Genomic DNA, 118,136 nt, shown 5'->3' on the forward strand with positions numbered 1-118,136 from the left:
AGGACACCGCCATTACCGGGGCCACACACACTGTGGGAGCACCGAGGACACCGCCATTACCGGGGCAACACACTGTGGGAGCACCGAGGACACTGCCATTACCGGGGCCACACACACTGTGGGAGCACAGAGGACACACCATTACCGGGGCCACACACACTGTGGGAGCACCGAGGACACCGCCATTACCGGGGCAACACACTGTGGGAGCACCGAGGACACTGCAACAAGTGACAGCAAAAAGTACAGCCAAGAAGCAACGAAGAGTGGTGGTGGTGGGAGCAGGGCCGCCATCAGGGCATTACAGCCGTGACTGGCGTAAGGGGCCCGGTGAGCAGAGGGGGCCCGCATCGGGCCCCCTCTTACCTGCTCACCGGGCCCCTACCGGCAGCCGCAGGCTGAACCGGGCCCTTAGCGGCGGCCGGCGCTGCAGCTGTACGCTATTGACATGCGGGCCCGCGCCCGCACGTCAATAGTTAACAGCCGCCAGCCGCAGCGTGCAGGTCGCCGGCGTCTGACGTCATTGTCAGTCGCCGGCGAGTGCACAGTGCAGCTGCGTGGAGAGAGGAGCGCGGCAGGTAAGTAGAACTTTTTTTTTCTATTAAGAGCGGAGAGCGGCGATCGGGGGGGGGGGGGGGGGGTTGGGGCAGAAGGCTGGACACAGAGGGGGCAGAAGGCCGCTGGACACAGAGGGGGCAGAAGGCCGCTGGACACAGGGGGGCAGAAGGCTGCTGGACACAGAGGGGGCAGAAGGCCGCTGGACACAGGGGGGCAGAAGGCTGCTGGACACAGAGGGGGCAGAAGGCCGCTGGACACAGGGGGGCAGAAGGCCGCTGGACACAGGGGGGCAGAAGGCCGCTGGACACAGAGGGGGCAGAAGGCCGCTGGACACAGGGGGGCAGAAGGCCGCTGGACACAGGGGGGCAGAAGGCAGCTGGACACGGGGGCAGAAGGCAGCTGGACACAGAGGGGGCAGAAGGCAGCTGGACACAGGGGGGCAGAAGGCAGCTGGACACAGAGGGGGCAGAAGGCAGCTGGACACAGAGGGGGCAGAAGGCAGCTGGACACAGGGGGGCAGAAGGCAGCTGGACACAGGGGGGCAGAAGGCAGCTGGACACAGAGGGGGCAGAAGGCAGCTGGACACAGGGGGGCAGAAGGCAGCTGGACACAGGGGGGCAGAAGGCCGCTGGACACAGAGGGGGCAGAAGGCCGCTGGACACAGGGGGGCAGAAGGCAGCTGGACACAGGGGGGGCAGAAGGCAGCTGGACACGGGGGCAGAAGGCAGCTGGACACAGAGGGGGCAGAAGGCAGCTGGACACGGGGGCAGAAGGCAGCTGGACACAGGGGGGCAGAAGGCAGCTGGACACAGGGGGGCAGAAGGCCGCTGGACACAGGGGGGCAGAAGGCCGCTGGACACAGGGGGGCAGAAGGCAGCTGGACACAGGGGGGCAGAAGGCAGCTGGACACAGAGGGGGCAGAAGGCAGCTGGACACGGGGGCAGAAGGCAGCTGGACACAGGGGGGCAGTAAAGCTGGACACAGGGGGGCAGTAAAGCTGGACACAGGGGGGCAGAAGGCAGCTGGACACAGAGGGGGCAGAAGGCAGCTGGACACAGGGGGGCAGAAGGCAGCTGGACACAGAGGGGGCAGAAGGCAGCTGGACACAGAGGGGGCAGAAGGCAGCTGGACACAGGGGGGCAGAAGGCAGCTGGACACAGGGGGGCAGAAGGCAGCTGGACACAGAGGGGGCAGAAGGCAGCTGGACACAGAAGGGCAGTAAAGCTGGACACGGGGGGCAGAAGGCTGGACACGGGGGGCAGAAGGCTGGACACAGGGGGGCAGTAAAGCTGGACACAGGGGGGGCAGAAGGCTGGACACAGAGGGGGCAGTAAAGCTGGACACAGGGGGCAGTAAAGCTGGACACAGAGGGGGCAGTAAATCTGGACACAGAGGGGGCAGTAAATCTGGACACAGAGGGGGCAGTAAATCTGGACACAGAGGGGGCAGTAAATCTGGACACAGAGGGGGCAGTAAATCTGGACACAGAGGGGGCAGTAAATCTGGACACAGAGGGGGCAGTAAATCTGGACACAGAGGGGGCAGTAAATCTGGACACAGAGGGGGCAGTAAATCTGGACACAGAGGGGGCAGTAAATCTGGACACAGAGGGGGCAGTAAATCTGGACACAGAGGGGGCAGTAAATCTGGACACAGAGGGGGCAGTAAATCTGGACACAGAGGGGGCAGTAAAGCTGGACACGGGGGGGGCAGAAAGCTGGACACGGGGGGGGGCAGAAAGCTGGACACGGGGGGGGGGGCAGAAAGCTGGACGGGGGGGCAGGGCAGAAAGCTGGACACGGGGGGGGGGCAGAAAGCTGGACACATGGGGGGCAGAAAGCTGGACACATGGGGGGCAGAAAGCTGGACACATGGGGGGCAGAGTGCTGGACAGAGATGGGGCAGAGTGCTGGACAGAGATGGGGCAGAGTGCTGGACAGAGATGGGGCAGAGTGCTGGACAGAGATGGGGCAGAGTGCTGGACAGAGATGGGGCAGAGTGCTGGACAGAGATGGGGCAGAGTGCTGGACAGAGATGGGGCAGAGTGCTGGACAGAGATGGGGCAGAGTGCTGGACAGAGATGGGGCAGAGTGCTGGACAGAGATGGGGCAGAGTGCTGGACAGAGATGGGGCAGAGTGCTGGACAGAGATGGGGCAGAGTGCTGGACAGAGATGGTGCAGGATTGGAAACAGATGGGGCAGGATGGATACGATGGAGACAGATGGGGCAGGATGGGGAGATCATATGGGGTAGAATGGATACTCATGAGGGCAGGATAGGAGAACATATGGCTGGAGCCTGAAATGAGACACACGGTGGCCAGGATGGCGAATATTACCATAGGGGCTAATTAAGGGATATTATTATTGCAGTGATGTATTTATTTTATTTTTTGAGTATACTGTTTTAAATGGGGGGGGGGCGGTCCTGTTACTGTGTAGAGTGATACTATGTTGCCTTCTTCATGTGGTGTAATGTAGAAGTTGGGAAAATTAAGTAATGTGTTCTACAAGCGGAACTCGAGATAACTGTTTTATTTCCTGCAGAGACGAGTCCTGGCTGGATAAAGTGATGGCGGTCTGTGCTGGATGAAAGATGAAGGACTTCACCTAGAGACGTCACTGGTGAGTCAGTGTTACCTATACACTTACACTATACACTGTATACTATATACAGAGGTCCTGTGTACAATGTCACCAGTGATCACTGTATTATCTATACATTATATACAGAGCTCCTGTGTGTAATGTCACCAGTGATCACTGTATTACCTGTACACAGACACTGCTTACTAATTACAGATCTCCTGTGCATAATGGCACTGATGGTGATAGTATTGTGGGTTTTTTTGTATTACTGATCAGTATTGTAGTATTCAGTCATTGTTGGTAATATGTGGTCTGGTCATGATGTGGAGGTAATATGTGGTCTGGTCATGGTGTAGCGGTATTTGTTCCTTGTATTTTATATTATTCGATCACTGTGGTGGTAATATGTCATCTGGTCATAGTGTTGTGGTATTTGTTCCTTGTATGTAGTATTATAGGTCATTTTAAAAATTGAAAAATAAATAAAAATATACCTAAATTGTATTGCATATTTTAACAAATATTTAGTAGGTTACAGTAGAGTAGGGCCCGGCCAAAAGTGTCTACCTTGTTGTGGTGGCGGCTTAAAAAATCTTTTGGCCAAAACAAAAGCTGCCGGCTATATGTGTGATCTGGTGATGGGAACTGTCAATGTGTGATAGGTGAGAAGTGGAGATTTTCCAAGAGAGAGTGGTGGGACTGTGGACAGTTCGTGGGGTGGAGCCTGGAGGCGGGGCTGGGGTGGAGCCTGGGCGGAGTTTCAAGGGGGCCCCGAAAATTTTGCCAGTATGGGGCCCCGAAATTTCTAGTGGCAGCCCTGGGTGGGAGACTCACTACTGAGAGGCACAGAAGCAGCCATCTGCAGACCGGACATAACTGCAAGAGAAGTATGCTGCCTTCCAGGTGCGATGATCAAGGATGTGACCGATAGGATACCAAAGCTCTTCAGCTCCAAGGACGTCCACCCATTTCTTCTGATACATGTTGGCACCAATGACACGGCAAGGAAAGACCTACCGACAATCTGCAAAGACTTTGAAGAGTTGGGGAAGAAAGTAAAGGAACTGGATGCACAGGTAGTTTTTTCTTCTATCCTTCCAGTAGACGGGCATGGCACCAGGAGATGGAACAGGATCCTTGATGCAAACAACTGGCTAAGACGATGGTGCAGACAACAAGGATTCGGATTCCTGGACCACGGTGTGAATTACTGGTACGATGGACTCCTCGCCAGAGACGGACTACACCTCAACAAACCTGGGAAACACACATTCGCCAGAAGACTCGCTACACTCATCAGGAGGGCGTTAAACTAGAAGAAGAGGGGACGGGAAGAAAAACATTAGACTTGAACAAAGAAGACCCAGGAAAACATACTCAGAAGGGAGGTAAGAACATTTCTAAAACAATCCACAGCGAGGAGATTGGAACAAAACAAAATCCTCTAAACTGCATGCTCGCAAACGCCAGAAGCCTGACAAACAAGATGGAAGAACTAGAAGCAGAAATATCTACAGGTAACTTTGACATAGTGGGAATAACCGAGACATGGTTAGATGAAAGCTATGACTGGGCAGTTAACTTACAGGGTTACAGTCTGTTTAGAAAGGATCGTAAAAATCGGAGAGGAGGAGGGGTTTGTCTCTATGTAAAGTCTTGTCTAAAGTCCACTTTAAGGGAGGATATTAGCGAAGGGAATGAGGATGTCGAGTCCATATGGGTCGAAATTCATGGAGGGAAAAATGGTAACAAAATTCTCATTGGGGTCTGTTACAAACCCCCAAATATAACAGAAACCATGGAAAGTCTACTTCTAAAGCAGATAGATGAAGCTGCAACCCATAATGAGGTCCTGGTTATGGGGGACTTTAACTACCCGGATATTAACTGGGAAACAGAAACCTGTGAAACCCATAAAGGCAACAGGTTTCTGCTAATAACTAAGAAAAATTATCTTTCACAATTGGTGCAGAATCCAACCAGAGGAGCAGCACTTTTAGACCTAATACTATCTAATAGACCTGACAGAATAACAAATCTGCAGGTGGTCGGGCATCTAGGAAATAGCGACCACAATATTGTGCAGTTTCACCTGTCTTTCACTAGGGGGACTTGTCAGGGAGTCACAAAAACACTGAACTTTAGGAAGGCAAAGTTTGACCAGCTTAGAGATGCCCTTAATCTGGTAGACTGGGACAATATCCTCAGAAATGAGAATACAGATAATAAATGGGAAATGTTTAAGAACATCCTAAATAGGCAGTGTAAGCGGTTTATACCTTGTGGGAATAAAAGGACTAGAAATAGGAAAAACCCAATGTGGCTAAACAAAGAAATAAGACAGGCAATTAACAGTAAAAAGAAAGCATTTGCACTACTAAAGCAGGATGGCACCATTGAAGCTCTAAAAAACTATAGGGAGAAAAATACTTTATCTAAAAAACTAATTAAAGCTGCCAAAAAGGAAACAGAGAAGCACATTGCTAAGGAGAGTAAAACTAATCCCAAACTGTTCTTCAACTATATCAATAGTAAAAGAATAAAAACTGAAAATGTAGGCCCCTTAAAAAATAGTGAGGAAAGAATGGTTGTAGATGACGAGGAAAAAGCTAACATATTAAACACCTTCTTCTCCACGGTATTCACGGTGGAAAATGAAATGCTAGGTGAAATCCCAAGAAACAATGAAAACCCTATATTAAGAGTCACCAATCTAACCCAAGAAGAGGTGCGAAACCGGCTAAATAAGATTAAAATAGATAAATCTCCGGGTCCGGATGGCATACACCCACGAGTACTAAGAGAACTAAGTAATGTAATAGATAAACCATTATTTCTTATTTTTAGGGACTCTATAGCGACAGGGTCTGTTCTGCAGGACTGGCGCATAGCAAATGTGGTGCCAATATTCAAAAAGGGCTCTAAAAGTGAACCTGGAAATTATAGGCCAGTAAGTCTAACCTCTATTGTTGGTAAAATATTTGAAGGGTTTCTGAGGGATGTTATTCTGGATTATCTCAATGAGAATAACTGTTTAACTCCATATCAGCATGGGTTTATGAGAAATCGCTCCTGTCAAACCAATCTAATCAGTTTTTATGAAGAGGTAAGCTATAGGCTGGACCACGGTGAGTCATTGGACGTGGTATATCTCGATTTTTCCAAAGCGTTTGATACCGTGCCGCACAAGAGGTTGGTACACAAAATGAGAATGCTTGGTCTGGGGGAAAATGTGTGTAAATGGGTTAGTAACTGGCTTAGTGATAGAAAGCAGAGGGTGGTTATAAATGGTATAGTCTCTAACTGGGTCGCTGTGACCAGTGGGGTACCGCAGGGGTCAGTATTGGGACCTGTTCTCTTCAACATATTCATTAATGATCTGGTAGAAGGTTTACACAGTAAAATATCGATATTTGCAGATGATACAAAACTATGTAAAGCAGTTAATACAAGAGAAGATAGTATTCTGCTACAGATGGATCTGGATAAGTTGGAAACTTGGGCTGAAAGGTGGCAGATGAGGTTTAACAATGATAAATGTAAGGTTATACACATGGGAAGAAGGAATCAATATCACCATTACACACTGAACGGGAAACCACTGGGTAAATCTGACAGGGAGAAGGACTTGGGGATCCTAGTTAATGATAAACTTACATGGAGCAGCCAGTGCCAGGCAGCAGCTGCCAAGGCAAACAGGATCATGGGGTGCATTAAAAGAGGTCTGGATACACATGATGAGAGCATTATACTGCCTCTGTACAAATCCCTAGTTAGACCGCACATGGAGTACTGTGTCCAGTTTTGGGCACCGGTGCTCAGGAAGGATATAATGGAACTAGAGAGAGTACAAAGGAGGGCAACAAAATTAATAAAGGGGATGGGAGAACTACAATACCCAGATAGATTAGCGAAATTAGGATTATTTAGTCTAGAAAAAAGACAACTGAGGGGCGATCTAATAACCATGTATAAGTATATAAGGGGACAATACAAATATCTCGCTGAGGATCTGTTTATACCAAGGAAGGTGACGGGCACAAGGGGGCATTCTTTGCGTCTGGAGGAGAGAAGGTTTTTCCACCAACATAGAAGAGGATTCTTTACTGTTAGGGCAGTGAGAATCTGGAATTGCTTGCCTGAGGAGGTGGTGATGGCGAACTCAGTCGAGGGGTTCAAGAGAGGCATGGATGCCTTCCTGGAGCAGAACAATATTGTATCATACAATTATTAGGTTCTGTAGAAGGACGTAGATCTGGGGATTTATTATGATGGAATATAGGCTGAACTGGATGGACAAATGTCTTTTTTCGGCCTTACTAACTATGTTACTATGTTACACTGCCATTACCGGGGCCACATACACTGTGGGAGCACCGAGGACACTGCCATTACCGGGGCCACACACACTGTGGGAGCACAGAGGACACCGCCATTACCGGGGCCACACACACTGTGGGAGCCGCACACCGAGGACACCGCCATTACCGGGGCCACACACCGAGGACACCACCATTACCGGGGCCACACACACTGTGGGAGCCGCACACCGAGGACACCACCATTACCGGGGCCACACACCGAGGACACCGCCATTACCGGGGCCACACACACCGAGGACACCGCCATTACCGGGGCCACACACACTGTGGGAGCACCGAGGACACCTCCATTACCGGGGCCACACACACTGTGGGAGCACCGAGGACACCGCCATTACCGGGGCCACACACACGGTGGGAGCCGCACACCGAGGACACCGCCATTACCGGGGCCAGACACACTGTGGGAGCACCGAGGACACCGCCATTACCGGGGCCACACACAGTGGGAGCCGCACACCGAGGACACCGCCATTACCGGGGCCACACACACTGTGGGAGCACCGAGGACACCGCCATTACCGGGGCCACACACACTGTGGGAGCACAGAGGACACCGCCATTACCGGGGCCACACACACTGTGGGAGCACAGAGGACACCGCCACTACCGGGCCACACACACTGTGGGAGCACCGAGGACACCGCCATTACCGGGGCCACACACACTGTGGGAGCACAGAGGACACCACCATTACCGGGGCCACACACACTGTGGGAGCACCGAGGACACCGCCATTACCGGGGCCACACACACTGTGGGAGCACCGAGGACACCGCCATTACCGGGGCCACACACACTGTGGGAGCACCGAGGACACCGCCATTACCGGGGCCAGACACATTGTGGGAGCACCGAGGACACCATTACCGGGGCCACACACGGTGGGAGCCGCACACCGAGGACACCGCCATTACCGGGGCCACACACACTGTGGGAGCACCGAGGACACCGCCATTACCGGGGCCACACACACTGTGGGGGCCGCACACCGAGGACACCGCCATTACCGGGGCCACACACACTGTGGGAGCCGCACACCGAGGACACCGCCATTACCGGGGCCACACACTGTGGGAGCACTGAGGACATCGCCATTACCGGGGCCACACACACTGTGGGGGCCGCACACCGAGGACACCGCCATTACCGGGGCCACACATACTGTGGGAGCCGCACACCGAGGACACCGCCATTACCGGGGCCACACACACTGTGGGAGCATCGAGGACACCGCCATTACCGGGGCCACACACACTGTGGGAGCCGCACACCGAGGACACCGCCATTACCGGGGCCACACACTGTGGGAGCACCGAGGACACCGCCATTACCGGGGCCACACCCACTGTGGGAGCTGCACACCGAGGACACCGCCATTACCGGGGCCACACACTGTGGGAGCACCGAGGACACCGCCATTACCGGGGCCACACACACTGTGGGAGCATCGAGGACACCGCCATTACCGGGGCCACACACACTGTGGGAGCCGCACACCGAGGACACCGCCATTACCGGGGCCACACACTGTGGGAGCACCGAGGACGCCGCCATTACCGGGACCGCACACCCTGTGGGAGCCGCACACCGAGGACACCGCCATTACCGGGGCCACACACACTGTGGGAGCCGCACACCGAGGACACCGCCATTACCGGGGCCACACACCGAGGACACCACCATTACCGGGGCCACACACACTGTGGGAGCCGCACACCGAGGACACCACCATTACCGGGGCCACACACCGAGGACACCGCCATTACCGGGGCCACACACACCGAGGACACCGCCATTACCGGGGCCACACACACTGTGGGAGCACCGAGGACACCTCCATTACCGGGGCCACACACACTGTGGGAGCACCGAGGACACCGCCATTACCGGGGCCACACACACGGTGGGAGCCGCACACCGAGGACACCGCCATTACCGGGGCCAGACACACTGTGGGAGCACCGAGGACACCGCCATTACCGGGGCCACACACACTGTGGGAGCACCGAGGACACCGCCATTACCGGGGCCACACACAGTGGGAGCCGCACACCGAGGACACCGCCATTACCGGGGCCACACACACTGTGGGAGCACCGAGGACACCGCCATTACCGGGGCCACACACACTGTGGGAGCACAGAGGACACCGCCATTACCGGGGCCACACACACTGTGGGAGCACAGAGGACACCGCCACTACCGGGCCACACACACTGTGGGAGCACCGAGGACACCGCCATTACCGGGGCCACACACACTGTGGGAGCACCGAGGACACCACCATTACCGGGGCCACACACACTGTGGGAGCACCGAGGACACCGCCATTACCGGGGCCACACACACTGTGGGAGCACCGAGGACACCGCCATTACCGGGGCCACACACACTGTGGGAGCACCGAGGACACCGCCATTACCGGGGCCAGACACATTGTGGGAGCACCGAGGACACCATTACCGGGGCCACACACGGTGGGAGCCGCACACCGAGGACACCGCCATTACCGGGGCCACACACACTGTGGGAGCACCGAGGACACCGCCATTACCGGGGCCACACACACTGTGGGGGCCGCACACCGAGGACACCGCCATTACCGGGGCCACACACACTGTGGGAGCCGCACACCGAGGACACCGCCATTACCGGGGCCACACATTGTGGGAGCACTGAGGACACCGCCATTACCGGGGCCACACACACTGTGGGGGCCGCACACCGAGGACACCGCCATTACCGGGGCCACACATACTGTGGGAGCCGCACACCGAGGACACCGCCATTACCGGGGCCACACACACTGTGGGAGCATCGAGGACACCGCCATTACCGGGGCCACACACACTGTGGGAGCCGCACACCGAGGACACCGCCATTACCGGGGCCACACACTGTGGGAGCACCGAGGACACCGCCATTACCGGGGCCACACACACTGTGGGAGCTGCACACCGAGGACACCGCCATTACCGGGGCCACACACTGTGGGAGCACCGAGGACACCGCCATTACCGGGGCCACACACACTGTGGGAGCATCGAGGACACCGCCATTACCGGGGCCACACACACTGTGGGAGCCGCACACCGAGGACACCGCCATTACCGGGGCCACACACTGTGGGAGCACCGAGGACGCCGCCATTACCGGGACCGCACACCCTGTGGGAGCCGCACACCGAGGACACCGCCATTACCGGGGCCACACACACTGTGGGAGCCGCACACCGAGGACACCGCCATTAACGGGGGCCATACACACTGTGGGAGCACCGAGAACACCGCCATTACCGGGGCCACACACACTGTGGGAGCACCGAGGACACACACACTGTGGGAGCACTGAGGACACCGCCATTACCGTGGCCACACACATTGTGGGAGCCGCACACCGAGGACACCGCCATTACCGGGGCCACACACACTGTGGGAGCACCGAGGACACCGCCATTACCGGGGCCACACACACTGTGGGAGCTGCACACCGAGGACACCGCCATTACCGGGGCCACACACACGGTGGGAGCACCGAGGACACCGCTATTACCGGGGCCACACACTGTGGGAGCACCGAGGACACCGCCATTACCGGGGCCACACACACGGTGGGAGCCGCACACTGCCATTACCGGGGCCACACACACTGTGGGAGCCGCACACCGAAGACACCGCCATTACCGGGGCCACACACACTGTGGGAGCACAGAGGACACCGCCATTACCGGGGCCACACACACTGTGGGAGCCGCACACCGAGGACACCGCCAATACCGGGGCCACATACACTGTGGGAGCCGCACACCGAGGACACCGCTATTACCGGGGCCACACACACTGTGGGAGCACCGAGGACACCGCCATCACTGGGGCCACACACACTGTGGGAGCCGCACACCGAGGACACCGCCATTACCGGGGCCACACACACTGTGGGAGCCGCACACCGAGGACACCGCCATTACCGGGGCCACATACACTGTGGGAGCCGCACACCGAGGACACCGCCAATACCGGGGCCACATACACTGTGGGAGCCGCACACCGAGGACACCGCTATTACCGGGGCCACACACACTGTGGGAGCACCGAGGACACCGCCATTACTGGGGCCACACACACTGTGGGAGCCGCACACCGAGGACACCGCCATTACCGGGGCCACACACACTGTGGGAGCCGCACACCGAGGACACCGCCAATACCGGGGCCACATACACTGTGGGAGCCGCACACCGAGGACACCGCTATTACCGGGGCCACACACACTGTGGGAGCACCGACGACACCGCCATTACTGGGGCCACACACACTGTCGGAGCCGCACACCGAGGACACCGCCATTACCGGGGCCACACACTGTGGGAGCACCGAGGACACCGCCATTACCGGGACCGCACACACTGTGGGAGCCACACACCGAGGACACCGTCATTACCCCCCAGTCGCACACCCTGTGGGAGCCGCACACCGAGGACACTGCCATTACCGGGGGCCACACACACTGTGGGAGCACCGAGAACACCGCCATTACCAGGGCCACACACACTGTGGGAGCACTGAGGACACCGCCATTACCGGGGCCACACACACATTGTGGGAGCCGCACACCGAGGACACCGCTCCGCTTTATCGATCATGGAAGATGCCTTCAGCTCCAGGACATCACACTCCCAGTTATCTGTGATATTTATGGCTGATAAAGCTGCAAATTCAGGTCTGGTCACAAAATCATTTCATTTCATGGCACATGGAAAGCCCAATTTTGCATAAAACATATCAAACGTACAACTCTTAAGGCCACATTCACACCCTGAACAATCTCTGAGCTCCCCAGATTCTGCCGCGGCTTTGTTTTTCACACCATCTTAACATTGCAGAGGCATTCAAATTTGTTTTTTCAGAGTGCAGAATGTGAAATCTCTACTTACAGACCAACTGGGAGTTTTTTCAGTCTTTTCTGGGGGCGCGCTTTCTACCATTCCTCCGAGTCTTAGTAAATCATAGTTCATCTATCAGTGTCAGACTATGCAGAGTTGTCATTGACAGAATCTGGGATGTAGGAATAAATGCATACGCCCCCACCCTCTGAGATGACTAGCAGCAACTGTATGAATCTGCATGCAGTGGGCTCCCCCTAGTGGTGACTGTATACATCTGTATGTAGTGGGCTCCCTCTAGTGGTGACTGTAGAAATCTATATGTAGCGAGCTCCCTCTAGTGGTGACTGTATAAATCTGTATGCAGTGAGCTCCCTCTAGTGGTGACTGTATAAATCTATATGTAGTGAGGTCCCTCTAGTGGTGACTGTAGAAATCTATATGTAGCGAGCTCCCTCTAGTGGTGACTGTATAAATCTGTATGCAGTGAGCTCCCCCTAGTGGTGGATGTATAAATCTGTATGTAGTGAACTCTTTTATTATAAAAATACAAAACTTACAATAAATAGCAAAAATCAAAACCCCAGCAAAAGCAACTGTCCGAGTCCAACATTACCCCCTCCCAGTCCAAAGCAAAGTCCGAGTCCAGCATAACAGCCCCCAGTCAAAGCAACTCCGCAAAAGAAAACAAACTGCCTTCTTCTTTCTCAGAGAAGCTTCCTCCATCTTTCTTTCTTATGTTGTTTTCTGTCCTTTACTTGTCTTTATGATTCTCCAGATCTCCTCCTCCCCAGGTTACATCACCCAAGGAGAGAAGAAACATTTTATTAATACACGCACATACACACTTCATACCAAACCTGACAAAGAAAACTCTGGTCCATCACCCAAAAAGAAACACTATAGCCACCTGGCTTAAACACATCTATCTGAAACACACAAATTTTTTTTTTTTTAAATTTTATAATTTTTTTATTTCATTTATTTATTTTTATATATTTTTTCCTTTTTTTTTTTTTTTTTTACACAGCAAATACAACCATAAACAACCTACCACCAAACCCCACCCTCCCATCACAAAAAAGGATCATCACCTCACATTACAATATAATGCTACATAACTCTATATTACAACACTTACCCAGAGCCAGGATTGGTGCCTGTAAGCCCTATATCAGTAATTCACTTCTGCAAAACAAAAATCTGATCGTGATAAGCCCCAGCCCGCCACCGGGAAACCACGAGGACACGAAAAGGGAGACGTCATCGGCATACGCTACCACCCTCAGAGTGGCTTCTGGGGCCACCTGGTCCATCCTGACTCCCGCCAACGGCCCACGCTCAATCCTTTTTAAAAGGGGATCTATCGCGAACACGTATAACAGCGGGCTCAATGGACAGCCCTGGCGGACCCCAGACCCAACCTCAAAAGGGCGGCCAGACCAACCATTCACGAGCGGGAAAGTCTCTGCCCCTGCGTACAAGATCTTTAGCCAATTTACAAACCCCCCAGGCAGACCGTACCTCAGAAGGACGGACCAGAGGTACTCATGGTTAACCCGATCAAAAGCCTTCGCCTGGTCTAAGGACAGCAAGTACCCCTTCCAGTGACCCGCCCTGCTCCACTGCCTCTCGGACACCGAGCACAGCATTAAACATACTGCGGCCTGGAACGGAGCAGTGCTGGGCCCCCGAAAGGAGCCGGGGTGCAAACTTCACCAGCCGTTTGAACAGCACCTTTGCCAGAACCTTCCGGTCCGTATTGAGAAGCGCTATGGGACGCCAGTTCTCAATACGGGATGGGTCCTTACCCTTTGACAGGATAATCAGGGCAGACTGCCTCATCGACTGGGAAAGAGCGCCCGAGGAGAGACACTCGTTAAACACCTCAGTCAAGAGAGGGACCAACGAGTCCCTAAAGGTCTTATAAAACTCGGATGTTAAGCCATCCGGACCTGGCGATTTCTTAGGCCGAAGCCCATCAATGGCCAGTCGCACTTCCTCTTCCCTGATTGGTTCTGTCAAAACGTGAAGCGAGGGGTCATCCCCTGGCTCAGGGATGGCCTCGGCCAGGAAAGCCGACATCACGTTCTGATCCAGATCCCTCTTCCCCAAGAGGTGTGAGTAGAAAGATCTGATCACCTCCAGGATCCCTGATTTGGATCTTTTCAGGGAACCCGTATCGTCGACCAAACCTGTCACCACCTTACAACTCACTGACATCTTACAGTTTCTGTAGGGGTCAGGCGAGCGGTACCTCCCGAAATCCCTCTCAAAAACCAAAGATGTGTGCCTATCGTACTGACACCTCTTGAGTAAAGACTTCACTCTGGAGATCTCCTCACGGTCACCTCCAGCCGAGACGAGATGTTCGAGTTTCCTCCTCAGTTCCTGACACAGGCGGTACCTGCTCAGGCTCCTGAGGCTCGAGAGCTGGCGGAAGAAACTCGCAACCCGATCTTTGAACATCTCCCACCACTCTGACTTATCGCTACAGAGATCCAAAAGCGGTACCTGGCTCTGAAGAAAGTCCTCAAAGGATTGTCTTATCTCTGCTTCTTCCAAGAGGGACGAATTCAGCTTCCATAGTCCCCTTCCCATCCGAGGGGTTTCTGAAACATTCAGAGAAAAAGAAATCAGACAGTGATCGGAGAACTCCACCTCAACAACGGACACTGCTGAAGAGATGGCTTCCTCCTTTAAAAAAAACCTGTCTATCCTAGACCTACAATTACCTCTATGAAAGGTGAAACCACAGTGACCTGGGGTGTGCCGGATGTGGACATTGACCAGGCGAGCGTCACTAGGTATGCTATTAAGAGTATTACTATCATAAGCCAGCCGGTCAATGGAGCCTCCCCTATCACGAAGCCTTGTGACAGTGTTAAAGTCACCTCCAAAGACCACCTGCCGACTGGTAAAAAGATAGGGCTTAATCTTCAGGAAGAGACATTTACGGTCCCACTTTGACTGCGGACCATAGATGTTAATGAGCCGAAGCTCCTGTCCCCTCATGAAGACGTCTAAGACCAGGCACCTCCCCATTTCTACCTCGATAACTCTCCGGCATTCAACCGATGCAGTCTTAAAAAGGACTGCCACCCCGCTACACGGCTCGGCCGCAAGAGACCAGTACGAAGACCCGCACCTCCACTCGCTCTTCGCCTTGCGTATGGCCCCCATATCCGTAAGCCTGGTCTCCTGCAAAAACAAAATTTCAGCCTCAAATCGGGTGAGAAAATCAAAGGCCACAAATCTAGCCGCATCAGACTTTATACTAGCGACATTAATGGTCGCTAGAGTCAACGGGGTGGGTGCCGCCATCATGAGTGATCGAGTTAGATGGCCTTTTTCTTCACCCCACCCTTTTTTTTAGCCCGCTCGTCTCCGGACGATGAAGCCCCCCCTCTTCTTTTCAGAGAGACAGAGGTATCCATCCCTCCCACCTCTTTCTCATCTCCGGACCCAGGGTCGTCCGCACCTCCCGAGGAAGACACACCCCCCGGAGAAGGAACTCCCCCGCCTCCCAAAGGCCCTCCCGATGTTACCTCCGGAACCTCAACCCCGACTCCCGTCTCAGCAGGATCGTCAAGGGCTTGGAACCGGTTGGAGAGAGGGATCAGAAGGGAGTCGGTGGGACCTTCCTTAGGCAACTTGGTCAGGGAAGAAGATTTTCCACCTTTTTTCTTCTTTTTTTTACTTTTGGCACTCTTGGCACTCCTTTTGGTACCCTTGTCACCCATTTCTTTTGGCTGTTCCCCTCCATCCTCATCAAAACTTTCATATTGAGAGGCATCTGAGAGATCAGCCACTTCCTCATTGTCCATCCTTCTGATCTCCTCATTCACCGCTTCCTCCCCCGGGGCCTCAGTGACATGGGCCGTCGCCTCGGAGGAGGGGGCAGCCATTACCCCAGTTTCCCGAGGCTCCTCCTGCCCCCTGCCCTCCTGACGCCTTGCCTGCCTCCGCTGGTAAGAGGGGCCCCTAGCCCTGCCATTCCTCATCGGCCCCTCAGCTCCTCCCCCGCTACCACCTCCAACCTCTGCAGAAGTTGCACCGCCAGGAACTTCCTCACGGCTCCCCTCTGCCCGGCTGGCCATGGCATTAGAGAAGGAACGAGGGCAGCGGCTGAATGGGTGACATCGAATGACACCACAGGATGCGGCGAGGTGACCTACCTCGCCACACAAGGCACATTTCTGCACCTTGCAGCCCGCGCTGAAGTGGCGAGGATCACCGCACCTGTGGCATACCTTCGGCTGCCCCTGGTAGAAGACCAGAATCCGATCCCTACCCAGAAAAGCCGAGGAAGGGATGTGGGTGACAGTGCCCCCTGAACGCTTCAACTTTACCATGAAGGTCCAGCCCCCTGACCAGATACCAAAATCGTCCCGGTTCTTCTTCGGGACCTCCACAACCTTGCCGTACCGACTCAACCAGGTCATTATGTCAACGCCAGAAAGACTCATTACATGTTAAAACGGTCACTTTCTTCGGCCCACTTTGGCGAGAAATTGCTTCCACGGCGAAACCTCGCCAGCCGGGCTCCTCTTTTACCAGCTCATAATTCAACCAAAAGAGCTCCAAGCCCTCCGGCCGAACAAAGCTGATATCAAAGGTGGAGGTCCCAAAAGGATGTATCAGAGCAAAGATGTCAATAGCCCTGAAGTCCATCTTCATGAGGAGCTTCACCACATTTGTCCTGGATGGACACGCTTCATCGCCCCTCCACCGAAGACGAACCACATTTCTCCTGGAGACCCCCTGCCCGGCTGTCGGGAGGGACCACACGGTCTCCCCCCCCCCTTTTCTCTTGGAAGGCAGCTAGACCAAACTTATCTAGCCAGTAGGACAACGCCACCTCTCTTCCCTCTACATTGATCGTCTGCTCCCCTTTTTTGAGGGCCTCCAGGAAACGGCGGCGAAAAGCTTCATTCCCTGGGTCCGGAGATGAGGAAGACCCCTGTGGAACCCCAGCGGCAGCAGCCGCATAACTAATGGCGGCTGCAGGTGAGGGGGACGATGGACCAGCCCCTATATTCCCTGAACCCTCAACCTCACAGTCAACCATCTCCACCTCACTTACCTCAGCCTCACCATTTCCACTAGTAGAAATCACCGCACTGGCACCATTCACACCAACCATACCTCCAGCAGAAACTGCCCCTGACCCTTCACCATTATCACCATCACACACACTATTCACACCACTTGCACCACTTCCATTATTATTTACATTTTTTTTTTGCATTTTTTTTTCTGCTTTCTGCTGGGGTTGTTGCTGTTTGCAGTGCAGCTGCCCCTTTAAGATCAATACTGCAGGGTTTGATTACCACACCCTGCTTTTCAGCAGAGCATGTGCTGGCAGCTGCAGACTGTTGCTCCAGCCTCTCCTGCAGACCATCTCCACGCTCCTGTGTGCACTTCACCGCCGGGTCCCCCACAGATACAGGTGACACACATGCAGAGGACCCCGGCGGTGCGACTTTCTCCGGTGAGGATGCCGTCCGGACCTGCATTACTGCAGCCATTACAGCTGCACCCGAGATGATAACCGGTGCCGGGGTCCCGGACTTTGACCCAGCATCGGATCTGCATGTGGGGGACCCCGACACCACAGCACACACCGCCGATGATGCGGCCCCGGCTGACAGCGCACCGCCAACACTGCGGGGAGCGGTGACCACCGGCAAGGTACCCACAGCCCCTACCCCCCGAGCGTCAGCGGGTGCAGCAGGCGCCAGGCCGTCCCCCGTTTCCACAGAGGATCGGGCCTGGACACCTCCACAGATTTTATTACCGCCCGCCACAGGGCCACATTCCAAACCATGCACACTGTCCGGCTCTGCAGCCGCATGCCCACTCTCGCCCCCTCTGCTACCGCCAGCAGAGACGGCGACCTGCGCCATATGACTTGTACTCTCCCCGCTCCCTCGCACCGGACCCACTGCAGGTCCCGGGCCGGGGTGGGTAGCGGGCTCCACACAGCGGGACCGGGGGGTCCCAGGAAGGGGGACAAACACCAAACTCTCCTCCGATGTTTTCTTCCTTTTTTGCTTTTATTTTTCCCCCTCCCGGTTGCCTCGTCCCCGCAGACCTCATCCCCAAACTTCAGGTGGGCATAATTTACTGGGGACTCTAGCTGACGAATCTGCTGCAAGACGAGGCAACCCCCACTGCTGCTGATATCGCTGCTGCTATCATCCGCATCACCCCCATCATCCTCTGAAATACTATGGTCTGATGGGAGTGGGACCTGCACTGGATCTATCCCGCTGTGTGTGGCCTGGAGATCACTTACCAAGCCCCCAGGTGGGTACGGTGCCTCCTCCATCTCCTCATGGTCCACTTCCTCCACCTGGGTCGGACGCCGAGACCCCTCTGGCTCCTTTGCAGCAGCCATGTTGTGGAATCGGTCGTCATTCTCCAGCTTTTCCCGGAAGGGCCCGCTGTTGTTTAATATCGCCGCTCTCCGGGCTTCCATGCCCTCAATGCATATCCCCAGGCTGGATATCCTGGCTGTTAGGGCAGACTTCTCTGTGCGGGAGGCTCTGTTTGCAGCTTGCCTCACCTCCTTCATCTCCTCCCGGAGTCTCCTGAGGGTCTTCCCAGCCTCCTCATGCTCGCTGAGGTACGCATGGACGCGGGAGGCATAGCTGTCAACCGGCTCCCGTGCGGCCCTAGTGCCCCAATCCTTCGGCACCGCTGCACCTCTGCGAGTACTCCGCTCACCTCCGGGAGGAGACACCGCAGTGGCCCTCGCCTCAGGGTCTTTGCAGCCCTCCTGGGCTCCACCATGTTCTGGGCCTTGCCGGATCTGGTGACCCTCTTTGCCGGTAGCAATGAGCTCCCACCCCTCGCCGGCCTAGACCGAGGGGTGGGAGACGGGGACTCAGCCCCACAGTCCATCCACCATACCCCTCTCTTTCCTTGGTCAGAGAGGGGGGGGGGGGAATTCCTGGGTGAAAAACTGGTGACTCTCCTGGAGCAGCAAACCAGCACCTTCCTCCACAGACTACAAGCTCCTAGTGGTGACTGTATATATCTGTATGTAGTGAGCTCCCCCTAGTGGTGGCTGTATAAATCTGTATGTAGTGAGCTCCCCCTAGTGGTGACTGTATAAATCTGTATGTAGTGAGCTCCCTCTAGTGGTGACTGTATAAATCTGTATGTAGTGAGCTCCCTCTAGTGGTGACTGTATAAATCTGTATGTAGTGATCTCCACCTAGTGGTGGCTGTATATATCTGTATGTAGTGAGCTCCCTCTAGTGGTGACTGTATAAATCTGTATGTAGTGAGCTCCCCCTAGTGGTGACTGTATAAATCTGTATGTAGTGAGCTCCCTCTAGTGGTGACTGTATAAATCTGTATGTAGTGAGCTCCCCCTAGTGGTGACTGTATATATCTGTATGTAGTGAGCTCCCTCTAGTGGTGACTGTATAAATCTGTATGTAGTGAGCTCCCCCTAGTGGTGACTGTATAAATCTGTATGTAGTGAGCTCCCTCTAGTGGTGACTGTATAAATCTGTATGTAGTGAGCTCCCTCTAGTGGTGGCTGTATATATCTGTATGTAGTGAGCTCCCTCTAGTGGTGACTGTATAAATCTGTATGTAGTGAGCTCCCCCTAGTGGTGGCTGTATTTTCTCATGTCTACGTTTAGAATTCAGAGCTCTGAAGTATAAAGATTTGATATCAGCACAGAATGTTGAGAACATAGAAGGCTCAGCACACAGAACGACACATTATCCATTATGGATAACACCAATAGAAAAAAAATTTTTTTTAAGAATTTTATTTTTTAGTTCAAAATCCCTCAGAAGACCTCACAAGAGATTTCTGTGATACATTTTTGCACGTTTCCCATTAGATAACATAATTTCATTACATTAAAAAAAAACAAAAAACACCAGACAAAGATGGCGGCCGGTCCCACGCTGTGAGATAGTGGTCTGCAAAACTACAACTCCCAGCATGCCCTTGTAGTTTTGCAAAAGGTCCAAAAAGATGAAAACAAGAGCACCGTTAAAAATAAATAAGTGCAGCGAGACTCAGCGGCAGAGACATCGTGCAGCCGGGCTTGTGCCTCTGCAGGCCGCTCAGCCTCCGGTGGTCTCGGGGTGAGGTGGGCTCTGATGCATCCGGTCTCTCTTCCTCCATCACATTCATACAATGACGATAAGTGCTGCCACTTCAGCAGACTCCGCTTCCACCATGGTCAGGACCTCTGCATCTAAATAATGTTCCCGTTCACTGACAGCAAGCAGAGATCTCGGTGCGGAAGTGAAGCTGAACGCCTGCTAGGAATATGTGTAGATTAGGATCCTACATCTCTGCAGACCCCCACAGGTTACATGTAGTAAGGAGATCGGGGTCTGCGCGGTCCGGCCAGAACAGCACTCGGTCCATACAGGAGACGTCCGGACCCCGAGGACCGGCTCTCACTTCTTACTCTCTGAAAGCCATTCAGCAAAATACCTCTCCATGGCCGTGCGGGATTTCCAGCTCCCCACATTGACGGTCGGGATGATTTTCTGCGGTTTTATAAATTGCACGAATCTCTTCATCTCGGAGAAGCTGCTGTGTTCACTGTACGGGATCCCTGCGGGGAAGCAGCGGAGATCACACATAAGACCCAGTCAGTCATGTGCCACGAATACACCTGGCCTGCGACGTCCGCCCCAATCTCCCTGCATTACATCTCCTGACCCTGTATAAGAGCCCGCACAGACATCGGTCACTATATGGAGATCAGTCCGGTGTCGCAGTCACAGAGCAGGCGATCCAGTGATCTGCAGGACAATGGAGCCATCACTAGGGGAGCTCCCCCTAGTGGTGGCTCCTGGGAGTCAGATCGGTAGGATTCAGGTCCCTGCAGGCCCCTACGGTGAGGTGATAAACGTTATATTGTTCCGTACACTTGTAGAAAGGCCGGGGTGTTGGCAGCACGGCCTCATACATACCATACATAGTAATCTTCCCTCGGATCTCCGGTCTGATCTCGGCCACCGAACTGCAGCCGGCAGAATACGTCCATCCTGTTGGCTTGAAAGCCAAGACACGGTCATATTTCCCAGAGAATTTGTTGAGGTGGGCGGCGAGACCCTGCAAGCAATAAAAAAAATTGATAAATAAAAACCAGAGAAGGTTGATGATGCTCAGGTTGAGGCACGGTTTTCATGCGGATGGAGCAGACTTTAGTTGAAGATGTCATCGGCTGCCGGACCACCCACCCGCCGGACCACCCACCCTAAACACTGACGTCACCGGTGTAAAATAGGATGTCAGCATTTGGGAAGGGGCCGTATTAGAGGACAATCCCTCCAGATCAGTGAGGTACGTGTAACATCTCAATTGATGCCCCCCATAATGCAGCCGCTGCAGGCATTGGCACCTACCAGACCCCCGAGTAACGTGGGAGCGGAGGCCGCATTATCATTCATGGGAAACGGAGCATTCGTTCTTGTGAAACATTTAGGGGCACAGTGTGATCTGTACTAAGTCCTAAATACACAAGTCCCGACCGAAGCAGCGCAGAATCTTACCTTGAAGTTCACCTGCATCATGGGAAGGACGTGCAGCGCGGTGCTGTGCCAGTCCGTGGTCACCAGGGCTCGGATCTCCGCCGACTCCAGACACTGCATCGTCTTATACTTGTCTTGGGACATGCAAACCTTACAGCCCAAAACATCAGCAATGGCTGCAAACAGGAGAGAAATAAAGACTGTAGATTATAGACGTATGGCGGTTGGGGACCACATGTCCCAGAAGAAAGGCTGCGATGTGCATGGACCCCCGCTCCGTCCACATGGTGCCTGCAAGAAGCCGCATAACAATGTCGGAGGTGTAATGCCAGAGGCCGGGTACAAAGCGAAGGACAGAGGGATTGTCCTGCACTGCGGCCTCGCTGCTGTAGACCCGGATCACGTGCTCTGCGGACGCACTTCGCTCTCAGAGCTGTAATCTAACACTCTGCTGGGGTGACGATCGCCCCCGGCTTTCCCAGCAGCAGAGCATTCCTGTAAGAAAGAGGCATCTCCTGACAGCCCGACTAAGTGCACCCAGCGAGAACAGGAGACCCCGAAATACTCTGCGGCCGCTCCGTACAGTCACCAAGTAATATGCAAATCAGAAGGGGAAAAAATATATATTTACCCAAAAACACCTTCTCCTTGCCAATAGAATACGTTCCGCAGACCACCAGAGTCCGAGGATGTAATGTCACCATTTCAAAGGCAGCGTTCACTGCAAACTGCACTGTCTCCTGCTGCGGAGGGAAGGTGTACTCCGGGCTACAGTACCTGCGAGAGGGAGGACAGGACAAAGTAAGGAGGATAGCTGAGAAAACGCACGCAGCTCTGGAGAATAATACAGGAGGTAACTCAGAATCAGTAATGTAATGTATGTACACAGTGACTGCACCAGCAGAATAGTGAGTGCAGCTCTGGGGTATAATACAGGATGTAACTCAGGATCAGTAATGTAATGTATGTACACAGTGACTGCACCAGCAGAATAGTGAGTGCAGCTCTGGAGGATAATACAGGATGTAACTCAGGATCAGTAATGTAATGTATGTACACAGTGACTGCACCAGCAGAATAGTGAGTGCAGCTCTGGGGTATAATACAGGAGGTAACTCAGGATCAGTAATGTAATGTATGTACACAGTGACTGCACCAGCAGAATAGTGAGTGCAGCTCTGGAGTATAATACAGGAGGTAACTCAGGATCAGTAATGTAATGTATGTACACAGTGACTGCACCAGCAGAATAGTGAGTGCAGCTCTGGAGTATAATACAGGAGGTAACTCAGGATCAGTAATGTAATGTATGTACACAGTGACTGCACCAGCAGAATAGTGAGTGCAGCTCTGGGGTATAATACAGGAGGTAACTCAGGATCAGTAATGTAATGTATGTACACAGTGACTGCACCAGAATAGTGAGCGCAGCTCTGGGGTATAATACAGGGTGTAACTCAGGATCAGTAATGTAATGTATGTACACAGTGACTGCACCAGCAGAATAGTGAGTGCAGCTGTGGGGTATAATACAGGATGTAACTCAGGATCAGTAATGTAATGTATGTACACAGTGACTGCACCAGCAGAATAGTGAGTGCAGCTCTGGGGTATAATACAGGAGGTAACTCAGGATCAGTAATGTAATGTATGTACACAGTGACTGCACCAGCAGAATAGTGAGTGCAGCTCTGGAGTATAATACAGGAGGTAACTCAGGATCAGTAATGTAATGTATGTACACAGTGACTGCACCAGCAGAATAGTGAGTGCAGCTCTGGGGTATAATACAGGAGGTAACTCAGGATCAGTAATGTAATGTATGTACACAGTGACTGCACCAGAATAGTGAGCGCAGCTCTGGGGTATAATACAGGGTGTAACTCAGGATCAGTAATGTAATGTATGTACACAGTGACTGCACCAGCAGAATAGTGAGTGCAGCTGTGGGGTATAATACAGGATGTAACTCAGAATCAGTAATGTAATGTATGTACACAGTGACTGCACCAGAATAGTGAGCGCAGCTCTGGGGTATAATACAGGATGTAACTCAGGATCAGTAATGTAATGTATGTACAGTGGGGCAAAAAAGTATTTAGTCAGTCAGCAATAGTGCAAGTTCCACCACTTAAAAAGATGAGATGCGTCTGTAATTTACATCATAGGTAGACCTCAACTATGGGAGACAAACTGAGAAAAAAAAATCCAGAAAATCACATTCTGTTTTTTTAACATTTTATTTGCATATTATGGTGGAAAATAAGTATTTGGTCAGAAGCAAAATTTCATCTCAATACTTTGTAATATATCCTTTGATGGCAATGACAGAGGTCAAACGTTTTCTGTAAGTCTTCACAAGGTTGCCACACACTGTTGTTGGTATGTTGGCCCATTCCTCCATGCAGATCTCCTCTAGAGCAGTGATGTTTTTGGCTTTTCGCTTGGCAACACGGACTTTCAACTCCCTCCAAAGGTTTTCTATAGGGTTGACATCTGGAGACTGGCTAGGCCACTCCAGGACCTTGAAATGCTTCTTACGAAGCCACTCCTTCGTTGCCCTGGCGGTGTGCTTTGGATCATTGTCATGTTGAAAGACCCAGCCACGTTTCATCTTCAATGCCCTTGCTGATGGAAGGAGGTTTGCACTCAAAATCTCACGATACATGGCCCCATTCATTCTTTCATGTACCCGGATCAGTCGTCCTGGCCCCTTTGCAGAGAAACAGCCCCAAAGCATGATGTTTCCACCACCATGCTTTACAGTAGGTATGGTGTTTGATGGATGCAACTCAGTATTCTTTTTCCTCCAAACACGACAAGTTGTGTTTCTACCAAACAGTTCCAGTTTGGTTTCATCAGACCATAGGACATTCTCCCAAAACTCCTCTGGATCATCCAAATGCTCTCTAGCAAACTTCAGACGGGCCCGGACATGTACTGGCTTAAGCAGTGGGACACGTCTGGCACTGCAGGATCTGAGTCCATGGTGGCGTAGTGTGTTACTTATGGTAGGCCTTGTTACATTGGTCCCAGCTCTCTGCAGTTCATTCACTAGGTCCCCCCGCGTGGTTCTGGGATTTTTGCTCACCGTTTTTGTGATCATTCTGACCCCACGGGGTGGGATTTTGCGTGGAGCCCCAGATCGAGGGAGATTATCAGTGGTCTTGTATGTCTTCCATTTTCTAATTATTGCTCCCACTGTTGATTTCTTCACTCCAAGCTGGTTGGCTATTGCAGATTCAGTCTTCCCAGCCTGGTGCAGGGCTACAATTTTGTTTCTGGTGTCCTTTGACAGCTCTTTGGTCTTCACCATAGTGGAGATTGGAGTCAGACTGTTTGAGGGTGTGCACAGGTGTCTTTTTATACTGATAACAAGTTTAAACAGGTGCCATTACTACAGGTAATGAGTGGAGGAAAGAGGAGACTCTTAAAGAAGTTACAGGTCTGTGAGAGCCAGAAATCTTGATTGTTTGTTTCTGACCAAATACTTATTTTCCACCATAATATGCAAAAAAAATGATAAGAAAACAGACAATGTGATTTTCTGGATTTTTTTTTCTCAGTTTGTCTCCCATAGTTGAGGTCTACCTATGATGTAAATTACAGACGCCTCTCATCTTTTTAAGTGGTGGAACTTGCATTATTGCTGACTGACTAAATACTTTTTTGCCCCACTGTACATAGTGACTGCACCAGAATAGTGAGTGCAGCTCTGGAGCATATAAGTTAATTCTACATACACACATGTGGCTAATTGTATCCTCCTTTTATACAGACATATGTGGTCTTACGTGGTGTCCAGGTACAAGGTGTGGATCTTCCTCCCAAGCAGCGCCGGATACCTTTCCATTGAGGTTTCTGCACGAAAGTCTCCTGTATGTAATATTGTGGTTCCATTAGGAAGAATAAAAAGCAGCAGAACGGCCCCCGGGCAGCTGTGATAGCAAAGGCAACAGAGACAAGAGAAGGGTTATTTAGGATGGAGAGAATCAGCGGTGCCCGGATACGCTACTGTCTATGTGCACGCCTCGCTCTCCATCAGATGCAGTAAGATCAGAGCTCCACAACCAGGAGCCCATGCTGTAACGACGAAGAGACTTCTCACAGCTGAGGATTTGCTTCTGTCTACACCAATCACCTGAAGTGAAGAAACCTCTCCTGTCCTATTTGTTACAATGTATCACTGCAGGTAATATGTATCAGCATCACAGAGCATTATCTAGACTAGATGCAATTGTAACAAGCCCTCAGCTGTGAGAAGTATCAGGTCACTGGTAAATATAAAGAGAATGTTTCTTATTCACCGATAACAATAGTCGATGTGCCCAGCAGGGTCTATTAGAAAGTGTCAAAACTTTATTACTTGCAGATGTTTAAGTTCAAACATTTATTCTTATTTTCTGTGATACCTGGAGATATACATTCATCATCCTGCTAAAAATCGTTCTTATTATAAAGTGTTTCTAAATGACATTATTCTGTATGTTGATTTCTAGGTAATTTCTACAGGAGCTGGAAACTTCGGGTCATCGGGGGCAGGAATCCTGTGCAGTTTGGGTTTTCATCCAGTTTACACCCATAAAGGTGAGAACTGAGGGTCATTGTCTAATAATTTGTATTGTTCCCCTTGTGGCGGGCACTTACAGTAGCTTCTGTTCTTAGCGGTGAGGATTCACAAGTCTGCAGTCACTGTCACTATGACTGCAGACTGGACAACCCCTTACGTGGTCAGCGGGAAGAGCCGACAGGTTTTACTATTTTCTCTGATTTACAACCAGGTTAGAGCAGGAAACAGTAAATGGTTGTTGGTTGCTCAGCGTCAGTGCTGCGCCATTCATGGAGGCTACGTACTGGTTGGCGTCCAGCAGCACCACTTTGATGCCATTCACCAGACACTCCGTGTACATGGGTAAGCAGGTGATGAATTCCTTCTCTACTCGCAGCTTAGTCTGCACCAGGTTCCCCGTGATCTGGAAAAGACGAGAACAATGACAGTCGGCACATCGATATCCCGCAGACATGTATACAGCGGAGGACAGGTTACATCCGCTCCCGAAGAGGCTGGAGGCCACCGGACAGATGGAGTAGAGCATTGACAGGTTATAACAGCTGTGCCGTTATGTAGTTGGTGCAGCCAGTGCCGTCCTGCACGGACCGTGTACAGATCCTACACACGAGACGGGGTGGTCGGGGCCGCATGCCTGACACTCGACCAGCACAATCAGCAGGATGGAGTCTGCTGCATACTGGAACAGCCAAAGACTAGAAACCCCAGATCCAGTGACGAACACAGCGCAACGGTCAGACTGCAATGTGAACAGAGGTCTGCAACTTACAGATATCTGATCCGATACACTGTAGCAATCACTGCAGCTGTGCTAGCATTGGTCAGGACAGGTTTTCAGCCTTTGGATAATCATGTTGGCAGCAAGCACAGATCTTGAGATTAGCAAAAAAATTGATAAACCTAAAGGAAGCTGGGGCTTTGCTTAAATGTAAATATCTGGCATTTACGTGCCGGCCACAGAAAATGTCGCTAGAGACATCCGAGCAGGTGAAGACACGTTACCATAGAAGAGAATGGGAGTCACAGACTCCGCAGCCGAGGTCGCACCTTCTGCATAAAGACCAGATATTTCTGAGGAGCAGAGACAAGCGGTCCGTACCTTACTGCAATAAATAGGGAAGCGGAATTTCTTTGTGAGGCCGCCATAGTGGTCGGAGTGAAAGTGGGTGAGGAAATACGCAGAGCAGCCGTCTATCTCCCCGTACTGGAAAGCGTCCACAGCAAATCCGGTGCCTAAGAGAAAACGATAAAAAAGGGAATCAGAGACCAGCGAGAATCAGCCGAGAACACAGCGGATGCAACATCAGCCCGGAGGGCACAGGAGCCCCCAAACATGGCGGCCAGAAAACCTGCGGCTGCCACTTTGGTAAAGGGACGTCACCATCTCCTCAGACAAGCACAACCCCTGACTGTGCCACATCTCACAGTAAGACCCTTAAGAGCAAGCCCCCGGGGACCGCGAGAGACAAGCTCACCGCACTGCCTCATGGCGGACCTCTCGGATGGGTCAGGTTGTGCGCTGACCAAACAGGAACATAAAGTGCCACAAGGCAAAGAAATGGACAAGTTGGCTTCACGGAGCAGTTATTCCACCACTCTTACAACTCGGCCTCATTCACTCGCTGCAGAGAATATATTGCAGGATTTTCTAGATTTACACCCATGGGTGAAGCACAGAAACCTCAGCACCATTATTTCTAGGACTCACATGAGGACCAGCGCTGAGGTACGAGGACAGGACACGTGTGAGCACTCACCTGGGATCTTCTTGTAGAATGGACATTGCTTCCTTCCCCTCCCCCCTTGCTCCGTGGTGGAGTTTTGTCGGAACCTCTTTCCGCCTCTCTTTTGAGTTTCGGTCGCTGTCAGTACTGGGATCTCATGGACGTTCCCCACCTCTCCGCCTGCGTCACCTAGAGAACTCGTCGCCTTTCTCTTCCGCTGCGGTTTCTCGCTCTGCGAGGCGACTGCGTTCAGACTTTTCATTTTTAGAGGCACCTTCACCTCGGCCGCTGCTTTCACCACTTTGGGTTTCAAACCAAAGAAAACCCCGAGGTCCATCTGCTTCTTGGCTTTTGAGGACACGGACGCCATGGCCTGAGACCCCTGGGTGAATCTTTCCTGGGATTGTGACGTCGGAGGCTCGGCGTCTACTGTGCGCTGTGGATGGGGGATCGGTGCACGAGGCTGAGAGTTTACTGCAGAGGCTGCGACTTCCTCGGTCTTAATGAGATCTATGAGGAGCTGATCATCAGAGCTGAGGTCGGCCGCACCCGCTGGATACAGCTGCTCCGGGGGCCATTCCCTGACACCTGACACAGGTGTCCTGCACCGAGACCAATAATCCTCACCAGAACGAGTCCTCACACAGGCGCTGCCCCCATTATCGTGGCGAGGGGGCTGATAACTAGTATTGCACTGTGGGGGGATTTCTACTGCTTTAGTGTCATTCATAGGTGATCTGATGGGACGGGGTGTCCTTCCTGAGGTTGGAACGTCGCCCTCATCGTCACTGAAGAGCTCCTGATCGCTGACGACTGGGGAGTAGGAAATGGCGCTGTCGCATACACCGGGGTCTCTCAGGGGCACAGGGTAACACCTGTCGGCAGTGATGTGGTTGGCGGTTTCCTGGGAGGCTTTGGATGGTGAGGAGAGCCAGACATCCAGCGACGTCCTCCTCGCCGACTCCTGGGAGCTGGAGGGAGACTGGGACTTGGGCAAGTTCAGCTTTGTCACCTCCTTAGAGATTGAGGGAATTAAACTATTGGAAACACTGGATTTATCGGCTCCTGGCAGTGTCAGATCAGGGGTGCAGGGAGGCGAGATCCAAAGCTGATCCACGGCCCGGCTCTGTGCCAGCAGGAAATGGGAATATCGCTTGTAGTGAGAAGGAAAAGAGGACGAGCAGCAAAAACCATCGGGGCATTCTGCAAAGAGAACAGAAAGACCACCCATCAGAAAGGACCGGAGCCATGTTATCCCCCCAGCACAATGCTGCCCTCCTTTACCAACCCCACTGCTAATGTGGCAATGGATACGGCTGAGATGGCCCATAGCCCCCTGGTACTCGCTGCCCGGGGGACAGAATACGGGTGCGGCTCCTCTGGAGGTGAAAGTGGTGTAGAGACCAAACTTTTCTCAGATAAGGCTACTTTCACACTAGCGTTGGATTCGGCCCGTCGCAATGCGTCGGGCCGAGATTCCGACGCTAGCGTTTGATGCGCTGCACAACGGAGGCAGCGGATGCATTTCTCCGGCGCATCCGCTGCCCCATTGTGAGGTGCGGGGAGGTGGGGGCGGAGTTCCATCTACATTTAACGTTTTTTGCTCCCGGTGGTCCGCCACAACACGGCGCACGACGGTTGCGACGTGTGTCAATACGTCGCAATGCGTCGGTAATGTTACTCTATGGGGCAAAAACGCATCCTGCAAACAACTTTGCAGGATGCGTTTTTTCCCCTAAACGACGCATTGCGACGTATTGAAAACAACGCTAGTGTGAAAGTAGCCTAAGAGAGCGGTTCAGTCTCAGAATTCAGTAATGACGCCGCTCCCCCACTGCAGTACCCAATACGGGGTACCAGGCCCTGTAATGAAGGGGCCCCTTTATTCTGGATGTTTTATGGAAATATCATAACTCCACAGATCACACATTAATGACCTCTCTGTTATACCCTAGCGGCCCCCATTAACCTTTTAGCAACCAGATTAGCACCCCTACTTCTTCCAAGAGCCATAATTTTATTTTTATTTTTTTTTAGGTTTCCGCCTACGGAAACGTATGGGGGTTTGTTTGTTTTTTTTTGCCGCACGAGCTTTGAATGACTCTCGCTCATTTTACGATGAAACTTACTAAAACATGGCAGCAAAATGGTGAAGAAAACTATATATAAATCCACTCGGAGTTATGTTCACAGCGTTCATCGTGTGGTAAAAATTAACTCATGACCTGATTCTCCAGGTCGGTGCGATCAATGCGACACCAAATTTATATAGTTTCCTTTATTATTTTAATGGTTATAAAATTGATTTACGTCGTCATTTTCTGAGACCCGTAGCTTGCTGCCCTTTTTTTTTTTGCATTATTATTATTTATTGTTACAGCACCATTGATTCCGTAGTGCTCTACATGGGAAGGCGAGCTGATGTTTTCATTCATACTATTTTGGCATCACTTTAATACGCTTTTATTCAATTTTTGAAGAAAGTGAAATGACAAAAAACTCCAATTCTAGGATTTATATTTTCTTTTTACAGAGTTCATAATCTAGATTAAATGCCTTTATATTTCTTGGACATTGCAATAACAAGTTTGCGGTTTGTAATCCTTTTAATTTATGTTTTTAAACCGGGAATAAGTGTGGGGGAGGGGGATGGTGATTCAATATTTAATTGTTTTTGCATTTTTATTAGCTTTCACCTTTTTTAGTCCTCCAAGGGACCTGAGGCTCAGAACTTTCTATATACTTCAGTATTGCAATATGTAGTAAAAATAATCTTCTAAGCACCTGGGCTTCATAGGAATACAAGATGGGGCGATAGGGTCGTGATAACCCAGCGGCACGACGAGGACATGATCACAACCATTTATGTGCATCTGTCAGAGACTGACTGCAGCATCTAAATGGTTAACCAGCAGTGATTGGAGCTCGCTCCATCCGCTGCTGTTATACGACACATCCGGAAGGCGCCATGTATGCAGCGGGCTTAGTTCCTCCATTTCCTGCACCTGGCATAGGACCTATATATTTGCGTCCTATGTCAGGAAGGGGTTAAGGTCCTGCTTACACATCCCCTTAAGGGTAGGTGCACACGTTGCGGATTTTGCTGCGGATCCGCAGTGTTTCCCATGAGTTTATAGTACAATGTAAACCTATGGGAATCGAAATCCGCAGTGCACACGCTGCGGAAAAAAACGCACAGAAACGCAGCATTTTATTTTCCGCAGCATGTCAATTCTTTGTGCGTATTCCGCAGCGTTTTTACACCTGCTCCAATAGAAAACTGAAGATGTAAAACCGCAGCGGAATCCGCAATAGAAACCGCGATAAATCCACAGTAAAAACCGCAGCGGTTTTGCACTGCGGATTTATAAAATCCGCTGCGGAAAAATCCGCAGAGGAGCTTTCTACATGTGCACATACCCTAAGACTTTGTGGCCCCCCTCCTGCTGAAGAGAGCCCAGTATTCTGCCTCGATAAACCAGTGGGATATGTCCGATTCCTCATGGATGTCACCAGTGACGCGCTCGGGTGAATGCGCCCGTCATGTGTTTCCTGCGGAGCGAAGTGCAGAAGTTCTGAGTCTTGTGTCAAATACATATAAATTTTCACTTTGTACAATACAAAAAGTGAAATTTGTGAGATGCACGGTGACCCCTCCGGGCTTTGCTGCTGGTGGTGTAATCCGCACGCAGACTGACGGGTTTTGGGGCTTATCCTGACATCGCAGTAACGCTGGTTTTTGATCATCCCTTTAAGGTTAGGAAGGTAAAAGGCGTCTCCTGTACCTGTCTGTGCGGTGGACGGAGCGTCCAAGCATTCGCTGACGTGCCATCGCGGCGTCTGTACCAGTAATATAGAGAACGGCATCTGGCAGCTGGGACAATGGCCGCTGTGTCCGTTTTGAGGGGTCTCGGGCGTCGGGGTCTTCACACTTTCAGCTTTCCCTCTTTTGGGTGTAGACGGTACGGCCTCCTGAGAGCCCGGCCCCTGCACGGTCAGCTCTGAGGGGCGGCTCTGGGCGTTCTTCGCTTTCTTTGGGGCGTTTCTCCTCCTGTTACTCCGTCTTTTAGCCTGGGACCCCGACTTTCCCGCTGGTTTCGGACTCCCCGCTTTGTCCACGACTCCATCTCTGGGTTTCTGGAGAGATTTATAATCCCAGATATCATCTTCATTGTCGGACATTGCTTAACGCTGAGAAAACGAGAAGGAAAACGTTCAGGAAGAGGAAATGGCTGCACCCCATGAAGGCTACGCAGAGGGTTTGTTACAATGTATCAGGCCAAACGCTGAGGTAAACGCAGGAAATCTCCCTCCTGTGCTGATAGTTTGCTGCAATGTGTCAGCGCAGGCGACATCCATCCATCAGGAGTGCGGGATCTGGACTGAGGGATGGCCACAGGACAACTGTAACAAACCCTCAGCTCTAAAGAGTATTTGGGTGGGGAAAGTTCTAAGATCTAGGAGTTTCCACAGATTAATGGGAGAACTACTTTCCTTTCTGGCACCCATTCACGTGCATTGGCCGAGACTACTAGATAACATCGGCTGTCATAGAGATACGTATGACTGTTATCAGTCTGGCTCCTCCAGGGGCCCCACAGTCCCGCGGGGTCTCTCCCACCATTACCTTCCGCTGCTCCGTGCTCTCCGCGCTTTTTTTTCCCGGCCTCCCCGCCTCCGCCTGCACATCCGCGGCAGCACTTTCCTCACATAACGGGAATAATAATCTTATCTTTCACCATTGAATGTGATCTAAGCTTTTACTCGTTTCTTCAATATAACAAATTATCGATTATTAATTTTAGCACTGATTTTTTTACAATATTTTGATAGTGTCGAATCTATACAAACGGAATACAAAATAAGTCCTGCAAAGTACAACTATTAATATCGTCCGCACATTCGCCACAAGAGTGAAAATAAAACAGTTTTTACTACATAAATATTGATAATAACACGTGCATATGCTGTGAAGTATTAATCCGGATTTTATGCTGCTGATTTCTAGGAATTGTAAAGGGTTGAACTGAAAATGGAGGCGCGAATAGGCGGATGGGAATATGACGTCATACACGAAGCTGCTGTTGCCTGGTAACGCATGCTGCTGTCAATCATAAGAGGTGGAGCAAGATGGCAGCTTGTAGCCTGCACGATCTGCTGGAGTTACAGAGCCCGCTGGAGGGCGCCCTGCAGGAGGCGGAGTCTGAGGAGAAGCGGCAGCGGCTGGTGCTGGAGTATCTGCAGAGCGTGAATGTCCGGGCGGCGGCGCTCCGAGCTCCAGACTTCGCCCCAGGTACCGAGCAGCCGGCAGAACTGAGGGTGTAGTTATAGGAAGCATCAAACATGTTGGTCTGTGTGGAGACTCTGCCCCATCACTGTGTAAAGGCCGGAGCTCACCGTGCTGTCATCACTCAGCCCCACTGAGGTAACAGCACATAGCACTATCCTCCTCCTCCATCTGTACAGGGGCACAGTGCAGTCAGGGGCTAACGTCCTCCAGGAATCAGCACATAGCACTATCCTCCTCCTCCATCTGTACAGGGGCACAGTGCAGTCAGGGGGTAACGTCCTCCAGGAATCAGCACATAGCACTATCCTCCTCCTCCATCTGTACAGGGGCACAGTGCAGTCAGGGGGTAACGTCCTCCAGGTATCAGCACATAGCACTATCCTCCTCCTCCTCCATCTGTACAGGGGCACAGTGCAGTCAGGGGTAACGTCCTCCAGGAATCAGCACATAGCACTATCCTCCTCCTCCATCTGTACGGGGGGCACAGTGCAGTCAGGGGTAACGTCCTCCAGAAATCAGCACATAGCACTATCCTCCTCCTCCATCTGTACGGGGGGCACAGTGCAGTCAGGGGGTAACATCCTCCAGGTATCAGCACATAGCACTATCCTCCTCCTCCATCTGTACGGGGGGCACAGTGCAGTCAGGGGGTAACGTCCTCCAGGTATCAGCACATAGCACTATCCTCCTCCACCATCTGTACAGGGGCACAGTGCAGTCAGGGGGTAACGTCCTCCAGGAATCAGCACATAGCACTATCCTCCTCCTCCATCTGTACAGGGGCACAGTGCAGTCAGGGGGTAACGTCCTCCAGGTATCAGCACATAGCACTATCCTCCTCCTCCTCCATCTGTACAGGGGCACAGTGCAGTCAGGGGTAACGTCCTCCAGGAATCAGCACATAGCACTATCCTCCTCCTCCATCTGTACGGGGGGCACAGTGCAGTCAGGGGTAACGTCCTCCAGGAATCAGCACATAGCACTATCCTCCTCCTCCATCTGTACGGGGGGCACAGTGCAGTCAGGGGGTAACATCCTCCAGGTATCAGCACATAGCACTATCCTCCTCCTCCATCTGTACAGGGGGCACAGTGCAGTCAGGGGGTAACGTCCTCCAGGAATCAGCACATAGCACTATCCTCCTCCTCCATCTGTACAGGGGGCACAGTGCAGTCAGGGGGTAACGTCCTCCAGGTATCAGCACATAGCACTATCCTCCTCCTCCTCCATCTGTACGGGGGGCACAGTGCAGTCAGGGGGTAACATCCTCCAGGTATCAGCACATAGCACTATCCTCCTCCTCCTCCATCTGTACGGGGGGCACAGTGCAGTCAGGGGGTAACGTCCTCCAGGTATCAGCACATAGCACTATCCTCCTCCTCCATCTGTACAGGGGGCACAGTGCAGTCAGGGGGTAACGTCCTCCAGGAATCAGCACATAGCACTATCCTCCTCCTCCATCTGTACAGGGGGCACAGTGCAGTCAGGGGGTAACGTCCTCCAGGAATCAGCACATAGCACTATCCTCCTCCTCCATCTGTACAGGGGCACAGTGCAGTCAGGGGGTAACGTCCTCCAGGTATCAGCACATAGCACTATCCTCCTCCTCCATCTGTACGGGGGGCACAGTGCAGTCAGGGGGTAACGTCCTCCAGGTATCAGCACATAGCACTATCCTCCTCCTCCATCTGTACAGAGAGCACAGTGCAGTCAGGGGGTAACGTCCTCCAGGAATCAGCACATAGCACTATCCTCCTCCTCCATCTGTACAGGGGCACAGTGCAGTCAGGGGGTAACGTCCTCCAGGAATCAGCACATAGCACTATCCTCCTCCTCCATCTGTACGGGGGGCACAGTGCAGTCAGGGGGTAACGTCCTCCAGGTATCAGCACATAGCACTATCCTCCTCCTCCATCTGTACACAGTGCAGTCAGGGGGCAACGTCCTCCAGGTATCAGCACATAGCACTATCCTCCTCCACCATCTGTACACAGTGCAGTCAGGGGGCAACGTCCTCCAGGTATCAGCACATAGCACTATCCTCCTCCACCATCTGTACACAGTGCAGTCAGGGGGCAACGTCCTCCAGGTATCAGCACATAGCACTATCCTCCTCCACCATCTGTACAGGGGCACAGTGCAGTCAGGGGGCAACATCCTCCAGGTATCAGCACATAGCACTATCCTCCTCCACCATCTGTACACAGTGCAGTCAGGGGGTAACGTCCTCCAGGAGTCAGCACATAGCACTATCCTCCTCCACCATCTGTACGGGGGGCACAGTGCAGTCAGGGGGTAACGTCCTCCAGGTATCAGCACATAGCACTATCCTCCTCCTCCATCTGTACGGGGGGCACAGTGCAGTCAGGGGGTAACGTCCTCCAGGTATCAGCACATAGCACTATCCTCCTCCTCCATCTGTACGGGGGGCACAGTGCAGTCAGGGGGTAACGTCCTCCAGGTATCAGCACATAGCACTATCCTCCTCCTCCATCTGTACGGGGGGCACAGTGCAGTCAGGGGGTAACGTCCTCCAGGAATCAGCACATAGCACTATCCTCCTCCTCCATCTGTACAGAGAGCACAGTGCAGTCAGGGGGTAACGTCCTCCAGGAATCAGCACATAGCACTATCCTCCTCCTCCATCTGTACGGGGGGCACAGTGCAGTCAGGGGGTAACGTCCTCCAGGTATCAGCACATAGCACTATCCTCCTCCTTCATCTGTACGGGGGGCACAGTGCAGTCAGGGGGCAACGTCCTCCAGGTATCAGCACATAGCACTATCCTCCTCCTTCATCTGTACGGGGGGCACAGTGCAGTCAGGGGGTAACGTCCTCCAGGAATCAGCACATAGCACTATCCTCCTCCATCTGTACGGGGGGCACAGTGCAGTCAGGGGGTAACATCCTCCAGGTATCAGCACATAGCACTATCCTCCTCCTCCATCTGTACAGGGGCACAGTGCAGTCAGGGGGTAACGTCCTCCAGGAATCAGCACATAGCACTATCCTCCTCCTCCATCTGTACGGGGGGCACAGTGCAGTCAGGGGGTAACGTCCTCCAGGTATCAGCACATAGCACTATCCTCCTCCTCCATCTGTACAGAGAGCACAGTGCAGTCAGGGGGTAACGTCCTCCAGGAATCAGCACATAGCACTATCCTCCTCCTCCATCTGTACACAGTGCAGTCAGGGGGCAACGTCCTCCAGGTATCAGCACATAGCACTATCCTTCTCCACCATCTGTACACAGTGCAGTCAGGGGGCAACGTCCTCCAGGTATCAGCACATAGCACTATCCTTCTCCACCATCTGTACACAGTGCAGTCAGGGGGCAACGTCCTCCAGGTATCAGCACATAGCATTATCCTCCTCCACCATCTGTACACAGTGCAGTCAGGGGGCAACGTCCTCCAGGTATCAGCACATAGCACTATCCTCCTCCTTCATCTGTACAGGGGCACAGTGCAGTCAGGGGGTAACGTCCTCCAGGTATCAGCACATAGCACTATCCTCCTCCACCATCTGTACAGGGGCACAGTGCAGTCAGGGGGTAACGTCCTCCAGGAATCAGCACATAGCACTATCCTCCTCCTCCATCTGTATGGGGGGCACAGTGCAGTCAGGGGGTAACGTCCTCCAGGTATCAGCACATAGCACTATCCTCCTCCTCCATCTGTACAGAGAGCACAGTGCAGTCAGGGGGTAACGTCTGTTATGACCCCAATGGCGAGGGTCTCAGAGGAACGTGGAAGTCTGCAAGATACAAAAATCCAGCTCATAGGGCAGTGGTAACTGGGTTGACCATATATCTACTCCTAACGCCAACACTAGAAGTAGCCGGGGGTCATACCTACGTTGATCCTAGATGACTCGCGCCAGCCGGAGAATCTAACAACCCCTAGTAGAGGAAAACAAAGACCTCTCTTGCCTCCAGAGAAAGGGACCCCAAAGCAGGATAGAAGCCCCCCACAAATAATAACGGTGAGGTAAGAGGAAATGACAAACACAGAAATGAACCAGGTTTAGCACAGAGAGGCCCGCTAACTAATAGCAGAATATAGAAAGGTAACTTATATGGTCAACAAAAAACCCTATCAAAAATCCACACTGGAAATTCAAGAACCCCCGAACCGTCTAACGGTCCGGGGGGAGAACACCAGCGCCCTAGAGCTTCCAGCAAAAGTCAGGATACAGATTAGGAACAAGCTGGACAAAAATACAAAACCAAAAACAAATAGCAAAAAGCAAAGTAAATGACTTAGCTGAATAGCCGGACCAGGATCAGTAGACAAGAGCACAGCAGATTAGCTCTGATAACTACGTTGCCAGGCATAGAACTGAGAGTCCAGGGAGCTTATAAAGCAACGCCCCTAACTAACGACCCAGGTGCGGATAAAAGGAAAGACAGAAAAACCAGAGTCAAAAAACTAGTAACCACTAGAGGGAGCCAAAAAGCAAATTCACAACAGTACCCCCCCCTTAGTGAGGGGTCACCGAACCCTCACCACGACCACCAGGGCGATCAGGATGAGCGGCATGAAAGGCACGAACTAAATCGGCCGCATGAACATCAGAGGCGACCACCCAGGAATTATCCTCCTGACCATAGCCCTTCCACTTGACCAGGTACTGAAGTCTTCGCCTGGAGAGGCGAGAATCCAAGATCTTCTCCACCACGTACTCCAACTCGCCCTCAACCAACACCGGAGCAGGAGGCTCAGCAGAAGGAACTACAGGCACAACGTACCGCCGCAACAAGGACCTATGAAATACATTGTGAATAGCAAACGACACAGGAAGATCCAGACGAAAAGATACAGGATTAAGGATTTCCAATATCTTGTAAGGACCAATAAAACGAGGTTTAAATTTGGGAGAGGAGACCTTCATAGGAACAAAGCGGGAAGAAAGCCATACCAAATCCCCAACGCGTAGTCGGGGACCCACACCGCGGCGGCGGTTGGCAAAGCGCTGAGCCCTCTCCTGTGACAACTTCAAGTTGTCCACCACATGATTCCAGATCCGCTGCAACCTATCCACCACAGAATCCACCCCAGGACAGTCAGAAGACTCCACATGACCTGAAGAAAAGCGAGGATGGAAACCAGAGTTGCAGAAAAAAGGCGAAACCAAGGTGGCGGAACTAGCCCGATTATTAAGGGCAAACTCAGCCAACGGCAAGAATGTCACCCAATCGTCCTGATCAGCAGAGACAAAACACCTCAAATAAGCCTCCAAAGTCTGATTGGTTCGCTCCGTCTGTCCATTAGTCTGAGGATGGAAAGCAGACGAAAACGACAAATCAATGCCCATCCTACTACAAAAGGATCGCCAGAACCTGGAAACGAACTGGGATCCTCTATCTGACACAATATTCTCAGGGATGCCGTGCAAACGAACCACGTTCTGGAAAAACACAGGAACCAGATCGGAAGAGGAAGGCAGCTTAGGCAAAGGAACCAAATGGACCATCTTGGAGAAGCGATCACATATCACCCAGATAACAGACATGCCCTGAGATAGCGGAAGATCAGAAATGAAATCCATGGAGATATGTGTCCAAGGTCTCTTCGGGACAGGCAAGGGCAAGAGCAACCCGCTGGCACGAGAACAGCAAGGCTTAGCTCTAGCACAAGTCCCACAGGACTGCACAAATGACCGCACATCCCTTGACAAAGAAGGCCACCAAAAGGACCTGGCCACCAGATCTCTGGTGCCAAAAATTCCCGGGTGACCTGCCAACACCGAGGAATGAACCTCGGAAATGACTCTGCTGGTCCACTTATCCGGAACAAACAGTCTGTCAGGTGGACAAGACTCAGGCCTATCAGCTTGAAATCTCTGCAACACACGTCGCAGATCCGGAGAAATAGCTGATAAGATAACTCCATCCTTAAGAATACCAACAGGATCAGCGACTCCAGGAGCATCAGGCACAAAGCTCCTAGAAAGAGCATCGGCCTTCACATTCTTTGAACCTGGTAAATACGAGACAACAAAATCAAAGCGGGAGAAAAACAATGACCAGCGGGCCTGTCTCGGATTAAGGCGTTTAGCAGACTCGAGATACATCAGATTTTTGTGATCAGTCAAGACCACCACACGATGCTTAGCACCCTCGAGCCAATGACGCCACTCCTCAAATGCCCACTTCATGGCCAACAACTCCCGATTGCCCACATCATAATTTCGCTCGGCAGGCGAAAACTTCCTAGAGAAAAAGGCACAAGGTTTCATAACAGAGCAACCTGACCTGCTCCACATGCGAGTCCCAATCATCAGAAAAAACCAAAATATCATCCAGATAAACGATCAAAAATTTATCCAGATACTTCCGGAAAATGTCATGCATAAAGGACTGAAAAACTGAAGGCGCATTGGAGAGCCCAAAAGGCATCACCAAGTACTCAAAATGACCTTCGGGCGTATTGAATGCGGTTTTCCATTCATCACCTTGCTTAATGCGCACAAGGTTGTACGCACCACGAAGGTCTATCTTGGTGAACCACTTGGCACCTTTAATTCGGGCAAACAAGTCAGACAACAGCGGCAGAGGATACTGAAATTTGACAGTGATCTTATTTAAAAGCCGATAATCAATACAAGGCCTCAAAGATCCGTCCTTTTTAGCCACAAAAAAGAATCCTGCACCAAGAGGGGAAGAAGACGGACGAATATGTCCTTTCTCCAAAGACTCCTTGATATACGAACGCATAGCGGTATGTTCAGGTACCGACAGATTAAAGAGTCTTCCCTTAGGAAATTTACTGCCTGGAATCAAATCTATAGCACAGTCACAGTCCCTATGAGGAGGCAATGCACTGGACCTGGACTCGCTAAAGACATCCTGATAATCAGACAAATACTCCGGAACTTCCGAAGGCGTAGAAGAAGCAATAGACACAGGCAGGGTATCCCCATGAATACCACGACAGCCCCAACTAGAAACTGACATAGCCTTCCAGTCCAGGACGGGATTATGGGTCTGTAACCATGGCAGCCCTAAAACAACCAAATCATGCATTTTATGTAAAACAAGAAAACGTATCACCTCGCGGTGTTCAGGAGTCATGCACATGGTAACCTGTGTCCAATACTGCGGTTTATTTGCTGCCAATGGCGTAGCATCAATACCCCTAAGAGGAATAGGATTTTCTAATGGTTCAAGAGTAAAACCACAGCGCTTAGCAAATGACAGATCCATAAGACTCAGGGCGGCACCTGAATCTACAAACGCCATGACAGGATAAGACGACAGTGAGCAAATCAAAGTTACAGACAGAATAAATTTAGGTTGCAAATTTCCAGCGGTGACCGGACCAACAACCTTAGCTATACGTTTAGAGCATGCTGAGATAACATGTGTAGAATCACCACAGTAGTAGCACAAGCCATTCCGGCGTCTATGAATTTTCCGCTCATTTCTGGTCAGGATTCTATCACATTGCATTAAATCAGGTGTCTGTTCAGACAACACCATGAGGGAATTTGCGGTTTTTCTATCACATTGCACCGAATTAGGTGTCTGTTCAGACAACACCATGAGGGAATTTGCGGTCTTGCGCTCCCGCAATCGCCGGTCAATTTGAATAGCCAGTGCCATAGCATCATTCAGACCTGTGGGAATGGGAAAACCCACCATAACATCTTTAATGGCATCAGAAAGACCATTTCTAAAATTAGCGGCCAGTGCACACTCGTTCCAATGTGTCAGCACGGACCATTTCCGAAATTTTTGGCAATACACTTCAGCCTCGTCCTGCCCCTGAGACATAGCCAGCAGGGCCTTTTCTGCCTGAATCTCAAGATTAGGTTCCTCATAAAGTAAACCGAGCGCCAGAAAAAACGCATCAATATCAGCCAATGCCGGATCTCCTGGCGCCAGCGAAAAAGCCCAATCTTGAGGGTCACCCCGTAAGAACGAAATAACAATTTTTACTTGCTGAGCGGAGTCTCCAGATGAACAGGGTCTCAGGGACAAAAACAATTTACAATTATTCTTGAAATTCCTAAACTTAAACCTGTCTCCGGAAAACAGTTCAGGAATCGGTATCTTAGGTTCTGACCCAGAACTTCTGATAACATAATCTTGTATGCCCTGCACACGAGTAGCCAGCTGGTCCACACTTGTAATCAAGGTCTGGACATTCATGTCTGCAGCAAGCATAAGCCACTCTGAGGTAAAGGGGATGAAGAAAAAAAAAATGAGAGGGGAGAAAAAAAAACTCAGAATCTTCTTTCTTATAATCCCTCTTTTGCAATGCAATAAACATTTAATATAGGCCTGGCAAACTGTTATGACCCCAATGGCGAGGGTCTCAGAGGAACGTGGAAGTCTGCAAGATACAAAAATCCAGCTCATAGGGCAGTGGTAACTGGGTTGACCATATATCTACTCCTAACGCCAACACTAGAAGTAGCCGGGGGTCATACCTACGTTGATCCTAGATGACTCGCGCCAGCCGGAGAATCTAACAACCCCTAGTAGAGGAAAACAAAGACCTCTCTTGCCTCCAGAGAAAGGGACCCCAAAGCAGGATAGAAGCCCCCCACAAATAATAACGGTGAGGTAAGAGGAAATGACAAACACAGAAATGAACCAGGTTTAGCACAGAGAGGCCCGCTAACTAATAGCAGAATATAGAAAGGTAACTTATATGGTCAACAAAAAACCCTATCAAAAATCCACACTGGAAATTCAAGAACCCCCGAACCGTCTAACGGTCCGGGGGGAGAACACCAGCGCCCTAGAGCTTCCAGCAAAAGTCAGGATACAGATTAGGAACAAGCTGGACAAAAATACAAAACCAAAAACAAATAGCAAAAAGCAAAGTAAATGACTTAGCTGAATAGCCGGACCAGGATCAGTAGACAAGAGCACAGCAGATTAGCTCTGATAACTACGTTGCCAGGCATAGAACTGAGAGTCCAGGGAGCTTATAAAGCAACGCCCCTAACTAACGACCCAGGTGCGGATAAAAGGAAAGACAGAAAAACCAGAGTCAAAAAACTAGTAACCACTAGAGGGAGCCAAAAAGCAAATTCACAACAAACGTCCTCCAGGAATCAGCACATAGCACTATCCTCCTCCTCCATCTGTACACAGTGCAGTCAGGCATGTATCAGCACATAGCACTATCCTCCTCCTTCATCTGTACAGGGGCACAGTGCAGTCAGGGGGTAACGTCCTCCAGGAATCAGCACATAGCACTATCCTCCTCCTCCTCCATCTGTACGGGGGGCACAGTGCAGTCAGGGGGTAACATCCTCCAGGTATCAGCACATAGCACTATCCTCCTCCTCCATCTGTACAGGGGCACAGTGCAGTCAGGGGGTAACGTCCTCCAGGAATCAGTACATAGCACTATCCTCCTCCATCTGTACAGGGGCACAGTGCAGTCAGGGGGTAACGTCCTCCAGGAATCAGCACATAGCACTATCCTCCTCCTCCATCTGTACGGAGGGCACAGTGCAGTCAGGGGGTAACGTCCTCCAGGTATCAGCACATAGCACTATCCTCCTCCTCCATCTGTACAGAGAGCACAGTGCAGTCAGGGGGTAACGTCCTCCAGGAATCAGCACATAGCACTATCCTCCTCCTCCATCTGTACACAGTGCAGTCAGGGGGCAACGTCCTCCAGGTATCAGCACATAGCACTATCCTCCTCCACCATCTGTACACAGTGCAGTCAGGGGGCAACGTCCTCCAGGTATCAGCACATAGCACTATCCTCCTCCTTCATCTGTACAGGGGCACAGTGCAGTCAGGGGGCAACATCCTCCAGGTATCAGCACATAGCACTATCCTCCTCCACCATCTGTACAGGGGCACAGTGCAGTCAGGGGGTAACGTCCTCCAGGAGTCAGCACATAGCACTATCCTCCTCCACCATCTGTACACAGTGCAGTCAGGGGGTAACGTCCTCCAGGAGTCAGCACATAGCACTATCCTCCTCCACCATCTGTACGGGGGGCACAGTGCAGTCAGGGGGTAACGTCCTCCAGGTATCAGCACATAGCACTATCCTCCTCCACCATCTGTACACAGTGCAGTCAGGGGGCAACGTCCTCCAGGTATCAGCACATAGCACTATCCTCCTCCTTCATCTGTACGGGGGGCACAGTGCAGTCAGGGGGTAACGTCCTCCAGGTATCAGCACATAGCACTATCCTCCTCCACCATCTGTACACAGTGCAGTCAGGGGGTAACGTCCTCCAGGTATCAGCACATAGCACTATCCTCCTCCTTCATCTGTACGGGGGGTACAGTGCAGTCAGGGGGCAACATCCTCCAGGTATCAGCACATAGCACTATCCTCCTCCACCATCTGTACAGGGGCACAGTGCAGTCAGGGGGTAACGTCCTCCAGGAGTCAGCACATAGCACTATCCTCCTCCACCATCTGTACACAGTGCAGTCAGGGGGTAACGTCCTCCAGGTATCAGCACATAGCACTGTCCTCCTCCACCATCTGTACAGGGGCACAGTGCAGTCAGGGGGTAACGTCCTCCAGGTATCAGCACATAGCACTATCCTCCTCCACCATCTGTACAGGGGCACAGTGCAGTCAGGGGGTAACGTCCTCCAGGTATCAGCACATAGCACTGTCCTCCTCCACCATCTGTACAGGGGCACAGTGCAGTCAGGGGGTAACGTCCTCCAGGTATCAGCACATAGCACTATCCTCCTCCACCATCTGTACACAGTGCAGTCAGGGGGTAACGTCCTCCAGGTATCAGCACATAGCACTATCCTCCTCCTTCATCTGTACGGGGGGCACAGTGCAGTCAGGGGGTAACGTCCTCCAGGTATCAGCACATAGCACTATCCTCCTCCACCATCTGTACACAGTGCAGTCAGGGGGTAACGTCCTCCAGGTATCAGCACATAGCACTATCCTCCTCCTTCATCTGTACGGGGGGCACAGTGCAGTCAGGGGGTAACGTCCTCCAGGAGTCAGCACATAGCACTATCCTCCTCCTCCATCTGTACACAGTGCAGTCAGGGGGTAACGTCCTCCAGGTATCAGCACATAGCACTATCCTCCTCCACCATCTGTACACAGTGCAGTCAGGGGGTAACGTCCTCCAGGTATCAGCACATAGCACTATCCTCCTCCTTCATCTGTACGGGGGGCACAGTGCAGTCAGGGGGTAACGTCCTCCAGGTATCAGCACATAGCACTATCCTCCTCCTTCATCTGTACGGGGGGCACAGTGCAGTCAGGGGGTAACGTCCTCCAGGTATCAGCACATAGCACTATCCTCCTCCTTCATCTGTACGGGGGGCACAGTTCAGTCAGGGGGTAACGTCCTCCAGGAATCAGCACATAGCACTATCCTCCTCCACCATCTGTACAGGGGCACAGTGCAGTCAGGGGGTAACGTTCTCCAGGAATCAGCACATAGCACTATCCTCCTCCTCCATCTGTACGGGGGGCACAGTGCAGTCAGGGGGCAACGTCCTCCAGGTATCAGCACATAGCACTATCCTCCTCCTCCATCTGTACGGGGGGCACAGTGCAGTCAGGGGGTAACGTCCTCCAGGAATCGCCAAACCCAGTCCCCTCCATCAGATGCAGATAGAGAAGTGCAATCCGTCACTGCACAGAACACGTCTCCTCCAGAGTCCAGTGGTGGCGGCTCCATCCGATGCTCCACTCCATGCGATGCTCTACATTGTGCTTGGTGATGTACGGCTGCATTCAGCTTCTCGGCCATGAAGTTCCCAGTGTTTGTGCTGATACCTGAGGAGGTCTGGCAATTACGGGGTCAGCAGAGCGGCAGTAAGTTTTCTGCTCCTCAGCACTCGGCCCCCCCACTCTGTAGCATTAGAGGGTCTCCACTTCATGGTTGAGTTGCTCCTGTTTCTTCCACTTTTCAGTAATATCAGTCACAGGTGATGGGGAAGAGTGGAGTCACTGCGCACATACATTACACTACTAATCCTGAGTTACACCCTGTATTATACCCCAGAGCTGCACTCACTATTCTGCTGGTGCAGTCACTGTGTACATACATTACATTACTGATCCTGAGTTACTTCCTGTATTATACTCCAGAGCTGCACTCATTATTCTGCTGGTGCAGTCACCGTGTACATACATTACATTACTGATCCTGATTTACATCCTGTATTATACCCCAGAGCTGCACTCACTATTCTGCTGGTGCAGTCACTGTGTACATACATTACATTACTGATCCTGAGTTACATCCTGTATTATACCCCAGAGCTGCACTCACTATTCTGCTGGTGCAGTCACTGTGTACATACATTACATTACTGATCCTGAGTTACATCCTGTATTATACCCCAGAGCTGCACTCACTATTCTGCTGGTGCAGTCACTGTGTACATACATTACATTACTGATCCCGAGTTACATCCTGTATTATACTCCAGAGCTGCACTCACTATTCTGCTGGTGCAGTCACTGTGTACATACATTACATTACTGATCCTGAGTTACATCCTGTATTATTCTCCAGAGCTGCACTCACTATTCTGCTGGTGCAGTCACTGTGTACATACATTACATTACTGATCCTGAGTTACATCCTGTATTATTCTCCAGAGCTGCACTCACTATTCTGCTGGTGCAGTCACTGTGTACATACATTACATTACTGATCCTGAGTTACATCCTGTATTATACTCCAGAGCTGCACTCACTATTCTGCTGGTGCAGTCACTGTGTACATACATTACATTACTGATCCTGAGTTACATCCTGTATTATACTCCAGAGCTGCACTCACTATTCTGCTGGTGCAGTCACTGTGTACATACATTACATTACTGATCCCGAGTTACATCCTGTATTATACTCCAGAGCTGCACTCACTATTCTGCTGGTGCAGTCACTGTGTACATACATTACATTACTGATCCTGAGTTACATCCTGTATTATTCTCCAGAGCTGCACTCACTATTCTGCTGGTGCAGTCACTGTGTACATACATTACATTACTGATCCTGAGTTACCTCCTGTATTATACCCCAGAGCTGCACTCACTATTCTGCTGGTGCAGTCACTGTGTACATACATTACATTACTGATCCTGAGTTACATCCTGTATTATACCCCAGAGCTGCACTCACTATTCTGCTGGTGCAGTCACTGTGTACATACATTACATTACTGATCCTGAGTTACATCCTGTATTATACCCCAGAGCTGCACTCACTATTCTGCTGGTGCAGTCACTGTGTACATACATTACATTACTGATCCTGAGTTACCTCCTGTATTATACTCCAGAGCTGCACTCCCTATTCTGCTGGTGCAGTCACTGTGTACATACATTACATTACTGATCCTGAGTTACCTCCTGTATTATACCCCAGAGCTGCACTCACTATTCTGCTGGTGCAGTCACTGTGCATATATTATTTATCCTGTACACACATATGCCGTACGGTGCAGCGTCTGCGTCACTGAATCGAGCAGCAGACAGCGACAATCCGATTATAAATGTGTGGCCATGAGACCAGTGCAGGTGGATGGAAATTCATGCGTGCAGTCGATCGCACCGTGTGGCCTCATATGCAGAATATAAGCAGTTGCGGTGATGGGATTGGGGGGAATGTTGTGAGATTTCAGCTCTGCAGAATTGTAACCTGTTCACGTTGAGGTGTAGTATCCGGGGGAGATTGCACAATCTGTGTTCATCGGTCGCACTTTTCTTTCTGATAAAGCTGAGTCCTGTCTGCTGATGTGATGCCGGTTACAGGACCCCCATCATTGTGTATCTGCTCCTCCTGTGGTTATGATGCTGCTTTTTTGATGCACAATTTGCAGGCCTCAGCAGGGAGCGCTGCTCTTGTGTCTCCGCATTCATTGCTGCTTTTATCTTTCTTGTGTTTTATTTTTCTCTTTGCAGGTTTAGAATGGCTGAACACGGACAGCGCCATTTCCCTACACCGGGATCTCGCAGGGAAGGTTGTGCTGTTGGATTTTTTCACCTATTGTTGCATCAACTGTATGCACATCCTCCCTGACCTGCACGGCCTGGAGCAGCGCTTCTCGGACTCAGGTACTGGTTCTGCCGCGACTCTTCAGGGACCGCAGCACAAGTGCCCCCAATATATCTATCCTGCAGAGTGCAGCCGGGTTATAGGGGAAGGGCAGGAGCCGAGGGTCGGGGGTGGCTGCATTACATGTGTACTGCCCCCTCCTGTGTACAGTCTGTAGGGCATTGGGGTAACATATAGGGCATATACTGACCCGAGACTACACGTGGGGTATAGATCTACAGGCTCCATTACACCCCAGAATAAAGCTGTCCGCCTTCAGGGGTGTGTGGCCCCCGACTACAGGGATCGCAGCACGAGTGCCCCCAATATATCTATCCTGCAGAGTGCAGCCGGGTCATAGGGGAAGGGCAGGAGCCGAGGGTCGGGGGTGGCTGCATTATATGTGTACTGCCCCCTCCTGTATACAGTCTGTAGGGTATTGGGGTAACATATAGGGCATATACTGACCCGAGACTACATGTGGGGTATAGATCTACAGGCTCCATTACACCCCAGAATAAAGCTGTCCGCCTTCAGGGGTGTGTGGCCCCCGACTCCTCAGAGAGAAGGACCTGGCCGTTATAGGGAGCCTGTAGAGATCTGATGTGCCAGGCAGGAGAAATCCAGCAAATAAACTGTAAATCAGGCAGGAAGTGAAGCGGGAGGCGTCAGGGCATTAGACCACGAGTGCCCCGCTGAGCGTCCATGTCTATGGGGGAGTCAGGAGGGGTGGCAGTGCGGAGAATCACTGTGACTGATGACGGGCTCGTCCTTTCGGGGGCTTTAAGTGTCAGCGTCTACAGAAGGGGACTAGTCGCAGGATATGTCTGCATGAAGCGAGAGGGGCAGAGGGACGGACGATGGATCCGGCCTTTTCTCATCACGGCCTCCATTATCCTCCACCATTCATCATCACGTAAAGGGAACCTCCAGCAGCGATTGTACAATAATATAATAGTAATAAGAATGCCAGGAGTCGCTCCCTTCGTGTCCGCGGCCATTTCTCCCATTGATCTGCAGGAATATTCTGTGTTAATTCTCACCTTGCCGTCCTGGTAGATCTAACGCGCTTTCTTTCTGCAGACGGACTCGTCGTTATCGGGGTGCATTCAGCCAAGTTTCCTAACGAGCGGGTTCTGGATAATATAAAGAGCGCCGTCCTGCGGTACAGCATCAGCCACCCGGTGGTGAACGACGCCGACGCCACCTTGTGGCAGGAGCTGCAGGTGTCTTGCTGGCCGACGCTCGTCCTGCTCGGCCCCCAGGGAAACCTCCTGTTCTCTCTGGTGGGAGAAGGACACAAGGAGAACTTGTTCCTCTTCACTTCTATGGCGCTAAAGTTCTACAAGGAGAGACGTGAAATAAAGGAGGACCGGATCCCACCGCGGCGGCTGTACAGGGACACGCTGCCTCCGTCACCGCTGCTCTTTCCTGGTAAGGTGGTCGTAGATCCGTCGGGGGACACCTTGGTGATCTCTGATACCGGACATCACAGAATCCTGGTCGTGTCCAAGGACGGCCGAATCCTGCACACGGTGGGAGGTGAGAACGGGATCATACTGGCTCTGGAATTGGCGAGCATGGTGGTGTGCTTCCATCATGTGTTCTCTTTTTATAAATTCTATCTCCCAGCTGAGGATTTCTTAAACCCTGTCCTGTCTTTTGAAAGGAATCTGTTCCCCCGGATGTGTATGACCTATTAATCTGGGCATACAGGTGATAGAAATGCCACACTGGTCCTACCAGTCTGCGCCATATTAATGGTTCTGATGCTGAGAAATCCTATATTCTTATGTTAATGATTTCTTCCAGGCTTTGGGGCGTGCGGTGCTGTAAGAAATCCCTGCCTCCTGTCCTCATTACAGTACTACCCCCGCGCCTGCACCACAATCTGTACCTCCTCCTCCCTCATGTGGGCGCTGCATTCAGGGATCTTCTGAGCAGGTGCCAGCGAGTCGTTGTGACCTCCAGTGTGTGCGCTGATAATATGCTCTCCCTACTTCCTCCCTGCACTACTGTGTACATAGCGATAGCTGTATCAAACTCGAGAGAACCAAAGCAGCACATGACAGAATGGGGGCACAGGATGGGAGCAGCACATGACAGAACGGGGGCGCAGGATGGGAGCAGCACATGACAGAATGGGGGCACAGGATGGGAGCAGCACATGACAGAACGGGGGCACAGGATGGGAGCAGCACATGACAGAACGGGGGCGCAGGATGGGAGCAGCACATGACAGAATGGGGGCGCAGGATGGGAGCAGCACATGACAGAACGGGGGCGCAGGATGGGAGCAGCACATGACAGAAAGGGGGCGCAGGATGGGAGCAGCACATGACAGAATGGGGGCACAGGATGGCAGCAGCACATGACAGAACGGGGGCGCAGGATGGGAGCAGCACATGACAGAATGGGGGCGCAGTATGGGAGCAGCACATGACAGAATGGGGGCGCAGGATGGGAGCAGCACATGACAGAACGGGGGCGCAGGATGGGAGCAGCACATGACAGAACAGGGGCGCAGGATGGGAGCAGCACATGACAGAACGGGGGCGCAGGATGGGAGCAGCACATGACAGAATGGGGGCGCAGGATGGGAGCAGCACATGACAGAACGGGGGCGCAGGATGGGAGCAGCACATGACAGAACGGGGGCGCAGGATGGGAGCAGCACATGACAGAACGGGGGCGCAGGATGGGAGCAGCACATGACAGAACGGGGGTGCAGGATGGGAGCAGCACATGACAGAACGGGGGCGCAGGATGGGAGCAGCACATGACAGAACGGGGGCGCAGGATGGGAGCAGCACATGACATAACGGGGGCGCAGGATGGGAGCAGCACATGACATAACGGGGGCGCAGGATGGGAGCAGCACATGACATAACGGGGGCGCAGGATGGCAGCAGCACATGAAAGAACAGGGGCGCAGGATGGGAGCAGCACATGACAGGATGGGAGCAGCACATGACAGAACGGAGGCGCAGGATGGGTGCAGAACATGTCAGAACGGGGGCGCAGGATGGGTGCAGAACATGTCACAATGGGGGCGCAAGATGGGTGCAACACATGGCAGGATGGGGGCACAGGATGGGTGCAGCACATGTCAGAATGGGGGTGCAGGATGGAGCAGCTCATGACAGGATGGAGACCATATAGCAGGGGCACAAGGGGGCATTCTTTGCGTCTGGAGGAGAGAAGGTTTTTCCACCAACATAGAAGAGGATTCTTTACTGTTAGGGCAGTGAGAATCTGGAATTGCTTGCCTGAGGAGGTGGTGATGGCGAACTCAGTCGAGGGGTTCAAGAGAGGCCTGGATGTCTTCCTGGAGCAGAACAATATTGTATCATACAATTATTAGGTTCTGTAGAAGGACGTAGATCTGGGGATTTATTATGATGGAATATAGGCTGAACTGGATGGACAAATGTCTTTTTTCGGCTTTACTAACTTTGTTACTATGTTACCAATATAGATGCTAGCCACCCGGGCGTAGAACGGGTTCAATAGCTAGTATAGTATATAAGTGTTGTTCTGTTGTATATAAGGTGCAGACAAAGCTCTCCTGTATGCTAGTCTAAGAGATAGTATCCCTATGCATAATTAGTCCTTTTGAAGGCATAGTCCCTTCCCCCGCCCTGCGCCGGCCCTGCTTCTGCTCCTGCGTCCCCAGCCCTGCTCCTGCGTCCCCCGCCCTGCGCCGGCCCTGCTCCTCCTGCGTCCCCCGCCCTGCTCCTGCGCCGGCTCTGCTCCTGCATCCCCTCCAAACACCCCCCCGCCCTGCTCCTGCATCCTCTGCCCTGCTCCTGCGTCCCCCACCCTGCGCCGGCCCTGCTCCTCCTGCGTCCCCCGCCCTGCTCCTGCGTCCCCCGCCCTGCTCCTGCGCCGGCTCTGCTCCTGCATCCCCTCCAAACACCCCCCCGCCCTGCTCCTGCATCCTCTGCCCTGCTCCTGCGCCCGGTGAATGTCATTAGCACGTCTTCCTGGATCAGACAGTCGGCGGTGGATGAAATCTGCTCAGAAGAAGCCGACTTATGTATATCCTTGTGACGGGATGTTCTGTTCTGTGCAGGTCCTGGCAGCGGCTGGAGGGACGGAGGCTTCTCTCACTGCTTATTTAACTCCCCTCAAGGCGTCGCTATACAAGATAAAACCATCTACGTGGCCGATACGGAAAATCACCTCATCAGGAAGGTGCGAATTATCTGTCCATGCAAAATGCTCCAGGCCCCTGTGTCCCTGGCTCCGAATCATCGCGTCATCTGTTAATGGAGGGGGACAGACAACAGGCCACAATGGAGAAGATTGTCGGCCAAAAGTGTTGCAATTAGACTGTTGGGTTGTTATTGTGTGTGAATTTGCCTCTATTTTAATGTTTCTATTATCTGTCATCTATTAATTATCTATCCTGTATTAATTCTCCCTCTTTCTGTTCTTGCTGCCAGGTTGATCTGGGCACCCTGTGGGTGAGCACCGTGGCTGGGATCGGCACTCAGGGTGTAGACAGGGAAGGTGGCGCTCCAGGAGAACAGCAGCCGATCAGCTCGCCATGGGATGTTGCCTTTGGCTCTCAAGGTGCGCCTGTGTTTTATCTTCTGCAGTTATTTGTCTTAAACGAGCCTCTTGGGATCAATAAAAACTTTATTGGGGTGATGGATGGTAGAGAGAACTTGCTGAACCGCCTGGCCAGCTGTCGCTGCTTTGGTGGTCTGTGACGGCACCAGAAGTGATGATCTTCCGTCTCAGATCTGGTCCTGTGACAGTAGAAGGGTAGCATAGACAACCAGAGCGGCCAGATTTCACCACGTTCCTGCTCCCAGTAAAGTTTTTTTTTTTATTTGGTCCAGTCAACACTTTTACAAGGATTTTAACAAGTGCGACCATTGGAATCAAACCTCTGTGAAGTATAATGTGGCACGATCCCTGGCGCTGACCGTGCACACGGCTGCAGCTATGGTTATATGATGCAAACCCTGGAGTCTATTCCATATTTACTATGCAGCGTTGTCGTGTCATAGGATGTTAGAGTTGGAAGGGACCTCCGGGGTCATCGGCCCACCCCCTGCTCAATGCCGGAGTCACTAAACCGTCTCAGACAGATGTCTGTCCAGCCTCTGTGTGAAGACTTCCATTGAAGGAGAACTCACCACCTCTCGTGGCCGCCTGTTCTACTCATTGATCAGCCTCACTGTCAAAAAGTTTTTTTTCTAATATCTGACCTGTCTCTTCTCCCATTCCGTTTCCGTGTGTCCATTGCTTCTGATGTTTCCATGTGCAAATGAGAATAATGATGATCCTTCTACACTGTGACAGCCCCATAGATATTTGTAGATGGCTATTAAGTCTCCTCTTAGCCTTCTTTTTTGCAGCTAAACATTCCCAGATCCTGTAACTGTTCCTCGTAGGACATACTGTGCAGGCCACTCACCATTCTGGTCGCTCTTCTCTGACCTTGATCCAGTTTGTTAATGTCGTTTTTTTAGCATGTGGAGCCCAAAACTGGACCCAGTATTTCAGATGAGGCCTGACCAAGGCGGAGTAGAGGAGGATATTACTTCACGTGAACTAAACTCTACGCTTCTCTTAATACATCCTAGAACTTTGCCTTTTTTGCCGCTGCATCACACTGTTGACTCATGTGCAGTCTGTGATCTATTCGTATACCCAAGTCTTTTTCACACGTGCTGTTGCTTAGTTCTATTACTCCCATTCTGTAGATGCTTTTTTCATTTTTCTTGCACAGATGTAGGACTTTGCATTTCTACCTGTTAAAAACCATTCTGTTAGTCACTGCTTACTGTTAGTTTGTTTAGATTCTTCTGAATTTAGATCCCGGTCTTCTCTAATGTTATCTATCTTTCATAGCCTTGTCTTCATCAAATTTAATCAGTTTATCCTCCATTCCTTCTTCTAAATAATTGATAAAAATGCTGAACAACACTGGGGCTAGGACAGAGACTTGTGGGCCCTACTTGTAATGCTGGGCCCAGGATAGAGCCTTGTGGTCCCCACTTGAAACACTCTTCCAATTGGTTGTGCAACCATTTATCACCACTCTTTGAGTACAATCACTGAGCCTGTTATCAATCCACCTAATCGTAGCCTTGTCAGTCCCATACTTGATCATTTCTTCAATAAGGATGGTGTGAGATACTTTATCAAATGCTTTGTTGAAGGCGAGATATACTATATCTACTGCATTTTTCTAATCCACCCAGTCAGTGATTCCATCATAGAAGGAAATTAGATTAGTCTGGCATGACTTGTTTGTTACAAACCCATGCTGGCTCCGGTTAATTGCTGTATTCTTATCCCAGTACTTGCGTTCATGCTGTGTAGTAGTTTGTTCAGGGTGGGTTGGATGAAGATGTCAGGAGTCTCCTCCGATTCCAGAGTTCTATTGGGTGCAATAATGGTGAAATCGGGACCCAATACATTGCTTGTGACACAAACCTTCTCTCACCAGGATCTCATCCATAGTATGGCTGAAGTAGACACACCTGTCAGTAATATAGCATTACATCAGCATCGTGCAGAACCCTTCCACTTCGCCAGTTTAGGGCTGCGGCCATGGAAGATGTCGGAGTAACTTTTGGGCCATTTGTGACGTTACTGAAGTTCTGGTTTTTCATGGCTGTCTGCAAAATGCTGCACTGAGCAAGCAGAAGCCATGAGCCGCACCGCAGCCTCCGGATCTCTACATCATCAGTTCTTACATATTTTATTTGCTGATTTCTGATGTTTGGGGTATTTTGCATTCTTTAGAAATCCTGGGGTAACCAGCAATAATTAACATCACCAGAACAAATTCAGTTAGCGCCCTCCAAAAAAGAATCCTTAACTGCGTCGCACCCGACTTGTGCCGTTCTTGGACATGTGGGTGTGGTCTGAGATAAAGGGGTGTGGCTTGTGTGCACAAGAAGGGATTGGTGTTGGGTAAGATAGACCCAAGATAGCGTCCATCATTCGGCTTGACCCGTATCGTTATTTAGGTATTTTCCTCATGCTCTAGGATGTCGCACAGGATTAGTACCTGTCCGCCTCCTGCAGGGGTACGTGCCTCTATCGCCATACTGGGCCTCGTGCTGCCAATAAATGCCCACGATCCTGCAGATATCGCTGTGCCGGCTGCAGGAACCGCATGGCTGGAAAGCTCAGAAGAAGCAGCAGCTTGTGGTCATGGACGACCCTGCAAGGGTCAGTAGTGTCACTGATCGGGGTCCTCACAGGCTGCACCGAGTCACCTGGTGGTCAACTGTGGCCCCCGTTCACTTCCTCCGGAGCTGTAATCTTCCTGCATTGTTCCCGTGGCTGTGATGGCGACTTTTTCTTCACGCCGTGATAAATATAAATATTCCCTGTGATTAAACGGCACAATGAGCTGTCAGCAAGTCGCCAATTACATGTGATGGGGGAAGCGGCCGTCACGATTCCTCGCAACGAGAAACGACGCGGGGGAGGGGACGATGGAGACGCCTGATAGTCTGTGGAGAGTTTCTGCTATCGCAGCGCGGATTATCTGCAATTACCTGTAATTAATGGAAGCTCCACACATACATGATACTAGATACTTATCAGGATCGTCTGCTGCCCCCACGGGACATCGAGAAGCCCCCCGCCCACCACGAAGCATAGTGGAGAACGTGAACGGAGGAGGATGCAGCGGGACTGTGTATTATGTAACAGCAGCCATTATAATGACATCATGTGACGTGTTCCCGCACTCCCCCAGGTGTAACCGCTGCTCCTGGGGTCTCACCATCCGGACTCTGAGCAGCCATTATAATGACATCATGTGACGTTTCCCCGCGCTCCCCCGGTGTGACCGCTGCTCCTGGGGTCTCACCATCCGGACTCTGAGCAGCCATTATAATGACATCATGTGACTTGTCCCCGTGCTCCCCCGGTGTGACCGCTGCTCCTGGGGTCTCACCATCCGGACTCTGAGCAGCCATTATAATGACATCATGTGACTTGTCCCCGTGCTCCCCCGGTGTGACCGCTGCTCCTGGGGTCTCACCATCCGGACTCTGAGCAGCCATTATAATGACCTCATGTGACTTGTCCCCGTGCTCCCCCAGGTGTGACTGCTGCTCCTGGGGTCTCGCCATCCGGACTCTGAGCAGCCATTATAATGACATCATGTGACGTGTCCCCGTGCTCCCCCAGGTGTGACTGCTGCTCCTGGGGTCTCGCCATCCGGACTCTGAGCAGCCATTATAATGACATCATGTGACGTGTCCCCGCGCTCCCCCGGTGTGACCGCTGCTCCTGGGGTCTCACCATCCGGACTCTGAGCAGCCATTATAATGACATCATGTGACGTGTCCCCGCGCTCCCCCAGGTGTAACCGCTACTCCTGGGGTCTCGCCATCTGGACTCTGAGCAGCCATTATAATGACATCATGTGACGTGTCCCCGCGCTCCCCCAGGTGTAACCGCTACTCCTGGGGTCTCGCCATCTGGACTCTGAGCAGCCATTATAATGACATCATGTGACGTGTCCCCGCGCTCCCCCAGGTGTAACCGCTGCTCCTGGGGTCTCGCCATCTGGACTCTGCGCAGCCATTCTCCAAACCCTGAAATAAACGATCAGCGTCAATGGTGATGGCAAAAAAAGGTAATGAGGAATCTAATGGTGGAATCGGGAATATTGCAGCCCCGCCCACAGTCAGTCTCCTCCCCTCTGTGCGCCAATTTCTGATTTATCTATTATTATGTTAAATTGCTTATAGTTTAATCAGTGTTCACTGTAATAACAATCTACATCTTTCTCTACTGATTTCCTTCTGCATGAGTAAGCAGAGCTACAGTGTAAAGCATGGGGGAAAGGATCGAATACTCCTCCTGACAATACAGATGAGCGGGCGGCATAAATTATAGCTCTGTCCGAATAATGCAGACCTATAATACTGATATAACCTCCAGACATTACACCGTATGTGACTGATATCAGCCTCTTATAACGCTCCAGTACTGATATAACCCCCAGACATTACATCATATGTGACTGATATCAGCCTCTTATAACACTCCAGTACTGATATAACCCCCAGACATTACATCATATGTGACTGATATCAGCCCCTCTTATAACGCTCCAGCACTGATATAACCTCCAGACATTACACCATATGTGACTGATATCAGCCTCTTATAACGCTCCAGTACTGATATAACCTCCAGACATTACACCATATGTGACTGATATCAGCCTCTTATAACCTCCAGACATTACACCATATGTGACTGATATCAGCCTCTTATAACGCTCCAGTACTGATATAACCTCCAGACATTACACCATATGTCACTGATATCAGCCTCTTATAACGCTCCAGTACTGATATAACCTCCAGACATTACACCATATGTGACTGATATCAGCCCCTCTTATAACCTCCAGACATTACATCATAGGTGACTGATATCAGCCCCTCTTATAACGCTCCAGTACTGATATAACCTCCAGACATTACACCATATGTGACTGATATCAGCCTCTTATAACCTCCAGACATTACACCATATGTGACTGATATCAGCCCCTCTTATAACGCTCCAGTACTGATATAACCTCCAGACATTACACCATATGTGACTGATATCAGCCCCTCTTATAACGCTCCAGTACTGATATAACCTCCAGACATTACACCATATGTGACTGATATCAGCCCCTCTTATAACGCTCCAGTACTGATATAACCTCCAGACATTACACCATATGTGACTGATATCAGCCCCTCTTATAACGCTCCAGTACTGATATAACCCCCAGACATTACACCATATGTGACTGATATCAGCCCCTCTTATAACGCTCCAGTACTGATATAACCTCCAGATATTACACCATATGTGACTGATATCAGCCCCTCTTATAACGCTCCAGTACTGATATAACCTCCAGATATTACACCATATGTGACTGATATCAGCCCCTCTTATAACGCTCCAGTACTGATATAACCTCCAGACATTACACCATATGTCACTGATATCAGCCTCTTATAACGCTCCAGTACTGATATAACCCCCAGACATTACACCATATGTGACCGATATCAGCCTCTTATAACGCTCCAGTACTGATATAACCTCCAGATATTACACCATATGTGACTGATATCAGCCCCTCTTATAATGCTCCAGTACTGATATAACCCCAGACATTACACCATATGTGACTGATATCAGCCTCTTATAACGCTCCAGTACTGATATAACCTCCAGATATTACACCATATGTGACTGATATCAGCCCCTCTTATAACGCTCCAGTACTGATATAACCTCCAGACATTACACCATATGTGACTGATATCAGCCTCTTATAACGCTCCAGTACTGATATAACCTCCAGATATTACACCATATGTGACTGATATCAGCCCCTCTTATAACGCTCCAGTACTGATATAACCCCCAGACATTACACCATATGTGATTGATATCAGCCTCTTATAACGCTCCAGTACTGATATAACCTCCAGACATTACACCATATGTGACTGATATCAGCCTCTTATAACGCTCCAGTACTGATATAACCTCCAGACATTACATCATATGTGACTGATATCAGCCTCTTATAACGCTCCAGTACTGATATAACCCCCAGACATTACACCATATGTGACTGATATCAGCCCCTCTTATAACGCTCCAGTACTGATATAACCTCCAGACATTACATCATATGTGACTGATATCAGCCTCTTATAACGCTCCAGTACTGATATAACCCCCAGACATTACACCATATGTGACTGATATCAGCCTCTTATAACGCTCCAGTACTGATATAACCTCCAGACATTACACCATATGTGACTGATATCAGCCCCTCTTATAACGCTCCAGTACTGATATAACCTCCAGACATTACATCATATGTGACTGATATCAGCCCCTCTTATAACGCTCCAGTACTGATCTAACCTCCAGGCATTACACCATATGTGACTGATATCAGCCCCTCTTATAACGCTCCAGTACTGATATAACCTCCAGACATTACACCATATGTGACTGATATCAGCCTCTTATAACGCTCCAGTACTGATATAACCTCTGGATTTCAGGTCCTGTATAATTCCCTTTCTTCTTTTGCAGGGGTGCTGTGGATCGCGATGGCCGGGACTCATCAGATTTGGGCTCTTTTATTAGAGGAGGGGACGTTGCCCCGGGGCAGGTGAGTGGTCGGTCTCCGCAGTGACTCCTCAGTGCAGGGATGAGCATATGTTATAATGTGCAGCTCCTGATATCTCACAGTGACCTCCATAGGTTTATATGATCTTCATCCTGTAAAGAAGCCGTCCGCAGGATGGAGCCTGATAATACTGACTCCTCTGATACTGACTCCTCTGATACTGACTCCTCTGATACCTGATGTGAAGGATCCGCCTGTGCTTGTTTAAAACTCACCTTATCAAGTATTCATAAAAAGACGTTTTGTGCTTTGGGGCACAACGTGGGGGTAGTGTCTTCTAGTTCTCTGCCCCCCACAGCTGCCTCCTCTGCTTCTTGTATCGGACACTTATTCCGTGACCGGCCTCCTTTTTAAAATTCCACGCCGCCATAATTGTGTGTGCGACGTGGGAGCCGACGTCCCATATGCAGGACTGCGATAAAATGGCGCCGGATGTGGCTCACGGGGAGATCGAGATCTCAACTCCGTAAATTAAGTCCTGCATATGGGACATCGGCTCCCACGTTGCACACACAATTATGGCGGCGTGGAATTTTAAAAAGGAGGCCGGTCACTAAATAATGTCCGGTACATGAAACAGAGGAGGCTGTTGGGGTTGGCGAAGACCGTTCCTCCATGTCCCACCTTGAAGCACACAGGAGACATCATTTTATGAAAACTTCATGTATTCTACTCCAGAGCTGCGCTCACTATTCTTCTGATGCAGTCACCATGCACATACATTACATCACTGATCCTGAGTTACATCCTGTATTATACTCCAGAGTGGAACTCACTATTCTGCTGGTGCAGTCACTGTGTACATACATTACATTACTGATCCTGAGTTACATCCTGTATTATACTCCAGAGCTGCACTCACTATTCTGCTGGTGCAGTCACTGTGTACATACATTACATTACTGATCCTGAGTTACCTCCTGTATTATACCCCAGAGCTGCACTCACTATTCTGCTGGTGCAGTCACTGTTTACATACATTACATTACTGATCCTGAGTTACATCCTGTATTATACTCCAGAGCTGCACTCATTATTCTGCTGGTGCAGTCACCATGCACATACATTACATTACTGATCCTGAGTTACATCCTGTATTATACTCCAGAGCTGCACTCATTATTCTGCTGGTGCAGTCACTGTGTACATACATTACATTACTGATCCTGAGTTACCTCCTGTATTATACTCCAGAGCTGCACTCACTATTCTGCTGGTGCAGTCACTGTGTACATACATTACATTACTGATCCTGGGTTACCTCCTGTATTATACTCCAGAGCTGCGCTCACTATTCTGTTTTCTGTAACCCGTCAGCTGCCCCCTTAGCTGTGTTGATGTGATGCATCCACCATGCTTTACACTTCAGCTCCGCTGCATTGTCAGGAGTGTGCGCATTCTGTCTTCTTAGTCTCTGCTGCTGCTCTGCTTTTCCACCATACTTTATACTGCAGCTTGTCCTGATTGCCCTATAGCCATGGATACGAGCACGGCGATAGGCAGAACGTGGAGGGAACATTGTCATTTATGTAGCGATGACAGAAAATAATTATCAAGACGCTACAGCACATAAACAAAGGGGAGGAGTTTTAATGAGTGGGTGGAGCCTAGCACATGTCTATAAGTCGGGTCTTCTGGTGAGTGCTGCTCTACAGGATCGTGGTAATCAGGTCCTTCTCTCCCTCTCCAGCCTCCTCCCTCCAGGATCCTGCATTCGCTTTGCTGGGAGCGGGAACGAGGAGAATCGGAACAATTCGTACCCCCACAGGGCGGGCTTTGCTCAGCCGTCCGGACTGGCCGTGTGTAGTGGCGACCCCTGGAGCTGCCTGTTTGTGGCCGACAGTGAGAGCAGCTCCATCAGGAGCGTGTCCTTGAAAGATGGAGCCGTGAAACATATCGTGGGCGGCGAGCGCGATCCAACGGTATGTTCTCATAAAGGGGCCACCACCCTAATATACAGAGAGAAGTGATCTGTCTGTGTGTGCCGGGCGGACATGAGAGCACGTGCGGGAAAACCGCACTGCGTCACCCGTAACTGCTCTGTATGCCCCAATACAACAAGACTGGGGAATTATGCTCCTGTGGAGGAGAACTGCGCGCCAGATCGATAAAAATCCGTGCATCTCCTGGATTGGGGAACATTACTGACAAAAGTAACAACACTATTGGTGTTAAATGATGAGGAATTTATCTGCCCATCTTGGCTAAAGAAGTTTTCAAAAGTTGCCAGAGCTGAGGGGCAGTACATAGGGGCAGTATTATAGTAGTTATATTCTTGTACATAGAAGCAGTATTATAGTAGTTATATTCTTGTACATAGAAGCAGTATTATAGTAGTTATATTCTTGTACATAGGGGCAGTATTATAGTAGTTATATTCTTGTACATAGGGGGCAGTATTATAGTAGTTATATTCTTGTACATAGGGGCAGTATTATAGTAGTTATATTCTTGTACATAGGGGCAGTATTATAGTAGTTATATTCTTGTACATAGGGGCAGTATTATAGTAGTTATATTCTTGTACATAGAAGCAGTATTATAGTAGTTATATTCTTGTACATAGGGGCAGTATTATAGTAGTTATATTCTTGTACATAGGGGGCAGTATTATAGTAGTTATATTCTTGTACATAGGGGCAGTATTATAGTAGTTATATTCTTGTACATAGGGGCAGTATTATAGTAGTTATATTCTTGTACATAGGGGCAGTATTATAGTAGTTATATTCTTGTACATAGGAGCAGTATTATAGTAGTTATATTCTTGTACATAGGAGCAGTATTATAGTAGTTATATTCTTGTACATAGGAGCAGTATTATAGTAGTTATATTCTTGTACATAGGAGCAGTATTATAGTAGTTATATTCTTGTACATAGGAGCAGTATTATAGTAGTTATATTCTTGTACATAGGAGCAGTATTATAGTAGTTATATTCTTGTACATAGGGGCAGTATTATAGTAGTTATATTCTTGTACATAGGGGCAGTATTATAGTAGTTATATTCTTGTACATAGAGGCAGTATTATAGTAGTTATATTCTTGTACATAGGAGCAGTATTATAGTAGTTATATTCTTGTACATAGGAGCAGTATTATAGTAGTTATATTCTTGTACATAGGAGCAGTATTATAGTAGTTATATTCTTGTACATAGGAGCAGTATTATAGTAGTTATATTCTTGTACATAGGAGCAGTATTATAGTAGTTATATTCTTGTACATAGGAGCAGTATTATAGTAGTTATATTCTTGTACATAGGAGCAGTATTATAGTAGTTATATTCTTGTACATAGGAGCAGTATTATAGTAGTTATATTCTTGTACATAGGGGCAGTATTATAGTAGTTATATTCTTGTACATAGGAGGCAGTATTATAGTAGTTATATTCTTGTACATAGGGGCAGTATTATAGTAGTTATATTCTTGTACATAGGAGCAGTATTATAGTAGTTATATTCTTGTACATAGGGGCAGTATTATAGTAGTTATATTCTTGTACATAGGGGCAGTATTATAGTAGTTATATTCTTGTACACAGGAGCAGTATTATAGTAGATATATTCTTGTACACAGGGGCAGTATTATAGTAGTTATATTCTTGTACATAGGGAGCAGTATTATAGTAGTTATATTCTTGTACATAGGGGCAGTATTATAGTAGTTATATTCTTGTGCCTACTTGTGGTTTCGGTATCTTCCGTGTTCCTTTCTTCTGCTATTGATTTTTGCACTTTGTTGCTTTCTCAGAACCTTTTTGCCTTTGGTGATGTCGATGGAGCAGGGATTAATGTGAAGCTGCAGCATCCGTTGGGGGTGTCCTGGGCGCACACTAGTGGGGTCTTGTATGTGGCAGATTCATATAATCACAAGGTGAGACTGATTTCCATTTTATTTTTTAAGTAAAAGGCAGAAAATAAAATGTAAGTATTTGTGCTGATTTGTGAGTCTTGACAGAAATAAATAACGTTAGTGAAACATTAATAAATTTAGAGTTGTGATAATGTAATCGGAGTCAATCATATGCAGTTGTGCTCAAAAGTTTACATACTCCGGCAGAATTTTTGCTTTCTTGACCTTTTTTTCAAAGAATATGAATGATAACACCAAATCTTTTCCTCCACTCACGGTTAGTGGTTGGGTGAAGCCATTTATTGTCAGACATCTGTGTTTTCTCTTTTTAAATCATTATGACCCAAAACATCCAAATGACCCTGATCAAAAGTTCACATACCCCATTTCTTAATACCGTGTATTGCCCCCTCTAACATCAATGACAGCTTGAAGTCTTTTGTGGTAGTTGTGGATGAGGTTCTTTATTTTCTCAGATGGTAAAGCTGCCCACTCTTCTTGGCAAAAAGCCTCCAGTTCCTGTAAATTCCTGGGCTGTCTAGCATGAACTGCGCGCTTGAGATCTCCCCAGAGAGGCTCAATGATATTGAGGTCAGGAGACTGAGATGGCCACTCCAGAACCTTCACTTTGTTCTCCTGTAGCCAATGACAGGTTGATTTGGCCTTGTGTTTTGGATTGTTATCATGTTGGAACGTCCAAGTACGTCCCACGCGCAGCTTCCGGGCTGATGATTGTAAATTTGTCTTCAGTATTTGCTGATAACGTGCTGCATTCATCTTTCCTTCAACTTTGACCAAGTTTCCTGTGCCTTTATAGCTCGCACATTCCCAAAACATTAGCGATCCACCTCCGTGCTTTACAGTAGGAATGGTGTTCCTTTCATCATATGCCTTGTTGACCTCTCTCCAAATGTAACGTTTATGGTTGTGGCCAAAAAGTTCAATTTTGGTCTCATCACTCCAAATTACCTTGTTCCAGAAGTTTTGAGGCTTGTCTCTGTGCTGTTTTGCGTATTGTTGGTGAGATACTTTGGGGCATTTGCGCAGTAATGTCTTTCTTCTGGAAATTCGACCATGCAGGCCATTTTTCTTCACGTGCCTCCTTATTGTGCATCTTGAATCAGCCACACCGCTAGTTTTCAGAGAGTCCTGTATTTCAGCTGATGTTATTTGTGGGGTTTTCTTTATATCCTGAACAATTTTCCTGGCAGTTGTGGACGAAATTTTTGTTGCTTTACCTGACCGTGGTTTTGTTTTTACAGATCCCCTGATTTTCAATTTGTTAATCACAGTGTGAATGCTGCTGACTGGCATTATCAGTGCCTTGGATATCTTTTTGTATCCCTTTCCTGTTTTATACAGTTCAACTACCTTTTCCCGTAGATCCGCTGACGATTCTTTTGCTTTCCCCAAGACTCACAATCCAGAAACGTCAGTGGCTGGCTGAAAGATGCAAGAGTCTGTCTGGATCCCAGAAACTCACTCAGCTTTTATGCACACACACTGATTACAAGCAAACAGGTCACAGGTGAGGATGTTACCTTTAGTAGCCATTCACACCCATTTGTGTCACCTTCTGTGCATGTTATCAGGCCAAAATCACCAGGGGATGTGAACTTTTGATCAGGGTCATCAGGATGTTTTGGGTTGTCATCATGATTTACAAAGAGAAAACACAGTAGTCTGACAATAAACGGCTTCGCCCAACCACTGACCATGAGTGGAGGAAAAGTTTTGGTGTCATCATTCATATTCTCTGAAAAAGGTGAAGAAAGCAAAAATTCTGCCGGGGTATGTAAACTTTTGAGCACAGCTGTATGCAGTAAGCACGGTCTGTGGTGTTACATAGGACTGCCGGTGTTATGGGCTCTACTTTGGATATCTTGTAGTGACCATTCTGCGTCTGCGGTGGGATCGGGTTCAGTTCTCCGCCTCCTGTATTTTATGATGGAGGTTGGGGGCTACAGATGAATATTTCCCTTCCTCGCCTCATCCTGCATTTCGACCATGATTTGGAGGATGATGTGAGTCTTATGTTTTTGTTCCTCTGAATCTGCTGCAATTAATCACAAAATCGAGTCCTTTGTGCGGAAATCATAATTCTGAATCTGTAATCAGTTTTTTTTTGTTATATAATAATGCGTTAAATTGCGCTGACGTCTTTTGGAGGCCGCACGTTTTTCATCATGAAGGCTGCCTATTGTTTTTTTATTTTGTGAATAGTGAGGTTTTTTTTTTTTTTAAATAAAATTATAATTTTTTTCCATTAAGGAATATCCATTTTGTTATGTGACATCACACTCAGCATTCATATCATATGGAAGAATGGTGGTGATTGTCTGTCTGTGTGGGGGAAGCTTTTCCAATCAATTTCCAGGAGTAGGATTAGTCGTCGGCCGCGGCCCGGTGCGCTGGAGCCTGTCGGCCGCGGCCCGGTGCGCTGAAGCCCGTCGGCCGCGGCCCGGTGGGCTGGAGCCCGTCGGCCGCGGCCCGGTGGGCTGGAGCCCGTCGGCCGCGGCCCGGTGGGCCGGAGCCGGTGGGCCGCGGCCCGGTGGGCTGGAGCCGGTGGGCCGCGGCCCGGTGGGCAGGAGCCGGTGGGCCGCGGCTCTTCTCCCCCCGTGGCCATGCTGCCTTGTATCGCTGTAATTTGGCCCCTTATGGAACATGATGCAATTTTTTATCTGTCAAATTAATATAGAACATAAAAGGACAAATCTCATGAGCGCGGAGGCTTCTGGAGGCAGCAGAGCTGCATTGATTTCTATGGGTATTGTGGAGTTCATACAGCTTAGGAGCTGTTGACTGGATATGGTGGGGATCTGACACCCGGGCCCCTCACTTGTCCGCTGTTTGCAGCCCCCAGTTGTGCTCTGCTCCGTACACCGCGCAGTGGTCGTTCTCAGTTCTGCAGCTCACATTCACTTCTATAGGAGCGGAGCTGCAGCACCTCTGGAAAAACCCTGCAGCACAGATCAGGTGGAAATCGTCCCACCACTGACTAAATGCTGTTTATGGATCCAGCTTGTGGAGGAAGCTCACTCCAGGTCAGACCTGACGACGATCACTAATGATCTGGGTCGTAACGTGCGGAGACAAATGTGCAGTCGTCGTTCTCCAGAGACATTTCATGAAATCTCTTAGATGAAATCAAAAGTTATTATATTGATTTTTTTTTTTTTTCAGATCAAAACCGTGGATCCGAAATCCAAGATCTGTGTCACGTTGGCGGGTACAGGGCAGGCGGGCAATGCTCCAGGCCCGAGCTTCATGGAGGCATCATTCAGTGAACCGGGAGGTCTCTGCGCCGCTCCAGATGGACGGTTACTGTACGTTGCCGATACCAATAATCACCAGATAAAAGTTCTAGACATGGAAACCAAGATGGTGTCTGTGGTGCGTGACTGGTGAATATTGTGATTCTTCTTCTATCTCTCATGTCCTTCTATGAGCTGCGCACCTCGTGAATGGCTGACCGGATTACCCGTCCGGACTGCTGCGTCTCCGTCACACGCGAGGCTGCAGTCGGTCGGGCCAGGGATTCCATCCGTGTCACAGTGTAGGTATTCTTGTGTCCCGTCACAATTTATTGATTCTCAAGATGAGCCATCGGTAATGTGTCGGTGAGGACGCGGCCCCCCGGGGTCAGATCGGTAGGAATCTGACCAACATTAATCAGCTGTTAGCAAAAGAAAATGATTTACCTCGTCACTCCCATTCTGATAAAATGGTAATGTTTATTGAGTCTGATAAAAAATATAAAAGAAATCTGACGCGTTTCAGGCACAGAACAGAGCCCTTAGTCATAGCAGGACATAAGATCCTTTCCTTTTCCTCATTGTGGCTGCCTTCATCAGCTGGAGCGGACCCTCTGCTGATTATCAAACCACCCTGGATACCTTCAGTGTAGGTCTGCAGCTCGCACGACTCCCCGCCTTCCTAATCACCTGTTACTTGCTCCAGCAGTGGCGGCCGGATATGACCATCTTGTGCTGAGCTGCAATACGTCGCTCTGGCTCCTGATGCGTCACATCCCGCGTCTCCTGATGCGTCCATTCCCCCCCTCCGTGTCTCCCGACGCGTCGGCCCCTCCCCCGGCTCCCGGCGCGTCGGCCCCCTCCCCCGGCTCCCGGCGCGTCGGCTCCCCTGGCTCCTGCAGAACAGCAAGTTCCCGGTTCTATACGGGGTTGGGCTCTCGTCAATCTGATCCCCGGTGAAAATTTCCGTTCCCTATTCCAGCCCACGTCCTGCCTGACTCTTTGCCTCTGTCACCAGATCTGTCTCTGCGCCTTCACCCGCGGTTAGCCATGAATGGTGCCGTACGTGTGGTTCTCAGGAGCAGGCGGCGATCGTGCACGGTGTGCGGCCGGTGCTCACAGCCTCCTACTAGAAGCCGACACCTGCACCGGGAAATACAAAAAACAACTTGGGTCTGAGGCTTTGTGCACAGAGGCTTTTTATTCAGTTTTCGGGGCAGAAGCTTCAGGTGTATGAGGAATTCTGAGATTTGGATTTTCTGCTCTAAAACCTCCTTGATGAACTCCGCGCACCTCAAACTCATCACCAGCTCCCGTTTTTTTTTTTTGTTGTTGTTTTTTTTGACTCTCGCGCCTCCTCCCCTCTATAGGATGTCACACGATTTGCAATTTTGATGGAAACATCCACAAAAAAATTCTGTGGTTGTTTTTTTTTTTTATGTACATGACCTAGTAAAATCTGAATTTCCCGTGTTGCTGCGGTGGGCCAGGCTAATTAGCGGTCAGCGTGTGTTCTCCACCCCGGCACTGCTGTATAGAAGACTGTTGGGGTCTCCAATGTTTGTGTGGTAATGCTAAACCCCACGTAATGAACATTGTTACAACTTTCTCGTACATTTTTTTAACTCCTTACCATTTTCAAGATCTCTGCTTGCTGCCATTGAATGGAAAAAAAACATCATTACACCCACTGGCCAGAAAAAGAAATCTTCCCTGACCTTGTACTTTATTCTTAAGACTGACTGTCTCTCCGATACAGTTGTATCCAGCCTGGGCTTATTTTACCTGCACTGATACATTGCACCAAACTATCAGAACAGATTGTGTCTGCGTATAAAGTTATTACGCATGATCTGCAGAGCTCCCACATTGGAGGTAAACCTCAGTGTCTTCATTCACTGGCAGCAAGCCGAGATCTTACACATGGTGATAAATCGTGACACAAGGGGTGAAATTCCAGTATTTTCTGCCAGAAAACTGACTTTAAAAACAACGGAGCTTATTGAGGCGCGTGGCCTGGCAGACTAAAACTTAGATGAGGCGCTGACTTCATCACACTTCAGATTATGCCATGACGCCACTCGAGATAAATCTGAATACTCAATATATAAAAAATAAGCGCCCCGCCCTTAAAGGGGTATGCCCATTGTACTCCTTTATAGCATATCCATACATGGGACGTTTTAACCCTTGCCAGGTGCCACCTGAGAACTCTACCCAAAAGATGGTCGTCTTGTGGGCTCCTTACAGTTGACAAAATAGTATGCATATAGATGTATGCCGGTCCACAACCCCCAATAAACTCAATGGGAAATGCAGCCGCGAACTACTGCTTTAAATCAGCAAACCTGTTTGGGGTAGAATATTCCTTTAAGACATATTTTGTGTCTCTGTCTCTTTAAGAAGTTGCGGTTTGTGATCCCCATGACTGGTGCGGAGAAGCGGCGCCGCTTGTCTCCGGTTACACTTTGTGCTCGCCGTCCTGCCTGATAATTGTGCGAGTTTCTATTGGATTACTCCGCGCCGCAGCAAAACTTTCCTGTAAGTCGGGGTCTTTGTTTCCTCGACGGGGTGGGCGTCCGCACATCAATCCGGCAGACAGTGCAGAAATCTGGGGTGAGCTGCATCGCAGGACCTGCCAGTATAATCAGACGCATCAGTCATAAAATAAAGGCGCCCTCCCCCCGCTGACACCCACACACATTGTACTGTATGGATGTGTACATCTGCTTCCCGGATCCCACAATATGCAGATCCACCGCCGCGGTGAACTCCGCACCCGCACTCCGCTGCCGGGCTTCATTTCACTGTCAGCACAGAATCGGCGTCTTTTGTTCTGCACAAATCTTCTTTTATTGTCGACTTTTATAAACTCCTCGAACTTCTCGAACAACAAAACTTTACCAGATGCAGAATCTGAGCCACAAGGGAGGCGTACCGAGCCCCAAGGGAGACGTACCGAGCCATTCCGGGATCTGAGCCCCAGGGCAGACGTACTGAGCCCCAGGGGAGACGTACCGAGCCATTCCGGAATCTGAGCCCCAGGGGAGATGTACCGAGCCATTCCGGAATCTGAGCCCCAAGGGAGACGTACCGAGCCATTCCGGGATCTGAGCCCCAGGGCAGACGTACTGAGCCCCAGGGGAGACGTACCGAGCCATTCCGGAATCTGAGCCACAGGGGAGACGTACTGAGCCAGTCCGGAGTCTGAGCCCCAGGGGAGACGTACTGAGCCGTTCTGGAATCTGAGCCCCAGGGGAGACGTACCGAGCCATTCCGGAATCTGAGCCACAGGGGAGACGTACCGAGCCATTCCGGAATCTGAGCCACAGGGGAGACGTACCGAGCCATTCCGGAGTCTGAGCCCCAGGGGAGACGTACCGAGCCAGTCCGGAATCTGAGCCCCAGGGAAGGCATACCGAGCCATTCCGGAATCTGAGCCCCAGGGGAGACGTACTGAGCCGTTCTGGAATCTGAGCCCCAGGGGAGACGTACCGAGCCATTCCGGAATCTGAGCCCCAGGGGAGACGTACTGAGCCGTTCTGGAATCTGAGCCCCAGGGGAGACGTACCGAGCCATTCCGGAATCTGAGCCCCAGGGGAGATGTACCGAGCCATTCCGGAGTCTGAGCCCCAGGGGAGACGTACCGAGCCATTCTGGAATCTGAGCCCCAGGGCAGACGTACTGAGCCCCAGGGGAGACGTACCGAGCCATTCCGGAATCTGAGCCACAGGGGAGACGTACCGAGCCATTCCGGAATCTGAGCCCCAGGGGAGACGTACTGAGCCATTCCGGAATCTGAGCCCCAGGGGAGACGTACTGAGCCACAGGGGAGACGTACCGAGCCATTCCGGAATCTGAGCCCCAGGGGAGACGTACCGAGCCATTCTGGAATCTGAGCCCCAGGGGAGACGTACCGAGCCAGTCCGGAATCTGAGCCCCAGGGAAGGCATACCGAGCAATTCCGGAATCTGAGCCCCAGGGGAGACGTACTGAGCCGTTCTGGAATCTGAGCCCCAGGGGAGACGTACTGAGCCACAGGGGAGACGTACCGAGCCATTCCGGAATCTGAGACACGGGGGAGACGTATCGAGCAGTTCCGGAATCTGAGCCAGGGGGGATGTGCCGAGCCATTCCGGAATCTGAGCCACGGGGAGACGTATCGAGCAGTTCCGGAATCTGAGCCAGGGGGGATGTGCCGAGCCGTTCCGGAATCTGAGCCAGGGGAGACGTACCGAGCCGTTCCGGAATCTGAGCCACGGGGAGACGTACCGAGCCGTTCCGGATCTGAGCCACGGGGGAGATGTACCGAGCCGTTCCGGATCTGAGCCACGGGGGAGATGTACCGAGCCGTTCCGGAATCTGAGCCACGGGGAGATGTACCGAGCCGTTCCGGAATCTGAACCACGGGGGAGACGTACCGAGCCGTTCCGGAATCTGAGCCATGGGGGAGATGTACCGCGCCGTTCCGGGTCTCTGGGGGAGGAGGGGTCCAGGGGTACGAGCCCCACCAGCCACATGTATCCAGATATCACCAGTCTTATTGCAGGAGCTGGATGAGCAGCAATCGGACATCTTGGTGCCACTTATCTTACAGTCGGGCTGCTCCCCACAGATACCAGTGACGGCCACTATAGATCTGTAGTCCATGGCGGTATATAAGGTGCAGATCCAGCTCTGAACTACGTGCGCACATAGAAGTGATATAGCAGCGTCTTGTTACATGACCACTGCATTCAGGGTACTGCAGGCTGCGGAGCTGAAATCTCCTATCGTTTTCAGGGCCTACACAGAGCTTGCACAGTTTCCATTGAGCACCGTTATGAATGCAGCTCTGGAGCAGAGATGTTAAATATTCATTTTCCTACTATGTAACCATTTAGTTGTGCAGCTTTAGTTCCACCAAATAAATGTGTCCGAATTGTCGCCCTGAGGTTCACATCCAGTCAATCCGCAAATATCTGGGGTCCGAGAAGCATGGGGAGGGGTCGGGGCAGAGCGGTTTTAATTCTGTTTTAGTAAATGTAAAATTTTTAAAAACTGATACCAATATAAAAATATTGCTGCAGTGCAAGCAAATAAAAACACAATGAAATTTACAAATGGTGGTAGTAATCTGTGAGACGTCCCCTGGCAGAGCACTGTCTCCCATCATTTCTGCGGAGCCAGGACGGCAGGGTTTGACATTGGTCACCATGGAGACACATCGCTCTGCTAGGAGCTGTAGACTCACGACGGCAGGAGATGTGTAATCGAGGCCGTTGCAGTGATTTGCACGCTCTGTGTGGACAGGGTCCGCGCTGTAGGTGCTCAGGTGGGATTTTTTTTTTGCCCCCGGATTGGAGGTAATTTTGTATATTTGGTCATTACCTGGTATTTGCGCCTCTCTTGCAGCTTCCCGTGGTCTCCAGTGAATCGGGTGATGTGATGGACAGTGCGCTGCCGATACGGATCAGGAACCCAAAACTGCCGAAATCTACCCCGAATGTTCAGCTGGAGCCCCTACCTGTCTCCCCTGGGCAGACCCTGCAACTTGTCCTGAATCTCCAGCTTCCTGCAGGGGCAAAGCTGACGGAAGGGGCCCCCAGCTTCTGGTTTCTGTTCACAGAAGGTAATCCACGTGTAATGCTTACATCATGGGTCCTGCTCCAATCACATCCAAAGCTGCATGCACAGTTTATCAGGATGCAGTTCCTCCCCGCCGCCCCCTGCTGGGTGACTTATAATGTTGTGTCCATTTGTGATGTTGTAGCTGCGCACACACGCTACATGTTGTAGAGATCCGGAGTAACATCATGTACTGTAGTCACTTCCAAAGCTGCACTCACTATCCCGGTACAGGAATGCTCATCACAAAGGCTGCTGCAGAGTACAGACCTGTCCGCAGATTGACAGTGATCTTGTAGAATTGTACTCCGGTCACATCCAGAGCTGCACTCACAACGTGCGGAGAATCATTGTCTCCTAGTTATTTGCTGTTTTTTGTGCGATAGCACAGCTACAGACACTAATGGAGCTGAGCTGCAGTGTAAAGCACGGGGGGAGGAACAGCGACGCTCAGCCTATAGAGAGACGGAGGGTATTTAACACTATGCATTATGCGTTCTCAGCTGCCATTGGACCTGTAGTAAGAGATCTGCTCTTCATCCCCAGGTCATGATTGGCTTCTCGCTGGTCAGAAAACCTACGGTGAGATTGGGACTCTGGCTACACCTGGCGACATGGAGGTGACGCTCCCCCTGCAGTGCCCCTGCGCTGACCCTGAGCTGCGCGTCGGCGCCTGTGTGTACTACTGCACCCAGGACACCGTGTGTATGATGAAGTCCGTGTCCTTCACGCAGCCGCTGCATGTTACCCCCGGCCCTGGGGCAAATGGCAGCATCGCTCCGCTCCCCCTGTCCTACACCTTCTAGCCCTGTCCTACTGCGTCCCCCCTCCGGCGGCCTGTGGAGCCCCTCACAAATGCTTATTTATTACTAGTGCCTTAAATCTGCCCCACATTACTTGATATTTCTGGACCCAAGTGCCTTACGTGTCAGGGATTTCAGGGTCACCCACCGAGCCCATAATACGTGACAGGTGCCCTTTAAATCCAGTCCTATGTAAATATGGCTTCATCATTGCATTATGAAACGTTCTGCTTCTATCTGAAAAAAATCCTTGTGCTTCATCAGATCTCTGCGTTCTGTCAGTGACCGTGGAGAACTTGTCCTGCCCGGGTCCAGTCACAAAGCTGAAGGTTGGTTACAATGTATCAGTAGGAAATCTCGGCAAGATTATCGGATCCTGATCCTGGACTCAGTCTAACGTTTCTTCCTTACAGTGATACATTGTAACAATCCCATGAGGGTCAGGAAGCGAGACCGCTCGGGTATTCTGACAGCAAGCAGAGATCTTATCAGTCATTTATAAAGTTTACGAACCTTCCATTATACAATGATGAGCACCTTATGCAGCTGCGATGTTTGTGTATAGCGCTCCTGTGTAAACCTGTATGTCTCCAATGTAGTCAGATCCATAATGGAAAGTACACCGGGTGCTGGACGATCCCCTGACTGATGGCGGGGCGCCCACCGTCCGAGGTGCTGATGGGACGCCGTTACCTTGTCACATCTGATGACTTTGGAGCTTATTTCTGCGTCTCGCTCTCCTCCTGCTTCGCTCCGCAGCGGCCGGTCAGTGACACGGAGAGAAGGGGGAGCAGAGCGATCGGCTGCACAGGGAAGACCACTGAGGTCTCAGCCTGCAGCTCCACAATCCAGCAGCACCGAGAGCCAGGAAACAAGCGGATCCAGGAACACCGAGCAGCCGGAATATCAGCAGATAGAGGTCATGGCCTTCATGACAAAGGTGCACGTCTGCCTTAATTACACCTGTCTGCATGGCCCCTCACTGCACGGACATCGCTCTATCTGCCGATCCCGGGCCGTGTACTGTAAGATGACGAGAAAGTACAAAAACGGCACTTTAAGGTTTAGTGTAAAAACTGCTTCATCTAGTGTCTTTACAGGACGGATGCAGCAGTCTAAAGCCACATTGCTGCACATTATATCTGCACTGATACATTGTAACAAACTGAAAATAAAGAAATCTGTGATTCCAAACAAGGCTGTCTATAGATATTCATGATAAGCGAAGTACTGCGAGGGACGCTCTAGAGACAAGGAAATGTACATGGAATATAATGGCTTCTGTTAGTATAAAAGTATTATAGTAGTTATATTCTTGTACATAGGAGCAGTATTATAGTAGTTATATTCTTGTACATAGGAGGAGTATTATAGTAGTTATATTCTTGTACATAGGAGCAGTATTATAGTAGTTATATTCTTGTACATGGGGCAGTATTATAGTAGTTATATTCTTGTACAGAGGAGCAGTATTATAGTAGTTATATTCTTGTATATAGGGGCAGTGTTGTAGTAGTTATATTCTTGTACATAGGAGCAGTATTATAGTAGTTATATTCTTGTACATAGGAGCAGTATTATAGTAGTTATATTCCTGTACATAGGAGCAGTATTATAGTAGTTATATTCTTGTACATAGGAGCAGTATTATAGTAGTTATAATCTTGTACATAGGAGCAGTATTATAGTAGTTATATTCTTGTATATAGGGGCAGTATTATAGTAGTTATATTCTTGTATATAGGGGCAGTATTGTAGTAGTTATATTCTTGTATATAGGGGCAGTATTGTAGTAGTTATATTCTTGTATATAGGAGCAGTATTATAGTAGTTATATTCTTGTATATAGGGGCAGTATTATAGTAGTTATATTCTTGTATATAGGAGCAGTATTATAGTAGTTATATTCCTGTACATAGGAGCAGTATTATAGTAGTTATATTCTTGTACATAGGAGCAGTTTTATAGTAGTTATATTCTTGTACATAGGGGCAGTATTATAGTAGTTATATTCTTGTATATAGGGAGCAGTATTATAGTAGTTATATTCTTGTACATAGGGGCAGTATTATAGTAGTTATATTCTTGTACATAGGAGCAGTATTATAGTAGTTATATTCTTGTACAGAGGAGCAGTATTATAGTAGTTATATTCCTGTACATAGGGGGCAGTATTATAGTAGTTATATTCTTGTACATAGGAGCAGTATTATAGTAGTTATATTCTTGTACATAGGGGCAGTATTATAGTAGTTATATTCTTGTATATAGGGAGCAGTATTATAGTAGTTATATTCTTGTACATAGGGGCAGTATTATAGTAGATATATTCTTGTACATAGGAGCAGTATTATAGTAGTTATATTCTTGTACATAGGGGCAGTATTATAGTAGTTATATTCTTGTATATAGGGGCAGTATTATAGTAGTTATATTCTTGTATATAGGGGCAGTATTATAGCAGTTATATTCTTGTATATAGGGGCAGTATTATAGTAGTTATATTCTTGTACATAGGAGCAGTATTATAGTAGTTATATTCTTGCACATAGGGGGCAGTATTACAGCAGTTATATTACTGTAGGTGCCTAATCTGTCCTCGTTGGAATCATCCCAGCTAATAATAGTGGAGCCTGGAGAAATGTTCTGACATTGCTGCGTTCTCCGGACCTTTCTTTCTTCGTGCGTTGGGCACAACAGAGAAATAGCCTGAACTATAAATACTGTTGTGAAATACTCTGGAGAATTTTGATCATAAGAGAATTGTGGGCACAAGTCCCAGCACGACTGACTTTCTTGTGGCCAGAATTTATTGCATCTGTGTTACTTATGTCACTTTTAAAGACGTTGTTTTTATACCAGTGCCCCAAATCTTTCCTGCTTCTGCCGCTCTCGCGCCTCCTCTTGTGTTCTTCACATGTTTCCTCGTTCTCTGCTGCTGTTACTTTACCCACCACTCAGTTTTTGCCCCTGTGACAGGGTGGTGCCATCCGGAGCGATACTCGAGTTGTTGAATCTGGACACATTTTTGTGAAGTTGTTCGGACGGACGCTAATAATCTGATTAGTGGTAAAAAGGAAAAGGACTTTAACCTCAGGTGCGGTGGAGTAAAATGCGCCAGATGTCCTCACGGTTTAATACATTTCTTGTATCTTTCATTTGTCCAGAGAAGCCGATCCACATCGGACCTGGACTGGCGCGGAGCTGGACTGGCGCAGACTTGTGCTTCATTTTTGTGTTATTTCCTTGGATCAGTTACATTTAACAAACCGCATCCTCATTGATGAACTCCATCCACTGCTGTAAAAAGATACAAAATTGTGCTCCCATGTTGTATGACCTTAGACCTGGCGCACAGGGTCAGGCCAACATCGGGGGGATGTATGGTTTTTGGTGTTTCTCTGCCCCCCAGTCCTTCCGGTCCCTGTGCAGAAGAGGCCGCAGGTTCACATCTGAGATTTCTTGTGTTTTACTCATTTATATGCAGAAACATTAAACATTAGTGACATAATAGTTACATGTTACCTGCGCTCCTTAACCCCTTCACGTCAGGTTTTTTTTTTTTTTTTTTTTTTTTTTTTTTATCTTTTTCCGGGAGTCATAGGATCTCCCTTATTATTATTTTTTTTTTTTGTCGATTTTAACCATTTGTGACTCCATTCGCTTTAAAGGGTTATTCTCATCGTCATTGTTGGGTAAAATTAAAGATCAGCACCGTCGCAATCTGCCACTTATGAAAATGCCTGTTTGTTCTCAAGAACGGAGAGATTTTTTATTGTGTTGTTTACTGTCCGTTGCTTAGCACTCGGCCACTTCTGTAGTTTCTCAGCGGTGGACGAACATGCTCGGTGCTTTCCAGCTTCTTGGCCTTGTGCTTCTGTGATGACGCAGAGGGGAAGGAGCTTCTTCTTGCAGCATCAGCGCATGTGGATTTTGGGGGCGAGCGGAGTAACGCTGCGGCTTGTCTGTCCATCATCAGGGAGGCCAGAGAGCGGTGCTGTAAATGAGAACTCGGCCCCCCAGAATCAGAGCCCCCCCCCCCCAGAATCAGAGCCCCCCCCAGAATCAGAGGCCCCCCCCAGAATCAGAGGCCCCACCCCAGAATCAGAGCCCCCCCCCCAGAATCAGAGCCCCCCCCAGAATCAGAGGCCCCCCCCCAGAATCAGAGCCCCCCCCCCAGAATCAGAGACCCCCCCCCCAGAATCAGAGACCCCCCAGAATCAGAGACAGCGCCGGACTGACCATCAGGGACCCCAGATGTTAATTGTCCATCTCTGCGTACTATGTCACTGTCTGCAAATATGCAGCAATTGTTCCCAGAATTCTCCCGCTGTATCTGGTCCCAGAACCCTGGAGGCGGCGCAGCGCGTGCGGCTTTTATGGCGAAAACGACAATCACGATTGTTAGGATCTGATAGAAAATAAGACCAAGACGATCGGCTGTGAGGACCCAGGACGACCGGCAGAGACTGTAACTTTCCACTGGTGGCCCGTGCTGCTGCGGCACCTCACTGCTGAGAAGAGACGGCATTGTTTGTTTTCTACCAACATCCAACAACTGTACGGTACCAGTGTGCGCTCCACCAGTAGAAGCATGATTGCAGCTCTAGCTGTAACTAGAGTATTCAACATGGTCCAGTGCAGCATCCGCCAATGGAGATGATCACTATTCTGTCTGGTGGTGACTTGACGTCTTCCCGCAGCCGCTCGCTGTGACTTACAGCAATAAGATGTGTCCTCCCAATCAATGATTTCAGAAACGTGGCTTCTTAATTAGATATGGAGTCACTCCGCTTTCCTGGACTCCTGAATAGTAGATTTTGTGCATTGCTCCATGACCAGGTCGATTAGGCAACGGCTCCAGAGACACCTGAAATCTATACTGGCCGGGAGAGGGTTAATAAGTAGAGGCTGCTGCCGCGTCCGCAGGTCAGGATCCGGTCCAGAGATCTGCAGGGATCCAGGAGATTCCTACATAAGAACATCAAGGTAATAAATGTTATCAGCAGCAGCAGCCATCATGGCTAAATGTTATATCACAGGAGATTACGGCGTATTCTAACATGGCCTATACTCCAGTCACCTCCAGAGCTGCACTCACTATTCTGCGATTACATCATGTCTTATCCTCCAGTCACCTCCAGAGCTGCACTCACTATTCTGCTGTTACACCCTGTCTTATCCTCCAGTCACCTCCAGAGCTGCACTCACTATTCTGCGGTTACATCATGTCTTATCCTCCAGTCACCTCCAGAGCTGCACTCACTATTCTGCTCTTACATCATGTCTTATCCTCCAGTCACCTCCAGAGCTGCACTCACTATTCTGCTGTTACATCGTGTCTTATCCTCCAGTCACCTCCAGAGCTGCAGTTACTATTCTGCTGTGTTTTAGGGTAAACTCATAAATCCAAAAAACATCACAGAAGTAAAGCAGCGGCACTGCCTGATCCCAGGCCACTGAGTCCGGTACTGCTGGAGGCTGCCGCCCTATGGATGGTGGGAGTGTGAGAGGATGATGATGAGAGTGGTTACCCTCTGCTTCCTCCACCAGTTACCATGGGGCCGGCTGCCTCCTGCATTATATTGTGGCCGTCACCACATGTTCCAAGTAAACTAGAGGAAGTGTGAATGCAGCTCTGGGAGTGAGTGGAGTATAAACCATGATGTAAGATACTGGATCCTTCTGGAAGACTCAGCCGGGGCTGGATGATTGATCGGATGGCGGTAAATACAACCGATGCCAACGGCGGAGCGTCACTGCGGGTGTAAATCATCGGGCATGAAGGAAGGCTTTGTTACATTGTATCATCGCCGTGCAAAACAGAATCCACACAGTTCGGTAATGTCACAGCCGGAGATTTACAGAGCAGAGAGGAAAACAGGACAATAACCCCCATCATCTCCCCAACATGGGACAAGCTAAGCCCTGCTGGTATAACCTGGGCATCTCCTGTATATAATTATATATGTACAGCTGGTATAACCTGGGCATCTCCTGTTTATAATTATATATGTACAGCCGGTATAGCCTGGGCATCTCCTGTATATAATTATATATGTACAGCTGGTATAACCTGGGCATCTCCTGTATATAATTATATATGTACAGCTGGTATAACCTGGGCATCTCCTGTATATAATTATATGTGTACAGCCGGTATAGCCTGGGCATCTCCTGTATATAATTATATGTGTACAGCCGGTATAACCTGGGCATCTCCTGTATATAATTATATATGTACAGCTGGTATAACCTGGGCGTCTCCTGTATATAATTATATATGTACAGCCGGTATAACCTGGGTATCTCCTGTATATAATTATATATGTACAGCTGGTATAACCTGGGCATTTCCTGTATATAATTATATATGTACAGCTGGTGGGCATCTCCTGTATATAATTATATATGTACAGCCGGTATAACCTGGGCATCTCGTGTATATAATTATATATGTACAGCCGGTATAACCTGGGCATCTCCTGTATATAATTATATATGTACAACCGTTATAACCTGGGCATCTGTATATAATTATATATGTACAGCCGGTATAACCTGGGCATCTCCTGTATATAATTTTATATGTACAGCTGGTATAACCTGGGTATTTACTGTATATAATTATATATGCACAGCTGGTATAACCTCGGCATCTTGTGTATATAATTATATATGTACAACTGGTATAACCTGGGCATCTCCTGTATATAATTCTATATGTGCAGCTGGTATAACCTGGGCATCTCCTGTATATAATTATATATGTACAGCTGGTATAACCTGGGCATCTCCTGTATATAATTATATATGTACAGCCGGTATAACCTGGGCATCTCCTGTATATAATTATATATGTACAGCCGGTATAACCTGGGCATGCTGCTACAAACTTCATCTACTCGGAGGATTTTACTCTGCGTCGAAGCTAAAACTCGTGCCTTCCACGTGAAATACCTGACCACTGCGCTGATTAAGAATAAAGTGGCTCGGTCCCTTCTCCCGAGGTCTCTGAACGCTCCATAGGCCCACTCGGCATAGGACAGAGTGGCCAGCCGCGGCCAACCAATGGAAGCGCCCACCCCGTTGTACACCTCTGTATTAAAGGGACAATGAAGCAGGACGTGCTCCATGCTTTCCAGCATGGTAGCGCAAGCCTCACTGGGACAATTCCTGACCTCGGAGCTCCTGTACTTCAAATTGTCCTTCACATACAACTTACCTTGGAAGCAGCGCCAAGTCAAGTCCCAATACTTCTTGGGGATCCTGCTAGAATTTAACAAACTCAACCCAACCTCTAGATCCCGACTCGGGCAGTCCTTGAGGACCAATGGTCTCTGAAAATGCGAAAGCAAGACCCGCATGTCGAGGAGTTTCCTCGGGAGGGACCTCACTTCCCACATTCCCAGACCCCACCGGCGCATCATTTTCAGAACCGGGGTGGGGTGTGCGAAGATCCTTCAATCTTCCCCCTGTCTCCCATTCCTGGAAGAAAGGCTGAAACCATCCCTTGCAGGAGAATACCCACGGAGGAGCCCTCTCTTTCCAGAGGTTTGCCACGTTAACTTTCAAAAAGGTGTTCACTAGGAACACTACGGGGTTCACCATATTCAACCCCCCTAGTCTCCTCGTGGGGTAAGTGACCTCCTGTTTGACTAGGTTTAGTCTATTCCCCCATAACATCTGGAAGAACAGACTGTAGACCCGTGTCCAGAGAGGCTCCGGCAAGACACAGACGCTGCCCAGGTAGATTAGCAAGGGGAGCAGGAAAGCTTTGCACAGGTCAACCCTTTCCCTCAAGGTCAAGGACCAACCCTTCCATTGGTCCACTCTTTGGGCGACACCTTTGATTCTGCCTTCCCAATTTTTCGTGGGGTAATCACCCTGGCCAAATTCGATGCCTAGGACTTTGGCATGTTCTTGGGGTTCGGGGAGGGTGTCCGGAAGATCAAACGCGGAATCCCCGCCTCCCAGCCAGAGACTCTCACACTTGTCCTGGTTGACCTTGGACCCGGATGCCTCCGAGTAGCTCTCCACTTCTGACATCACCACCATCGCCTCCTCTTGTGAAGAAACAAAGACGGTGACGTCATTCATCCGCGTAGGCCACTACCCTCAGGATAGCCTCTGGCGCCAAACTGCCCATCCTCACCCCGGCCAACGGTCCACAATTGACCCTTCTGAGGAAGTGATCGATCGCAAACGCGTAAAGCAAAGGGCTAAGAGAGCAGCCCTGGCGGACACCAGATCCTACCCCGAAAGGTTGTCCAATCCACCCGTTTACCAGAGGGAAAGTCTCAGCCCCTGCGTACAAGGTCTTAAGCCAGTCCACAAACCCTCCAGGCAGACCATACCTCAAGAGTGGACCAGAGGTACTTGTGGTCGACCCGATCAAAGGCTTTTGCCTGATCCAGGGTCAGCAAGAGCACCTTCCAAAGGCCCGCCCTGCCCCGCTCCACGGCCTCCCGGACACCCAGAACAGCACTGAAAGTGCTACGGCCAGGAACGCAACAGTGCTGGGCCTCCGAAAGGAGCCGCGGTGCAAACTTCACTAGCCTGTTGAAGAGTATCTTAGCCAAAACCTTCCTGTCCACGTTGAGAAGTGATATGGGACGCCAATTCTCAATGCGTGACAGATCCTTACCCTTTGACAAAATGATCAGAGCCGACCTCCTTAATGATCTCGGCAGAGTGCCCGAGGAGAGACACTCATTAAACACCTGAGTCAAGAGGGGGACCAAGGAGTCCCTAAAAGTCCTAAAGAACTCAGACGTTAAGCCATCCGGACCTGGCGATTTTTTTTTTTTTTTTTTTTTTTTTTTTTTTTGGGCCGGAGCCCATCGATCGCCAGTCTCACTTCCTCCTCTTTGATCGCTTCTGCCAAACCCCCCAGCGAGAGGTCATCCCCTGGCCCAGGAACAGCTTCAGCCAGGAAAGCAGACATCCTGTCAGGATCCAGTTCCTTCCTCCCCAAGAGGTGCGAGTAGTATGAACTGACGACCTCCAAGATCCCTGATCTGGACCTTCTCAGGAATCCCGTACTGTCCATCAGCCCTGTCACTATCTTACTATTCACTGACATCTTGCAGCTTCTGTAAGGGTTGGGCAAGTAGTACTTCCCATAGTCCCTCTCAAAAACCAAAGATGCGTGCCTATCGTACTGACACCTCTTTAGCAAGGATTTCACACTGGAGATCGCCTCGCGGCTACCCCCAGTCGAGACAAGATGCTCGAGTTTCCTCCTTCAGGCTCTGATACAGGTGATCCCTGTTCAGGCTTCTGAGGTTCGAGAGTTGCCGGAAGAATCTCGCCACCCGATGTTTGAACATCTCCCACCACTCAGACTTAGTGTTACTTAGGCCCAGCAACGGTACCTGGCTCTGAAGAAGTTCCTCAAAGGACCGTCTTACAGCTTCTTCCTCAAGGAGTGACGAATTCAGCTTCCAATAACCTCTTCCCATCCGAGGAGTCTCTGTAACACTCAGAGAAAACATAATCAAACCGTGATCGGAGAATTCCACCTCCACAACCGACAACGGCAAGGAGACGGCCTCCTCCTTCAAATAAAACCTGTCTATCCTAGACCTGCACCGACTACCTCTAAAAAAGGTGAACCCCGCGTGGCCTGTGTTGTGCCGGATGTGGACATCCACCAGGCGTGCCTCACTTACTATCCTATTTAGCGCGACGCAATCGTAAGCCAGCCGGTCTCCGGAACCTCCTCTATCACAGGGTCTCGTGACGTTGTTGAAATCCCCTCCAAAGACCACCTGCCGACTCGAAAATAAGAAAGGTTTGATCTTCATGAAGAGACACTTGCGGTCCCACTTGGATTGGGGACCGTAGATGTTAATGAGCCGAAGCTCCTGTCCCCCCATGAAGACATCTAGGATCAAGCATCTCCCCATTTCTAACTTGATCAATCGTCTGCATTCAACCGCTGCGGTCTTAAAAAGGACCGCCACCCCGCTATACGGCTCGGCCACAAGAGACCAGTAGGAGGGCCCATGCCTCCACTCCCGCCTTGCCTTATGCATGGTTGATAGGTCGGTCAACCTGGTCTCCTGCAAAAACAAAATGTCGGCATCAAGTTGGCCGAGAAAATGAAAGGCCGTATACCTTGCCGCTTCTAACTTTATGCTGGCAATATTAATGGTTGCCAGCGTCAACGGGGTGGGTGCCGCCATCATGATTGATTGAGTTGGATAGCCTTTTTCTTCCCACCCCCAACAGTTTCACCCTCTTCCTCTGACAATGATGAGTTTAGTGCGCTTAAGACAAACAGACTCATCCATTCTCTCCTTACATACACTCTGGCCCCTGTCTGGTGGTCCTGAGGTAGTCCCCCCCTCCCCCCCAGAAGGCTTTGTATTTGCCCCCTGAGAAGAAGACCCAGTGACCTCCTGAGCCCCAACAACCTTGTCCGCAACCTCCAGCCCCGGGTCCCCATCGCCCCCCTCTGGAGGGGAGTCCTGGAGGGCCCGGAACCGGTTAAAGAGATCCACCAGAGGGGGGGCGGCTGGACCTTCCAATGGCACCTGGATCAGGGCTACGGAGTCAGAGGGGTCGCACTCCAAGGAGGAGGCTCGAGGCCCGGACCCCCTCTTATCCTTAGTTGTTTTCCTGTTACTCTTTTTCTTTTGTTGTGACCACTCGCCCTCTCCCTCATCCAGACTATCACCGGATGAAGGTTCCTGGGCAGACATGGCGCCCTTTTGCTCCTCCTTTTCAAGTCTCTTGACTTCCTCGCTCAATTCGCTGTCTTTAGGATCCTCAGCTGCAAGTGAAGCACCCGGGTCAGAGTTTAGGGTCATTACTCCCTGCCCCCTGTTCCCATGGCGCTGCTCCTGCCGCCTGATATTGGATGGCGGCAGCCTGCTCCTCACCGGTTCCCTGCCTCCTCCGCCTCTGCTGGTCCCTTCACCGGCGAGATTGGTCCCGGCTTTCGCCTGTCCCGCACTCGCCGCTTTCAGGACCGCATTGGCGAAGGAACGCGGACAGTGACTGAACGGGTGACCGAGGTCACCACACAAGTTACACCTAATCCTGCCACAGGTCGCAGCGAGATGGCCGAGGTCCCCACACAGTGCGCATTTCTGGGTGGTACATTGCGCACTGAAGTGTGTGGGGCTGCCGCACCTGTGACAGACCTTAGGCTGCCCCCGGTAGAAAATCAATATCCTGTCCCTCCCCAAAAATGTTGATGAAGGGATTTGGGCAACGGTGTTTCCTGAAACCTTCAATTTCACCATGAAGGTCCAGGCTCCTGACCAGATACCATGCTCATCGAGGGTCTTCTCGGGAATACCGACGATGTCGCCGTATCGTCCAACCCAGGTAGAAATGTTGACACAGGAAAGTCACTCGTTACTGGTCAAAACGGTCACCTTCCTGACTGAGTTCTGGCGGGATATTGCTACAGCGAGGAAACCCCGCCATTCGGGGCAACCCCGAGCCAGCTCATGGCGAGACCAGAAAAGCTCAAGGCCCTCCGGTCTCACGAAGCTGACATCGAAGTAGGAGGTCTCATAGGAATGGATCAAGGCAAAGATGTCATATGCCGCGAAGCCCATCCCCAGCAGGAACTCAGCAACCTTTGACCGATCAGGGCAGGCATCCTTGCTTACCCACTGGAGACGGGCCACATTCCTACGGTTACTCCTCTGCCCCGGTGTCGGCAGAGACCAGACAGTCTCTGCCCCTCTATCTCGGAAGGCGGAAAGACCGTGTCTCTCTATCCAGAAAGACAGATCAACCTCCCTCCCCTCTACATTGATGGAACTCTCCCCTCTCCTTAGGGCGTCCAGGAAGCGCTGCTGCAAGTCACCATCCTCAGGGTCACCAGACAAGGGCGCACTACTACCCCCAGCAGTGACAGCTCCTGAATAGCTTGGGGCTGAAGCCCCCGCCACCGCTGGGGGGGCAGTGGGACCACTACCTGCTTCCCCTCCACCAACACCAGTAATGCTCTCCTCATTCACTCCACCACTACTCCCATCATTTGCAACATCACTACTCCCATTGTCGGGGTCGTCACGACAATACCCTTCATCCACCAGTCATTCCAAATCAGATTAAAAGCATGTTGGTACCGGATAAGAATGAGTCAGACACAATGCTGGTTCAAACTCATTGCATGCTCGTGTGTAACGTCACAGCAACAACAACTTTATTTTCTAATACACAACATTATATGATCTATTGGGGGAAGGTGTGCAGAGGGCGGGGTTAGGCGGGGTTTAAGCAATGTATCTAGTATTCAGTCCTTCTGGTTGGCTCTGACATCATCTGATGAATCTTCCTTTGTCCACATCTTGTCCACATCGCTTTAAGTATCATTTCAAGAGAAATGATACTTGTCCTTCTGGTATGTGTAACTTGTTCCTTCAGCCGAGTGAAAGTGGGGCAAAGGTGAATACTGGCAGCCATCTTAAATACAATTACATATGCATTAATAAGCATGAAGGGGAAAAACTTATTGTTTCACAGCATAAGAATACATAAAGTACAAAAGAGTATAAAAACATATTTTCACCTTGACACCATCATTCACTCCACCACTACTCCCATCATTCACTCCACCACTACTCCCATCGTTCACTCCACCACTACTCCCATCGTTCACTCCACCACTACTCCCATCGTTCACTCCACCACTACTCCCATCGTTCACTCCACCACTACTCCCATCGTTCACTCCACCACTACTCCCACCGTTCACTCCACCACTACTCCCACCGTTCACTCCACCACTACTCCCACCGTTCACTCCACCACTACTCCCACCGTTCACTCCACCACTACTCCCATCGTTCACTCCACCACTACTCCCACCATTCACTCCACCACTACTCCCACCATTCACTCCACTACTACTCCCATCATTCCCCTTACCATTGCCACCACTTCCCGTCACTTTATTACCAGTATTCTCACCACCATTTGTCCCAGTGTTCTCTGCACCTTCCACAGTCACATCCATTCCTTCCTCGCTTGTGTCTGGCTTCTCTGCACTCACACCTGCTGGACCGGGGGAGGGGTGCAGCACCACACCCGGTTTCCCTTGATTGGTGCTCTGTTGTGTCTCTGGAGCTCCTTGCACTGCAGCAGTTTGTATTTTATTATCCTGGGCCCGCTGCTTGTTGGGGGGCGCCGCCTGCCCGGCACCCACAGACTTCGGGGTCCTGGTGTCACGTTTGGGCGCTGGAGCACTGTCCCCCCGTCGCAGCAGGGCGCCCAGTGTTCCCCACAGATGATTTTTCCTGCTTTTTTTGTCCTTTTTGGACTCGCTGCTCCCCTGTCGCAGCCGCATGCCTCTTCTCTGTTGAGGCGCACTGCGCCCCTGTCACAACAGTGCGCCCCTCTTTCGCCGCACCAAGTCTCTCGGACCTGCCCCCCACAGCCCCGGCGTCGGCCGGCTCAGCCGTAGCGAGCAGGGATGGAGTCTGCCCACACCGTCCCCCTTTCGCAACAGCGTGGACATCCCCCTCGCCCCCCTCAGCCCCGGTGAGAACCGGCTTAGCCGCAGAGGGCAGTGAGGGAAACTCCTCGGGGTCCCCTATGTCCGGCGCCGTGAGTACCACCACAGCCTCGCCCCCTGCACTGTTCCCCGCACAGACGGCAGCACCGCCGGACGTCCTCCTCCTCTCCCCACCTTGCCTATGCCCCGGACCCACTGCAGAGCCCGTGCCTTTAGGTTTGGTGGGGTTTACACAGGAGGCGGTAGGTGTAACATCATCCATCAGTACATATCTGTAACCCACCACCTCCCGTGCGGTCTCCTTCGTCGTCTTCTTCCTCTTCTTGGATTCCTCTGCTGGCTCGTCCTCACCAAAGGAAAAGCAGTCCAGGTTCACTGGAGACTCCTCTAGCAGACCGCCCTCCTCCTCTTCCTCCGCTGACACTACAGCCTGTGCTGTCGGAGTCCTCTGCCGTGCCGGGAGGCCGCTTCCCTGTTGTCGGCTCTGCGACTCACTCTCCCGGCTGGTTCCAGCTTGTAGGACTCCAGTCACAGCCACGTCGTCCTCCTCGTCGCTTAGGACGCCGGCTGGCGGCTCTCCTGAGGTATTTAACCCCTTCATTTCTGAGAACCGCCGCTGGTTCTTGAACCTCTCCAGGAAGGGACCTGCACTTTTCTCAATCCCCTCCCGGAGGAGCACTAACCGGACCACCTCATCTCTGAGGGCTCTGAACCTCTGGGAGGGTGCGGGTCTCTCCCTGTTAGAGGCTCGGGTGTTCAGGACCCGAGCCACCCGCAGCTCCTCCTTCAGCCCGGTCAGTGCTTTGCCGGCGTCCTCTTACTCACGTACAGGGGCGGATTATCAGAGGGTCAATATGGGCGGTAGCCCAGTGGTCTGGGGGGGCCCTGGGCTGCCGCACAGATTGACCCTCCACTAATCGTCTGTGAATGCCCACCGCCGGGCCGGCATGTATGTGCCCCCGGATCCGGTGGGCAGAGAGAGGGGGCCCGCATCGGGCCCCGTCTCATCTGCTCACCGGGCCCCTTCCGGCGCTACGGCGATTTCCTATTGACGTGCGGGCGCGCGCCTGCACATCAATAGTTAACAACAGCCGCCAGACAATTGGAGGCTGGCAGCTGAAGTCAGCCGCAGCGCACACGTCGCCGGCGTCTGACGTCATTGTCAGTCGCCGGCGTCTGACCTCATTGTCAGTCGCCGGCGAGTGTGCGCTGCTGGAAGGAGCTCGCCGCCTGGAGCGCGGACAGGTGAGTAGACTGTTTTTTTGTTTGTTTGTTTTCTGATAAGCTAACGGTTACGGTGGACACACTGGGGGGCAATGCTGGAGGACACACTGGGGGCAATACTGGAGACACTGGGGCAGATTGCTGGAGGACACACTGGGGGCAATACTGGAGACATTGGGGCAGATTGCTGGAGACACTGGGACAGATTGCTGGACACACTGTCTGGGGGCAATGCTGGACACACTGGGGCAATATGCTGGACATACTGGGGCAGATTGCTGGACACACTGGGGGTAATATGCTGGACACACTGGGGGCAGGACTGGAGGCATGGGCAGAATGTAGACACGTGGCATGATTGGAGACACGGGGTAGAATGAAAGACATGGGGCAGGATTGGATCATGGGGCAGGATGGATACGATGGAGACATATGGGGCAGGATGGGGAGATCATATGGGGCAGAATGGATAGTCATGAGTGCAGGATGGGAGAACATATGGCTGGAGCCAGGAATGAGACACACGGGGCCACGGTGGGGAATATTATTACCATAGAGGCTAATTAAGGGACATTATTACTGCAGTGATGTATTTATTTTATTTTTTTGAGTATACCGTTTTAAATGGGGGGGGGGGGGCGGTCCTGTTACTGTGCAGAGTGACACTATATCGCCTTTTTTTCTTCATGTGGTGTAATGTAGAAGTTGTGAAAAATTAAGTAATGTGTTCTGCAAGCGGAGCTCGAGATAACTGTGTTATTTCCTGCAGAAACGAGTCCTGGCTGGAAATAATGATGGCGGTCTGTGCTGGATGAAAGATGAAGGACTTCACCTAGAGACGTCACTGGTGAGTCAGTGTTACCTATACACTGACACTATACACTATATACAGCGGTCCTGTGTACAATGTCACCAGTGATCTCTGTATTACCTCTACACAGACACTGCATACTAAGTACAGATCTTCTGTGAATACTGGCACTTATGGTGACAGTATTGTGTTTGTTTGTTTTTTATTACTGATCAGTATTGTAGTATTCAGTCACTATGTGGTGGTAATATGTGGTCTGGAAATGGTGTTGTGGTATTTGTCCCTTGTATGTGCTATTTGGTCACCAAGTGGTAATATGTGGTCTGGTCATGGCGCGGTGGTATTTGTGCCTTGTATGTGATATTATTCGATCACTGTGGTTGTAATTTGTGGTCTGGTCATGGTGCGGTGGTATTTGTTCCTTGTATGTGATATTATTGGTCAAAATATACCTAAATTGTATTGCAGATTTTAACAAATATTTAATAGGTTACAGTAGAGTAGGGCCCGGCCATTTTTCTGGAATAATCTGGCTCGGGTATGTCACATGACCCCCGTCACATGACCCCCGTCACATGACCGGGGGGGCCCACAGTGTCTGAACAGCCCGGGGCCCTGGCTACCCTTAATCCACCCCTGCTCACGTAGCATGGCGACCACTCGGGAGGAGAAGGTACTCGAGGACTCGCCGGAGCTCCTCTCCCCCCAGGATGTTCCTGGGCTCTCCTTCCTGGGGCCTGGGGCGCCCCTGTTTCCCTCTCTGGGCGGACGATGAGCCGTCTCAGGGTTGGTGTAGGTGGGTATGGTTCTTCTCACCCGTCCCGACCTCCTCAGTCCCTCTTGGGCCGGTTGCTGATGCTGCTCTCTGTCCCCCGCCGGCACAGACCGGGGAACAGAAGCCTGGGAAGCCATGCCGGCCTCCCAGGAAGCCTGCCTCTCCCTGGGGAGAAGAGAGGCCGACTCTGGGCCTCCTGCTGGAAGTGCTGGAGCTCACAAGGCAGGTGCTGCTCCTAGGAAGGAGTAATGGAGTGTAGTCTCCTCCCCCAGTAATGGCTGATAACAGGGAGTAATAGATTGTGGTCTCCAGTCCTACAGTCTCCTCCCCAGTAATGGCTGATAACAGGGAGTAATAGATTGTGGTCTCCTGTCCTACAGTCTCCTCCCCCAGTAATGCCTGATAACAGGGAGTAATAGATTGTGGTCTCCTCCCCCAGTAATGGCTGATAACAGGGAGTAATAGATTGTGGTCTCCTCCCCAGTAATGGCTGATAACAGGGAGTAATAGATTGTGGTCTCCTCCCCAGTAATGGCTGATAACAGGGAGTAATAGATTGTGGTCTCCTCCCCAGTAATGGCTGATAACAGGGAGTAATAGATTGTGGTCTCCTCCCCCAGCAATGGCTGATAACAGGGAGTAATAGATTGTGGTCTCCTCCCCAGTAATGGCTGATAACAGGGAGTAATAGATTGTGGTCTCCTCTCCTACAGTCTCCTCCCCCAGTAATGGCTGATAACAGGGAGTAATAGATTGTGGTCTCCTGTCCTACAGTCTCCTCCCCCAGTAATGGCTGATAACAGGGAGTAATAGATTGTGGTCTCCTCCCCCAGCAATGGCTGATAACAGGGAGTAATAGATTGTGGTCTCCTGTCCTACAGTCGCCTCCCCCAGCAATGGCTGATAACAGGGAGTAATAGATTGTGGTCTCCTGTCCTACAGTCTCCTCCCCCAGTAATGGCTGATAACAGGGAGTAATAGATTGTGGTCTCCTCCCCCAGCAATGGCTGATAACAGGGGGTAATAGATTGTGGTCTCCTCCCCAGCAATGGCTGATAACAGGGAGTAATAGATTGTGGTCTCCCCCCCAGTAATGGCTGATAACAGGGAGTAATAGATTGTGGTCTCCTCCCCAGTAATGGCTGATAACAGGGAGTAATAGATTGTGGTCTCCTCCCCAGCAATGGCTGATAACAGGGAGTAATAGATTGTGGTCTCCCCCCCAGTAATGGCTGATAACAGGGAGTAATAGATTGTGGTCTCCTCCCCCAGCAATGGCTGATAACAGGGAGTAATAGATTGTGGTCTCCTCCCCCAGTAATGGCTGATAACAGGGAGTAATAGATTGTGGTCTCCCCCCCAGTAATGGCTGATAACAGGGGGTAATAGATTGTGGTCTCCTCCCCAGCAATGGCTGATAACAGGGAGTAATAGATTGTGGTCTCCTCCCCCAGTAATGGCTGATAACAGGGAGTAATAGATTGTGGTCTCCTGTCCTACAGTCTCCTCCCCCAGTAATGGCTGATAACAGGGAGTAATAGATTGTGGTCTCCTCCCCAGTAATGGCTGATAACAGGGAGTAATAGATTGTGGTCTCCTCCCCCAGTAATGGCTGATAACAGGGAGTAATAGATTGTGGTCTCCTGTCCTACAGTCTCCTCCCCCAGTAATGGCTGATAACAGGGAGTAATAGATTGTGGTCTCCTCCCCAGTAATGGCTGATAACAGGGAGTAATAGATTGTAGTCTCCTCCCCCAGCAATGGCTGATAACAGGGAGTAATAGACTGTAGTCTCCTCCCCAGTAATGGCTGATAACAGGGAGTAATAGATTGTGGTCTCCTCCCCAGTAATGGCTGATAACAGGGAGTAATAGATTGTGGTCTCCTGTCCTACATTCTCCACCCCCAGTAATGGCTGATAACAGGGAGTAATAGATTGTGGTCTCCTCCCCCAGCAATGGCTGATAACAGGGAGTAATAGATTGTGGTCTCCTCCCCAGTAATGGCTGATAACAGGGAGTAATAGATTGTAGTCTCCTCCCCCAGTAATGGCTGATAACAGGGAGTAATAGATTGCAGTCTCCTCCCCCAGTAATGGCTGATAACAGGGAGTAATAGATTGTAGTCTTCTCCCCAGTAATGGCTGATAACAGGGAGTAATAGATTGTAGTCTCCTCCCCAGTAATGGCTGATAACAGGGAGTAATAGATTGCAGTCTCCTCCCCCAGTAATGGCTGATAACAGGGAGTAATAGATTGTGGTCTCCTCCCCCAGCAATGGCTGATAACAGGGAGTAATAGATTCTGGTCTCCTCCCCCAGTAATGGCTGATAACAGGGAGTAATAGATTGTGGTCTCCTCCCCAGTAATGGCTGATAACAGGGAGTAATAGATTGTGGTCTCCTCCCCAGTAATGGCTGATAACAGGGAGTAATAGATTGTAGTCTCCTCCCCAGTAATGGCTGATAACAGGAGTAATAGATTGTAGTCTCCTCCCCAGTAATGGCTGATAACAGGGAGTAATAGATTGTGGTCTCCTCCCCAGTAATGGCTGATAACAGGGAGTAATAGATTGTAGTCTCCTCCCCAGTAATGGCTGATAACAGGGAGTAATAGACTGCAGTCTCCTCCCCAGTAATGGCTGATAACAGGGAGTAATAGACTGTAGTCTCCTCCCCCAGTAATGGCTGATAACAGGGAGTAATAGATTGTGGTCTCCTCCCCAGTAATGGCTGATAACAGGGAGTAATAGATTGTAGTCTCCTCCCCAGTAATGGCTGATAACAGGGAGTAATAGATTGTAGTCTCCTCCCCAGTAATGGCTGATAACAGGGAGTAATAGATTGTAGTCTCCTCCCCCAGTAATGGCTGATAACAGGGAGTAATAGATTGTAGTCTCCTCCCCCAGTAATGGCTGATAACAGGGAGTAATAGATTGCAGTCTCCTCCCCCAGCAATGGCTGATAACAGGGAGTAATAGATTGCAGTCTCCTCCCCAGTAATGGCTGATAACAGGGAGTAATAGATTGTAGTCTCCTCCCCCAGTAATGGCTGATAACAGGGAGTAATAGATTGTAGTCTCCTCCCCCAGTAATGGCTGATAACAGGGAGTAATAGATTGTAGTCTCCTCCCCCAGTAATGGCTGATAACAGGGAGTAATAGATTGTAGTCTCCCCCCCAGTAATGGCTGATAACAGGGAGTAATAGATTGTAGTCACCTCCCCCAGTAATGGCTGATAACAGGGAGTAATAGACTGTAGTCTCCTCCCAGTAATGGCTGATAACAGGGAGTAATAGACTGTAGTCTCCTCCCCCAGTAATGGCTGATAACAGGGAGTAATAGATTGTAGTCTCCCCCCCAGTAATGGCTGATAACAGGGAGTAATAGATTGTAGTCACCTCCCCCGGTAATGGCTGATAACAGGGAGTAATAGACTGTAGTCTCCTCCCAGTAATGGCTGATAACAGGGAGTAATAGACTGTAGTCTCCTCCCCCAGTAATGACTGATAACAGGGAGTAATAGATTGTAGTCACCTCCCCCAGTAATGGCTGATAACAGGGAGTAATAGATTGTAGTCACCTCCCCCAGTAATGGCTGATAACAGGAGTAATAGATTGTAGTCTCCTCCCCCAGTAATGACTGATAACAGGGAGTAATAGATTGTAGTCTCCTCCCCAGTAATGGCTGATAACAGGGAGTAATAGATTGTAGTCTCCTCCCCAGTAATGACTGATAACAGGGAGTAATAGATTGTAGTCTCCTCCCCCAGTAATGGCTGATAACAGGGAGTAATAGATTGTAGTCTCCTCCCCAGTAATGGCTGATAACAGGGAGTAATAGATTGTAGTCTCCTCCCCAGTAATGGCTGATAACAGGGAGTAATAGATTGTAGTCTCCTCCCCCAGTAATGGCTGATAACAGGGAGTAATAGATTGTAGTCTCCTCCCCCAGTAATGGCTGATAACAGGGAGTAATAGATTGTAGTCTCCTCCCCAGTAATGGCTGATAACAGGGAGTAATAGATTGTAGTCACCTCCCCCAGTAATGGCTGATAACAGGGAGTAATAGACTGTAGTCTCCTCCCCAGTAATGGCTGATAACAGGGAGTAATAGATTGCAGTCTCCTCCCCCAGTAATGGCTGATAACAGGGAGTAATAGATTGTAGTCTCCTCCCCAGTAATGGCTGATAACAGGGAGTAATAGATTGTAGTCTCCTCCCAGTAATGGCTGATAACAGGGAGTAATAGATTGTAGTCTCCTCCCCCAGTAATGACTGATAACAGGGAGTAATAGATTGTAGTCTCCTCCCCAGTAATGGCTGATAACAGGGAGTAATAGATTGTAGTCTCCTCCCCCAGTAATGGCTGATAACAGGGAGTAATAGACTGTAGTCTCCTCCCCAGTAATGGCTGATAACAGGGAGTAATAGATTGCAGTCTCCTCCCCCAGTAATGGCTGATAACAGGGAGTAATAGATTGTAGTCTCCTCCCCAGTAATGGCTGATAACAGGGAGTAATAGATTGTAGTCTCCTCCCCAGTAATGGCTGATAACAGGGAGTAATAGATTGTAGTCTCCTCCCCCAGTAATGGCTGATAACAGGGAGTAATAGATTGTAGTCTCCTCCCCCAGTAATGGCTGATAACAGGGAGTAATAGATTGCAGTCTCCTCCCCAGTAATGGCTGATAACAGGGAGTAATAGATTGTAGTCTCCTCCCCCAGTAATGGCTGATAACAGGGAGTAATAGATTGTAGTCTCCTCCCCAGTAATGGCTGATAACAGGGAGTAATAGATTGTAGTCTCCTCCCAGTAATGGCTGATAACAGGGAGTAATAGATTGTAGTCTCCTCCCAGTAATGGCTGATAACAGGGAGTAATAGATTGTAGTCTACTCCCCAGTAATGGCTGATAACAGGGAGTAATAGACTGTAGTCTCCTCCCCAGTAATGGCTGATAACAGGGAGTAATAGATTGTAGTCTCCTCCCCAGTAATGGCTGATAACACGGAGTAATAGATTGTAGTCTCCTCCCCCAGTAATGGCTGATAACAGGGAGTAATAGATTGTGGTCTCCTCCCCCAGTAATGGCTGATAACAGGGAGTAATAGATTGTAGTCACCTCCCCCAGTAATGGCTGATAACAGGGAGTAATAGATTGTAGTCTCCTCCCCAGTAATGGCTGATAACAGGGAGTAAGAGATTGTAGTCTCCTCCCCAGTAATGGCTGATAACAGGGAGTAAGAGATTGTAGTCTCCTCCCCAGTAATGGCTGATAACAGGGAGTAATAGATTGTAGTAACCTCCCCAGTAATGGCTGATAACAGGGAGTAATAGATTGTAGTCACCTCCCCCAGTAATGGCTGATAACAGGGAGTAATAGATTGTAGTCTCCTCCCCAGTAATGGCTGATAACAGGGAGTAATAGACTGTAGTCTCCTCCCCCAGTAATGGCTGATAACAGGGAGTAAGAGATTGTAGTCTCCTCCCCAGTAATGGCTGATAACAGGGAGTAAGAGATTGTAGTCTCCTCCCCAGTAATGGCTGATAACACGGAGTAATAGATTGTAGTAACCTCCCCAGTAATGGCTGATAACAGGGAGTAATAGATTGTAGTCTCCTCCCCAGTAATGGCTGATAACAGGGAGTAAGAGATTGTAGTCTCCTCCCCAGTAATGGCTGATAACAGGGAGTAATAGATTGTAGTCTCCTCCCCCAGTAATGGCTGATAACAGGGAGTAATAGATTGTAGTCTCCTCCCCAGTAATGGCTGATAACAGGGAGTAATAGATTGTAGTCTCCTCCCCCAGTAATAGCTGATAACAGGGAGTAATAGATTGTAGTCTCCCCCCAGTAATGGCTGATAACAGGGAGTAATAGATTGTAGTCTCCTCCCCCAGTAATGGCTGATAACAGGGAGTAATAGATTGTAGTCTCCCCCCCAGTAATGGCTGATAACAGGGAGTAATAGATTGTAGTCTCCTCCCCAGTAATGGCTGATAACAGGGAGTAATAGATTGCAGTCTCCTCCCCCAGTAATGGCTGATAACAGGGAGTAATAGATTGTAGTCTCCTCCCAGTAATGGCTGATAACAGGGAGTAATAGATTGTAGTCTCCTCCCCCAGTAATGGCTGATAACAGAGAGTAATAGACTGTAGTCTCCTCCCCCAGTAATGGCTGATAACAGGGAGTAATAGATTGTAGTCTCCTCCCAGTAATGGCTGATAACAGGGAGTAATAGATTGTAGTCTCCTCCCCCAGCAATGGCTGATAACAGGGAGTAATAGACTGTAGTCTCCTCCCCCAGTAATGGCTGATAACAGGGAGTAATAGATTGTAGTCTCCTCCCCCAGTAATGGCTGATAACAGGGAGTAATAGACTGTAGTCTCCTCCCCAGTAATGGCTGATAACAGGGAGTAATAGATTGTAGTCACCTCCCCCAGTAATGGCTGATAACAGGGAGTAATAGACTGTAGTCTCCTCCCCAGTAATGGTTGATAACAGGGAGTAATAGATTGTAGTCTCCTCCCCCAGTAATGGCTGATAACAGGGAGTAATAGATTGTAGTCTCCTCCCCCAGTAATGGCTGATAACAGGGAGTAATAGATTGTAGTCTCCCCCCCAGTAATGGCTGATAACAGGGAGTAATAGATTGTAGTCTCCTCCCCCAGTAATGGCTGATAACAGGGAGTAATAGATTGTAGTCTCCTCCCCCAGTAATGGCTGATAACAGGGAGTAATAGATTGTAGTCACCTCCCCCAGTAATGGCTGATAACAGGGAGTAATAGACTGTAGTCTCCTCCCCAGTAATGGTTGATAACAGGGAGTAATAGATTGTAGTCTCCTCCCCAGTAATGGCTGATAACAGGGAGTAATAGATTGTAGTCACCTCCCCCAGTAATGGCTGATAACAGGGAGTAATAGACTGTAGTCTCCTCCCCAGTAATGGCTGATAACAGAGAGTAATAGATTGTAGTCTCCTCCTCCAGTAATGGCTGATAACAGGGAGTAATAGATTGTAGTCTCTCCCCAGTAATGGCTGATAACAGGGAGTAATAGATTGTAGTCTCCTCCCCCAGTAATGGCTGATAACAGGGAGTAATAGATTGTAGTCTCCTCCCCAGTAATGGCTGATAACAGGGAGTAATAGATTGCAGTCTCCTCCCCCAGTAATGGCTGATAACAGGGAGTAATAGATTGTAGTCTCCTCCCAGTAATGGCTGATAACAGGGAGTAATAGATTGTAGTCTCCTCCCAGTAATGGCTGATAACAGGGAGTAATAGACTGTAGTCTCCTCCCCCAGTAATGGCTGATAACAGGGAGTAATAGATTGTAGTCACCTCCCCCAGTAATGGCTGATAACAGGGAGTAATAGACTGTAGTCTCCTCCCCAGTAATGGCTGATAACAGGGAGTAATAGATTGTAGTCACCTCCCCCAGTAATGGCTGATAACAGGGAGTAATAGACTGTAGTCTCCTCCCCAGTAATGGCTGATAACAGGAGTAATAGATTGTAGTCTCCTCCCCCAGTAATGGCTGATAACAGGGAGTAATAGATTGTGGTCTCCTCCCCCAGTAATGGCTGATAACAGGGAGTAATAGATTGTAGTCACCTCCCCCAGTAATGGCTGATAACACGGAGTAATAGATTGTAGTCTCCTCCCCCAGTAATGGCTGATAACAGGGAGTAATAGATTGTAGTCTCCTCCCCAGTAATGGCTGATAACAGGGAGTAATAGATTGTAGTCTCCTCCCAGTAATGGCTGATAACAGGGAGTAATAGATTGTAGTCTCCTCCCCCAGTAATGGCTGATAACAGGGAGTAATAGATTGTAGTCTCCTCCCCAGTAATGGCTGATAACAGGGAGTAATAGATTGTAGTCTCCTCCCCCAGTAATGGCTGATAACAGGGAGTAATAGATTGTAGTCTCCCCCCCAGTAATGGCTGATAACAGGGAGTAATAGATTGTAGTCTCCTCCCAGTAATGGCTGATAACAGGAGTAATAGATTGTAGTCTCCTCCCCCAGTAATGGCTGATAACAGGGAGTAATAGATTGTAGTCACCTCCCCAGTAATGGCTGATAACAGAGAGTAATAGATTGTAGTCTCCTCCCAGTAATGGCTGATAACAGGGAGTAATAGATTGTAGTCTCCTCCCCAGTAATGGCTGATAACACGGAGTAATAGATTGTAGTCTCCTCCCCAGTAATGGCTGATAACAGGGAGTAATAGATTGTAGTCTCCTCCCCCAGTAATGGCTGATAACAGGGAGTAATAGATTGTGGTCTCCTCCCCCAGTAATGGCTGATAACAGGGAGTAATAGATTGTAGTCACCTCCCCCAGTAATGGCTGATAACACGGAGTAATAGATTGTAGTCTCCTCCCCCAGTAATGGCTGATAACAGGGAGTAATAGATTGTAGTCTCCTCCCCAGTAATGGCTGATAACAGGGAGTAAGAGATTGTAGTCTCCTCCCCAGTAATGGCTGATAACAGGGAGTAATAGATTGTAGTCTCCTCCCCCAGTAATGGCTGATAACAGGGAGTAATAGATTGTAGTCTCCTCCCCAGTAATGGCTGATAACAGGGAGTAATAGATTGTAGTCTCCTCCCCCAGTAATGGCTGATAACAGGGAGTAATAGATTGTAGTCTCCCCCCCAGTAATGGCTGATAACAGGGAGTAATAGATTGTAGTCTCCTCCCCCAGTAATGGCTGATAACAGGGAGTAATAGATTGTAGTCTCCTCCCCCAGTAATGGCTGATAACAGGGAGTAATAGACTGTAGTCTCCTCCCCAGTAATGGCTGATAACAGGGAGTAATAGATTGCAGTCTCCTCCCCCAGTAATGGCTGATAACAGGGAGTAATAGATTGAAGTCTCCTCCCAGTAATGGCTGATAACAGGGAGTAATAGATTGTAGTCTCCTCCCCCAGTAATGGCTGATAACAGGGAGTAATAGATTGTAGTCACCTCCCCCAGTAATGGCTGATAACAGGGAGTAATAGATTGTAGTCTCCTCCCCAGTAATGGCTGATAACAGGGAGTAATAGATTGTAGTCACCTCCCCCAGTAATGGCTGATAACAGGGAGTAATAGATTGTAGTCTCCTCCCCAGTAATGGCTGATAACAGGGAGTAATAGATTGTAGTCTCCTCCCCAGTAATGGCTGATAACAGGGAGTAATAGATTGTAGTCTCCTCCCCAGTAATGGCTGATAACAGGGAGTAATAGATTGCAGTCTCCTCCCCCAGTAATGGCTGATAACAGGGAGTAATAGATTGTAGTCTCCTCCCAGTAATGGCTGATAACAGGGAGTAATAGATTGTAGTCTCCTCCCCCAGTAATGGCTGATAACAGGGAGTAATAGATTGTAGTCACCTCCCCCAGTAATGGCTGATAACAGGGAGTAATAGATTGTAGTCTCCTCCCCAGTAATGGCTGATAACAGGGAGTAATAGATTGTAGTCTCCTCCCCCAGTAATGGCTGATAACAGGGAGTAATAGATTGTAGTCTCCTCCCCAGTAATGGCTGATAACAGGGAGTAATAGATTGTAGTCTCCTCCCCAGTAATGGCTGATAACAGGGAGTAATAGATTGCAGTCTCCTCCCCAGTATTGGCTGATAACAGGGAGTAATAGATTGTAGTCTCCTCCCCCAGTAATGGCTGATAACAGGGAGTAATAGATTGTAGTCACCTCCCCCAGTAATGGCTGATAACAGGGAGTAATAGATTGTAGTCTCCTCCCAGTAATGGCTGATAACAGGGAGTAATAGATTGTAGTCTCCCCCCCAGTAATGGCTGATAACAGGGAGAAATAGATTGTAGTCTCCTCCCCCAGTAATGGCTGATAACAGGGAGTAATAGATTGTAGTCTCCTCCCAGTAATGGCTGATAACAGGGAGTAATAGATTGTAGTCACCTCCCCCAGTAATGGCTGATAACAGGGAGTAATAGATTGCAGTCTCCTCCCCCAGTAATGGCTGATAACAGGGAGTAATAGATTGTAGTCTCCTCCCCAGTAATGGCTGATAACAGGGAGTAATAGATTGTAGTCTCCTCCCAGTAATGGCTGATAACAGGGAGTAATAAATTGTAGTCACCTCCCCCAGTAATGGCTGATAACAGGGAGTAATAGATTGTGGTCTCCTCCCCAGTAATGGCTGATAACAGGGAGTAATAGATTGTAGTCTCCTCCCAGTAATGGCTGATAACAGGGAGTAATAGATTGTAGTCTCCTCCCCAGTAATGGCTGATAACAGGGAGTAATAGATTGTAGTCTCCTCCCCAGTAATGGCTGATAACAGGGAGTAATAGATTGTAGTCTCCTCCCCCAGTAATGGCTGATAACAGGGAGTAATAGATTGTAGTCTCCTCCCAGTAATGGCTGATAACAGGGAGTAATAGATTGCAGTCTCCTCCCCAGTAATGGCTGATAACAGGGAGTAATAGATTGTAGTCTCCTCCCAGTAATGGCTGATAACAGGGAGTAATAGATTGTAGTCACCTCCCCAGTAATGGCTGATAACAGGGAGTAATAGATTGTAGTCTCCTCCCCAGTAATGGCTGATAACAGGGAGTAATAGATTGTAGTCTCCTCCCCCAGTAATGGCTGATAACAGGGAGTAATAGATTGTAGTCTCCTCCCAGTAATGGCTGATAACAGGGAGTAATAGATTGCAGTCTCCTCCCCAGTAATGGCTGATAACAGGGAGTAATAGATTGTAGTCTCCTCCCAGTAATGGCTGATAACAGGGAGTAATAGATTGTAGTCTCCTCCCCAGTAATGGCTGATAACAGGGAGTAATAGATTGTAGTCTCCTCCCAGTAATGGCTGATAACAGGGAGTAATAGATTGTAGTCACCTCCCCAGTAATGGCTGATAACAGAGAGTAATAGATTGTAGTCTCCTCCCAGTAATGGCTGATAACAGGGAGTAATAGATTGTGGTCTCCTGTCCTACAGTCTCCTCCCCCAGTAATGGCTGATAACAGGGAGTAATAGATTGTAGTCTCCTCCCAGTAATGGCTGATAACAGGGAGTAATAGATTGTAGTCTCCTCCCAGTAATGGCTGATAACAGGGAGTAATAGATTGTAGTCTCCTCCCCCAGTAATGGCTGATAACAGGGAGTAATAGATTGCAGTCTCCTCCCCCAGTAATGGCTGATAACAGGGAGTAATAGATTGTAGTCTCCTCCCCCAGTAATGGCTGATAACAGGGAGTAATAGATTGCAGTCTCCTCCCCCAGTAATGGCTGATAACAGGAGTAATAGATTGTAGTCTCCTCCCCAGTAATGGCTGATAACAGGGAGTAATAGATTGTAGTCTCCTCCCCAGTAATGTCTGATAACAGGGAGTAATAGATTGTAGTCTCCTCCCCCAGTAATGGCTGATAACAGGAGTAATAGATTGTAGTCTCCTCCCCAGTAATGGCTGATAACAGGGAGTAATAGATTGTAGTCTCCTCCCCCAGTAATGGCTGATAACAGGGAGTAATAGATTGTAGTCTCCTCCCCCAGTAATGGCTGATAACAGGGAGTAATAGATTGTAGTCTCCTCCCCAGTAATGGCTGATAACAGGAGTAATAGATTGTAGTCTCCTCCCCCAGTAATGGCTGATAACAGGAGTAATAGATTGTAGTCTCCTCCCCCAGTAATGGCTGATAACAGGGAGTAATAGATTGCAGTCTCCTCCCCCAGTAATGGCTGATAACAGGGAGTAATAGATTGTAGTCTCCTCCCCAGTAATGGCTGATAACAGGAGTAATAGATTGTAGTCTCCTCCCCCAGTAATGGCTGATAACAGGAGTAATAGATTGTAGTCTCCTCCCCCAGTAATGGCTGATAACAGGGAGTAATAGATTGTAGTCTCCTCCCCCAGTAATGGCTGATAACAGGGAGTAATAGATTGTAGTCTCCTCCCCAGTAATGGCTGATAACAGGGAGTAATAGATTGTAGTCTCCTCCCCCAGTAATGGCTGATAACAGGAGTAATAGATTGTAGTCTCCTCCCCCAGTAATGGCTGATAACAGGGAGTAATAGATTGCAGTCTCCCCCAGTAATGGCTGATAACAGGGAGTAATAGATTGTAGTCTCCCCCCCCCCCCAGTAATGGCTGATAACAGGGAGTAATAGATTGTAGTCTCCTCCCCCAGTAATGGCTGATAACAGGGAGTAATAGATTGTAGTCTCCTCCCCAGTAATGGCTGATACCAGGGAGTAATAGATTGCAGTCTCCCCCAGTAATGGCTGATAACAGGGAGTAATAGATTGTAGTCTCCCCCCCCCCCCAGTAATGGCTGATAACAGGGAGTAATAGATTGTAGTCTCCTCCCCCAGTAATGGCTGATAACAGGGAGTAATAGATTGTAGTCTCCTCCCCAGTAATGGCTGATACCAGGGAGTAATAGATTGCAGTCTCCCCCAGTAATGGCTGATAACAGGGAGTAATAGATTGTAGTCTCCCCCCCCCCCCAGTAATGGCTGATAACAGGGAGTAATAGATTGCAGTCTCCTCCCCCAGTAATGGCTGATAACAGGGAGTAATAGATTGTAGTCTCCTCCCCAGTAATGGCTGATACCAGGGAGTAATAGATTGCAGTCTCCCCCAGTAATGGCTGATAACAGGGAGTAATAGATTGTAGTCTCCCCCCCCCCCCAGTAATGGCTGATAACAGGGAGTAATAGATTGCAGTCTCCTCCCCCAGTAATGGCTGATAACAGGGAGAAATAGATTGTAGTCTCCTCCCAGTAATGGCTGATAACAGGGAGTAATAGATTGTAGTCTCCTCCCCCAGTAATGGCTGATAACAGGGAGTAATAGATTGTAGTCTCCTCCCCCAGTGATGGCTGATAACAGGGAGTAATAGATTGTAGTCTCCTCCCCAGTAATGGCTGATAACAGGGAGTAATAGATTGTAGTCTCCTCCCCAGTAATGGCTGATAACAGGGAGTAATAGATTGTAGTCTCCTCCCAGTAATGGCTGATAACAGAGAGTAATAGATTGTAGTCTCCTCCCCAGTAATGGCTGATAACAGGGAGTAATAGATTGTAGTCTCCTCCCCCAGTGATGGCTGATAACAGGGAGTAATAGATTGTAGTCTCCTCCCCAGTAATGGCTGATAACAGGGAGTAATAGATTGCAGTCTCCTCCCCAGTAATGGCTGATAACAGGAGTAATAGATTGTAGTCTCCTCCCCCAGTAATGGCTGATAACAGGGAGTAATAGATTGCAGTCTCCCCCCCCAGTAATGGCTGATAACAGGGAGTAATAGATTGTAGTCTCCTCCCCAGTAATGGCTGATAACAGGGAGTAATAGATTGCAGTCTCCTCCCCAGTAATGGCTGATAACAGGAGTAATAGATTGTAGTCTCCTCCCCCAGTAATGGCTGATAACAGGGAGTAATAGATTGTAGTCTCCTCCCCCAGTAATGGCTGATAACAGGGAATAATAGATTGCAGTCTCCTCCCCAGTAATGGCTGATAACAGGGAGTAATAGATTGTAGTCTCCTCCCCCAGTAATGGCTGATAACAGGAGTAATAGATTGTAGTCTCCTCCCCAGTAATGGCTGATAACAGGGAGTAATAGATTGTAGTCTCCTCCCCAGTAATGTCTGATAACAGGGAGTAATAGATTGTAGTCTCCTCCCCCAGTAATGGCTGATAACAGGAGTAATAGATTGTAGTCTCCTCCCCAGTAATGGCTGATAACAGGGAGTAATAGATTGTAGTCTCCTCCCCAGTAATGGCTGATAACAGGAGTAATAGATTGTAGTCTCCTCCCCCAGTAATGGCTGATAACAGGGAGTAATAGATTGCAGTCTCCCCCAGTAATGGCTGATAACAGGGAGTAATAGATTGTAGTCTCCCCCCCAGTAATGGCTGATAACAGGAGTAATAGATTGCAGTCTCCCCCCCCAGTAATGGCTGATAACAGGGAGTAATAGATTGTAGTCTCCTCCCCAGTAATGGCTGATAACAGGAGTAATAGATTGCAGTCTCCTCCCCAGTAATGGCTGATAACAGGAGTAATAGATTGTAGTCTCCTCCCCCAGTAATGGCTGATAACAGGGAGTAATAGATTGTAGTCTCCTCCCCCAGTAATGGCTGATAACAGGGAATAATAGATTGCAGTCTCCTCCCCAGTAATGGCTGATAACAGGGAGTAATAGATTGTAGTCTCCTCCCCCAGTAATGGCTGATAACAGGAGTAATAGATTGTAGTCTCCTCCCCAGTAATGGCTGATAACAGGGAGTAATAGATTGTAGTCTCCTCCCCAGTAATGTCTGATAACAGGGAGTAATAGATTGTAGTCTCCTCCCCCAGTAATGGCTGATAACAGGAGTAATAGATTGTAGTCTCCTCCCCAGTAATGGCTGATAACAGGGAGTAATAGATTGTAGTCTCCTCCCCAGTAATGGCTGATAACAGGAGTAATAGATTGTAGTCTCCTCCCCCAGTAATGGCTGATAACAGGGAGTAATAGATTGCAGTCTCCCCCAGTAATGGCTGATAACAGGGAGTAATAGATTGTAGTCTCCCCCCCCCCCCAGTAATGGCTGATAACAGGGAGTAATAGATTGTAGTCTCCTCCCCCAGTAATGGCTGATAACAGGGAGTAATAGATTGTAGTCTCCTCCCCAGTAATGGCTGATACCAGGGAGTAATAGATTGCAGTCTCCCCCAGTAATGGCTGATAACAGGGAGTAATAGATTGTAGTCTCCCCCCCCCCCCAGTAATGGCTGATAACAGGGAGTAATAGATTGTAGTCTCCTCCCCCAGTAATGGCTGATAACAGGGAGTAATAGATTGTAGTCTCCTCCCCAGTAATGGCTGATACCAGGGAGTAATAGATTGCAGTCTCCCCCAGTAATGGCTGATAACAGGGAGTAATAGATTGCAGTCTCCTCCCCCAGTAATGGCTGATAACAGGGAGTAATAGATTGTAGTCTCCCCCCCCCCCCAGTAATGGCTGATAACAGGGAGAAATAGATTGTAGTCTCCTCCCAGTAATGGCTGATAACAGGGAGTAATAGATTGTAGTCTCCTCCCCCAGTAATGGCTGATAACAGGGAGTAATAGATTGTAGTCTCCTCCCCCAGTAATGGCTGATAACAGGGAGTAATAGATTGTAGTCTCCTCCCCAGTAATGGCTGATAACAGGGAGTAATAGATTGTAGTCTCCTCCCAGTAATGGCTGATAACAGAGAGTAATAGATTGTAGTCTCCTCCCCAGTAATGGCTGATAACAGGGAGTAATAGATTGTAGTCTCCTCCCCCAGTGATGGCTGATAACAGGGAGTAATAGATTGCAGTCTCCTCCCCAGTAATGGCTGATAACAGGAGTAATAGATTGTAGTCTCCTCCCCCAGTAATGGCTGATAACAGGGAGTAATAGATTGCAGTCTCCCCCCCCAGTAATGGCTGATAACAGGGAGTAATAGATTGTAGTCTCCTCCCCAGTAATGGCTGATAACAGGGAGTAATAGATTGCAGTCTCCTCCCCAGTAATGGCTGATAACAGGAGTAATAGATTGTAGTCTCCTCCCCCAGTAATGGCTGATAACAGGGAGTAATAGATTGTAGTCTCCTCCCCCAGTAATGGCTGATAACAGGGAATAATAGATTGCAGTCTCCTCCCCAGTAATGGCTGATAACAGGGAGTAATAGATTGTAGTCTCCTCCCCCAGTAATGGCTGATAACAGGGAATAATAGATTGCAGTCTCCTCCCCAGTAATGGCTGATAACAGGGAGTAATAGATTGTAGTCTCCTCCCCCAGTAATGGCTGATAACAGGGAGTAATAGATTGTAGTCTCCTCCCCAGTAATGGCTGATAACAGGGAGTAATAGATTGCAGTCTCCTCCCCAGTAATGGCTGATAACAGGAGTAATAGATTGCAGTCTCCTCCCCCAGTAATGGCTGATAACAGGGAGTAATAGATTGCAGTCTCCCCCCCCAGTAATGGCTGATAACAGAGAGTAATAGATTGCAGTCTCCCCCCCCAGTAATGGCTGATAACAGGGAGTAATAGATTGTAGTCTCCTCCCCAGTAATGGCTGATAACAGGGAGTAATAGACTGTAGTCTCCTCCCCCAGTAATGGCTGATAACAGGGAGTAATAGATTGTAGTCTCCTCCCCAGTAATGGCTGATAACAGGGAGTAATAGATTGTAGTCTCCTCCCCAGTAATGGCTGATAACAGGGAGTAATAGATTGTAGTCTCTCCCCAGTAATGGCTGATAACAGGGAGTAATAGACTGTAGTCTCCTCCCCAGTAATGGCTGATAACAGGGAGTAATAGATTGTAGTCTCCTCCCCCAGTAATGGCTGATAACAGGAGTAATAGATTGTAGTCTCCTCCCCAGTAATGGCTGATAACAGGGAGTAATAGACTGTAGTCTCCTCCCCAGTAATGGCTGATAACAGGGAGTAATAGACTGTAGTCTCCTCCCCCAGTAATGGCTGATAACAGGGAGTAATAGATTGTAGTCTCCTCCCCAGTAATGGCTGATAACAGGGAGTAATAGACTGTAGTCTCCTCCCCAGTAATGGCTGATAACAGGGAGTAATAGATTGTAGTCTCCTCCCCCAGTAATGGCTGATAACAGGGAGTAATAGATTGTAGTCTCCCCCCAGTAATGGCTGATAACAGGGAGTAATAGACTGTAGTCTCCTCCCCAGTAATGGCTGATAACAGGGAGTAATAGACTGTAGTCTCCTCCCCAGTAATGGCTGATAACAGGGAGTAATAGACTGTAGTCTCCTCCCCCAGTAATGGCTGATAACAGGGAGTAATAGATTGTAGTCTCCCCCCAGTAATGGCTGATAACAGGGAGTAATAGACTGTAGTCTCCTCCCCAGTAATGGCTGATAACAGGGAGTAATAGATTGTAGTCTCCTCCCCAGTAATGGCTGATAACAGGGAGTAATAGACTGTAGTCTCCTCCCCAGTAATGGCTGATAACAGGGAGTAATAGATTGTAGTCTCCTCCCCAGTAATGGCTGATAACAGGGAGTAATAGATTGTAGTCTCCTCCCCCAGTAATGGCTGATAACAGGAGTAATAGATTGTAGTCTCCTCCCCAGTAATGGCTGATAACAGGGAGTAATAGACTGTAGTCTCCTCCCCAGTAATGGCTGATAACAGGGAGTAATAGACTGTAGTCTCCTCCCCCAGTAATGGCTGATAACAGGGAGTAATAGATTGTAGTCTCCTCCCCAGTAATGGCTGATAACAGGGAGTAATAGACTGTAGTCTCCCCCCAGTAATGGCTGATAACAGGGAGTAATAGACTGTAGTCTCCCCCCAGTAATGGCTGATAACAGGGAGTAATAGACTGTAGTCTCCCCCCAGTAATGGCTGATAACAGGGAGTAATAGACTGTAGTCTCCCCCCAGTAATGGCTGATAACAGGGAGTAATAGATTGTAGTCTCCTCCCTCAGTAATGGCTGATAACAGGGAGTAATAGATTGTAGTCTCCTCCCTCAGTAATGGCTGATAACAGGGAGTAATAGATTGTAGTCTCCTCCCTCAGTAATGGCTGATAACAGGGAGTAATAGATTGTAGTCTCCTCCCCAGTAATGGCTGATAACAGGGAGTAGTAGACTGTAGTCTCCTCCCCAGTAATGGCTGATAACAGGGAGTAATAGATTGTAGTCTCCTCCCCAGTAATGGCTGATAACAGGGAGTAATAGATTGTAGTCTCCTCCCCCAGTAATGGCTGATAACAGGGAGTAATAGATTGTAGTCTCCTCCCCAGTAATGGCTGATAACAGGGAGTAATAGATTGTAGTCTCCTCCCCCAGTAATGGCTGATAACAGGGAGTAATAGATTGTAGTCTCCTCCCCAGTAATGGCTGATAACAGGGAGTAATAGATTGTGGTCTCCTCCTCCAGTAATGGCTGATAACAGGGAGTAATAGATTGTAGTCTCCTCCCCCACTAATGGCTGATAACAGGGAGTAATAGATTGTGGTCTCCTCCCCCAGTAATGGCTGATAACAGGAGTAATAGATTGTAGTCTCCTCCCCCAGTAATGGCTGATAACAGGGAGTAATAGATTGTGGTCTCCTCCCCCAGTAATGGCTGATAACAGGAGTAATAGATTGCAGTCTCCTCCCCAGTAATGGCTGATAACAGGAGTAATAGATTGTAGTCTCCTCCCCAGTAATGGCTGATAACAGGAGTAATAGATTGTAGTCTCCTCCCCCAGTAATGGCTGATAACAGGAGTAATAGATTGCAGTCTCCTCCCCAGTAATGGCTGATAACAGGAGTAATAGATTGTAGTCTCCTCCCCAGTAATGGCTGATAACAGGGAGTAATAGATTGTAGTCTCCTCCCCAGTAATGGCTGATAACAGGGAGTAATAGATTGTAGTCTCCTCCCCCAGTAATGGCTGATAACAGGAGTAATAGATTGTAGTCTCCTCCCCAGTAATGGCTGATAACAGGGAGTAATAGATTGTAGTCTCCTCCCCAGTAATGGCTGATAACAGGGAGTAATAGCTTGTAGTCTCCTCCCCCAGTAATGGCTGATAACAGGGAGTAATAGATTGCAGTCTCCTCCCCAGTAATGGCTGATAACAGGAGTAATAGATTGCAGTCTCCTCCCCCAGTAATGGCTGATAACAGGAGTAATAGATTGCAGTCTCCTCCCCCAGTAATGGCTGATAACAGGAGTAATAGATTGCAGTCTCCTCCCCAGTAATGGCTGATAACAGGAGTAATAGATTGTAGTCTCCTCCCCAGTAATGGCTGATAACAGGGAGTAATAGATTGTAGTCTCCTCCCCAGTAATGGTTGATAACAGGAGTAATAGATTGTAGTCTCCTCCCAGTAATGGCTGATAACAGGGAGTAATAGATTGTAGTCTCCTCCCCCCCAGTAATGGCTGATAACAGGGAGTAATAGATTGCAGTCTCCTCCCCAGTAATGGCTGATAACAGGGAGTAATAGATTGTAGTCTCCTCCCCAGTAATGGCTGATAACAGGGAGTAATAGATTGTAGTCTCCTCCCCCAGTAATGGCTGATAACAGGGAGTAATAGACTGTAGTCTCCTCCCCAGTAATGGCTGATAACAGGGAGTAATAGATTGTAGTCTCCTCCCCAGTAATGGCTGATAACAGGGAGTAATAGATTGCAGTCTCCTCCCCCAGTAATGGCTGATAACAGGGAGTAATAGATTGTAGTCTCCCCCCCCAGTAATGGCTGATAACAGGGAGTAATAGATTGCAGTCTCCTCCCCAGTAATGGCTGATAACAGGGAGTAATAGATTGTAGTCTCCTCCCCAGTAATGGCTGATAACAGGGAGTAATAGACTGTAGTCTCCTCCCCAGTAATGGCTGATAACAGGGAGTAATAGATTGTAGTCTCCTCCCCAGTAATGGCTGATAACAGGGAGTAATAGATTGTAGTCTCCCCCCCCAGTAATGGCTGATAACAGGGAGTAATAGATTGTAGTCTCCTCCCCAGTAATGGCTGATAACAGGGAGTAATAGATTGTAGTCTCCCCCCCCAGTAATGGCTGATAACAGGGAGTAATAGCTTGTAGTCTCCTCCCAGTAATGGCTGATAACAGGGAGTAATAGATTGTAGTCTCCTCCCCCAGTAATGACTGATAACAGGGAGTAATAGACTGTAGTCTCCTCCCCAGTAATGGCTGATAACAGGGAGTAATAGATTGTAGTCTCCTCCCCAGTAATGGCTGATAACAGGGAGTAATAGATTGTAGTCACCTCCCCAGTAATGGCTGATAACAGGGAGTAATAGATTGTAGTCTCCTCCCCAGTAATGGCTGATAACAGGGAGTAATAGATTGTAGTCTCCTCCCCAGTAATGGCTGATAACAGGGAGTAATAGATTGTAGTCTCCTCCCCAGTAATGGCTGATAACAGGGAGTAATAGATTGTAGTCTCCTCCCCAGTAATGGCTGATAACAGGGAGTAATAGACTGTAGTCTCCTCCCCAGTAATGGCTGATAACAGGGAGTAATAGATTGTAGTCTCCTCCCCCAGTAATGGCTGATAACAGGGAGTAATAGATTGTAGTCTCCTCCCCCAGTAATGGCTGATAACAGGGAGTAATAGATTGTAGTCTCCTCCCCCAGTAATGGCTGATAACAGGGAGTAATAGATTGTAGTCTCCTCCCCAGTAATGGCTGATAACAGGGAGTAATAGATTGTAGTCTCCTCCCCAGTAATGGCTGATAACAGGGAGTAATAGATTGTAGTCTCCTCCCCAGTAATGGCTGATAACAGGGAGTAATAGATTGTAGTCTCCTCCCCCAGTAATGGCTGATAACAGGGAGTAATAGATTGTAGTCTCCTCCCCCAGTAATGGCTGATAACAGGGAGTAATAGATTGTAGTCTCCTCCCCAGTAATGGCTGATAACAGGGAGTAATAGATTGTAGTCTCCTCCCCAGTAATGGCTGATAACAGGGAGTAATAGATTGTAGTCTCCTCCCCCAGTAATGGCTGATAACAGGGAGTAATAGATTGTAGTCTCCTCCCCCAGTAATGGCTGATAACAGGGAGTAATAGATTGTAGTCTCCTCCCCCAGTAATGGCTGATAACAGGGAGTAATAGATTGTAGTCTCCTCCCCCAGTAATGGCTGATAACAGGGAGTAATAGATTGTAGTCTCCTCCCCCAGTAATGGCTGATAACAGGGAGTAATAGATTGTAGTCTCCTCCCCCAGTAATGGCTGATAACAGGGAGTAATAGATTGTAGTCTCCTCCCCAGTAATGGCTGATAACAGGGAGTAATAGATTGTAGTCTCCTCCCCCAGTAATGGCTGATAACAGGGAGTAATAGATTGCAGTCTCCTCCCCCAGTAATGGCTGATAACAGGGAGTAATAGATTGCAGTCTCCTCCCCCAGTAATGGCTGATAACAGGGAGTAATAGATTGTAGTCTCCTCCCCCAGTAATGGCTGATAACAGGGAGTAATAGATTGTAGTCTCCTCCCCCAGTAATGGCTGATAACAGGGAGTAATAGATTGTAGTCTCCTCCCCAGTAATGGCTGATAACAGGGAGTAATAGATTGTAGTCTCCTCCCCAGTAATGGCTGATAACAGGGAGTAATAGATTGTAGTCTCCTCCCCAGTAATGGCTGATAACAGGGAGTAATAGATTGTAGTCTCCTCCCCCAGTAATGGCTGATAACAGGGAGTAATAGATTGTAGTCTCCTCCCCCAGTAATGGCTGATAACAGGGAGTAATAGACTGTAGTCTCCCCCCCCAGTAATGGCTGATAACAGGGAGTAATAGACTGTAGTCTCATCCCCCAGTAATGGCTGATAACAGGGAGTAATAGAATGTAGTCTCCTCCCCCAGTAATGGCTGATAACAGGGAGTAATAGATTGTAGTCTCCTCCCCCAGTAATGGCTGATAACAGGGAGTAATAGATTGTAGTCTCCTCCCCCAGATGGCTGATAACAGGGAGTAATAGACTGTAGTCTCCTCCCCAGTAATGGCTGATAACAGGGAGTAATAGATTGTAGTCTCCTCCCCAGTAATGGCTGATAACAGGGAGTAATAGATTGTAGTCTCCTCCCCAGTAATGGCTGATAACAGGGAGTAATAGATTGTAGTCTCCTCCCCAGTAATGGCTGATAACAGGGAGTAATAGATTGTAGTCTCCTCCCCAGTAATGGCTGATAACAGGGAGTAATAGATTGTAGTCTCCTCCCCCAGTAATGGCTGATAACAGGGAGTAATAGATTGTAGTCTCCTCCCCAGTAATGGCTGATAACAGGGAGTAATAGATTGTAGTCTCCTCCCCAGTAATGGCTGATAACAGGGAGTAATAGATTGTAGTCTCCTCCCCAGTAATGGCTGATAACAGGGAGTAATAGATTGTAGTCTCCTCCCCCAGTAATGGCTGATAACAGGAGTAATAGATTGTAGTCTCCTCCCAGTAATGGCTGATAACAGGGAGTAATAGATTGTAGTCTCCTCCCAGTAATGGCTGATAACAGGGAGTAATAGATTGTAGTCTCCTCCCCCAGTAATGGCTGATAACAGGGAGTAATAGATTGCAGTCTCCTCCCCAGTAATGGCTGATAACAGGGAGTAATAGATTGTAGTCTCCTCCCCAGTAATGGCTGATAACAGGGAGTAATAGATTGTAGTCTCCTCCCCAGTAATGGCTGATAACAGGGAGTAATAGACTGTAGTCTCCTCCCCCAGTAATGGCTGATAACAGGGAGTAATAGACTGTAGTCTCCTCCCCAGTAATGGCTGATAACAGGGAGTAATAGATTGTAGTCTCCCCCCCAGTAATGGCTGATAACAGGGAGTAATAGATTGTAGTCTCCTCCCCAGTAATGGCTGATAACAGGGAGTAATAGATTGTAGTCTCCCCCCCAGTAATGGCTGATAACAGGGAGTAATAGACTGTAGTTTCCTCCCCAGTAATGGCTGATAACAGGGAGTAATAGATTGTAGTCTCCTCCCCAGTAATGGCTGATAACAGGGAGTAATAGATTGTAGTCACCTCCCCAGTAATGGCTGATAACAGGGAGTAATAGATTGTAGTCTCCCCCCCAGTAATGGCTGATAACAGGGAGTAATAGATTGTAGTCACCTCCCCAGTAATGGCTGATAACAGGGAGTAATAGATTGTAGTCTCCTCCGCCAGTAATGGCTGATAACAGGGAGTAATAGATTGTAGTCACCTCCCCAGTAATGGCTGATAACAGGGAGTAATAGATTGTAGTCTCCCCCCCAGTAATGGCTGATAACAGGGAGTAATAGATTGTAGTCTCCTCCCCAGTAATGGCTGATAACAGGGAGTAATAGATTGTAGTCTCCTCCCCAGTAATGGCTGATAACAGGGAGTAATAGATTGTAGTCACCTCCCCAGTAATGGCTGATAACAGGGAGTAATAGATTGTAGTCTCCTCCGCCAGTAATGGCTGATAACAGGGAGTAATAGATTGTAGTCTCCTCCGCCAGTAATGGCTGATAACAGGGAGTAATAGATTGTAGTCTCCTCCCCAGTAATGGCTGATAACAGGGAGTAATAGATTGTAGTCTCCTCCGCCAGTAATGGCTGATAACACGGAGTAATAGACTGTAGTCTCCTCCCCAGTAATGGCTGATAACAGGGAGTAATAGATTGTAGTCTCCTCCCCAGTAATGGCTGATAACAGGGAGTAATAGATTGTAGTCTCCTCCCCAGTAATGGCTGATAACAGGGAGTAATAGATTGTAGTCTCCTCCCCCAGTAATGGCTGATAACAGGGAGTAATAGACTGTAGTCTCCTCCCCAGTAATGGCTGATAACAGGGAGTAATAGATTGTAGTCTCCTCCCCCAGTAATGGCTGATAACAGGGAGTAATAGATTGTAGTCTCCTCCCCAGTAATGGCTGATAACAGGGAGTAATAGATTGTAGTCTCCTCCCCAGTAATGGCTGATAACAGGGAGTAATAGATTGTAGTCTCCTCCCCCAGTAATGGCTGATAACAGGGAGTAATAGACTGTAGTCTCCTCCCCAGTAATGGCTGATAACAGGGAGTAATAGATTGTAGTCTCCTCCCCCAGTAATGGCTGATAACAGGGAGTAATAGATTGTAGTCTCCTCCCCAGTAATGGCTGATAACAGGGAGTAATAGATTGTAGTCTCCTCCCCCAGTAATGGCTGATAACAGGGAGTAATAGACTGTAGTCTCCTCCCCAGTAATGGCTGATAACAGGGAGTAATAGATTGTAGTCTCCTCCCCCAGTAATGGCTGATAACAGGGAGTAATAGATTGTAGTCTCCTCCGCCAGTAATGGCTGATAACACGGAGTAATAGACTGTAGTCTCCTCCCCAGTAATGGCTGATAACAGGGAGTAATAGATTGTAGTCTCCTCCGCCAGTAATGGCTGATAACAGGGAGTAATAGATTGTAGTCTCCTCCCCAGTAATGGCTGATAACAGGGAGTAATAGATTGTAGTCTCCTCCCCAGTAATGGCTGATAACAGGGAGTAATAGATTGTAGTCTCCTCCCCAGTAATGGCTGATAACAGGGAGTAATAGATTGTAGTCTCCTCCTCAGTAATGGCTGATAACAGGGAGTAATAGATTGTAGTCTCCTCCCCAGTAATGGCTGATAACAGGGAGTAATAGACTGTAGTCACCTCCCCCAGTAATAGCTGATAACAGGGAGTAATAGATTGTAGTCTCCTCCCCCAGTAATGGCTGATAACAGGGAGTAATAGATTGTAGTCTCCTCCCCAGTAATGGCTGATAACAGGGAGTAATAGATTGTAGTCTCCTCCCCAGTAATGGCTGATAACAGGGAGTAATAGATTGTAGTCTCCTCCCCCAGTAATGGCTGATAACAGGGAGTAATAGATTGTAGTCTCCTCCCCAGTAATGGCTGATAACAGGGAGTAATAGATTGTAGTCTCCTCCCCAGTAATGGCTGATAACAGGGAGTAATAGATTGTAGTCACCTCCCCAGTAATGGCTGATAACAGGGAGTAATAGATTGTAGTCTCCTCCCCAGTAATGGCTGATAACAGGGAGTAATAGATTGTAGTCTCCTCCCCCAGTAATGGCTGATAACAGGAGTAATAGATTGTAGTCTCCTCCCCCAGTAATGGCTGATAACAGGGAGTAATAGATTGTAGTCTCCTCCCCCAGTAATGGCTGATAACAGGGAGTAATAGATTGTAGTCTCCTCCCCAGTAATGGCTGATAACAGGGAGTAATAGATTGTAGTCTCCTCCCCCAGTAATGGCTGATAACAGGGAGTAATAGATTGTAGTCTCCTCCCCCAGTAATGGCTGATAACAGGAGTAATAGATTGTAGTCTCCTCCCCAGTAATGGCTGATAACAGGGAGTAATAGATTGTAGTCTCCTCCCCCAGTAATGGCTGATAACAGGGAGTAATAGATTGTAGTCTCCTCCCCAGTAATGGCTGATAACAGGGAGTAATAGATTGTAGTCTCCTCCCCAGTAATGGCTGATAACAGGGAGTAATAGATTGTAGTCACCTCCCCAGTAATGGCTGATAACAGGGAGTAATAGATTGTAGTCTCCTCCCCAGTAATGGCTGATAACAGGGAGTAATAGATTGTAGTCTCCTCCCCCAGTAATGGCTGATAACAGGGAGTAATAGATTGTAGTCTCCTCCCCAGTAATGGCTGATAACAGGGAGTAATAGATTGTAGTCTCCTCCCCAGTAATGGCTGATAACAGGGAGTAATAGATTGTAGTCACCTCCCCAGTAATGGCTGATAACAGGGAGTAATAGATTGTAGTCTCCTCCCCAGTAATGGCTGATAACAGGGAGTAATAGATTGTAGTCTCCTCCCCAGTAATGGCTGATAACAGGGAGTAATAGATTGTAGTCTCCTCCCCCAGTAATGGCTGATAACAGGGAGTAATAGATTGTAGTCTCCTCCCCCAGTAATGGCTGATACCAGGGAGTAATAGATTGTAGTCTCCTCCCCCAGTAATGGCTGATAACAGGGAGTAATAGACTGTAGTCTCCTCCCCCAGTAATGGCTGATAACAGGGAGTAATAGATTGTAGTCTCCTCCCCAGTAATGGCTGATAACAGGAGTAATAGACTGTAGTCTCCTCCCCAGTAATGGCTGATAACAGGGAGTAATAGATTGTAGTCTCCTCCCCCAGTAATGGCTGATAACAGGGAGTAATAGATTGTAGTCTCCTCCCAGTAATGGCTGATAACAGGGAGTAATAGATTGTAGTCTCCTCCCCCAGTAATGGCTGATAACAGGGAGTAATAGACTGTAGTCTCCTCCCCCAGTAATGGCTCATAACAGGGAGTAATAGATTGTAGTCTCCTCCCCAGTAATGGCTGATAACAGGGAGTAATAGATTGTAGTCTCCTCCCCCAGTAATGGCTGATAACAGGGAGTAATAGATTGTAGTCTCCTCCCAGTAATGGCTGATAACAGGGAGTAATAGATTGTAGTCTCCTCCCCCAGTAATGGCTGATAACAGGGAGTAATAGACTGTAGTCTCCTCCCCCAGTAATGGCTCATAACAGGGAGTAATAGATTGTAGTCTCCTCCCCAGTAATGGCTGATAACAGGGAGTAATAGATTGTAGTCTCCTCCCCAGTAATGGCTCATAACAGGGAGTAATAGATTGTAGTCTCCTCTCCAGTAATGGCTGATAACAGGGAGTAATAGATTGTAGTCTCCTCCCCAGTAATGGCTGATAACAGGGAGTAATAGATTGTAGTCTCCTCCCCAGTAATGGCTCATAACAGGGAGTAATAGATTGTAGTCTCCTCTCCAGTAATGGCTGATAACAGGGAGTAATAGATTGTAGTCTCCTCCCCCAGTAATGGCTGATAACAGGGAGTAATAGATTGTAGTCTCCTCCCCCAGTAATGGCTGATAACAGGGAGTAATAGACTGTAGTCTCCTCCCCAGTAATGGCTGATAACAGGGAGTAATAGATTGTAGTCTCCCCCCAGTAATGGCTGATAACAGGGAGTAATAGATTGTAGTCTCCTCCCCAGTAATGGCTGATAACAGGGAGTAATAGATTGTAGTCTCCTCCCCAGTAATGGCTGATAACAGGGAGTAATAGATTGTAGTCTCCTCCCCCAGTAATGGCTGATAACAGGGAGTAATAGATTGTAGTCTCCTCCCCAGTAATGGCTGATAACAGGAGTAATAGATTGTAGTCTCCTCCCCCAGTAATGGCTGATAACAGGGAGTAATAGATTGTAGTCTCCTCCCCCAGTAATGACTGATAACAGGGAGTAATAGATTGTAGTCTCCTCCCCAGTAATGGCTGATAACAGGGAGTAATAGATTGTAGTCTCCTCCCCAGTAATGGCTGATAACAGGAGTAATAGACTGTAGTCTCCTCCCCAGTAATGGCTGATAACAGGGAGTAATAGATTGTAGTCTCCTCCCCAGTAATGGCTGATAACAGGGAGTAATAGATTGTAGTCTCCTCCCCCAGTAATGGCTGATAACAGGGAGTAATAGATTGTAGTCTCCTCCCAGTAATGGCTGATAACAGGGAGTAATAGATTGTAGTCTCCTCCCCCAGTAATGGCTGATAACAGGGAGTAATAGACTGTAGTCTCCTCCCCCAGTAATGGCTCATAACAGGGAGTAATAGATTGTAGTCTCCTCCCCCAGTAATGGCTGATAACAGGGAGTAATAGATTGTAGTCTCCTCCCCAGTAATGGCTGATAACAGGGAGTAATAGATTGTAGTCTCCTCCCCAGTAATGGCTGATAACAGGGAGTAATAGATTGTAGTCTCCTCCCCAGTAATGGCTCATAACAGGGAGTAATAGATTGTAGTCTCCTCCCCAGTAATGGCTGATAACAGGGAGTAATAGATTGTAGTCTCCTCCCCAGTAATGACTGATAACAGGGAGTAATAGACTGTAGTCTCCTCTCCAGTAATGGCTGATAACAGGGAGTAATAGATTGTAGTCTCCTCCCCCAGTAATGACTGATAACAGGGAGTAATAGACTGTAGTCTCCTCTCCAGTAATGGCTGATAACAGGGAGTAATAGATTGTAGTCTCCTCCCCCAGTAATGGCTGATAACAGGGAGTAATAGACTGTAGTCTCCTCCCCAGTAATGGCTGATAACAGGGAGTAATAGATTGTAGTCACCTCCCCCAGTAATGGCTGATAACAGGGAGTAATAGATTGTAGTCTCCTCCCCAGTAATGGCTGATAACAGGGAGTAATAGATTGTAGTCTCCTCCCCCAGTAATGGCTGATAACAGGGAGTAATAGATTGTAGTCTCCTCCCCCAGTAATGGCTGATAACAGGAGTAATAGATTGTAGTCTCCTCCCCAGTAATGGCTGATAACAGGGAGTAATAGATTGCAGTCTCCTCCCCCAGTAATGGCTGATAACAGGGAGTAATAGATTGCAGTCTCCTCCCCCAGTAATGGCTGATAACAGGGAGTAATAGATTGTAGTCTCCTCCCCAGTAATGGCTGATAACAGGGAGTAATAGATTGTAGTCACCTCCCCCAGTAATGGCTGATAACAGGGAGTAATAGATTGTAGTCTCCTCCCCCAGTAATGGCTGATAACAGGGAGTAATAGATTGTAGTCTCCTCCCCAGTAATGGCTGATAACAGGGAGTAATAGATTGTAGTCACCTCCCCAGTAATGGCTGATAACAGGGAGTAATAGATTGTAGTCTCCTCCCCAGTAATGGCTGATAACAGGGAGTAATAGACTGTAGTCTCCTCTCCAGTAATGGCTGATAACAGGGAGTAATAGATTGTAGTCTCCTCCCCAGTAATGGCTGATAACAGGGAGTAATAGACTGTAGTCTCCTCCCCAGTAATGGCTGATAACAGGGAGTAATAGATTGTAGTCTCCTCCCCCAGTAATGGCTGATAACAGGGAGTAATAGATTGTAGTCACCTCCCCCAGTAATGGCTGATAACAGGGAGTAATAGATTGTAGTCTCCTCCCCAGTAATGGCTGATAACAGGGAGTAATAGATTGTAGTCTCCTCCCCCAGTAATGGCTGATAACAGGGAGTAATAGATTGTAGTCTCCTCCCCCAGTAATGGCTGATAACAGGGAGTAATAGATTGTAGTCTCCTCCCCAGTAATGGCTGATAACAGGGAGTAATAGATTGTAGTCTCCTCCCCCAGTAATGGCTGATAACAGGGAGTAATAGATTGTAGTCTCCTCCCCAGTAATGGCTGATAACAGGGAGTAATAGATTGTAGTCTCCTCCCCAGTAATGGCTGATAACAGAGAGTAATAGATTGTAGTCTCCTCCCCCAGTAATGGCTGATAACAGGAGTAATAGATTGTAGTCTCCTCCCCAGTAATGGCTGATAACAGGAGTAATAGATTGTAGTCTCCTCCCCCAGTAATGGCTGATAACAGGGAGTAATAGATTGTAGTCTCCTCCCCAGTAATGGCTGATAACAGGGAGTAATAGATTGTAGTCTCCTCCCCAGTAATGGCTGATAACAGAGAGTAATAGATTGTAGTCTCCTCCCCCAGTAATGGCTGATAACAGGGAGTAATAGATTGTAGTCTCCTCCCCCAGTAATGGCTGATAACAGGGAGTAATAGATTGTAGTCTCCTCCCCCAGTAATGGCTGATAACAGGGAGTAATAGATTGTAGTCTCCTCCCCCAGTAATGGCTGATAACAGGGAGTAATAGATTGTAGTCTCCTCCCCAGTAATGGCTGATAACAGGGAGTAATAGATTGTAGTCTCCTCCCCCAGTAATGGCTGATAACAGGGAGTAATAGATTGTAGTCTCCTCCCCCAGTAATGGCTGATAACAGGGAGTAATAGATTGTAGTCTCCTCCCCCAGTAATGGCTGATAACAGGGAGTAATAGATTGTAGTCTCCTCCCCAGTAATGGCTGATAACAGGGAGTAATAGATTGTAGTCTCCTCCCCCAGTAATGGCTGATAACACGGAGTAATACACTGCTCAAAAAAAAACTGAACACTTAAACAACAGAATATAACTCCAAGTAAATCAAACTTCTGTGAAATCAAACTGTCCACTTAGGACACAACACTGCTGACAATCA

General features: G+C 49.3%; 3 protein-coding genes across 6 annotated transcripts; 1 reads left to right on the forward strand and 2 right to left on the reverse strand.

Moving 5' to 3' along the window:
* Nucleotides 1-13,613: 13,613 nt before the first annotated feature.
* LOC138666884 (uncharacterized) lies at nucleotides 13,614-20,628 on the reverse strand. The gene is made up of 3 exons (XM_069755064.1): nucleotides 20,584-20,628; nucleotides 18,716-19,279; nucleotides 13,614-15,026 (listed from the first exon to the last, which is right to left on the reverse strand). The coding sequence occupies exons 1-3, from the start codon at nucleotides 20,626-20,628 to the stop codon at nucleotides 14,991-14,993; spliced, it is 645 nt and encodes a 214-aa protein (XP_069611165.1). The 3' UTR covers nucleotides 13,614-14,990.
* Nucleotides 17,681-73,482, forward strand: NHLRC2 (NHL repeat containing 2). 3 transcript variants are annotated; one of them, XM_069754348.1, is made up of 13 exons: nucleotides 17,681-18,108; nucleotides 26,436-26,523; nucleotides 33,239-33,523; nucleotides 47,412-47,564; nucleotides 48,628-49,086; nucleotides 51,620-51,741; nucleotides 51,993-52,122; nucleotides 58,666-58,744; nucleotides 60,453-60,684; nucleotides 62,520-62,642; nucleotides 65,805-66,014; nucleotides 71,270-71,486; nucleotides 72,029-73,482. In XM_069754348.1, exons 3-13 carry the CDS (start codon nucleotides 33,361-33,363, stop codon nucleotides 72,286-72,288), a joined length of 2,148 nt encoding a protein of 715 aa, XP_069610449.1. In that variant the 5' UTR covers nucleotides 17,681-18,108; nucleotides 26,436-26,523; nucleotides 33,239-33,360; the 3' UTR covers nucleotides 72,289-73,482. The 3 variants fall into 3 exon arrangements, with proteins under 3 accessions (XP_069610449.1, XP_069610451.1, XP_069610450.1); XM_069754350.1 differs by lacking the exon at nucleotides 17,681-18,108 and having other exon boundaries at nucleotides 26,422-26,523; nucleotides 48,628-48,978; XM_069754349.1 differs by lacking the exons at nucleotides 17,681-18,108; nucleotides 26,436-26,523 and adding an exon at nucleotides 32,416-32,521.
* On the reverse strand, nucleotides 20,205-32,412 carry DCLRE1A (DNA cross-link repair 1A). 2 transcript variants are annotated; one of them, XM_069754345.1, is made up of 10 exons: nucleotides 32,016-32,412; nucleotides 28,264-29,433; nucleotides 27,606-27,739; nucleotides 26,791-26,909; nucleotides 25,731-25,874; nucleotides 22,568-22,713; nucleotides 21,958-22,112; nucleotides 21,376-21,517; nucleotides 20,891-21,014; nucleotides 20,205-20,712 (listed from the first exon to the last, which is right to left on the reverse strand). In XM_069754345.1, the coding sequence occupies exons 1-10, from the start codon at nucleotides 32,410-32,412 to the stop codon at nucleotides 20,646-20,648; spliced, it is 2,598 nt and encodes an 865-aa protein (XP_069610446.1). In that variant the 3' UTR covers nucleotides 20,205-20,645. The 2 variants fall into 2 exon arrangements, with proteins under 2 accessions (XP_069610446.1, XP_069610447.1); XM_069754346.1 differs by having other exon boundaries at nucleotides 20,205-21,014.
* Nucleotides 73,483-118,136: the final 44,654 nt, after the last annotated feature.

This window comes from Ranitomeya imitator, chromosome 2 (genome assembly GCF_032444005.1).
Source record: "Ranitomeya imitator isolate aRanImi1 chromosome 2, aRanImi1.pri, whole genome shotgun sequence".
Classification (NCBI taxonomy): domain Eukaryota; kingdom Metazoa; phylum Chordata; class Amphibia; order Anura; family Dendrobatidae; genus Ranitomeya; species Ranitomeya imitator.

Bases quoted from the DNA above. Each gene is read 5' to 3' on its own strand.
- NHLRC2 (XM_069754348.1), top strand. From the start codon at position 33,361: ATGGCAGCTTGTAGCCTGCACGATCTGCTGGAGTTACAGAGCCCGCTG. The intron at 47,565-48,627 runs GTACTGGTTCTG...TTCTTTCTGCAG, and splicing joins GCAGCGCTTCTCGGACTCAG to ACGGACTCGTCGTTATCGGG. The intron at 52,123-58,665 runs GTGCGCCTGTGT...CTTCTTTTGCAG, and splicing joins TGTTGCCTTTGGCTCTCAAG to GGGTGCTGTGGATCGCGATG.
- LOC138666884 (XM_069755064.1), bottom strand. From the start codon at position 20,628: ATGGTGGAAGCGGAGTCTGCTGAAGTGGCAGCACTTATCGTCATT. The intron at 19,280-20,583 runs GTATGAATGTGA...CCCTCGGTCTAG, and splicing joins TGGCAGCACTTATCGTCATT to GCCGGCGAGGGGTGGGAGCT. The intron at 15,027-18,715 runs GTAAGTGATCTC...TGAATGTTTCAG, and splicing joins CGTACCCACCTGGGGGCTTG to AAACCCCTCGGATGGGAAGG.
- DCLRE1A (XM_069754345.1), bottom strand. From the start codon at position 32,412: ATGTCCGACAATGAAGATGATATCTGGGATTATAAATCTCTCCAGAAA. The intron at 22,113-22,567 runs GTAAATATATAT...TCCTGTTTGCAG, and splicing joins CAAGGAGAAGGTGTTTTTGG to CCATTGCTGATGTTTTGGGC. The intron at 21,518-21,957 runs GTAAGATTCTGC...TATTGCTTGCAG, and splicing joins TGATGCAGGTGAACTTCAAG to GGTCTCGCCGCCCACCTCAA.